This window comes from Pecten maximus, chromosome 14, assembly GCF_902652985.1.
Source record: "Pecten maximus chromosome 14, xPecMax1.1, whole genome shotgun sequence".
NCBI classification, from domain to species: Eukaryota; Metazoa; Mollusca; class Bivalvia; order Pectinida; family Pectinidae; genus Pecten; species Pecten maximus.
The window spans coordinates 35,989,694-36,132,152 of NC_047028.1; the positions used below are offsets into that span (position 1 = coordinate 35,989,694).

The 142,459-nt window shown below is 35.7% G+C and overlaps 5 protein-coding genes across 6 annotated transcripts; 3 read left to right on the forward strand and 2 right to left on the reverse strand.

Annotated features, from left to right (window-relative positions):
• Positions 1-10,386: 10,386 nt before the first annotated feature.
• On the reverse strand, positions 10,387-16,468 carry LOC117341887 (beta-1,4-galactosyltransferase 7-like). Its single transcript, XM_033903748.1, has 5 exons — positions 16,338-16,468; positions 15,105-15,312; positions 11,232-11,315; positions 10,981-11,082; positions 10,387-10,580 (listed from the first exon to the last, which is right to left on the reverse strand). The coding sequence occupies exons 1-5, from the start codon at positions 16,466-16,468 to the stop codon at positions 10,419-10,421; spliced, it is 687 nt and encodes a 228-aa protein (XP_033759639.1). The 3' UTR covers positions 10,387-10,418.
• An 8,864-nt stretch (positions 16,469-25,332) lies between these two features.
• On the forward strand, positions 25,333-27,561 carry LOC117341888. Its single transcript, XM_033903749.1, has one exon. The coding sequence runs from the start codon at positions 25,333-25,335 to the stop codon at positions 27,559-27,561; it is 2,229 nt and encodes a 742-aa protein (XP_033759640.1).
• Positions 27,562-41,741: 14,180 nt separating this feature from the next.
• LOC117342385 (cell death-inducing p53-target protein 1 homolog) lies at positions 41,742-46,682 on the forward strand. Of its 2 annotated transcripts, XM_033904539.1 has the most exons (4): positions 41,742-41,927; positions 41,958-42,036; positions 43,954-44,125; positions 46,070-46,682. In XM_033904539.1, exons 1-4 carry the CDS (start codon positions 41,856-41,858, stop codon positions 46,173-46,175), a joined length of 429 nt encoding a protein of 142 aa, XP_033760430.1. In that variant the 5' UTR covers positions 41,742-41,855; the 3' UTR covers positions 46,176-46,682. The 2 variants fall into 2 exon arrangements, with proteins under 2 accessions (XP_033760430.1, XP_033760427.1); XM_033904536.1 differs by having other exon boundaries at positions 41,744-42,036.
• Positions 46,683-49,863: 3,181 nt separating this feature from the next.
• On the forward strand, positions 49,864-69,426 carry LOC117342386 (Na(+)/H(+) exchanger beta-like). Its single transcript, XM_033904540.1, has 23 exons — positions 49,864-49,974; positions 54,082-54,421; positions 54,555-54,600; positions 55,487-55,528; positions 56,428-56,499; positions 56,858-56,939; positions 57,615-57,642; positions 58,053-58,159; positions 58,438-58,513; positions 58,717-58,796; positions 59,645-59,756; positions 60,174-60,255; positions 60,900-60,995; positions 61,580-61,698; positions 62,690-62,772; positions 63,530-63,658; positions 64,046-64,138; positions 64,335-64,400; positions 64,532-64,644; positions 64,900-64,962; positions 65,338-65,438; positions 66,376-66,479; positions 67,042-69,426. The coding sequence occupies exons 2-23, from the start codon at positions 54,142-54,144 to the stop codon at positions 67,693-67,695; spliced, it is 2,628 nt and encodes an 875-aa protein (XP_033760431.1). The 5' UTR covers positions 49,864-49,974; positions 54,082-54,141; the 3' UTR covers positions 67,696-69,426.
• A 14,942-nt stretch (positions 69,427-84,368) lies between these two features.
• LOC117341889 lies at positions 84,369-131,453 on the reverse strand. Its single transcript, XM_033903750.1, has 12 exons — positions 129,946-131,453; positions 123,106-124,520; positions 119,518-120,682; positions 112,498-114,003; positions 108,490-110,103; positions 100,520-102,133; positions 97,608-99,221; positions 95,279-96,895; positions 91,226-92,839; positions 88,877-90,493; positions 86,761-88,377; positions 84,369-86,345 (listed from the first exon to the last, which is right to left on the reverse strand). The coding sequence occupies exons 1-12, from the start codon at positions 131,451-131,453 to the stop codon at positions 86,072-86,074; spliced, it is 17,175 nt and encodes a 5,724-aa protein (XP_033759641.1). The 3' UTR covers positions 84,369-86,071.
• Positions 131,454-142,459: the final 11,006 nt, after the last annotated feature.

Consider the following 142,459-nt stretch of genomic DNA (forward strand, 5'->3'; position numbering starts at 1 on the left):
TGAAATCCACCATTGGGAAATTACCTCCTGTCAAAACAATAGCGTTGTTTGGGTTAATCATATTTGTCGTTTCCGGATGCTATTAGCAGCAACTAAAGCGTTTACCCGTGGGTATATATATATGATTCAAGAGGTCCCGTGATCCATACTTTCACCTATGCATTCCGCCTGTGGTGAACGACAGCGGTTGTTTTTATGACAATAAAACAATGCTTTCTTTTACCTATACATTCCGCCTGTGCTGAACGACGGCGGTTGTTTTTATGACAATAAAACAATGCTTTCTTTTACCTATGCATTCCGCCTGTGGTGAACGACAGCGGTTGTTGTTATGACAATAAAAACAATGCTTTGTGCTACCTGCCATAAGTGAGGTCATGGCTTCAAATCTGCAGCGAGATATTACACATTGAAAGGAGACATTAATTATGAAAAGGATTTTTAGTTGAGAGAATTTTTATGAGGATATCATTTTAATCAGACAGGAAATCCAGTCTATCCCATTGTGTCATTCTTGTTCGAGACCTCTCTTACATATTATTCTGTCCCGCATGTTCCGAGTGCAATGACGTACATTAGTAGAATAAACGGGAGTGGTCATTTACACTTCCGCTGTAAACATTGTATACAATAAAGATCTTAATAAATACTCATTTCATAACAGATGTTGAAGCAAACTTATTCCAGGTAAAAACAGAAAAAGCTCAAATCACGTCGAGTAGCCAATTTAAGATGACCCCGTCTTGCTGTCAAGATATAAATTCTTATTCCCGCTTTTTTGTATTTTGTTTTAGATTTCGTTATTTTTGTTGTTGTTTTTTTTTTAGATCGAAAATATTTTCCCTCTTTCTTGATCTTTTTGAATGCTTCTCGGTGGCTTTACAAAAGAAAATGAAGAAGCAACAGAAGACATATTTCATGAAAAGATTATTTCAACCACCAAAATGAAGGGAAAATGTCAGTTCTGAAATGTTTTGAAGAGCTCCCTAAGGAAAGAGGTCGAGCAAATATCAATATTAAATACCATATAAACCATATGAATTCGACAGCGCCCTGTGGGAATCTTAATTACTTTTTTGTCATTTCGTTTTCGTTATACTGTGTATTAACCAATTTACAATCTTTACCCTGGAGAGACATTACTATTTGCTCATTTCTCCCCCAATTATAGAAATAAATGCTTGGTGTGGTATAGACTATGATTATGTACCAACGGTTATCACTTATCCCTTGATAAGACAAAAGCGACCCTTTCGTGTCTGTACACCTGTACAAGCCACAAAGCTTCTTTCAATTAACGCCTCAGCGTGAGTATTGTTATCTTTTTGTCAGAATTAAACAATTGTTGAATCTGATTTACGCATGATTGCTTTGATTCCTTCAGTTTTCACGCTTCGTAGAAAACAAATAATAAAAAAAACAATAACAGAAACGTTATCAACAAAACATTGTTATAATTGTTTTCTCTATTTTTTATTACCGACATGGGATTCATACTTATTTGAATGCTTCGCTAGCGTACTACTGTATATATAATACCAGTATGGTACTGATACGGTCATACCAACTTAAGCGCAATAGAAACAAAAATCGCAATTTAACCTAATGGCACAGTATAAACTGCTGGAGAAATCATAATTTTACATCACAATGTTTGACAAGGTATTGAAATATCAATGAAAGTGTTGAGTCACTAAACATACTCAGTTAATTTACGCAAAGTAACAGGTGTGTTGTGTATGTCATTATTGCGTTGAAACATCATGTGATTTATGTATGTCATCATTGTGTTAAACAACATGTGATTGATGTATGTCATCATTGTGTTAAACAACATGTGATTTATGTATGTCATCATTGTGTTAAACAACATGTGATTTATGTATGTCATCATTGTGTTAAAACAACATGTGATTTATGTATGTCATCATTGTGTTAAAACAACATGTGATTAATGTATGTCATGATTGCATTAAAAGAACAGATGATTTATGTATGTCATCATTGTGTTAAAACAACAAATGATTTATGTATGTCATCATTGTGTTAAACAACATGTGATTTATGTATGTCATCATTGTGTTAAACAACATGTGATTTATGTATGTCATCATTGTGTTAAAACAACAGATGATTTATGTATGTCATCATTGCATTAAAAGAACAGATGATTTATGTATGTCATCATTGTGTTAAAACAACAAATGATTTATGTATGTCATCATTGTGTTAAACAACATGTGATTTATGTATGTCATCATTGTGTTAAACAACATGTGATTTATGTATGTCATCATTGTGTTAAAACAACAGATGATTTATGTATGTCATCATTGCATTAAAACAACATGTGATTTATGTATGTCATCATTGTATTAAACAACAGATGATTGATGTATGTCATCATTGTGTTTAACAACAGATGATTGATGTATGTCATCATTGTGTTAAACAACATGTGATTTATGTATGTCATCATTGTGTAAAAACAACAGATGATTGATGTATGTCATCATTGTGTTAAACAACAGATGATTGATGTATGTCATCATTGTGTTAAACAACATGTGATTTATGTATGTCATCATTGTGTTAAACAACAGATGATTGATGTATGTCATTATTGTGTTAAACAACATGTGATTTATGTATGTCATCATTGTGTTAAACAACATGTGATTTATGTATGTCATCATTGCATTAAAACAACATGTGATTTATGTATGTCATCATTGTGTTAAACAACATGTGAGTTATGTATGTCATCATTGTGTTAAACAACATGTGATTTATGTATGTCATCATTGTATTAAACAACAGATGATTGATGTATGTCATCATTGTGTTAAACAACATGTGATTTATGTATGTCATCATTGTGCTAAACAACATGTGATTTATGTATGTCATCATTGTGTTAAAACAACATGTGATTTATGTATGTCATCATTGTGTTAAAACAACATGTGATTTATGTATGTCATCATTGTGTTAAAACAACATGTGATTAATGTATGTCATGATTGTGTTAAACAACATGTGATTGATGTATGTCATCATTGCATTAAAAGAACAGATGATTTATGTATGTCATCATTGTGTTAAAACAACAAATGATTTATGTATGTCATCATTGTGTTAAACAACATGTGATTTATGTATGTCATCATTGTGTTAAACAACATGTGATTTATGTATGTCATCATTGTGTTAAAACAACAGATGATTTATGTATGTCATCATTGCATTAAAAGAACAGATGATTTATGTATGTCATCATTGTGTTAAAACAACAAATGATTTATGTATGTCATCATTGTGTTAAACAACATGTGATTTATGTATGTCATCATTGTGTTAAACAACATGTGATTTATGTATGTCATCATTGTGTTAAAACAACAGATGATTTATGTATGTCATCATTGCATTAAAACAACATGTGATTTATGTATGTCATCATTGTATTAAACAACAGATGATTGATGTATGTCATCATTGTGTTAAACAACAGATGATTGATGTATGTCATCATTGTGTTAAACAACATGTGATTTATGTATGTCATCATTGTGTAAAAACAACAGATGATTGATGTATGTCATCATTGTGTTAAACAACAGATGATTGATGTATGTCATCATTGTGTTAAACAACATGTGATTTATGTATGTCATCATTGTGTTAAACAACAGATGATTGATGTATGTCATTATTGTGTTAAACAACATGTGATTTATGTATATCATCATTGTGTTAAACAACATGTGATTTATGTATGTCATCATTGCATTAAAACAACATGTGATTTATGTATGTCATCATTGTGTTAAACAACATGTGAGTTATGTATGTCATCATTGTGTTAAACAACATGTGATTTATGTATGTCATCATTGTATTAACCAACAGATGATTGATGTATGTCATCATTGTGTTAAACAACATGTGATTTATGTATGTCATCATTGTGCTAAACAACATGTGATTTATGTATGTCATCATTGTGTTAAAACAACATGTGATTTTTGTATGTCATCATTGTGTAAAAACAACAGATGATTTATGTATGTCATCATTGTGTTAAAACAACATGTGATTTATGTATGTCATCATTGCATTAAAACAACATGTGATTTATGTATGTCATCATTGTGTTAAACAACATGTGAGTTATGTATGTCATCATTGTGTTAAACAACATGTGATTGATGTATGTCATCATTGCATTAAAAGAACAGATGATTTATGTATGTCATCATTGTGTAAAAACAACAGATGATTTATGTATGTCATCATTGCATTAAAATATGATTTATGTATGTCATCATTGTGGTAAAAAAGGTGATTGATGTATGTCATCATTTCATTAAAACAACAGATGATTTATGTATTTCATCATTGTGTTAAAACAACATGTGATTGATGTATGTCATCATTGCATTAAAACAACAGTTGATTTATGTATGTCATCATTGTGTAAAAACAACAGATAATTTTTGTATGTCATCATTGTGTTAAAACAACAGATGATTTATGTATGTCATTATTGTGTTAAAACAACATGTGATTTATGTATGTCATCATTGCATTAAAACAACAGTTGATTTATGTATGTCATCATTGTGTAAAAACAACAGATAATTTTTGTATGTCATCATTGTGTAAAAACAACAGATGATTTATGTATGTCATCATTGTGTTAAAACAACATGTGATTTATGTATGTCATCATTGTGTTAAACAACATGTGATTTATGTATGTCATCATTGTGCTAATACAGATGATTTATGTATGTCATCATTGTGTAAAAACAACAGATGATTGATGTATGTCATCATTGTGTTAAAACAACATGTGATTTATGTATGTCATCATTGTGTTAAAACAACAGATGATTTTTGTATGTCATCATTGTGTAAAAACAACAGATGATTTATGTATGTCATCATTGTGTAAAAACAACAGATGATTTATGTATGTCATCATTGTGTTAAACAACATGTGATTTATGTATGTCATCATTGTGTAAAAACAACAGATGATTTATGTATGTCATCATTGTGTTAAACAACATGTGATTTATGTATGTCATCATTGTGTAAAAACAACAGATGATTTATGTATGTCATCATTTTGTTAAACAACATGTGATTGTGTATGTCATCATTGTGTTAAACAACATGTGATTTATGTATGTCATCATTGTGTTAAACAACATGTGATTTATGTATGTCATCATTGTATTAAACAACAGATGATTGATGTATGTCATCATTGTGTTAAACAACATGTGATTTATGTATGTCATCATTGTGCTAAACAACATGTGATTTATGTATGTCATCATTGTGTTAAAACAACATGTGATTTTTGTATGTCATCATTGTGTAAAAACAACAGATGATTTATGTATGTCATCATTGTGTTAAAACAACATGTGATTTATGTATGTCATCATTGCATTAAAACAACATGTGATTTATGTATGTCATCATTGTGTTAAACAACATGTGAGTTATGTATGTCATCATTGTGTTAAACAACATGTGATTGATGTATGTCATCATTGCATTAAAAGAACAGATGATTTATGTATGTCATCATTGTGTAAAAACAACAGATGATTTATGTATGTCATCATTGCATTAAAACATGATTTATGTATGTCATCATTGTGGTAAAAAAGGTGATTGATGTATGTCATCATTTCATTAAAACAACAGATGATTTATGTATTTCATCATTGTGTTAAAACAACATGTGATTGATGTATGTCATCATTGCATTAAAACAACAGTTGATTTATGTATGTCATCATTGTGTAAAAACAACAGATAATTTTTGTATGTCATCATTGTGTTAAAACAACAGATGATTTATGTATGTCATTATTGTGTTAAAACAACATGTGATTTATGTATGTCATCATTGCATTAAAATAACAGTTGATTTATGTATGTCATCATTGTGTAAAAACAACAGATAATTTTTGTATGTCATCATTGTGTAAAAACAACAGATGATTTATGTATGTCATCATTGTGTTAAAACAACATGTGATTTATGTATGTCATCATTGTGTTAAACAACATGTGATTTATGTATGTCATCATTGTGCTAATACAGATGATTTATGTATGTCATCATTGTGTAAAAACAACAGATGATTGATGTATGTCATCATTGTGTTAAAACAACATGTGATTTATGTATGTCATCATTGTGTTAAAACAACAGATGATTTTTGTATGTCATCATTGTGTAAAAACAACAGATGATTTATGTATGTCATCATTGTGTAAAAACAACAGATGATTTATGTATGTCATCATTGTGTTAAACAACATGTGATTTATGTATGTCATCATTGTGTAAAAACAACAGATGATTTATGTATGTCATCATTGTGTTAAACAACATGTGATTTATGTATGTCATCATTGTGTAAAAACAACAGATGATTTATGTATGTCATCATTTTGTTAAACAACATGTGATTGTGTATGTCATCATTGTGTTAAACAACATGTGATTCATGCATGTCATCATTGCATTAAAACAACAGATGATTTATGTATGTCATCATTGTGTAAAAACAACAGGTGATTTATGTATGTCATCATTGTGTTAAACAACATGTGATTATGTATGTCATCATTGTGTTAAACAACATGTGATTTATGCATGTCATCATTGCATTAAAACAACAGATGATTTATGTATGTCATCATTGTGTAAAAACAACAGATGATTTATGTATGTCATCATTGTGTTAAACAACATGTGATTTATGTATGTCATCACTGCATTAAAACAGATGATTTATGTATGTCAGCATTGTGTTAAAAAGGTGATTGATGTATGTCATCATTTCATTAAAACAACAGATGATTTATGTATGTCATCATTGTGTTAAAACAACATGTGATTTATGTATGTCATCATTGTGTTAAACAACATGTGATTTATGTATGTCATCATTGTGTTAAAACAACAGATGATTTTTGTATGTCATCATTGTGTAAAAACAACAGATGATTTTTGTATGTCATCATTGTGTAAAAAAGAACAGATGATCTATATATCTCATCATTGTGTAAAAACAACAGATGATTTATGTATGTCATCATTGTGTAAAAACAACAGATGATTTATGTGTATATGTCATCATTGTGTTAAAACAACATGTGATTTATGTATGTCATCATTGTGTTAAAACAGATGATTTATGTATGTCATCATTGTGTTAAAACAACATGTGGTTTATGTATGTCATCATTGTGTTAAACAACAGGTGATTTATGCTTTGTCAACATTGAGTTAAAATAACACGTGATTTGTATAGCCATCATTGTGTACTTTGCATGTTCTCACCGTGTTAAACAGGTACTTTATGTAGATGAAATTCTGATAAAAAAAATTGTCTATCCAGATGGGTTGATAAACACCTCAAGAATAATGAAGTGCTTCACGCACGTTTTCCCGGAGTTGAGTTAGAGTATTGGTATTTTACATGTATAATTTGATATACTACCTCCCAAATTTCAATGCTATAAAACAATTATTAAGTACACTGCGTAATAAGTGATGCATTGTAACCCAAATTATTACATATTGTCGTGCCTAACGACTTTTTCGCGTCGATAAAATTTCGCAACTTACAGTTATAAAATGCCTTCTATACCTGTGATTGAAACTATTTCGCGACGATTTATGTTCGCGAATGGCCGCGAAATATACGAAATTTAATTCAACGTGAAAAAAATATGATTAACAGTATTCCCTAGACACCTCTAAAACATAAGGGATTAATTAAGCTATCTATATGTGATGCATACAATATTATAGATAAGATTGTATCGTGATCACGTGACCTTCCGTTATGTACAATGTATATTGATAAAGCGAAAACGGCGGTAAAATGTGGCGATGCTCCGAAATAAATGATGAATTATCAACAATGAAAAGATTGATACGTATTTACAACTTTTTTAATGATTCAACCATCCATAGAGACAATACATCATAAAGTATTGTCATGGAGGAAATGATTTGAAGATACGCAGAGCTTCATCTTCAAATAAACAGGGAAGGCAGGATGAGCAAATCGATAAACGAGGGCTTACTATTGAAAACTAAATGGAGAAACCAACTGTCAAAACCTGGTATTGTAAGTTTTTTTCGTAATAATGCCACTTTTGAAGAACGAAACAGCTACATGTACATAGTACAGTCAATTTAGTTTGGCTCTACTGCATTTTAATCTCCATTTGCTTTAAAATGTGTTTTTATGTTTTGTTTAGAGATGTGACATCTTTAAGGTTTTCTATCTTTATTTTGTAACTAGCCGACTCATATGAAGCCCATTGACTCATCCCGTTAATTACACTGCATTCCATATTGACAGATTATACAGATGAAATTGATGAATTTTAGAGGCAAAATATGTCAGGTTAAAATAATATTTTCCAAGTGAAATAGAACAAGTAAATGATAAGGTAGTTAGTATATTGGCAAGTTAGCCAGGCGGATCACAGCTTAAAACCGATATTGAAATCCCGATGAAATAATTTCTGGCAAAATTAAAATAACCAAAATGTACGAAACTATCGTACTCCTCAATTTCTTTATATAAGTACCTGTCTGTTTAAAGGAATGTACACACGCAGGTTTTGAAATAAAGGAAAATTGATATTTTCCACTAAATCATGTGATTAAGTTTTTAACAACAGGGAGAATGACGTGACATGTTCGTCGAGCGGCCGTTGGATACAATTCTTAATTTCACTTTAAGTTGTATACAGCAGACATTCAGCCTTAAGGTTATAACAAAATATTTGTTTTCCAGAGATACCATCTCTATCACGAGGCGATGATATAACACGTTTGTTTCAACGTCATAGTTTTTTTTAAATTCTTTTTAAATACGGATCAATACGAATACACAAAATAAGACAACGAAGTGACTTAATGTGTTTTAAGCCTTAAAGGGATATTTTGCACAGTCAGAATTTCAATTGATGCATTTAATAAAATCTACACAAAAATAACTGCTATGTTTTCATGGAAATCGTACGCCTCAATTTACCATAGAAATAAACATATGATATTTATATAGTGGGATATATTTAAAATTCTTACTATATCGAATCACCACCATCCACCTTGTTCTGGTTACGTGATAAATTATTCATATTCAATCGACACCCATCGTCATTTTCTTGGATTGGATAGTAGAGGCAATCGGGAGTTCCGGTTGCTTTATGCTGTATTAGTTAACAGTATGATACATTTTTTTGCATAATTTTGAAAACGGCAGGAAATAGCTCTTACGAAACAATGGAAATGTGATCATAGCAGAAATTAAGAGTGAAAAGCTTACACGTGCGCTTGGGTATTTTACTTTATAAAAGGTTTTCATTCATTCAGTTCCGGGTCCCCCAATACGCAATATTTAGTCAGGCAGATTGTATAGTGACCGGGGGTAAACCAAATTTCGCTTGTCCAATCTTACCACGGGAAGGATATTGTTAACCTTAAAATAATTCAATAGTCAGAAGTAGATGTTCTTAAATATACAGAACAACCAGCATTGTTTCGATTTTAAGGTTATCACAAATAACGACGACAAAGTATAAACAAGTTAAAACACAGAAACTTGGCTGTGTGTGTAGGTCAGCGGTGGTCGAGTGGTTAAGGTGTCCCGACACTTTAACACTAGCCCTCCGCCTTTTGGTTGCGAGTTCGAAAACCTACGTTGGGCAGTTGCCAGGTACTGACTGTAGGTCGGTGGTTTTTCTCCGGGTACTCCGGCTTTCCTCCACCTCCAAAACCTGGCACATCCTTAAATGACCCTGGCTGTTAATAGGACGTTAAACAAAACAAACCAAATCAGTGTCTAAATATGTTTCGTCTTGATCTGACAATCAAATGGACATAGAATATCCAAAAACAGTATCTATGTCCCTATGGCGAGCTATTGTGTTTGTTCTAAGTACACATTTACTTTCTGTGCTTAACTTGTCTGTATTAAAACAAGTTAAAACACAGAGACTTGTGTGTGTAGGGCAGTGGTGGCCGAGTTGTTAAGGTGTCCCGATACTTTATCACTAGCCCTCCTCCTCTGGGTTGCTCGTTCAAAACCTACGTGGGGCAGTTGCCTGGTACTGACCGGAGGCCGCTGGGTTTTTGTCCGGGGACTCCGGATTTACTCCACCTCAAAAAACTGGCACGTCCGTACATGACCCTGGCTGTTAACAGGACGTTAAAGAAAATAAACTAAACTTGTCTGTGATTGTCTCCGTCAAACCTTTACCCATGTGACCATTGGTGTTTCAGTTATATTAAGCCTTAGACTAGTAAAGAGAATGTTAACAAGCACGAATTTTATGATAAGAAAATAAGCTCTTATCGTTTACGATGTAAGTTTACTACAAGAAGGAGTCTCTGTAAGGTTACAATACAAGTGAACGTTAATGAAACGCACAGCTGCCCCGTTCACAATAGTTATATTTCGGCTCTCTATTGTATACCGCGAGCTATTTAATCCAGATTTAATATCAAAGCGGTGCGTCATCTGAAAAACAAAACAAAAATACATTTAGTTAATACTGTATATTTTGAAATATTCGTTGGGGACTTATTTTCGCTATATCAGCGGTCATTAAAAGTACTGTAAAAGTGATTATTTCGCGGTTGGTTAATTTCGCGGGTGGTTAATTTCGCGATTTCAATATGTATGCTATACACAAGGGGGTAATTTTCGCGGTCGATCCACTTTCGCTTGTAGTTCAAGATTACGCAAATTGATATCAAAATAATACGCGTGGGGGAAATTTTCGCGAACAAAAGGAGTCCGCGTAATTAGCGTAAATTTCCCCCTCGCGTAAAGCTCAACGTTTACAGTATAATAAAAATAAATTCCCAATGAATATTTGTATGTACACTTTATTTTTATTTAGAAACAGTACGCGTACCTTTTCCTGATTATAGTGAGTCTCTTTATCGCGGGGTCTTTTGTCTTCGTTGTGAATCAAGCGGTATGCTGAAGACGAAAATGTGTAGGCTGGTTGTTGCACCTGTTAAGGACAAACGGTGTACAGTTCTTTTTAGAATCTGTATTTTATTTGTGTATATGAATAAGGACACAGGTATGGAGTTCAATTCCAAGTGTTCATATGTAAGTTCATATGTAAGTTCATATATAAGTTCATATGTGTTTCGTCACCTTTAATCTAGCGTGTTGAATTCGTCTAAACAGGTTGTCATCTTCTCTACCCCAGCCCCAGAAGTAGTTGGACAAACCATTGACCTAAAATTGAAATAAACAATCTATTTCGTTTCATTACATTTCATAATAAATTTATTGTTACAAAAAAGGAATGGACAACAGGCAAGCCTATGAATGCACTCTACTCATAGTCACAAACATGCACATTACAAAAATGATGAAATGGATTAAACAAGAAATATATTTAATAATCAGTATTGTTATAATGACTTTTAAACACACAATTATAAAAAAAAAGTAAATTGTACATATATTGTTGTTAATGTTATTTTGTTTAAGATATTTTCTTTAACAATTGTCGCTTATTGTAGATATACAGGTAAATACCTATTCAATGCTGTATGCAGTCGTCCTGTTAGATAATATGGATGAATATAAGCTGACCCATATGTGTTGGTAGTATACATATTCGATGTAATGAATCAGTTTTATGCAGCTTACTTAAAACGTCTAGCGCCTGTGATAAGTCTTTGGTCATTTCCAGGATCGTAATTTTCTTTTCGGCATCAAGTCCAGTACATCCGCTAAGACATGTCTATATTTAGTGGAATAGAGTCATTCAGAATAGAAATGGAGGGATATGTAAGAAGAAGTAAGCATACTCATCGATACTAGAACCACGCAAATAGGAATATCCCTAAGACAGGAAAAAACAAGTCTGATTTTTCTCAAATTGAAATAGAATAATGATTGCATTTCTGTCTTCTTTATATTCAAATATATTGGTACATGTTGTTTGAGTGGGAAGAGAGTGTGGCGGAACAGGACCGGGTCGATCATCGACGACCAGGTAGCTCAATTGGTAAAGCATCTGCCTAGTGTTCGAAGGTCTTGGGTTAGAACCCTGGTCTAGCCGAGCATTTTTCCACTCCTCTTACACTAGCAACAACAGAATAGAATGTCAGCATACGGGTTACACATATCTACATCAGAAAAAACTGAGTTGCGGCATAAAATCAGCTATGAGTATAACGCGCATCTATACAGTTTCGGTTCGCATGTATCGATGGTAAATTTAAAAAACAAACAAACAAACAAACAAACAAACAAACAAAAAACCCATAGTAATTAAACATATATTTCTGTAAACTGTTATTGTAACTAATAATCTCAAAATCTCTTTTAGCATCATTTCCATCATTTCGAAATCACTTGATGACTCCATGTAACAATTTGTTTATATATAGCAAGATAAAAATAGAAAACATCAGCGCCTGAAGTAAAATTTCATTCATGAAATATTATCATTATGGCAACTACTACATCGTCTACAATATCGCCAGAACAACATCAATACCACAGCCTGGATGCTTTCAACAAAACAACATTCACAACAAACCTCAAGAAAATAGCAACCTCGGCAAAACAACAGTCACAACGACATCAATAACAAACCAAAACACCGGAACAAAACAAAAGCGACAGCAACAAAATTGTCAGTTACTTAAGCATTGATAACAATATTTTTTTTCTATTTCATCGAACTATGAAAGAAAACAACAAATTGTAAACTGCATGAATGGTGCGCCCTTTTCAGTGTCACATTGAATTCAGTCGAGAACATGGACACGTTTGTCTAGGTTTGGGTTTCGAAGGAAAATGTACAGTTATTGAACGTGATATGTGACCAAAGTCCAACAGGAAAATGTACAGTCATTGGACGTGATTTGCGACAAAAGTCCAACGGACAGGATATTCTGACTGAGATGCTGAATGGTGAGTGTTAAGGGCTGAAACAACCGACACAACACTTGTGTCACTAGATGGAGGGGCGCCGGCATCGACCTGGGACGTGTTGGCCATGGGGAACCACGGCAAGAAGGTTTCTAGAAGATCCCGATAAGGAAGATAAAGTGTTGCTTATATGTGCTTTTTGATCAGAAGAACAGTTCTGACAGAAGATATGAATCAAACTTTCATTCCGGTGCCCTGTGTAAAACATTATCCAGAAAAGTTTGCCATTTTAGAAATGTCGGACATGAGTTTTGAAAACTGGTAGGCCTTAAGAGGTTTATCTGAACACTAAACATTCTTGCAGAATGGAAATTATGTTGCCTCTTTTCGACAGTGATTGAATGGAGATGTTGAGTTTGGATTTGTTTTGCGAAGGAATCTTCTTAAGAGATTTACAGGGCAATTTATTTCACCGGTCGAGTACATCCTTTTATCAGCTGTTGCTTTTGCATTCTTCAGGCCACCTTGCATTGAATTTTTTTTTTTAATTTTTTTTTAAATTTTTTTTTTTTTTTTTTTTTTTGCCAATCAACACGTTTTCACATTGATTTTCGTCGACATTAAATCCAAAGGAATTCACTGTTAATTGTTGGTTGAATTTGAGTCCCCGCCAAGCAAACTTGATATCGCAGGACAGGACTACTTGGATCAAGGCAGGTGTTGATTTTTTTTCCAAATCTACCTTAGAAATGATCGGTTTTGTTTTGTTCCCCTTGACGCTCAGCGCTTGACGTTGTGTTTTAACTTTGCATCTGACATTTAGATTGCTGTTTTAAATTCTTGATCACGTACGATATCCATATCGCGTTTCAGATTGCATAAATGCCGATTAATTGAAGCTCGAGCATTCAATAGGGTGTTTTGTGATATTCATTAGCCATATTTCCCCCATATACTTAGTTCTGTTTTGCTCATTTTTTGGTGTGGCTTCTGCATAAAACCGACGAAGGTTTTCATTTGGTTCCTCTTTAGAAATTGATTCCATTTCAAGCTGATTCCAATTTGATTCCAGATTCTATTCTGAAATAAAAGTCGAATTTTGTTGATATTTTATTAATCATTCAGGTAGCTTAATGCAGAACGCGTTCTTTTAAAGATAGGAGGTCTTGGTTCAAATCCTAATGTCTAAATATCGCAAAACCGACATTAACTTGAGAAGCCTTGCACTTCCTTAAAATTATTTTAATTACCCACTTGATGTTTCATTTAGTTGATCTTGATCGTCCTCAATCTTCCATTTTTTTCAAATCTTCCGTAGACCTTTTAAGGAATCGACGGTTCTCATTTTCAGGCAGTTTCGAAATCTCAACTGGCTTCGAATGATCAGATATGGCTAGGTGTATTTCGTATGTGACATCTTTAATTGAAAAATGTGATCAAATTTGGTCTATTCCAAAAAGTCTATTGTTGTCAAAGACTCATCCAAATCGATAAGACATCATTTTCCCCACAGCTTTAAATCCAAATATATCGCCAAGTTCAAAATCCATGCTGAAATAGCTAACCTCGGTTCAGATTAAGAAGGTCAAGGTGCAGACGACGTTGACGTCCACTTGGAGTAACATGACGTCACTGACGTCGACCCGAATGACAAAAAAGAAAAAGAAAAAAAAAATGCACATGTATAAAAGACCACAAATATCTGTTTCAATGTTTTATTTGTTTAATGTAAATTTGGTAGATATTTCAATAATGTTTTTGAACGATAATGCTCGTTATAGTAATCGTAGTAGTAAACACTGGATTTTCATTCATAAAAAGTTATCCCGGCAGTTTGTTACCCCGTGAGTCACCAACCAATCGGTATCAAGTGGGCGGAGCTTAATATTCTTTTTATTGATGTTCGAAAAGAACAAAAATGACGAATCAGAAGGCAGCATTCAGCGTACAAACAGGAAAAATTATTTACAAAAGCATCAACAACTGCAACAAATCAACATCCAAAACTATAAAATTGTTTTTTCACAATAAGCGACAATTGCTAAAGAAAATATCTTACACACAAAACACATTTACAAGAACAGGCTCAGCACCTACATCAAGTCTACTTAATTACTACATGTAGATTATGTTTACCTTTCTGTAGTGCTCGTTAGTCATCAAAAGCACTCCACCAACAGCCCTGGCGTATTTGGATTTTGCTAAATGACGCGGTCGTTCACTGGGATATCCGTAATCAAGCTGGGGGTCGATAGCAAGATGATCAACGTCATGCATGGCGACATAATCACAATCTGAATCCATTTCTTGAAATCCAACATTGATCAGGGCTCCTCGATTGAACCTTAGAACATTGCAAGATAAAACAAGAGTAAAAACGTTTTGTGTGAAAATTTCACAGTATCACAACATATGTCGACTGATGGAAAATTAATAAAAAAAAACATGGGAAATTGATGTCTTTGATCCCTTTGGGAAATATGCTAATAATTTTCCTTATCTCATCAAAGTACAGAATACCGTGAAACAAAGGTGTTTGTTGCTTTTTTCGTATCAAAATCGCATGTTCTCTCGGTAAAACCAAACCACTCCCTAATGTAAGTGTTAAAAACGACATTTTTAGGATAAAAAGTGTATGCCGACCTATACCTTTGTTCTGTACACAGACAATGAGCTGAATTTTGTTCTATCATTATAAACCGTATTATTGAGAAAAGATCAAATTTTCTGTAAAAGGATAATTGAATTTTTACAGAATTTGCTTACTGCACTCATATATACTTAATGCAGACTGACTGTTGGCGCAGTCTACGAATAAGCGTGCAATTAGTTGCATAATGAGTATTTTGCTGGCATCCCTCGTTGCCATTTAAAAATTGGTTTCTATCATGAAACAATCTCCCACATGGCATAGTCGTTCACTTATGGTCATTTTCTGTTCAATAGAAGATGATTAGATACGATGATAAATTGTTTTCGTAAGCTACGACAGGGTGAATTGTTAATGTTACGAACGTCCGTTAGTTATGAAGTTTTTGTGGTTAGTAATTCACAAATCTGTTACGAAAACTCGAAAATTACGAAGTAATGAGACACGGTACCCAGAACATTATACACTGTGTGGTGAAGATCTGCCGGTTGTCAGTGAGGGTCATGTTCAGATGACCTATCAACCAACCAATGAAAATAGACTGGCAAAGTTTTACCATCCGGTATCTTCTCGGAAGCCATCATGGTTGATCATTATTGAATCCATCATATCAGAGTTTCCCTAATGTCAACTAATCTATAAGGGTTGTCGCGTTCATCGGAAACCCTCAACTTTCAAAATAAACACTATACAAATAGATTATTGCTTTATCTTCTTACCTGAAATCGTCAACTTGATGAATCACGTACATCCGATGAGGAATGACTTTCTGAGAAAGGTAATTCAGCATGTGTGGAGCGAATTGTTGTAACTCTTCCGAACAATTACGGTACGGAATAATCAGCGCCATTTTGTGCTTTGATTTCCTTGTTGCAGTTTGTTTACCAGAATGAATCCATTCAGTCCGGATTTCAGAGTCCGTTGTGACTGTTGAGTTATACAGACACGTTTCACAACTTACTGTTGGCTTGCAGGTGAGTTTGAAAGATCCTCCCTTTGTTTTTATCAGAAGTAAGCATAAATGAAACAATACACATATGTACATGTATATGAATACTCCAAACGATGAAAAAATAATCACACAGTGCCTGTACTTCATGCTTGCATAATCCTGAAAACATATCAAAAAAGATGCTTATATGCAATTTCATTTCATTAGAAAAGTAAATCAATTTTAAGAAATCACTCAGCTAATATATGATTCGAATTATGCATTTTTTTTTTTAAATATTGTTAAAACCTTAGCACTTTCTTACTCATAAGGTTAGTTTAAGGAAGTGTATTCACATGATGACCACCTCAATGGTAAAGCCCGGCTTTAAGAACAAACACTCATTAACATCTCTGTATATTGTGAGCTGCTGTCCTTTCTAGTTGGGTCCAAATACAATGAAACGTTGATATTATTTATGACTGATGCTAAAGATTTATCATTTACATTTTCGCTTGCTCGATGCTCTGTAAGACCACAGCAAAATTCATAACGAACTTGTTAACAAAACAAAATTCTAGCTAGAAGATAAAGATGAAAATAAAGCAAATTCATTCTATTAGGCTATCAAAAGCATTTTGCGATAATAGTACTAGATGTTCTAGATGGATAAACTTTCGCTGTTTCATTAACGACACACGTTAGGCATATCAGATCTGATTTGATATAATGTCATCTGGGCTTGCTAAAAGAAAGTGAAATATCTAACGGCTTGTAAAATCGAAACATAAGATGGCTATAAACCATATACAAGATTACCGCCATCGTTACAAAGCTCGTACCAATAATAGGAGGTGCGTTTACCAACCAAAATCTTAATCTCAATATACCGATATTGTAACAAAAAACAAACAAAAACAAATAAAAACAAAAGCAAAAACAAAAATAAAAAATAAAAAAACAAACAAATAAAAAACAAAAAACAAACAAAAAAACAATTTCAATATTGAAAGGTGAAATAGACATAGTATAAAAGTTTAGAATAGTAAACATTGAAATTACCATTACTATGAAATATGTTTCACTCCGAGACATGAAAGTTAAATCTCCACAACAACCCTAAAACCAAATATTAAAATTCTGTGACATTTATAAAAGTTTACTGATCTCTTTCAGCACGTGTTTTGACGAATCTTATCTTTGTTTATCGATAGACGCGTACAATACAATCGAACTTGGTGTCAAGGCCCCCACTATATAATAAAACTCGTCGTTAAGGCAAACTCTGTATAATAAAAAAAACTGTCGTGAAGGTAACCTCTACATAAAGCCCTGTCGTAAAGTTTACCTTTATATTATACAAACTTGTCATAAAGGGCAAGTCTATCTGATAAAATTTGTCTTAAAAGCCACCTCTATATAATAAAAATCTGTAGCACAGGCAAACTTTATATAATAAAAAATATCATGTACAGGCCACCTCTATATAATGAAAAATTGAAGTACAGGCCAACTGTATATACTTAAAATCTGTAGTAAAGGCAAACGTTATATAATTTTAAAAAAAAATGTAGTACAGGCCAACTTTATATAATAAAAAAAAAAATGTAGTACAGGCCAACTTTATATACTAAAAAATTGTAGTACAGGCCAACTTTATATACTTAAAATCTGTAGTAAAGGTCATGTCTATATAACACAAATGTGTCGCAAAAGCCACTTTTATATAATAAAAACCTGTCGTAAATGCCATTTTTTTATAATAACAAACAATGTTGTAAAGGCAAACTCTACATAACAAAGCCCTGTCATAAAGCTTAAATTTATATTACAAAAACTTGTCATAGAGGCCAAGTCGATCTAATATAATTTGTCTTAAAAGCCACCTCTATATAATAAAAACCTTTATAGAAACAAATATGTAAGTACCGATGTACCTGTTCTGGTAGTCATTATTAGTTATATAGATTTGCATTATACTATGTTATGTTTGCCTGCCATGTTATGTGACTTGATATATTGTTAATCACTATCTAACTTCAGATTAAGATTTAGTTTAAATGCGTCTTACCTCGAACGATCTCTCCAACCATTAACAGTAAGTACTTTCTTGCTTACCAGGATACAACTGTAGGTAATTTATGCAAATGGTAATTACCTCAAGCGAATCAAAAATATCTGTCTGTTAGATAAAACACTCATTAGAATTCCTTTTGTTGTGTAACCTTTCCTTTCTGTAGGTTCCATTACAATAAAACGCTGATATGTTTGCGGATATTTTTAATATTTTTTATCCATTTTCGTTCGCTAAAGGCTCCGTAAAACTGCAATAACAGGTTGTATGGACTTGTTAAATAAATAGAGGATATCTAACAGTGTCTTCAGTAATACCAAATATATTTCACGAGTGGGGCTAATATTTTGATATTTTTCACGAGTGCGCAGCACGAGTGAAAAATATCAAAATATTAGCCACACGAGTGAAATATATTTGGTATTTAATTGAAGACACTGTTAGATATTCTGTTTATTACATATTTTATTAACGAAAAACCTACCCCGTATGCTAACTAGGCCTACAGCGATAATTTGTAAACAAAAACAGTAGTTCCCCCTGTCAAGTTGCTGACATATATGTCGGGCTTTCTGATTGGTCAATTATTTGGTATTTTCTAATCATGAATTTGATTGGTCAAATCAGCAAAAGTGATATTTTTCACTAGTGAAGATATGAAAAATATCACTATTACAGAATGAATCATTTTTGATATTTCACTGGTAAAAATGTAATAAACAAATATTCTAGCTAGAACAAAATAAAGCAAGGCTGTCCTGGTAGCAGGCTATTTAAAATTTTCCACGATAATAGATCTATGTGTTCTTGAAGGATTAATACCTTGTGTGAACAGGTGATTAATGCAGACGAAAATTATTTTCGTTTATCCATAGGCGCTTAGAATAAAATCGAACTTGTCGTAAATGCTACTTCTATATAATAAAACCCTGCCATAAAGACAACCTCTATAAAATAACCTGTCGTAAAGGCAACCTCTATTTTAAGAAGAACATGCCGTAAATGCTACTTCTATATAATAAAACCCTGCCATAAAGACAACCTCTATAAAATAACCTGTCGTAAAGACAACCTCTATTTTAAGAAGAACATGCCGTAAATGCTACTTCTATATAATAAAACCCTGCCATAAAGACAACCTCTATAAAATAACCTGTCGTAAAGACAACCTCTATTTTAAGAAGAACATGCCGTAAATGCTACTTCTATATAATAAAACCCTGCCATAAAGACAACCTCTATAAAATAACCTGTCGTAAAGACAACCTCTATTTTAAGAAGAACATGCCGTAAATGCTACTTCTATATAATAAAACCCTGCCATAAAGACAACCTCTATAAAATAACCTGTCGTAAAGACAACCTCTATTTTAAGAAGAACATGCCGTAAATGCTACTTCTATATAATAAAACCCTGCCATAAAGACAACCTCTATAAAATAACCTGTCGTAAAGACAACCTCTATTTTAAGAAGAACATGCCGTAAATGATACTTCTATATAATCAAAACATGTTGTAAAGGTCCAACCTATATGATAAAACCCTGTTGTAAAGGCCACGTCTTTATGAAAAAAATACCTGCCATAAAGGCCATCTCTGTATAATAACATCATGTGGTTAAGACCACCTCCATATAATACATCCTGCTGTAGACCAATGCTGACTCCCAAAATAATACTTCCATTGACGAATAACCTCTATATAAAGTCTACCTTATCAATATACCATTTTTTCTCCGCTACAATGAGTGAACTTGATACATCTTCATAGACAAAAATGAAAATATGCGAGGGCTGATTGATATGTTATGATCCTCAAATTAAGGATTTGAATTTTGCCGGACATATTGTACACCGTATTATTTTTAACATAATCCCTTTCAGTATCAATACATTATTGCCTGCGGTGTTTAAGGGCCTCAATGCCACTTTTTTAGAACTCCTTATCTTTGCTGATCAGAGAGTCATCCACTGAGTATATGACGTGATCATCGGACAGAAAGTGGGTGCCTGAAACAGCTGTTTATAGTTTTGGAAATAGATGAAAGTTTGATTGAGCGAGGTGAATAAGGCGAATGCTCAATCAATTTAACGCCACAATCGTGAATGGCAGCCATGGCAATGACAGACATATATACAGGAGCATTTTCCTGATGGAATGAAGCTTTTCGCGACGCTTAAGTTTGATATTTTCCCGTAACTGTCTCAGAAGTGAAGCATAGTAATGTGCCATTAATTTTCTGTCCATTTTTGAGATAACCTATCAGCAGAATACCATCTGAGTCTCAGAAAACTGAGGCCATAACCTACCCAGCTGATAGAACAGTCTTTGCCTTCTTTGGCGGGGGAGAGCCAATGTCATTCCATTGTTTCGATTGCTGTCTGGCCTCTTGGGTAAAATGATGGACCTATATATGTTTCATACATAGTGACAAATCTCTGAAGAAAGTATGCAGAATCTTCCTCAAAAAGGTTAAGATAAGCGCGCGATACTATGCGCCTGGTGTACTTCTGATCAACTGTCAGAAGTCTTGGTGCCCATCGGGCCGAAAGCTTTCTCGATGCAAGATCCTCGGTCAGAACGGAATTTACTCTTTCCCTGTGAAATGCCAAGTCTATATATCTTTCTGTGACTCGTCTGCCAGTCATACATTTTTTACCACTCCTGGGGTTGCAACATTGACAGGCGTTCCAGGACGGGAGTCATCCTCAATCCTTTTCACTGTAGCTTACGAAGGGACATCTTTCCCTTGTGTTGCTATCATATGGGTATGGATATCCTTAGGTGTTTAACCTTTTTTATGCAAATATTGGATCACTGCTCTTTCATCTATTTTGTCCATTTTGCAAAAGCCGCTGGTCTTGTTTACTTTAGAGTGTTACCTTGTCGATATAAACAAACCAAAAGAGACCAGTCCTTGGGTACACGGCCCTATATAGTCAGAGAATAGTAGGACTTAAAAAGAACATCCTTGAGTACCTCCTTCAATAAGAGTCTCTCAACTTATCAATCATCCCTCTTATATAGATGGAATGTAATTCTTCCACTCTTGTTGAGTTTACAAGTTGTACCAGATAAAGTGTACCATGTTTTCAATTTTTTTTAATTAATGCTCGTTTTATACAACATTGTTTGACACAAATACAATGCTTTTGCTTTAACGAAATAAATAGTTAAGAAACTCATGATTTTGAAATATTTAAGTGTAACCTATCTGAAAGAAAATCATCTGAGCAAAAATATTTAAACGGTTTATACATGTGTATTTATCAAAGGTGTCGGTAAGCTACTCTGTTCATCCACAGAGGAGGGGGCCGCGGTGGCCGAGTAGTTAAGGTGTCCCGACACTTTAACACTAGCCCTCCACCTCCGGCTTGCGAGTTCGAAACCCATGTTGGAGCAGTTACCTGGTACTGACCGTAGGTCGGTGGTTTTTCTCCGGGTACTCCGGCTTTCCTCCACCTCCAAAACCTGGCACGTCCTTAAATGACCCTGACTGTTAATAGGACGTTAAACAAAACAAACCAAACTAAATATGTACAGAGGTGTCTATGTTGCTTTCTAAAACCAATTTTGTTTGAATATCGAGAAGATACATAGAATTCATTGTTTTTTTTGTATATTATCAATAAAGATTAATATTTTTTAAAACTTTTGACACGTTTCATTTCTTTTTTTTAAATACAGTTAAGTTGAATTTCCTAATTTCCACTTTAACCCAACATTACTGAAGTTTCCGGACAGTAACATAGGATATTTGCATCTACTGACCATTATAAGGTTGGATTGTGATAATTAGGTCACGCATGCAGGTAGGAGCCTGCGCAAACACGAAAGCGTGGATCGGAAGAAGTCACGATCGAAATCAGTCTTCTTATTGTGAAAATAACCAAGACAAAATAACATCCAGATAAAAAACTAACAACACGACCATTCTCTAAATACTTGTATATGCGTTAAGTGTTTCAGCAATTTTGAATTAAAAATACTTAAATACAAATTCTAAGCTAGCCCGAAGAAATACAGCTTACAGCAAGTGTTGTTTTGTCAGTCTCTCTAAATTGATTTTGTTCTTTTTTTTTTTTCTTTTTTTTTTTGCAACGAATGATTTATTCAAAAAAGATAACGCCTGGTTTGAAGTTAATATGTCTTTTTTAACAACTCTTTATGGATCACATGATTGCTAAATATGATGTGAAAATTAATCAAAATTGTTTTATAAAGACTTTGTTTATTGTGAATATGAATTTGAGACTTAATTGACTAAAATATAAACACTGGGAAGCATTGCATATATAGCTGATTTTTTGGTGCGTTGTTTTCTTGATGAAAGGGGGAAGCCGAAGGGGAATATCAGTACAGTGTATTTCAAAAGGAAATGAAGGTACATGTACATTGTATTTCGGAGGAGAGTTAAGGGACAGTGTATTTCGGAGGAGAGTTAAGGTACAGTGTATTTCGGAGGAGAGGTAAGGTACATGTACACTGTATTTCGGAGGAGAGGTAAGGTACATGTACACTGTATTTCGGAGGAGAGGTAAGGTACATGTACACTGTATTTCGGAGGAGAATTAAGGTACATGTACACTGTATTTCGGAGGAGAGTTAAGGGACAGTGTATTTCGGAGGAGAGTTAAGGTACAGTGTATTTCGGAGGAGAGTTAAGGTACATGTACACTGTATTTCGGAGGAGATTAAAAGGTACAGTGTATTTCGGAGGAGAGTTAAGGTACAGTGTATTTCGGAGGAGAGTTAAGGTACAGTGTATTTCGGAGGAGAGGTAAGGTACAGTGTATTTCGGAGGAGAGGTAAGGTACAGTGTATTTCGGAGGAGAGTTAAGGTACAGTGTATTTCGGAGGAGATTAAAAGGTACAGTGTATTTCAGAGGAGAGTTAAGGTACAGTGTATTTCGGAGGAGAGGTAAGGTACAGTGTATTTCGGAGGAAAATTAAGGTACATGTACACTGTATTTCGGAGGAGAGTTAAGGGACAGTGTATTTCGGAGGAGAGTTAAGGTACAGTATATTTCAGAGGAGAGTTAAGGTACAGTGTATTTCGGAGGAGAGGTAAGGTACAGTGTATTTCGGAGGAAAATTAAGGTACATGTACACTGTATTTCGGAGGAGAGTTAAGGGACAGTGTATTTCGGAGGAGAGTTAAGGTACATGTACACTGTATTTCGGAGGAGAGTTAAGGTACAGTATATTTCAGAGGAGAGTTAAGGTACAGTGTATTTCGGAGGAGAGGTAAGGTACAGTGTATTTCGGAGGAGAGTTAAGGTACAGTGTATTTCGGAGGAGAGTTAAGGTACAGTGTATTTCGGAGGAGAGGTAAGGTACAGTGTATTTCAGAGGAGAGTTAAGGTACAGTGTATTGTAGAGGGAAATGAAAGCAGAGTGTGCTTAGGAGGTTAAATGGGTTATGAAAAACTCCTGAGGAGAGTTAAGGTACAGTGTATTTCGGAGGAGAGGTAAGGTACAGTGTATTTCGGAGGACAGGTAAGGTACAGTGTATTTCGGAGGAGATTAAAAGGTACAGTGTATTTCAGAGGAGAGGTAAGGTACAGTGTATTTCGGAGGAGAATTAAGGTACAGTGTATTTCAGAGGAGAGGTAAGGTACAGTGTATTTCGGAGGAGAGTTAAGGTATGGTGTATTTCGGAGGAGAGTTAAGGTACAGTGTATTTCAGAGGAGAGTTAAGGTACAGTGTATTTCGGAGGAGAATTAAGGTATAGTGTATTTCGGAGGAGAGTTAGAGTACAGTGTATTTCGGAGGAGAGTTAGAGTACAGTGTATTTCGGAGGAGAGGTAAGGTACAGTGTATTTCGGAGGAGAATTAAGGTACAGTGTATTGTAGAGGGAAATGAAAGCAGAGTGTGATTAGGAGATTAAATGGGTTATGAAAAACTCCTGAAAAATGTTTTAATGTACATTTGAATAGAGTTTGCAAGAGTTATTTCCCTTTGAGCATTGACACATATTTAGCGAAGCATAAATAGGAGAGATTACTCCGTTTTAGGTGACAAAAAAGTCATAACGTTATAAAGCACATGATAACCTTTCCTTAAGGACACCTCTATATAACACAGTATAACCTGTCCTTAAGGACACCTCTATGTTATTCTACTTGGGGATTTTAACGCTCAAATCAGCAAAGCATTTGGAACAAAAAATCATCTCGCCGCAAACGAAAGAGGTCTCCACTTAGAGAGCTTCATGCGTGATCATAACCTTGTCTCAATTAATTCTCAAGATTGGTCTAGCGGCGGGTCTGCAACGTATATGTCCAAAGACGGACACGAGTCGTTCATTGATCATATTCTAATCGAAAACCGTAAAGTTGATTGTGTTCTTGGCTGTACTATACTGGACGATCACTATTTGAACGTTTCTGACCATCTTCCGATATAATTGCATTATAACGTGCCTGCTATCGCTACTAAACATGAATGCAGCGTATTCTCCGTTAATTGGAAGAAATGTTCCCCTGAACAGAAGTCTGATTATGCAAAATGCTTGAGTGTGAAGCTTCGTGACTCCAAAAGTCAACATTCTTCAACTGTTGATGTGGTATCTCTTGACGAAAAGTTCAAACTCATTGCAAGCTGTATACATGAAGCCGCAAAAGAAACGCTTCCGAGGAAAAAATACCGATCATTTTTAAAGCCGTATTGGAAATATGGACAAGTTAAAAACTTGCACTCCACAATGCGCGAAAAACGTTTGAGCTGGATTCTTGAGGGACGCCCTCGTGGAATGGATTTCCATTCGTACAGACAATACAAGCTTTCCAAACGAGACTTTGTAAAGGCCCTTACGGCTGCACGACGGGAATACGAGCAGGAACAACTGAATGAACTACAGAAAGCAGCAGAAATTGATAGCGGGACTTTCTACAAGGCGGTTCGTGCGCGGAAAATCCGGGGCCATGAGTCATCCGAGATACGCATTAACGGTACGATATCTCGAGACGTTGATGTCAACCGTACACTGTGGACGGAACATTACTGTAGGCTTGCTAGCGTGTCGGAAAGCGAAGACTTTGATGCTGTACATAAACAGCATATAGACTCCAATATTAATACGCTTTATGACAAGAGCCATCTTAATCTTAATAAGGTATGTCTTAAGAGTATCACTCAGCCAGAGGTGTCGAATGCCCTTAAGGAAATGAGTAACGGGAAAGCCAGTGGCCACGACTACCTTGTAGCGGAACACATTCGATATGGAGGTTTACAACTCTTAACACTAATTACCCGTCTTTACAACACCATATTTGACGTTGAAGACTACCCTGCGTGCTTCAAACATGGAATTGTTATATCGTTATTTAAAGGCGGAAAAAAAGATCGCTTGGACATGAACAACTACCGAGACATAACTCTTACTCCTGTCCTACAGAAATTATTTGAAAAAGTCCTATATCAAAGAATAGCAAAAGTGTGTTCAAAAATCGACTTTCCTCATCGCCTTCAACAAGGGTTTAGGCCAGATTGTGGAAGTATTGTTGCTGCCTTCACTGTGAAAGAAGCTGTATGTCATCACCTTGAACGCAACACGAAAGTATACGCGGCATTCTTGGATAACGCGAAAGCTTTCAACAGTGTCTGGATAAATGGGCTCCTCTCTAAGCTTTACAACCTAGGCTTCAATGGTAAAATCTGGCGAATTATAGCAAATTCTTTTAAAGGAGTCACGTCATGCGTACTACATGACGGTAAAACCGGAAGTCCATACCCAGTTGAACAGGGGGTAGGTCAAGGCCGAACTTTATCTGCGTGGTTCTTTCTGGTCATGATCAATGATCTAATTCACGAACTTGACTCATCTAGCCTTGGACTTACTGTTCATAACGTACATATACCAGCTATATTTCTTGCGGATGACACTTTACTCATGGACTGCTCCATTGGAAACCTGCAAAACCTCCTTGACACTGTCCATAATTTCTCCCGAAAATGGCGCCTAAATTATAACCCGGGAAAAAGTTCCCTAATGCAGTTTCAGTGTGGTTACTCAAAACGCGGTCCACGAATTGATTGTACGCTCGGAGGAAAACCTATTCCGTGGGTTACAACAAAAGAATATGCCGGGATAACCTTGATCCCAAATCTTCACTGTGACGAGAACATAAAAATAGCTTGCTCAAAGGGGAGACAATCATTGAACTCACTCATCAGTGTTGGTGTTCACGGGGACGGCATGAACCCGCTAATAAGCTGTAAGCTTATCAAAAGTATAGTACAATCGCGTGTGTTGTACGGATCTGAATTGTGGGCTAACCCTATGCAATATTCTCGACAAGAACTCGACATAGTTCAACGATATGCTGCTAGGAGATGCCAAGGGTTTGAGAAAACCTCACCAACAATTGTTACAACTCGTGCCATCGGTCTACTTGATATTCATGGCGAAGTCGATAAAAGAAAACTGTTATTTTGGAACAAGCTCTGCGCTGCAAGTAACAAATATGTCTGGAAAACTCTCTTCCTGATTAGGCTTTGCGCCTTCATATTCGGGGAAAAGATGCTTCAAGTGGAAAGTTTCATACCAGACATCTTCCTTACAGCGCTTAGACTTAATATAAACTCAGTTTTGTTCGATTTCATGTTTGACGGTTTCTGTCCCACACGCGGTTCATGGAGAAACTTCGTTAATAGGATTGTGGAAGACTATTATTTCAATAAATGGCGGAATGCTATGGACAACTCAATTGTGTCAAAAACTTATAGCAGCATTCACTCCGTACATGGTCCCAACCCTCTCTGGCTATTGAGTCTCCATTATCCTAATTATACATGGAAACTAGGTGAGCTTATCAAGCTATCATATCGTTATGAACAGAACACTGTAGTGTGCAGACTCTGTAAAAAAACAAGCGGACGATATCACAACGCACTTTCTTATCCAGTGTCCGGCATTGTTCCTAAGTCGTGATACAATTTTAGACTTCCTGGTCAACTTTTTACACGTAACAGAGTATGTAAAATTCGACTATCTTCCAGACGAAAGACAGTGCCATTTTTTGCTGGGTAGCGTACAGGATATTCCCCTGGAACAAGATAGGTGGGCTGCGATGATGATCAACATTGCTGACTTGATTCCATCGCTGATTATGCAAATGAACACTCTTCTTTAACTGAATGAAAAGAGCCTTTTGATTTCATATACGAATCTAATCACTTAAACACTGTAAATTTGTAATAGAAATGTAAAAGACAAGATATTGTAAATCTCTGAAAAGAGGAAATAAAGAAAGTCTGTCTGTCTGTCTGTCTGTCTGTCTGTCTGTCTATAACACAGTATAACCTGTCCTTTAGGACACCTCTATAATACACAGTCGAACCTGTCCTTTAGGACACCTCTATAACACAGTATAACCTGTCCTTTAGGACACCTCTATATAACAAAGTATAACCTGTCCTTAAGGACACCTCTATAATACAGTAAAACCTGTCCTTTAGGACACCTCTATAATACACAGTATAACCTGTCCTTAAGGACACCTCTATAATACACAGTATAACCTGTCCTTAAGGACACTTCTATATAACACAGTATATCCTGTCCTTAAGGACACCTCTATAATACACAGTATAACCTGTCCTTAAGGACAACTCTATATAACACAGTATAACCTGTCCTTAAGGACACCTCTATATAACACAGTCGACCCCGTCCATTAGGACACCTCTATATAACACAGTATAACCTGCCCTTAAGGACACCTCTATAACACAGTCGAACCCGTCCTTTAGGACGTCTCTATAACACAGTATAACCCGTCCTTAAGGACACCTCTATAATACAGTATAACCCGTCCTTTAGGACACCTCTATAACACAGTATAACCTGTCCTTAAGGACACCTCTATATAACACAGTATAACCTGTCCTTAGGACACCTCTATAACACAGTATAACCTGTCCTTAAGGACACCTCTATATAACACAGTCGAACCTGTCCTTAAGGACACCTCTATAATACACAGTATAACCTGTCCTTAAGGACACCTCTATATAACACAGTATAACCTGTCCTTTAGGACACCTCTATAACACAGTATAACCTGTCATTAAGGACACCTCTATATAACACAGTCAAACCTGTCCTTAAGGACACCTCTATGTAACACAGTATATCCTGTCCTTAAGGACACCTCTATATAACACAGTATAACCTGTCCTTTAGGACACCTCTATAACACAGTCGAACCCGTCCTTTAGGACACCTCTATAACACAGTATAACCCGTCCTTAAGGACACCTCTATAACACAGTATAACCTGTCCTTAAGCACACCTCTATATAACACAGTATAACCTGTCCTTAAGGACACCTCTATATAACACAGTATAACCTGTCCTTAGGACACCTCTATAACACAGTATAACCTGTCCTTAAGGACACCTCTATAACACAGTATAACCTGTCCTTAAGGACACCTCTATAACACAGTATAACCTGTCCTTAGGACACCTCTATATAACACAGTATAACCTGTCCTTAAGGACACCTCTATATAACACAGTATAACCTGTCCTTAAGGACACCTCTATATAACACAGTATAACCTGTCCTTAAGGACACCTCTATATAACACAGTATAACCTGTCCTTAAGGACACCTCTATATAACACAGTATAACCTGTCCTTAAGGACACCTCTATATAACACAGTCTAACCTGTCCTTAAGGACACCTCTATAACACAGTATAACCTGTCCTTAAGGACACCTCTATAACACAGTAGAACCTGTCCTTAAGGACACCTCTATAAACACAGTATAACCTGTCCTTAAGGACACCTCTATATAACACAGTATAACCTGTCCTTAAGGACACCTCTATAACACAGTCGAACCTGTCCTTAAGGACACCTCTATATAACACAGTATAACCTGTCCTTAAGGACACCTCTATAACACAGCATAACCTGTCCTTTAGGACACCTCTATATAACACAGTATAACCTGTCCTTAAGGACACCTCTATATAACACAGTATAACCTGTCCTTAAGGACACCTCTATATAACACAGTCGAACCTGTCCTTAAGGACACCTCTATATAACACAGTCGAACCTGTCCTTAAGGACACCTCTATAAAACAGTATAACCTGTCCTTAAGGACACCTCTATATAACACAGTATAACCTGTCCTTAAGGACACCTCTATAACACAGTCGAACCTGTCCTTAAGGACACCTCTATATAACACAGTATAACCTGTCCTTAAGGACACCTCTATATAACACAGTATAACCTGTCCTTAAGGACACCTCTATATAACACAGTATAACATGTCCTTATGGACACCTCTATAACACAGTCGAACCTGTCCTTTAGGACACCTCTATATAACACAGTATAACCTGTCCTTAAGGACACCTCTACATAACACAGTCGAACCTGTCCTTAAGGACACCTCTATAACACAGTATAACCTGTCCTTTAGGACACCTCCGTAACACAGTATAACCAGTCCTTAAGGACACCTGTATATAACACAGTATAACCCGTCTTTTAGGACACCTCTATATAACACAGTCGACCCCGTCCTTAAGGTCACTTCTATATAACACAGTCGACCCCGTCCTTAAGGACACCTCTATAACACAGCATAACCTGTCCTTTAGGACACCTCTATATAACACAGTATAAACTGTCCTTAAGGACACCCCTATATAACACAGTATAACCTGTCCTTAAGGACACCTCTATATAACACAGTCGAACCTGTCCTTAAGGACACCTCTATATAACACAGTCGAACCTGTCCTTTAGGACACCTCTATAACACAGTATAACCTGTCCTTAAGGACACCTCTATATAACACAGTCGAACCTGTCCTTAAGGACACCTCTATATAACACAGTATAACCTGTCTTTTAGGACACCTCTATAACACAGTATAACCCGTTCTTTATGACACCTCTATAACACAGTATAACCTGTCCTTAAGGACACCTCTATATAACACAGTATAACCTGTCCTCAAGGACACCTCTATAACACAGTATAACTCGTTGTTTATGACACCTCTATAACACAGTATAACCTGTCCTTAAGGACACCTCTATATAACACAGTATAACCTGTCCTTAAGGACACCTATATATAACACAGTATAACCTGTCCTTAAAGACACCTCTATAACACAGCATAACCTGTCCTTTAGGACACCTCTATATAACACAGTATAACCTGCCCTTAAGGACACCTCTATATAACACAGTATAACCTGTCCTTAAGGACAACTCTATATAACACAGTCGAACCTGTCCTTAAGGACACCTCTATATAACACAGTATAATCTGTCCTTAAGGACACCTCTATATAACACAGTATAACCTGTCCTCAAGGACACCTCTATAACAGAGTATAACTCGTTCTTTATGACACCTCTATAACACAGTATAACCTGTCCTTAAGGACACCTCTATATAACACAGTATAACCTGTCCTTAAGGACACCTCTATAACACAGTATAACCTGTCCTTAAGACACCTCTATAACACAGCATAACCTGTCCTTTAGGACACCTCTATATAACACAGTATAACCTGCCCTTAAGGACACCTCTATATAACACAGTATAACCTGTCCTTAAGGACACCTCTATATAACACAGTATAACCTGTCCTTAAGGACAACTCTATATAACACAGTCGAACCTGTCCTTAAGGACACCTCTATAACACAGTCGAACCTGTCCTTAAGGACACCTCTATAACACAGTATAACTCGTTCTTTATGACACCTCTATAACACAGTATAACCTGTCCTTAAGGACACCTCTATATAACACAGTATAACCTGTCCTTAAGGACACCTATATATAACACAGTATAACCTGTCCTTAAGGACACCTCTATAACACAGCATAACCTGTCCTTTAGGACACCTCTATATAACACAGTATAACCTGTCCTTAAGGACACCTCTATATAACACAGTATAACCTGTCCTTAAGGACAACTCTATATAACACAGTCGAACCTGTCCTTAAGGACACCTCTATATAACACAGTATAACCTGTCCTTAAGGACACCTCTATATAATACAGTACAACCTGTCCTTAAGGACACCTCTATAGCACAGTATAACCTGTCCTTAAGGACACCTCTATATAACACAGTCGAACCTGTCCTTAAGGACACCTCTATATAACACAGTATAACCTGTCCTTTAGGACACCTCTATAACACAGTATAACCCGTTCTTTATGACACCTCTATAACACAGTATAACCTGTCCTTAAGGACACCTCTATATAACACAGTATAACTTGTCCTTAAGGACACCTCTATAACACAGTATAACCTGTCCTTGATGACACCTCTATATAACACAGTATAACCTGTCCTTAAGGACACCTCTATATAACACAGTATAACCCGTCCTTAAGGACACCTCTTTATAACACAGTACAACCTGTCCTTAAGGACACCTCTATATAACACAGTTGACCCCGTCATTAAGGACACCTCTATATAACACAGTATAACCTGTCATTAAGGACACCTCTATAACACAGTCGAACCTGTCCTTAAGGACACCTCTATATAACACAGTCGAACCTGTCCTTTAGGACACCTCTATAACACAGCATAACCTGTCCTTTAGGACACCTCTATATAACACAGTATAACCTGTCCTTAAGGACACTCCTATATAACACAGTATAACCTGTCCTTAAGGACACCTCTATATAACACAGTATAACCCGTCCTTTAGGATACCTCTATATAACACAGTCGACCCCGTCCTTAAGGACACCTCTATATAACACAGTCGACCCCGTCCTTAAGGACACCTCTATATAACACAGTATAACCCGTCCTTAAGGACACCTCTATATAACACAGTACAACCTGTCCTTAAGGACACCTCTATATAACACAGTTGACCCCGTCATTAAGGACACCTCTATATAACACAGTATAACCTGTCATTAATGACACCTCTATAACACAGTCGAACCTGTCCTTAAGGACACCTCTATATAACACAGTCGAACCTGTCCTTTAGGACACCTCTATAACACAGCATAACCTGTCCTTTAGGACACCTCTATATAACACAGTATAACCTGTCCTTAAGGACACTCCTATATAACACAGTATAACCTGTCCTTAAGGACACCTCTATATAACACAGTATAACCCGTCCTTTAGGATACCTCTATATAACACAGTCGACCCCGTCCTTAAGGACACCTCTATATAACACAGTCGACCCCGTCCTTAAGGACACCTCTATATAACACAGTTTAACCTGTCCTTAAGGACACCTCTATAACACAGTCGAACCTGTCCTTAAGGACACCTCTATATAACACAGTCGAACCTGTCCTTTAGGACACCTCTATATAACACAGTATAACCTGTCCTTTAGGACACCTCTATAACACAGTATAACCTGTCCTTTAGGACACCTCTATATAACACAGTATAACCTGTCCTTAAGGACACCTCTATATAACACAGTATAACCTGTCCTTAAGGACACCTCTATAACACAGTATAACTCGTTCTTTATGACACCTCTATAACACAGTATAACCTGTCCTTAAGGACACCTCTATATAACACAGTATAACCTGTCCTTAAGGACACATCTATATAACACAGTATAACCTGTCCTTAAGGACACCTCTATATAACACAGTATAACCTGTCCTTTAGGACACCTCTATATAACACAGTATAACCTGTCCTTAAGGACACCTCTATATAACACAGTATAACCTGTCCTTAAGGACACCTCTATATAACACAGTCGAACCTGTCCTTAAGGACACCTCTATATAACACAGTATAACCTGTCCTTAAGGACACCTCTATATAACACAGTATAACCTGTCCTTAAGGACACCTCTATAACACAGTATAACTCGTTCCTTATGACACCTCTATAACACAGTATAACCTGTCCTTAAGGACACCTCTATATAACACAGTATAACCTGTCCTTAAGGACACCTCTATAACACAGTATAACCTGTCCTTAAGGACACCTCTATAACACAGCATAACCTGTCCTTTAGGACACGTTATATAACACAGTATAACCTGTCCCTTAAGGACACCTCTATATAACACAGTATAACCTGTCCTTAAGGACACCTCTATATAACACAGTATAACCTGTCCTTAAGGACAACTCTATATAACACAGTCGAACCTGTCCTTAAGGACACCTCTATAACACAGTCGAACCTGTCCTTAAGGACACCTCTATAACACAGTATAACCCGTCCTTTATGACACCTCTATAACACAGTATAACCTGTCCTTAAGGACACCTCTATATAACACAGTATAACCTGTCCTTAAGGACACCTCTATATAACACAGTATAACCTGTCCTTAAGGACAACTCTATATAACACAGTCGAACCTGTCCTTAAGGACACCTCTATATAACACAGTATAATCTGTCCTTAAGGACACCTCTATATAACACAGTATAACCTGTCCTCAAGGACACCTCTATAACAGAGTATAACTCGTTCTTTATGACACCTCTATAACACAGTATAACCTGTCCTTAAGGACACCTCTATATAACACAGTATAACCTGTCCTTAAGGACACCTCTATAACACAGTATAACCTGTCCTTAAAGACACCTCTATAACACAGCATAACCTGTCCTTTAGGACACCTTTATATAACACAGTATAACCTGCCCTTAAGGACACCTCTATATAACACAGTATAACCTGTCCTTAAGGACACCTCTATATAACACAGTATAACCTGTCCTTAAGGACAACTCTATATAACACAGTCGAACCTGTCCTTAAGGACACCTCTATAACACAGTCGAACCTGTCCTTAAGGACACCTCTATAACACAGTATAACTCGTTCTTTATGACACCTCTATAACACAGTATAACCTGTCCTTAAGGACACCTCTATATAACACAGTATAACCTGTCCTTAAGGACACCTATATATAACACAGTATAACCTGTCCTTAAAGACACCTCTATAACACAGCATAACCTGTCCTTTAGGACACCTCTATATAACACAGTATAACCTGTCCTTAAGACACCTCTATATAACACAGTATAACCTGTCCTTAAGGACAACTCTATATAACACAGTCGAACCTGTCCTTAAGGACACCTCTATATAACACAGTATAACCTGTCCTTAAGGACACCTCTATATAATACAGTACAACCTGTCCTTAAGGACACCTCTATAGCACAGTATAACCTGTCCTTAAGGACACCTCTATATAACACAGTCGAACCTGTCCTTAAGGACACCTCTATATAACACAGTATAACCTGTCCTTTAGGACACCTCTATAACACAGTATAACCCGTTCTTTATGACACCTCTATAACACAGTATAACCTGTCCTTAAGGACACCTCTATATAACACAGTATAACCTGTCCTTAAGGACACCTCTATAACACAGTATAACCTGTCCTTAAAGACACCTCTATAACACAGCATAACCTGTCCTTTAGGACACCTTTATATAACACAGTATAACCTGCCCTTAAGGACACCTCTATATAACACAGTATAACCTGTCCTTAAGGACACCTCTATATAACACAGTATAACCTGTCCTTAAGGACAACTCTATATAACACAGTCGAACCTGTCCTTAAGGACACCTCTATAACACAGTCGAACCTGTCCTTAAGGACACCTCTATAACACAGTATAACTCGTTCTTTATGACACCTCTATAACACAGTATAACCTGTCCTTAAGGACACCTCTATATAACACAGTATAACCTGTCCTTAAGGACACCTATATATAACACAGTATAACCTGTCCTTAAAGACACCTCTATAACACAGCATAACCTGTCCTTTAGGACACCTCTATATAACACAGTATAACCTGTCCTTAAAGACACCTCTATATAACACAGTATAACCTGTCCTTAAGGACAACTCTATATAACACAGTCGAACCTGTCCTTAAGGACACCTCTATATAACACAGTATAACCTGTCCTTAAGGACACCTCTATATAATACAGTACAACCTGTCCTTAAGGACACCTCTATAGCACAGTATAACCTGTCCTTAAGGACACCTCTATATAACACAGTCGAACCTGTCCTTAAGGACACCTCTATATAACACAGTATAACCTGTCCTTTAGGACACCTCTATAACACAGTATAACCCGTTCTTTATGACACCTCTATAACACAGTATAACCTGTCCTTAAGGACACCTCTATATAACACAGTATAACTTGTCCTTAAGGACACCTCTATAACACAGTATAACCTGTCCTTGATGACACCTCTATATAACACAGTATAACCTGTCCTTAAGGACACCTCTATATAACACAGTATAACCCGTCCTTAAGGACACCTCTATATAACACAGTACAACCTGTCCTTAAGGACACCTCTATATAACACAGTCGACCCCGTCCATTAGGACACCTCTATATAACACAGTATAACCTGTCCTTAAGGACACCTCTATAACACAGTCGAACCTGTCCTTAAGGACACCTCTATAACACAGTCGAACCTGTCCTTTAGGACACCTCTATAACACAGTATAACCTGTCCTTAGGACACCTCTATATAACACAGTATAACCTGTCCTTAAGGACACCTCTATATAACACAGTATAACCTGTCCTTAAGGACACCTCTATATAACACAGTATAACCCTGTCCTTTAGGATACCTCTATATAACACAGTCGACCCTGTCCTTAAGGACACCTCTATATAACACAGTCTAACCTGTCCTTAAGGACACCTCTATATAACACAGTATAACCTGTCCTTAAGGACACCTCTATAACACAGTCGAACCTGTCCTTAAGGACACCTCTATATAACACAGTCGAACCTGTCCTTAGGACACCTCTATATAACACAGTATAACCTGTCCTTAAGGACACCTCTATAACACAGTATAACCTGTCCTTAGGACACCTCTATATAACACAGTATAACCTGTCCTTAAGGACACCTCTATATAACACAGTATAACCTGTCCTTAAGGACACCTCTATAACACAGTATAACCTGTCCTTAAGGACACCTCTATATAACACAGTATAACCTGTCCTTAAGGACACCTCTATAACACAGTATAACCTGTCCTTAAGGACACCTCTATATAACACAGTCGAACCTGTCCTTAAGGACACCTCTATATAACACAGTCGAACCTGTCCTTAGGACACCTCTATATAACACAGTATAACCTGTCCTTAGGACACCTCTATAACACAGTATAACCTGTCCTTAAGGACACCTCTATATAACACAGTATAACCTGTCCTTAAGGACACCTCTATAACACAGTATAACCTGTCCTTAGGACACCTCTATATAACACAGTATAACCTGTCCTTAAGGACACCTCTATATAACACAGTATAACCTGTCCTTAAGGACACCTCTATATAACACAGTATAACCTGTCCTTAAGGACACCTCTATATAACACAGTATAACCTGTCCTTAAGGACACCTCTATATAACACAGTCGAACCTGTCCTTAAGGACACCTCTATATAACACAGTATAACCTGTCCTTTAGGACACCTCTATAACACAGTATAACCCTGTCCTTTAGGACACCTCTATAACACAGTATAACCTGTCCTTAAGGACACCTCTATATAACACAGTATAACCTGTCCTTAAGGACACCTCTATAACACAGTATAACCTGTCCTTGAGGACACCTCTATATAACACAGTATAACCTGTCCTTAAGGACACCTCTATATAACACAGTATAACCTGTCCTTAAGGACACCTCTATATAACACAGTATAACCTGTCCTTAAGGACACCTCTATATAACACAGTATAACCTGTCATTAAGGACACCTCTATATAACACAGTATAACCTGTCATTAAGGACACCTCTATAACACAGTCGAACCTGTCCTTAAGGACACCTCTATAACACAGTCGAACCTGTCCTTTAGGACACCTCTATAACAAAGTCTAACCTGTCCTTTAGGACACCTCTATATAACACAGTATAACCTGTCCTTAAGGACACTCCTATATAACACAGTATAACCTGTCCTTAAGGACACCTCTATATAACACAGTATAACCCGTCCTTTAGGATACCTCTATATAACACAGTCGACCCCGTCCTTAAGGACACCTCTATATAACATAGTCGACCCCGTCCTTAAGGACACCTCTATATAACACAGTTTAACCTGTCCTTAAGGACACCTCTATAACACAGTCGAACCTGTCCTTAAGGACACCTCTATATAACACAGTCGAACCTGTCCTTTAGGACACCTCTATATAACACAGTCGAACCTGTCCTTTAGGACACCTCTATAACACAGCATATACTGTCCTTTAGGACACCTCTATATAACACAGTATAACCTGTCCTTAAGAACACCCCTATATAACACAGTATAACCTGTCCTTAAGGACACCTCTATAACACAGTATAACCTGTCCTTAAGGACACCTCTATATAACACAGTATAACCTGTCCTTAAGGACACCTCTATAACACAGTATAACCTGTCCTTAAGGACACCTCTATATAACACAGTCGAACCTGTCCTTAAGGACAACTCTATATAACACAGTCGAACCTGTCCTTTAGGACACCTCTATAACACAGTATAACCCGTTCTTTATGACACCTCTATAACACAGTATAACCTGTCCTTAAGGACACCTCTATATAACACAGTATAACTTGTCCTTAAGGACACCTCTATAACACAGTATAACCTGTCCTTGATGACACCTCTATATAACACAGTATAACCTGTCCTGAAGGACACCTCTATATAACACAGTATAACCCGTCCTTAAGGACACCTCTATATAACACAGTACAACCTGTCCTTAAGGACACCTCTATATAACACAGTGTAACCTGTCCTTAAGGACACCTCTATATAACACAGTACAACCTGTCCTTAAGGACACCTCTATATAACACAGTCGACCCTGTCCTTAAGGACACCTCTATATAACACAGTATAACCTGTCCTTAAGGACACCTCTATATAACACAGTCGAACCTGTCCTTTAGGACACCTCTATAACACAGCATAACCTGTCCTTTAGGAAACATCTATATAACACAGTATAACCTGTCCTTAAGGACACCTCTATAAAACACAGTATAACCTGTCCTTAAGGACACCTCTATAACACAGCATAACCTGTCCTTTAGGACACCTCTATATAACACAGTATAACCTGTCCTTAAGGACACCTCTATATACACAGTATAACCTGTCCTTAAGGACACCTCTATATAACACAGTATAACCTGTCCTTAGGACACCTCTATATAACACAGTATCACCTGTCCTTAAGGACACCTCTATAACACAGTATAACATGTCCTTTAGGACACCTCTATATAACACAGTATAACCTGTCCTTAAGGACACCTCTATAACACAGTATAACCTGTCCTTAAGGACACCTCTATATAACACAGTATAACCTGTCCTTTAGGACACCTCTATATAACACAGTCGACCCCGTCCTTAAGGACACCTCTATATAACACAGTATAACCTGTCCTTAAGGACACCTCTATATAACACAGTATAACCTGTCCTTAAGGACACCTCTATATAATACAGTATAACCTGTCCTTTAGGACACCTCTATATAACACAGTCGAACCTGTCATTCAGGGAACCTCTGTAAAATAAACCCCATTTAAAGTAGGTCACCTATTACTAGTTTATTTACGTAGAGTTTCGACAATTTCTCTTCGGTCTACAGCCATAGCGAGAAAGTGTTCCATCAGTTTAAATATGTCATTACTAAAATGAACTCTGTAATTTTCGGCGTATTAATAAAGGCAGTCGAGGCCTGGGTATCATACTGTATGGCCTATAGAGAATCCATTATTTGTCCGGTTTTAACAAGTGTCTGGATTATACAGGTGTTCACTTTAAACAGGTGTTCAGTTAGTAAAGATGTCCTGTTTATACAGGTATCCGGTTTAAAAGTATCGAGCCCACAACGAATGATCACAATGGAGATTTTACGTTAAATGGTACTTCAGCAGACGTTTATAAATTATTTGTATATCATGATAATAGGTAAAATGCGTTGTTTTTGGTAATGTCACTGACCCTCGTCCGCTAGAATCTAGAGGTTTTATTGACATTTAAATCAACTTTTGTAGCTCGATACCTGGATCACAATACTGTACGGACGTGAAAATCTATGCACATGGCTATCAAATTTATAACTAATATCTATTAGGCTGGATTTCGTTTCTTATACTAAGCATTAAAACATAAGATACGAGATCGCGAAACTTAGACCAAATTAAGCTAACAAAGACTGTGTGAATTTAGATCAACATACGACATTCAACATTCAAAAAAAATATCTTATGCGTTTTCACTGCCCACAAGGAAACTTTTGAATGTTCAGTGGCTCGACATACGACATACCACATTAAAATTTTGAATGTTCAGTGGCTCGACATACGACACACCACATTAAAATTTTGAATGTTAAGCTATATAATCGTGAATTGTAGTCCTCATTGAAGCACCGTATAACATCACTAGATAATTAAAGTTAATCATCAATTTTATAGTTTTGTTTCTGACACATCTTTATCATAAGGTTTCTTTTCAGTAAGACAGGCTTTCTTCCTTGATAATAATATTAATTGACTGTAACAGATACTCTATACGCCTTCTCTTCACTTTGTCACAGACATAACTAAAACACTAATCCACATTGGTCCCTACTAGCCCGTGTGGGTGACGAGACACATACAAATGTATTATAGAACAAGCTGATATGATATCGTGTTAATATCAGTGCTGTTTACATGTGGACGGCATCGTACCCGGACCTCCAGAAAGATAAAAATAGATAGCAGCGGGACGCCTGACTCATATTCAGCTGACAAGGTATTGTCTACTATCTATTTACCTGCTGTCTACGTGAAATGTTCATTTATAAACCTGATACCCGATACACTTCCGCATCATAAGACCAGATATATTGGCGTATCAAATCACGGGTTTGGAAATAAAATCAGAGTTAAGCCGTAAAATATTATCGTCTCCCTAAATAAGGAAGTATAATATGTTGAAAATTCGTAAACAGTTTATTGATAGTAAACAATAAATCGTAATTGATAATTAACATTTAAAAGGCTGATTATTATTACAGAAGAATACATGTAGTAAATAAGTAAGAAAACTGTTATGCAAATAACCTAATACAATCATGCTGTAGGTTTTTTATTTCATTTTTATTGAGTCATAAAATCAAGCTTCATAAAATGACTGTAAATCGATCGATGACATGACACTGTTATGTGTAATGTAAACCGTGTTATCATTTCGTTCCTTGGACGCCTCCCTACATTTGTGATAGCTGACCGATTAAATCGGCACAGCTTAAGTGTTAGATAGATTCTGCTAGATTTTACGGATCATTGGAGCAAATGTATTCTAAACATACATCGCAGTTTTACAACAACACCGATTAAGTAATTGTTACGACGAACAACACAAAGAAATGTGCTAGTGATATTTTTCTTATTATTTGTCAACTTTTTCAAAAAGTAGGCGACCCACCCCAGATACAAAAGGAAATTCATGTCATATCTATAGTGTTCCGTTAGGGCCAAATTTCCAATATCGCTCCTTCGCTCCTTCGACCTAAACGCGAAGGAGCGAAAACACGATGGCGACGGAGTGAAAACATGATGGCGAAGGAGCGAAGGAGCGAAAACACGATGGCGAAGAAGCGAAGTTCAATCGCTCCTTCGCCATCGTGTTTTCGCTCCTTCGCTCCTTCACTTCTTTCCATCGCTTCTTCGCTCATTCGCTTTTTGGCTTCTTCGTCATCGTGTTTTCGCTCCTTCGCCATCGTGTTTTTGCTCCTTCGCCATCGTGGTTTCGCTCCTTCGCTCCTTCACTTTTTTTCCATCGCTCCTTCGCCATCGTGTTTTCGCTCCTTCGCTTCTTCGCTTCTTCGCTCCTTCGCCATCGTGTTTTCGCTCCTTCGCTCCTTCGCTCCTTCGCGTTTAGGTCGAAGTAGCGAAGGAGTGAAATTGGAAATTTGGCCCTAACGGAACACCGTACATATCTGTTATCTAGGAGAGTCACCTTAGACATCTCGGTAAAATATTTTCCTGGTCCCCACACTACGGACGTTTTAAATTTCTCAGACAGGAACTCGAAAGGATTTGAACAAACGTGGAAATGGACAAGTCACCTCCATACCCCCCTACCCAGCCGGGGTACCCGTCACCCCCTCAGCAGGGCTACCCACAGGCCCCTCCTCCCCAACAGGGCTACCCACAGGCCCCTCCTCCCCAACAGGGCTACCCCCAACAGGGGGCACCCCCTCCCTACAGCCAACCACCACAACAGCAACACTCAGGTGAGTTTTGATATATATATATTGTTTACTTGTCTGTACTGTCGTTTTTACTACTTGACACTTATCTATTTCTAGTAATACGCATCCAACGAACATTTGTTTGTTAGGATCCAGTACCTGTATTGTACCTACCGTCGTTATTACTTACTAGACCCTATATACTTATATACATGTACACGTGCGGTCTTGTTTGATGTTTAATGATAGAGAAAAAAAACCAGGGTCGTAAATCTAGATTCTATCTATATCAGTTGAAATGAAAACAGAAGTAGACATGTAGACTTTGAATAAAATGAAACCACTAAAATCTAGATATTGTAAACTAAAGATATACTCAACATGGCCGTGATACTTGATACCATTTTTAAAATGGTATATTGCTGTATCTGTGATAATGATGATGATATAGAATAGTAATGTTCTCTATATGTAATTTTATTCGATAATTTCCAATCTAAACCTTTACAAAACCGACTTCATTGTCTCATTTTAATACACACTATATTAGTGTATATCCTGTCATTTTTAACCTATGTGCTATATTAGCATTGTATGTAGATTCCACTATCATAGTGCTTTAACCATGTTAATTAGTAACACTTGTGTGATGTACAAGTATTCACTATTTAATTACACTTTACGATTACATTTTAAGTTTCATTAACTGTGATAATAACTTATAATTACTTTATTATTTTGTTATACTGTTATCTTGAATTGTAACATGTTTGTATCAATATGATGCAGGGCCATAATGTAAACTAGACATTGTCTAAATATGTAACACTGGATAAATAATAGTATTATTATTATACACTGCTAAATTATATCAGTTGGTCGTTTAAGTGATATCAGTTAGTCGTTTAAGTGGTATACGTTAGTCGTTTAAGTGGTATACGTTAGTCGTTTAAGTGGTATACGTTAGTCGTTTAAGTGGTATACGTTAGTCATTTAAGTGATTTCAGTAAGTCTTTTTAGTGGTACATTGTATAAGTCAGTCGTTTAAGTGATATCAGTTAGTCGTTTAAGTGATATCAGTTAGTTGTTTAAGTGGTATACGTTAGTCGTTTAAGTGGTATACGTTAGTCGTTTAAGCGGTATACGTTAGTCGTTTAAGTGGTATACGTTAGTCGTTTAAGTGATATACGTTAGTCGTTTAAGTGGTATACGTTAGTCGTTTAAGTGGTATACGTTAGTCGTTTAAGTGGTATACGTTAGTCGTTTAAGTGATATCAGTTAGTCGTTTAAGTGGTATACGTTAGTCGTTTAAGTGGTATACATTAGTCGTTTAAGTGGTATACGTTAGTCGTTTAAGTGGTATACGTTAGTCGTTTAAGTGGTATACGTTAGTCGTTTAAGTGGTATACGTTAGTCGTTTAAGTGGTATACGTTAGTCGTTTAAGTGATTTCAGTAAGTCTTTTTAGTGGTACATTGTATTAGTCAGTCGTTTAAGTGATATCAGTTAGTCGTTTAAGTGGTATACGTTAGTCGTTTAAGTGATTTCAGTAAGTCTTTTTAGTGGTACATTGTATTAGTCAGTCGTTTAAGTGGTATACGTTAGTCGTTTAAGTGGTATACGTTAGTCGTTTAAGTGGTATCAGGTAAAAGCGATAAAATGTAAATGGCGTCCAATGCCTGACTTCTATCATTACTGCTTTTTCCTTAAGACACTCTCAAAAGATACTCTCATCAACTGAATATGTCACTAGACTGGCTTGTCATCGTCAGCTATTTTTGTCGTCTGTGTACATGTCTGTCGCAGCAGTAACATTAACAGTGACGTCACAATAGCTTCATGTTCAACATCTCGCCAAATTTGATAATTCTCGCCTCATAGTAACCATGTTTGTACTGAGAAGCCTGTATTATGTCTACTTTTACCTTTTTATTGACTACTTTTACCTTTAACTATGTAGGTGCGACAACGGTGGTAGTAAATGCACCACAGACAACTTTTGGGGCCCCGATCCTCAGGGAAATGTCAGTTAGATGTACCTGTCCACACTGTCGGGCTGACATCATGACGTCAACAACCTACACCTCTGGTAGCATGGTGTGGCTCGCGTTCCTCCTCATGTTTTTTTTCGGGTAATTATTTTTTAATGTATTTAGCCTTGCGCCCACTTGTCCATTCTCAAACTGGCATCAACTGGAAGTTGAACAAAATACAGAAATTCCTAAGATACATGTACATATTTGTGAAGATTTCGTGGAACCTTCTAAGCAACTTATATAAATCCAAGGCCACTATAGCCATTTTCCGTCATCATCTAGCTGTATTTACAAAACATCAAACATACTTCCCGCATTTATTTTCTCAATTGATAATTCACTTAAGTCCGGAATACCACGAGTTTATTACTTACATTTAATATAAATGGAATTAATGAATTTGTGGAAAATTTTATGAAAGTTGATATTTAAAAAAAAAAAAAAACAAATCTTAAATTTTGTTTGATGAATAACTGCAATGTATTCATGTAAACGACGTGTTTAAGTGTTCAGATATATAATACACAACTAACTGATTAATTTGTATTCAGGATTTATCCATTTATTTTTTTATTTCATTTTTTTTTTTTTTTTCTGTACTCAGAGTCAAAAGTTTCTGTTCAGTTGTACAGACATAACATGAAATATCCCTGTTTCAGGATTTATTTATTTATTCATTTAATTATGTATTTATTTTTATTCGTTTATTTTTTTCTGTGCTCAGTGTCAAACGTTCCTGTTCAGTTGTACAGACATAACAAGAAATACCCCTGTATTCAGGATTTATTGTCGACTTGACATGGTGGGACTACACCTCTGTATCAAATTTAAATCAAAATAAATTACACTTTTGTCTCAAGCATTCACTACACACTCGAAACACCGTCCGTTAAAGGGACATAACTCTTACAACACAGATATGATCTTATCCTGTTTAATACAAATAATCATAAATATATATATTTGCATAGGCCTACTTGCGTGTGGCGCAGAGCCGAACGTAAGTCGCTAACTATATACGTACATATATGTAGGTAGAAGATACACACAGCTCATTATATAACACGAAGCTCAGATCTTAAAATAACAATACAATTCACAATTACTATTTAACAATTTCACTGAATACGTGATGGCACAGTCGTTTAATTACTTTTACATAATTTGAATAGTACGTTAATTAATATATTCCATAAGTACGTGTATGTATATAAATATTTCAAATGAAATGACAATTGATGCCCTGTTCACTTATAGCAAATCGCTGAATGTATAATCTACGTAATAAAATACCTTTAACAAATATCACATCATTTAACTAATAATGTACAAGTATTAAGGATACTTTTTAATATTCATTAATTGATATATTTAAATTATAACTTACATGTCTTTGTCATTTCTTTGTCCTCTCTGTAAAAATGTCTGTCTACCCAAATGAATGTATTCCCGCCAAATGACCACATAAAGACAGCAACCACAACCAATTAACCAATCAGAACACGTTATCACACGTAACTTGGTACATTAAGACGTAACACAGCACAGGATATGAACAACACAAACTCCAAAATATCTATGACTACAGAATACAGAATCACACCATAGAATACTACACGGACGGGATTATTGCGTACGTACGGAATCGACGGAAAAAAAGACACGATTGAGTTATATGGTACAGTCTTTTGTCTGTGAACTTATGGGGTGCAACGCACAAGTTTTAATGAGCTATGGACATCACATTTAATTTCCGTTCATTCTGTCGCTAAAAGCACATGCGCAGTGAGATTTAATGATGGATTATGGGAAAAACACAAAATTACATTAAACTTTATCTCCTATAGGCGACGAAGATATTTGAACGGAATGAATCGTTAATTGTATATGGTAGTGAGTACGATTACACGACGGCACGACACAAGTTAAAATACATACAAACTACTTAGCACGCGAATTCCAATATTCCTACTACACCAGAAAAATTCGTGAAACTGAGTTTAGTGCTTAGTCATCGTAATTTTAATTTATTTTTTGTAGATTCTGGCTTTGTTGTTTTATTCCGTTCTGTATGGATGGCTGTAAGGATGTTGTCCACAACTGTCCTAACTGTGGCGGTGTAGTTGGCCGTTACAACCGGATGTAAGGAACCGGATGTAAGGAACCGGATGTAATGAACCGGATGTAATGAACCGGATGTTACGACCGGATGTAAGGAACCGGAAGTTATGACTAGATGTACAGAAGGGACATTGCAAGCTGAGACTAAACTCTCTAAAAACACAACGAAAAATTTGCATTGAGAACAAAATATTTACAATTATAACCTGACTATTTATAAGTATATTTTTACAAAGAACTTTGATCGTCGCTGGCTTGTATCTTGACGTTTGACATTGCTGATACTTATTAACCAAAATCTTTGCTTTATAAGTTCAAGTCTAAAGAAACGAATCCGGATAATTGTTGAGAACAATTGCTGTGTTTTAATTTAGAAAGATGTGTTGTAGCCGTTTGGGTGACGTTTTCAATATGACGGCGTTTTTGTTATGAATATTTCCCTGTAAAATATGTTGATTTATTACGATTGTATGCTTAAAGTAATCTATGTGTTTAAATGATTTTCTAATAAATCAAATTGAAAGAAGTGCAATCTAATTGTTATTTTCTCATGAATCATTTAAGAATACATACGATTATTTTTGACATGTGCCGAAGGATTACAGTGGGGGAAACACGTGACCTGTAACAGATATGGTACACTAAAAGTCGGATAATGGCGGAGGAATGTGCCGACTCGCGGTAAGTTTGATGCTTTTAAACTCATTTACTGTATCTGTATTAACAGTTTAATAAGTGCACGGGACCCGTAACGCTAAACATTAATGGATATACAAAAACGACATCACTATATGCTGTAGTGGTTATTCAAATACCTCTACACAATTTATTGAGAAATGATGTAGAAGAATGGTGTAGGAGTGTTTGCAGTTATTAAATTGTTGATATCGATACAGCAAATGAGTTTAAAAGCATCAAACTTACCGCGAGCTGGCATCTTCGTCCGCCATTATCTGACGTTTAGTGTTCCCATACCTGTTACAGGTCACGTGTTTTTCCCCACTGGATTAATTTATCTTTAACTGCACAGAGAATAGGATTATTTATTTACGTCCCGGAGTCTAAAATATTTGATTATAATAACGGGGCAAAGGGCTGCAGTGTCTCATTCTAAACGGTTCTAGACACCACCGTAAGATTATCAATGGTCGAATGACAACGCTAAGCTCTAGCAATTCAGTGTGAAAAGAGTAAACACTAGCGATTTAACACGACATGACTAAATACTAGCAGCACATATGATTAATCTTAACTCTGTACTCTCGCAATGTCTCGCGATAAAACTAAACCCCTACCAATACCCTAGGAGCAAGTCTGTGACTGTTCTGTTACAAATTAAAACGAGGCAGATTCCGTGAGGCTGCAGTAGCCTCGTTTCCAGACTTTCTTCCCATAATCCTTCCCGATGTTCGTGAGTATTTATTGAGCGATCATAAGTCCAAAGGGGGTCGCGTGCACGCTACATGCGCGCGCCATATCAATTTACTCTGAAACAGCACATTGCCATTACATTATATAATTAAGATTCTTTTGCTACAACTTCTTTTTTTTTTCTTAATTTCGCCGACATTTCTGTGGCTAGATTTTAAACAGTCATAGTCATATATCAATTGATAATCATCTATTTATAGCCGAGACCGATCTGGTCTTAGTTTCCCCCTTTCCTTTACATTTGCATATACGTCACAGCAAATGCATATGGATGTTTGTTAGTGCCCGCTATCAGAGGCGTCTGGTCTAGAGGATGTGCATGACTACATATAATGTTCTTAACATATACACATGTACATTCGTCTGCATCCTGCAGGTTTTCAACTTCGATACCGCCTGTAATAAATAAAACTGCCATATCAAATGAAAATCTAGATAAATATCAATTATAATATACTGTAAACTAGAATATTTTAGCGGATGTGTTTATCTTAGAGCTCATCTTTTTGGGATTTGCAATTAAAAATGAAAATGAAAAAAAAACAAACAAAGAAACAAACAGAAATATGTTTTTCTATAAACACGAATTAATAATTTCGCCAATCTGTGAAAATAAGCCAAAATTTTACCGCGTATTTTAATAATTTTAAATTGAACAAAAATCGTCACAAAGACATAAATCTATATTTTTTGTTAACGTTAAACTCAATAAAAAGTTGAAATTCAAGGTCGTCTTTTAACAGTTTTAAATAGAGCAAAACGAAGTCACAAATAAATGTGTGAAAGAAAATATTTAATCACTGTTTTGGTAGACAATTCATATATAGTGTATGATTATCTAAGTATGCCTTCTAAATAGGTTTTTATGTAGTTTTCAATACATTGTTTAAAAATCAAGTAACTAATCAAAGCTATGCTATTGTTGTTGGGTTTTTTTGTTTTTGTTTTGTTGTTGTTGTTGTTGTTGTTTTATTGTTTTGTTTTGTTGTCTTTTTTGGGGGGGGGGGGGGAGGTTTTTTTTTTTTTTTTTTTTTGTGTGATTTTTTTTACATACAATTGGACATTCTTTGTGATCGGGTATTGTAAAAGGAGACGATGACATCTGTTCTACCCTACACATCAAAACCACCTGTAAATACATATAGACACACTGGTAAAGCAGCATTGTTATTCGCGAAATAAAGAATCCATTGTTTCTCCATTTCTGTGATTATTTTCAAATTTTTCTCATCATGACGCAAGTCTGTATATATAAATTCACATTGTGTCTGCATGAAGCGTGCAGCAGAAAAATTAAATTATAGTTCTGAAATGATAAAAAAAGTCCATTCTTGATATATTTTAATTCCACAGATACTTCTTTTTGAATATAGTATAAAAGTGTCAATGTGGCGCAGTGGTTAATGCTCTCGTCTCTAATTAGGGCGACTAGGGTCTGATCCTTTACCGAATTTGAAAAGTACAAATGTCACCTGACCAACCACGTGCTTTCCCTGGATACATGCATTCCACAGAAAGACTTTCCAAATGCTTTCATCCGTGCCAATAAAACAGATATCCCTGTTAATATCATATGTGAAAAAATACAGGACATGCTCCTTTAATGATATAAATGAAGGCCATAAAGAAATGTCCTTTAAATGATTAATATAAAATGGTGATCTTTAATAGTTGTGAGACATGTTTTAGGCTGGTGTCTTTAAGTGTATATAAGAAAGGATTTAATTATGATGTACATCAGAGTTCATTCATCCTTATCTTTTATAATACACGAAAAATACATACAGATAATAATCGATATAAGTTTTGATACAAAAGCTCCATTTAGAACATGCCCCTTTAACACTATAAGTAAAACACATATTTTATAGAACATGCCCCTTTAACACTATAAGTAAAACACATATTTTATAGAACATGCGCCTTTAACACTATAAGTAAAACACATATTTTTATAGAACATACGCCTTTAAGAGTATACGTTACGCACACTAAGACTATATCCATTTAATAATAAACTTCAGCTCATTGGACTTGGGCACTTTTCCAAATGATTTGTATTTAATTCTTGTAAGCTGTTTCAAAGACTATCATTTAACGTGGAAATCACTGCTGTCAGTTTCTTATCGTCAAAAAATAACTGATTGCGAAATTATTAATCGTAAGCCGTACGCGTTTTACTTTCAATTTGTCAATCTTTGATTTACAATAATATTGACCAATCAGGGGCAGGTTCGATCGTTATTTACTTCACTGCGGACCTGTATCATTATGGCATGGCACCACGCGTGTGCTCGCACGTCAAGGATATGCATGGATTATGCACGTGATTTTCTGTAAATCATGAAGAACACCGAAGAACAAAAGAAATGACTTGGTCTAACTCAACTGAGGTATGTACATTTTTGTGTAGCTTTGAAAACAGCCATTAGCTTTAAATTGACATTTGTGGTTTATTTTCATTAAGTAAAGGCCCCCATGCAATGTAGTTTTGTTTCGTTTTAGGTAATAACTAGTTGAAAAATATTACTGCAATGTCTGATTTTTATTATAAAGAATCAGTTATTAATACAGATATAAAGGAAATATCAACAAAGCTAAATCATTTTAAACTAAATTGGTGAAGCTAAAAACAAATATATCAGGTGCTACTCTTATATAGAAAAATTTATTTATTTATGGTGGAGAGATATCCATGACCTGCTGTTGTAACGAACTAGTACTTGATAACAATTAATTAAGATATGATAACATTAATGACGTGAGGATAGCGTAGGGTTATTCTGCTTACAAAGAATCAGTTTGTAGCGCACTGAAGCGGTGACCGCCCTGCTCATTGTTTGTGATATTGTAATTTATTTTTGTATTGTAAGTCAAGCCAGTAAACCGCGGCCTTTAAACCTTCCTACAAGTGATTTTATAAAACCTTACAAACGATCAGGGTATTTAACAGCATACAGAGCTGAAGATCCAAAACATACATCGCCCATGTTAAATTTAAAGGAGACGGGAACAGATACTTGAAAATTCGCAGACTTGGAAATATTTAGATTATGTTTTTTTTCAATTCTCGGCCAGATGAAGCTGCAGCGATTCCCGGGATCATGTAATGAATCATGAACTGTGAGTCTAATCTGAAGTATACTCGCGTATTTATAAACAATCAGGGGTAGGATTTTAAATAACGTTTTGTTATCGTTTGGTGTACGTGATCATTCTCGTATATATAGCATGTCCAGTATCAAGAATATTTTCTGTATATTCACATAACAAAGACTGCTGTTGATATCCGAAGCGTGATATGACAATACCATTTAATCAAATCATCTGATCTGCTCATTACTTTAAACGTAGGGTCAAGGTCGTTTAAATACGTAAAAGCTTCCTCCATACATGTTCATAATTGAGATATTTAAAAACATTAACAAAGTGCAATATGCATAATTTAACACCATAATTAAGGTATTTCATTTTTTTCTAGGTTTTTCAAATAACAGTTTTAATATTTCGTTGGTAAATCAGAAGGTAAACACTTAAGACAGAATGTCTTAGCGTAATAACCTGAACCATCCAGTTTGCACTTGGTGTTAAAGGCGAACGGGCCGTTATTAATACCAGTGACGTAACAGAAAATTAAGTAGTATTAAGGGCACATTAACTACAAACAGTTAACCTGATGAATTAAAGACCATAAATGTAATCTGGTGGCGCGTTAACATCATTTCAAACATAACTAACGTGATTCAATTGATTTGACATAAATCTATATGCTGAAATAGAAGACGTTCACCCTTCGGTAATGCCTGGTCTTATTCTCCTCCATGGAAATCTATATTTTGTTCGTATTTAACCTCGCTATGTCGACTTCGGATTTGAGAAAAGAACAGTGAATGACAACATGGCAAAAAATATTTCAAAGAATTCTGGTTTCATTTTCATGTCATTATTTTCTATTATTTTATTGAATTCCGGATTCGGTTTAATGTCAGTATTTTCTATTATTTTATAGAAATCCGGTTCCGGTTTAATGTCAGTATTTTCTATTATTTCTTTCTGGACTGATTAGACACCACATTCATACCGACAAGACTCAGTGTTAAAAGAAATGAAACAAATAAAAATAAAATAAAAAACGATGGTTCAGATTGTTTCAGGTTTCACTAAATATTTGAAGCAACATGCATCAAATGTTTCCAGAATTTTATGAAGCAGATCGTTATCATCTGTCATGATTGTATTTTCTAATGTATCTTGTTTCACAATTTTGAAATGAATATCCCGAAAATACCTTTACATGGAGCTCTTAAAATTAGTCTTGACAGTACCAAATAAATATAGCTGTCTTTTTGTCTTCAATATACAACTTTTAGATTTTAAACATACCTTGAAGTTGTTTGATATTTTACCTTTCTTATGCATATTTACGTACTCGAATGAGTATGTTGTTTTAAAGTTCGTAACAACCGTCCTAAGTTTGAATAATGTTCAAGTCGTCAAAATTAAACTTACCGGAAAAGATGTATTTTTACCGAGTAGTAAAAATTACAATCTTTACATTAATACGGTACTTTAACTGTCAAGATAAACCAAAGTTCTTTGAGTAACAATCCCTGAAAATTCTTAATGCGACCCGAAGTATCACTAATTACCGCAAAGAATACGGTATTTGATACGATGACCTTTTCCCCTGTACATTTCGGTGTTTATTTCATTCCTTGTAGGCACAAACACTCGTATAATCATCGTTCGGCATTATATTTCATTAATAGAAATTGTGCATGTTTCTTATGTCCGAACGAAGGAATATAGCCTCTTTAATGATACCCTTCGTACAGCTTAAATTAATCTTAAGTCTTTAAGCAACATACTACACTTTTTTTTACTTAGGAACTCCTATAGGGATGATTACTGTTTGTAATCCTTAGCTATTGCGAATTACTCGTTGGAAGCAACGTACATCGACGTGTGTTATGTTATATTCCAAGGGGGACCCCTGTTGTGTCATGTTGTACAGCAAAGACATAATTATAACTTACTAAGTTATGCAGAGCCGAATGTCGGCTTCATACCTTTAGCATTGTGGTTGCATATCACAAGAATGAAGAATACGCTTAAATACATTATCTTTGATTAATGAGTGATTGATCTCTTCATTTAAATTACATGAACGTCTGTCAAATGGCATTGGCAAGGACCAACAGCTATATTATATATTCCTGGAGTCACTGACGAGTCCTAGAAGGACCAAACAGCTATATTATATATCCCTTGAGTCACTGACGAGTCCTAGATGGACCAAACAGCTATATTATATATTCCTTGAGTCACTGACGGGTCATAGAAGGACCAAACAGCTATATTATATATCACTTGAGTCACTGACGAGTCCTAGAAGGACCAAATGGCTGTTAGATGTCCATGGAGTCATTGGCGAGTCACAGAAGAACCAAATAACCGTGTGATGTGCCTAGCATCACTGATGGGTCCTAAAAGGACCAAACAGCTATATTATATATCTGGAGTCATTGTCGAATCCTAGAAGGACCAAACAGCTAAATGATGTCCCTGGAATCACTGATGAATCTTAGAAGAAACAAACGGCTGTATGATGTCCCTGGAGTTACTGACGAGACCTAGAAGGACGAAACAACCGTGTGATATCCTTACATCACTGACAAACAGCGCTGTGATGTCCCTAGCATCAAGGACGAGTTCGAAAATGATGAAACAGCTATATAATGCATTTTTATATCAATTATGTGGAATGAGGTGTGCGACATGCATTACTTAAATCGCAATGAAACGCTCTTTTCACTTTTCAACTTAAAACAAATAATGAATGATTTGCTCTCGAGACATTGAGTAAATCATGTGAACTCAAAATCCATCCAGCCCGAGCAGAACGTTCACTACATTACCACGTATCTCAATATTGAATACATTCCTTATTTATTTGCATCTTCAGATATGCAATATGGTCATCCTTTTCTTCATTCTAACTAACTATTTATATATGTGCATTACGTTAGCGTAGGACACGGTTAAAGCAAATTTCCTGAACAAAGACTTTTTTTCACAAACAAGAGAGAATACTGAAATATATTGACGAAAATCGTAGAAATCGTATCTAGAAATCGATACAATTATGGCATAATGTAGATGTGTATGTACAAGGTGTATAGGACCATATGTTCCGGAAGAGTAAGTGTATTCTGTTTCCGAATCTGGGTTTAGTCACGTCATCAAAATGACAACGAAACCCCTAGGCATTTCAATCTGACAAGTATCGAACACGCCTATCCTCATACCGCATAATCTCAGATATATATATAAAAAAATGTTGTTCGAAAAACCCATCCATGTGAAAAGCAGTCTTAGATTTGAATATAGTTTTATAATTTTTCTATGACATGTTGATTTATATATATTTTGTTTGTTATTTTCCCATATTTATTGTCGTCCGGACAATATCTAATTAACGTTGTCTTCTTTTCCCCCAGATCTAATATCCTGTGTATGTGTGCTTTGACCTCCTAACCCTTGACCTATTTCGGAACAAGATGACCGTGGCATCTTTGGTGTACCCGACATTCTGTGTCGTCTTGGTGGTCGCCGCAATATCCTCAACATTCTCAGCATCTACTGCACATCCACATATAGATCACGTGACATCGTCAATAAATCATAGTTCTGAGAGTTCTAATTCTACTGAATCAAACGAAAACATCAACCATACCGAGACCCATCCCCACGTGGAAGTCTTCGAAATTCGTTATCATGATATCAGGGAGCCCTTCCTTTTCACTCTAGTTGTGTTGGTAGCAGCTATTAGCAAAATAGGTAAGTGACGTTTTATGTGTACATAATTATTGATATGGTTACATAAATATTAATATTTTTGCTATTAAAAATAGATATAAATGTTTTTTTATGTTCTGAGTATGAATCAGTTTATACACTTTACATTTTTTAGGTTTCCATTACGCCAATAAACTCTCGTCGATTGTTCCTGAATCATGGTTAGTACATTTTGTCGTTTAAGTCAATACATGTACTTCATTTGTTTCATCATGTTATAAAAAAAAACACGTAACATTTTCGGTTGCTACTTAATGGGTGACCTTTAACTGGTTTGTCATAAATATACCATGTAGTTAATACCTAAGTACTACTGGAAAGTTAGTTTAACTGCTATTCCAAGATACACTACAGCCCTTAACGTATTTTGATGATCGGCGTTTACATTTCATTCTCCAACAGTTGACTGGTATATGTTTGTTATTTCATAAACCATACGTGATGTGATTTATAACCTCTGGGCCATATTTTCGTTAGTCATTAGCATATATCCGTTTCTTTTTCCATTTTGCTACTTGCGTAGACATGTAATATCGATATATTACTATTTTTTCTGGCATTTTTCATCACCATCGATACAGGTTTGAAAAGCAATCGGATTGGGGTAGAACAACATGTATAACTTGAGCACCACATAAAAAATAATCTGTAAGTTATGCTCATCAGTACAACTGACATATACACCTGTACATTGTAATGGTAGAGGACACACCATGATAACAGAGGCATTATATTTGACAAACAGAATTGCGGATACATTTTAACTGCAAACAAGTTATGTATCAACTGAAATCCAACATATAATGGACATTAACGTGACGTCACAGAAAACACTTAGTAAATCACTCTACTTGGTAAATCACTAGCCTAACGATATACCTTAGCATGAATTATTACATTACCTATACCGATATTCAGACTGGTTTATTTAGTTTTTATCTGATTTGTACGTGTTGCTCCGATACCTGTTGGATGACATGATGTAACAGTCATAATCTGTTTGACTGTATAACTTGCTTACTGACAAGTGATGTGTATCCATTCCAGCCTCCTCTGTATCGTCGGGACAGTTTTCGGCGCCGTTATATTGTAAGTAAACAATATTAACACCACACCCACGGGTTAATAGAGTCTCTTCCTACCGTGATAGCGATAACCATCTCTCTGTGTCTAGACGTGTGGATATCTCTGTCATGTGGGATGATTTCTTCGTGAATCAATGGCTAAAGAAACCAGTGATACAATGAACAGTTGATTGAAATGATATGTACATTAATGGCGCCATCAAATTATTGAGTTGAAAAAAATGGTTAAAGAGGGGCTCAAATTTGATGGTTTTCGTTGAAGAACTATCAATTTCGTGGGTTATTAGTACCCATTTCCCGACATAGATTAGCTATATATTTTCTGTTGGGCTTAAATTTGGTGGTTTTCGTTGAAGAACTATTGATTTCGTGGGTTATAAGACCCATTTACCCACAAATACTAGCGATATATTTTCTGCGGGGCTAAAATATGGTGTTTTTCGCGGAAGAACTATTGATTTCGTGGGTAATAAGTACCCTTTAGCCCACAAAGTCTAGTTAAGTATTTAAGTATGGAATAACCGGTATGTTTGAAATCTTGATTTCTGTTGTTATAACACTGTGGATTTTTAGATGTTTGATCTGCTCAACTATGACTTTACAGGTTTTTGAATATTCCAGGAAATATAGTAACATCGATACTGAGAGAATTATAGCGTTAATAAAAATCAATCTTTATTTTTATCATTTACCAGTATTTATGCTATAATATTCAGTATCAAACTGATTTTTATCATCAAATTTTGATATATGTCGGAATTATTCTGTCATATACGTGTACATATATTATTTTAGTTTGGATATTCATTAAAGAAATTTCTAACGCTAGGATCAATACAATATTTGTACATTTTGTATATAAATATTTGACTTTCTTTAATTGTATACATGTTGTTTTTTTAGTTTAACAGGATCTGGTGGGGACTTACGAGCTTTCTTTACCCCGGATACGTTTTTTAATTACCTGCTACCTCCGTAAGTACATTGGAACATTACATAAGTACATTGGAACAATACGTAAGTACAATGTACATCATTTCGGTATGTTCCTAATGTATGTTTTTTATTTTCTTCATTTCCTGAAACCTGATGTCCATTTTTTATATCAAATTTATGCATGTTTAATAATGGTAAGAATAAAGATACAATACTTCTTGGTCAGCACTTTTGTCTGTCGATGGCATTATTAAGGATGACATTGTCGAATGTGAAGTGTTATATATGCATAAAATCTATAAAACCTCGTGTGTGTTTGTCAAATAACAAAACAATGGAGTCTACAGACTATTAACTCAATTATCTCATTCTGTAAATGTGTCTTTCTTTAATTCAGAATCATCCTCGAGTCAGCATTTTGTTTGTATGATAGAGCATTTACTGATAATATCGGAACCATCTTGATATTTGCAGTGTTTGTAAGTATTTGTGTGTTAGTTAGAAAGTTCTCACAACTGATTGTGTATTTCAATTATACAAAATAACACATTTGCAGCGAAGGGTTTATTTAGAGCTAGGCGCGCTGGGAATATTTTGCCTAGTACTGATTTTGCTGACAAAGAGTAATACTTCTATATCGTTGTCACAGCATTTTCAAATTACAATTAAAATGTTCACCGTGTCTTAAAATCATGCAATAAGTCTAACATTTCAAAAATAATAATAATAAGATGGGGTATATTTTTATAGATCATTCAATATCATACTCTGAACAATATCAAAGGATTCACTGAATCTATTTTTCAGGTTAAGGATAAAGAACTCAAAAGTGGAGTGCTCTCTTAATATACCATTAAGTGGCTGATGATGAGGTTGCTCTTCGTCGTTTTATTTTACTAGCTCCTTAACATAAGACATGTATTTAAGTTAACCCTCATTATTATTGATAATGTGTCCAATCCCTGTGCAAATCTACTTATCTTATACTGACGAACTTTTCTCTTAGATACTATTATGAGGCTGAATCAGTCAATCAAAAGCGAAATGGCGACGTCATGTTTTATGTAATGGCCATAATTTCGAAGCCAATGAAAATTTTCCTTTGTGGTCTTAGTAGTTGTGTAGTATGATTCCTGTTTTCATATACATTTCAGGGAACAATAGCATCCTGTAGTCTTGTTGGTAAGTATCCTTATTCTTATTCAAAAATGTACAATATATATATATATACTTCATTTCCCTATTACTCTTTCTCGAATTATTTATAAAATGGATACACGTGTCCCAATGAAAAGCCGCAGCAAATCAGCAAAATGGTAATTGATAATAGCAAAGATAGATACACCTTGGTATGTTCTTGAACAAAACTGAATTTATTGTAGTGTAATTGTGTTTTGCCCTACTTCCATATAACCTAATCATATTAGTAAATTCATAATAAAAGATGTTATCCACATATGTGTAACTGTTTCATAACATTTTTTTTGCTCACGTTATACTGAATAAACTAAACTGCTTCCTTGAGTACAAATATCATGTGTTTCGTCACACTGTTTAACCACCAAGTCACACAGCTGATGTTTAAATTTCAGGACTATCGTTGATCGGTCTACAATCAATTAATGCAATGGAATATATAGCGGCCCCTGTTCAGTTACTGGTTTTCAGTGCCCTAATCGTAGCTGTTGATCCCGTCGCTGTAAGTGATGTCCAGTGTTATTAGTATAAGTTAAGGTATCAATCTCAGTACCTTGTCTATTGTTTCGCTTGATAATTTGCATGTTTTTTCTTCACAAGTATGTCCTAGAAATACATAATTGAGACATTTGAGCTATTATGTCACAATTATTCGCTGGATTGTTAATGCTAAATTGTTAAATAATGAAAAAATTAGTCGTATGATTGTTCATGTCCAACTTTGTGTTACTAGAAAATAAGATAACTACACCTTTTTACATCTTTAAGCGTCTATTGCAGGTCCTTGCTGTGTTCAATGAAGTTGGAGTCAACAGAGTATTGTACTTTCTTGTGTTTGGAGAATCACTCCTTAACGGTGAGTAAATAGTGAGTGAAAAGTGGTATCTAATTCAATTCTCGTCTGCGAGTCAAATATAGAAAGTATGCTTAATATGATTTACTGCTTCCTTCCGGTTTAACTTGCATCTTGTGCCATTTAAGGATTTTGAACTCTAGATTTGCATATGGCATATTTACTCATTGTCCTCTGCATAATATTTTACTGTTACTTTCCGCCAGATGGAGTAACTGTCGTCTTGTACAATGTCCTACAAGCATATAACTTGATCCTGAAGGAAAGGGCGATAACTCTAGAGGACGTAAGTGATCAATTGAGTTATCTGTATAAACAATGATATTGTTTCCTACAAGCAAAGTTTAAAAGTATATATATTTATATGATAGCATAGGAGATTAACTTCACAAAGCTTGATTTAAGTAAACCTGCTAATATTTATAAAAAAAAGACCTCTTGAAGGGAGAAAAAGCGTAATGATGACTTGCAATATTCTGAAAGAATATAACATAGAGGGAAATGTTAAGAAATAATAAAACTTTACCGGTTATTAATAGATTATTTCGGTCCCTAGGGGTGAAACAGGGATTTCAACCCATGGTGAGGTTCTTAAGATGCCACACAAAAGGCTTGCTGAGTACTCGGCGACTCGAGAATCTTACACGGATGACTAAGATTCTCCTGTCTCGCTCCCATTCTCAGACGCTGTCTACTCTTGTATTGATGTTACATCGATATAAGACACTGCTAGCGTGACGTGATTAAACTGTAGACTTGCAGCCAATGTATTGTTTCTGTGACGTCATTGTTGAGTTGTCTCGACGTCATAACGTTGTTGAAAGCATTCTAAGAGTACATGTAGCTTGTCGCAATTCTTTGGAGAAGTAACAAAACTGACACATCAGTACAATTATAAATATCCCTTTCCGTGTGTTAGAGAATAATGTAATCTTAAATAGGTATAATTCATGGACATGGATATCTCAATGTGAGCATAAAAACACCAGGCTTACCAAGTACTGGCAAGCCAAACTCTGACATGAGTGCTAAAATATCCCTCTCCCCACAACAGACCAATTTTTCGTTATTTTTCTCACATAATTTGATAAATATGTTTTAATTAATTACTGTGTATTATTTTCGTATCCATAGATTCTGCTCGGCGTTGTGAAATTCTTTGTGGTGTGTTTTGGAGGTCTGGCTGTCGGTCTGGTTGTTGGAGTTCTATGTTCCCTTTTAACGAAATACACGAACACTACAAAAGGTACCAGCCAGGGATATCGACTGTTTCCTTTAACAGGAACAGATAGTCTATGTCGTTAAATGCGGTCATGAAAACTATAGCAGCGGCCGTTTTTATTTTCTACTGTGAATGAAACAGATCAAAATCAGATATCGTATTCTTAAATGACAAGATACGGACAGGCGAACAGCGCTCCAAATTATAATCATTTACGCATTTGATCTGTCAGATTTCTGCAAGCTACTTGTCAGTTTCTCTAGTTTATTCCTATTGCAATTTTTTTTTTGTGCATATATCCATTGCTCATTGCTTGACTTATTGACATCTGTATAACCCAGATACCACATCTAAGACATATCTCTTTGTTTCAAGCTATAATTGTCATTTGCTTTTTCTTCCTAGATTTATTTTGTCATAATTTTCTTCTTTTCTACTTAGTGATAGAGCCTGTTGTAATTTTCGGAATGGCCTACACCGCCTTTTTGGTAGCGGAGATGTTTCATTTTTCTGGGATCATTAGGTAAGAGCTGATGAATTTCTTCATGAAGGCGTATTTCCCCACTGTCGTTTACTTTCTTTTTATTCTTTGTCTTCATTATGTCTGTTTTTTATCACTTAACCTTTTGATGATTCAATATCTTTTAAAAGTTGAGAATTCCATACCTATTAAAAGTTGATAATTCCATTCCTATTAAAAGTTGATAATTCTTTATTTGTTAAAAGTTGATAATTCCTTACCTATCAAAATTTGATAATTCCATACATATTAAAAGTAAACGAATCCCATCTTTACCAAAGGAGTAATTATAATGAATTACAAACGGAAACAGGATGACACATTACCAAACAGTTACATCTACTTTGTTTTTTTTAAACTATAAGAGAGTAAAATTGATAAGCAATTGTAACCCGGATATATCATATCATCCTCTACCTATATAGTTGGTACAGTTATATTACTTTCTGCCCAATAAGCGATCGTGTTGAAAACTTATTACGTTTGTCGGTTTAATAAGATATATTTCGTTGATGTGTATGTGTGTGACAAACCGTGTATAAGCTATCAGCACTGTACCATAAAAGTCTATAGCTCCATACATATACGTACGCTATCGGCATTGTACCATAAAAGTCTATAGTTCTATACCCTATACCTTGTTGCAGTTTAATTGGATGCGGTCTGATACAGATGGCTTATTCACTTCCAAACCTCACCAATAAATCACAGATTACCGTCAAGTTCTTTTCTCGTGTCCTCAGGTAAGTTTTACTCAGGTTCGCTGGATTCTTTGTATAGTAAAGACACATCGCTTGCTTCAATACAAGCAAAACTGTCTTGTTTCGCAATTGTTATAAAATAAATAAAGCTCAAGTTTATTTAGGTACGTTCTATAAAAAAGAAAGAAAGAAATAATCCATATCAACAGAAAAAGGCCTGAATAAGAAATATTTTGCTAACTGCACATTTTGATGATTTAACAAATTATATATGTTTATTTTAATTACGAAACAGGACAAACAACATAGATTTAAAGTATGTTTCATTTTAGTTGTAATTATCAATTCGAAATATACCAGGCAAGTAAAGTAACATATTAAATACAGATGTAAAATAAAGGCACGTTACATTAATTGGTCACAGACATTATGTACCTTCTAAACTTTCATGCTCAATTGGTGTCAGAAGGGTGGCGTTGAGTCTGATCGGAAAACTAGAAGATATTATTTTTTAAAGATTCTAAAATACTTAAGAGCGATGATGAAACTGACAATGAAGATGATGATGTTCAGGGAAATGCTAGCATCCGATACGTTAAGCTTGCAGATCTCGGTTTTATCTACAGCACAACAAGCGAGATCATTATATTTCTGTTCCTTGGATTACTGGTTGTCCGTCCTGTCAGCTGGAGTACTGCTTTAACACTGTGGACAGTACTGCTTATCACCGCCTACAGATTCCTAGGTAAACTACCCATTATATAAACCTTTAACCCAACTACGGAGTTTTAGGTAAAGATTGTTTTTAAATCAGTATACCCATCTCCGGATTCCAAGGGGAACTTCCTACATCACATTATAAAAATATTTAGACCTCCTGAGACTTAGGTAAATTCCTCATATTATAAATCCATACACCCACCTCCGAAGTTTTAAGTTAACTTCTCATTATACAAATATAATATATACATTTGTATACTCAACTTCTGGAGTCTAAGGTAAATTCCTCATTATATAAAGCTAAATACTCATCTCCGGAATCTTAGGTAAGCTGCTCTTTATATCAATATATATACTCATTTCCAGATTCTAAGGTAAGCTCCTCATTATATAAATCGATATACTCATCCTGAAGTATAATGTTAACTCCTCGTTATCTAAATCTATATACTCATTATCAGATGTTAGGTTAAACTCATAATGATATGAATCTATATACTCATCCCGGAGTCTTAAGTAAACTTTTCATTATATAAATCTATTTACTAACTTCCGGAGTCTTAGGTAATTTCCTCATTATATGAATTTATATACCAACCTCCTAAAGTTAACTAAGCTCAGTCATACATTAATTTGCAATATTTCCTCCTATAACACTGTCCGTCAGCTTATAGATTCGTAACTTCATTCATATGTTGTCCTCGTTTTATTGACTCTGTGTAAGAAATATTATTTTTTACTGTATCGGTGTTCTCATCTGCATATTTAAGCCTACAAGTTGCTATATCTATTCATGTGATAAGCCTACATAGAATAAAATCTACTAGTTAGTTTGTTGTCGAACTTACCCTTTTCCTATAATGTAAATTACCCCCTCAACCCTTTCTGTGTAATTGTCCTGACTTTATAATGATAAATGCTTTGCATCCACAACACAGGTTGAATTATTCTGATATTGTTAACATAATAGTGTTTTATTGAAAATACAACGATTCCGTTTTCATTTTTTCCTGCAGTTGTGTTCTCTTTTTCCTCTCTCATCAATCGGTTCGACAGGCACAGCGTTAGGAAAATCCGTCATGATGAAATGTTCATTATGGTAAGTTACCTAGAAGACAGTATAAATATATCGATAGTGATTACCTTATTTAACTATGATTACCTGATTCAATTCTGATTACCTGATTTATTTTTATTACCTGATTTAATTCTGATAACCTGATTTAATTGGTTGGTTCTTTAAAGGCACGAAGTGTATACCTTTAGGTTTTGAGATGACAATATTATCAAATCTTATTCTATAACGAGTTATATATTCAACATCATCTCAATATGTAAATATATAAAACTGATATTATTTTGTGCTATCACTATAAAAACGAAAATACATTATTGTATGTAGCAAATGCCCTTAAGGCTATATATCATAAAGTATCTCTTCCGCATCCAAGAACGGTTCCTTAGATATCTATATTAACAGTCTTGGAATGAAGTTCAATTTCGACGTCATGACTTTATGACGTCATGATGTCATAAAAATGTAAACCCCAGAATACATCAGCGTAATGGTGATTGAATGTTACCCACTAAAGCAACATTTTCAAACAGATTGTTCATTATATAATAGAATCTGAAGTTAATGTCACACCTGTATTTGTATACAGAGTTATGGTGGTATCTGAGGTTAATGTCACACCTGTATTTGTATACAGAGCTATGGTGGTATCTGAGGTTAATGTCACACCTGTATTTGTATACAGAGTTATGGTGGTATCTGAGGTTAATGTCATACCTGTATTTGTATACAGAGTTATGGTGGTATCTGAGGTTAATGTCACACCTGTATTTGTATACAGAGCTATGGTGGTATCCGCGGGGCAGTCTGTTTCTCCCTTGTCGCTCTCCTCGACAAGGACGCCTTCCCTATGAAGGATATGTTCGTCACATCAACACTTTTCGTCATCTTTTTCACCGTCTTTATTCAGGTATGTCGTAAAACTATTATTATTTTGCAATAAGAGCATTATTATTTGCATCTTCTGTATTTTCTGTATTCAGGTATGTATTAAGATTATTATTATTTTCATCTTCTAAATTTTCTTCGTTCGGGTATGTATTACAATGTAAGACTAATATTATTTTCACAATAAGACCACTATTATCTTCACCTTTTTATTTTCATCATTCAGGTATATAGTAAGATTATTCTTATTTTCGTAATTGTTTTCATTGTCTTCATTCAGTTGTGAGGTAGGATTGGGATTTGCCGTATGCCGCGCCTCCCGGAACAGTTAGCAACATACCATTTGAATTAATTGCATGATATCCATGTATTTATATATTCACGTACAGTTATTTTTGTTTGTTTCTAGGGTGCGACTATACGACCTTTTGTTACATTGTTAAGAGTTAAACTGGCGTCAAAATCTGTAGAAACATCACTAGTTGAGGAATTAATGAGTCATGTAAGTGTATTAACCCTTTTTCCTAATTGGAGGCAAGCCCGTTGTAATTCCGTGAACATTTAGTGAATGTATACTTGTATGTTTTAATATATATTACCATAATTGTGATAATTAATGGTTGAAGTCGTATATTTTTTACTGTTGTTTCAGTGTTTATATACGAGTGTAACAGATTGTTATTTATACATCATTTTAGGTAAACGATCACGTGATGGCCGGTATTGAATTAATAATAGGGAATGAAGGCAGAAACTCTATGAGGGTAAGGCACAACGAACAATATCTACTTGTTCAGTCTGAACTGAAATCTGTGTATGGTAAATGTTGCCTTGGTATTGAATTTTCGAGCCACACAAGAAGTAGAGTTTTCCATAACATGTTTGATATTTACAGGAATGGTTCTACCATTGGGATGAGAAATATATCCGTTCTATCTTACTGAGAGACCACGACCTGAACGAGGTCCAGTACGAGATTCTTCAGTGTTACGAGAAACTTGTCATGAAGTAAGTTTCAAATCTGTGTGATCGGGTCCTCCTCCACCTCCTCCTCCTCCTCATGCTTGCAATTGTCATCATAAGCATCATACGAGCAAGCAACCTCATAAACACAATCATTGCAGTCTAACCTATCGGTGTCTGATTGAGGGTCTTGAACAGAAAGGTTACGTTCTTAGTTAATTTCAAACTATAGCAACAATATTATCATTTGTATGTTTTCGATTTGATAACAAATTGGATACAAGTCTTACTTAATTCCAGGGAACATTACAAAAATCTACATATGAGTGGCGCGAAGAATCTCCCCAAGGCTGCAGACACACTGTACGTATTTTTGTTACTTATATATGACACTTAATGTTTGACGGTCAAGCGTTAATCAAAAATAGTTAATTATCTCTGATCCCTAGTGACCAATATTCAATATTGTTATTCTGTTGAATCGGTTTACATTTGGTAGATTAATACGTTCACCCCATAAGGTTTCATTTCAGTATTTCCGGATTTTTATCAATTTTGCCAAACAGGCTTTCTATAGTACAATACACCTTAGAAATGTGGCAGCTCAAAACCTTTAAAAGTGGGAAAAGGGAGATAACTCCAAAACATGTAACTTAAATGATTTCCGATCTTTTTTTTAATTGGAAAAGGCAGGTAACTTCCAAAAATATAACTTTAATCATTGCCGATTTTTTTAAGGAGGAACGTAGACAGCTCAGCTATCATTCGACAAATACGACGAAATAGCATCTTGCCAGTTGACACATTACACGAAGTGGAAGAGGATGAAACAGAATCTGGTAAGTAACCTAGGCAGAAAATAATATCGGAATAATAGGGGTTTGACATCGTGAATCTGGTATATGTCGCAATAATTAGGGCGTGCATCTTGAATATGATAAAGCAAACACCCTAGGCAGAATATGTATTGTGATATCATAATAATGAATTTTGGAATCTGGTTAATAACATAGGCGCTTAGTTATAGTTAATAGGGCGTTGAAATTCGTCATGGGGTATACCTTTGTGCTATGATTGGCATTGTTTTTTTAATTCAAATTGTTTTATCTTCAGATGCTCATACATTGGTATGTAGCATTACAAGCAATACAAATGCTGTTTCTCCATAACTAGCAAGATATATATATATATATATATTTAGAGAGAGAGACAGACGAATCTCAAAAACACTGAAGTCATAAACAAATAATTCCGAGAAATCTGAGTATATTTGATATTAATTTTTTTTTTACTGTCTGAATTTTGTCTTCGAGTTATACGAGTTCGAGATACAATTTTTCTCTTTATCTCACAAATCCTGAACGGTGTCAGTTATTGTTAGGATGGTGTTGTTTTGATATTTAACCAATGTTTTTATGTTCTACATGTAACGCTAGATTTTGCCGATCTTTTCTTTGGGACGCCTAAATATTTCCTCAGAATTTTATAGCTGTGAAAAGACCATATGTGTGAAACATCGTACCTAGTCTTAAAATATCACGTTGAAAATTCATTTAAGCGAGTTTGTTGGTTATCTCCACTTTGATCCCATTGCAACAAAATGTTTATCTCCTTCGCTTAAAACCTATTCACATTTAAATCTATTAAAATATAAAGTTAATTGTTTATGCCAGATATTTACAAGCAAGAAAAATATGTTATTCTTAGAATGAACATATTTTATTTACTTTTGCTGTATAACAAAGGAGAAATCAGAAACTTCATTCTACTTTTCAGATAACTCCAGTGTGAAATTCACGTTAGACCCTGCTCCTTCCTCGCCGATGGAGTTACGAAAGTTCCTAGATAAAAATGCCCACCAGAGGAGACCAAGTTTAACAGTGAGTATTTTACATAGTACAGTGTACAAAGATTATAATTTCAATGGTAGACCTCTTTTTATTGTTTTGGATTTGATGATATTTTAATGTATGATATTGATTACTGCTAGTTATGTAATAAATATATGATATCTTGATTCCGAGAATCCAGCCCTTCATTGACATAGTCTGTAAATTTTCAAAATTTATTATGCGAATTCATGCTTTTACGTACATTTTAATAGTCATATAAACGTTAAATTAAGTCAGTGTGAACTATTATTATTTTTTGTTTTGTATTTTTACATTTTTCAACTTTTGTTTCCAAACATGACACCTTTCTAACAAAAACTTCAAAACATATGATTTTTACTTCAATATTGAATTTGTATCAGCCCGAAAAATGAAACTTGCATTTTACACCCTGTGACCCTTGACCCCTGAAATCTGTATGAGCCCAGAAAAGGTTTTGAACATGCAGTGGCCTTGAAGTACATGTATCTTCCTGCAAAATACTAGCCTGATCACTGATTGGCCGCAAATGACCTCTACTTTAAGTAAACATACTTTTTTTTCTCCTCAGCAAAATATTTTTGGATTTAACAAGGCATCAGGGTTAAAGATGGAGGACCGTCGGAAAATCCGGCGTCCAAGTATAACAATGCTTGAACAACAGTGGGCAAACAAACGACAAACTAATATAAGGCTACAAAGTACAACATTTATGAGAATTAAATGGGAACGCCCAAAGTCATGGTCAGAGGAGGATGCTGTGATAGCCCAACAGAGAGGGAGTAAGGAGATCGTACCTGAACAGCGCAGACGCGCCATGACTGTTGACCCTACTTCCGGTCGGAATACTCGCCCACGATTGCACGACCTTAAAACAAAACCAATTATGGAGTCGGTGGATGAACATGTTACTATAGAAACGGATAACTCATCGGAAGCGGACCCACTATTAGCTACTGAAAGAGTACTAGAGATGGTCGACAAGGGAGACAATTCGTTGGTTAGTAATGAACTGAATAAGAAATCAAATGAGCGTTTAGAAGAAAATGAATTAAATGCAGGGCAGTTAAATGAGAGAAAAGATGAAGAGAATGTTATTTTGTTTGAAACCAGATCAGGATCCAATGAATCGCATGTGTATTTAAAACGACAGAATGCTGTATTTGGAGAAGAAAACTCACCAATGAATGACACGAGTTACTACGAAGATGAAACAAAGCAGTGATTTTTAATTGCAGTAATTAAAACTAAGATTTTGGAATTACCATCATTCCTTAAATAACTAATTGTATAATTATAACTAAAATAGATGTTCATTGGTATTATTTATACATGTTGCCTGCAGAGCTTGTTTTTATTTGTTTGTTGATATTTATAGTTTATTTATAGTTTATGAAATGGACTTAAATACTGCAGGGCAGTGTTTGTATAAATGTTGTGTCAAATAAGCCTTACTTGCTGTCAATGTCATCCACCCTATTACATCAACGGGCTACCACAACAAAAATGGAGGACATGTGACGTTTTGGTGCACTACGATGAGTAACTCTGGCTTATATTAAGCCTATTGTTTTAATTGTATGAAGTAGATAATATGTCGATCTAGAATAAATACTTTATTTAGCTGAGTATTTCTTTAAGATATTGTCATATGAATAAGTTTAGGATGCCAATCAGATATTTCAAGGAAAATTTGCTTTGTAGACTGTTTTTCAACCTCTGAACACGCGGGTATTTCTCAGTAGTTTAAATTTCTCGGTACCGTATTATATATGTAGTTCCCAGATAAAATATGTGATTATTCTAGATATGAATAATTATATTGTTAAGCCATAAAAAAACAATATAGTTTATTTATAGTTTATCGAATGGACTTAAATGCTGCAGGGCAGTGTTTGTATAAATGTTGTGCTGTATATATCAAATAAATCTTCCTTATTGTCAATGTCATCCAACCTATTTATCACTTTTGTCATAGCCATATGTTTCATGGCAGCTGGATCAAACTTTTATCGTATCATACAGGCTTATAACAAAACACAAATGGAGGACATGTGACGTTTTGGTGCACAACGATGAGTAACTCTGGCTTATATTAAGCCTTCATTTTTTTTTTGTGTGACTTAAGATGATATGTCGATCTAGGATAAATACATTATTTAGCTGGGTATGTTTAAGATATCAAAATATACATTTTAAGGAAAATTTGGTTTGTAGATAAGAAAGGTTTTTAAGCTGTGAACACGCGGGTATTTCTCAGTAGTTTAAATTTCTCGGTACCGTATTTTATATGAAGTTTCCAAATAAAAAGTGCAATTATTCTAGATCTGAAAAGTTGCATCACCAAGTCATAAAAAATCAATATGCTGAATATTATCGAACGAGAGTTTGCTCGTTTTTCTCTCTTTTCCTTTTTTTAAAATTTGGTATACGTGTCAGACGATTTAAGTATGATTCCACTATTATATGTAAGAATGTGTGAATGGTACAATTGTTTCAGCTGTAATTTTATAACATTTGAGCGTCACACATAATGGGAATATTGCCATTTATATTTCATTACAGTTTTCAAAATGTTGCTTTCACATATCAATTTATTGTGTAAAATAAGTTGCAATACGGCCAAGCGCACCTTGTTTCTATATAAAATCGCGGTCACATCGCTCCAAAACAACCAGTTTCTGATTTGTTTTTCATGAACATATCATGTTTGAGCCGAGTTACACAGTGGTAGCACAAAAGCACCTAGACGACCGGGGTTCGATTCCCAGATCGGACGTGAAAAGAAATGGGGTCACTTGCATGACCACATAGGCTTTTCCTGTGCTCCCACGGCAAGACCCCTCTCATGCGTTCATCAGAGCCAGCAAAATTGATATATATATAAATTGGTATAGATTGTTTCGCAATTCTGGTAAAATAAAGCCTATATTTATGTAAAAGAAACGGGTCGATATGGCTTGTATATAGTGTTAAATACGGTCTCTGTCACTCAGCTGTGTACATATACATTGTATAGTGTTAAATACGGTCTCTGTCACTCAGCTGTGTACATATATAGTGTTAAATACGGTCTCTGTCGCTCAGCTGTGTACATACATAGTGTTAAATACGGTCTCTGTCGCTCAGCTGTGTACATATATAGTGTTAAATACGGTCTCTGTCACTCAGCTGTGTACATATATAGTGTTAAATACGGTCTCTGTCGCTCAGCTGTGTACATATATAGTGTTAAATACGGTCTCTGTCACTCAGCTGTGTACATATATAGTGTTAAATACGGTCTCTGTCGCTCAGCTGTGTACATATATAGTGTTAAATACGGTCTCTGTCACTCAGCTGTGTACATATATAGTGTTAAATACAGTCTCTGTCGCTCAGCTGTGTACATATATAGTGTTAAATACGGTCTCTGTCACTCAGCTGTGTACATATATAGTGTTAAATACGGTCTCTGTCGCTCAGCTGTGTACAAATATAGTGTTAAATACGGTCTCTGTCGCTCAGCTGTGTACATATATAGTGTTAAATACGGTCTCTGTCACTCAGCTGTGTACATATATAGTGTTAAATACGGTCTCTGTCACTCAGCTGTGTACAAATATAGTGTTAAATACGGTCTCTGTCGCTCAGCTGTGTACATATATAGTGTTAAATACGGTCTCTGTCGCTCAGCTGTGTACATATATAGTGTTAAATACGGTCTCTGTCACTCAGCTGTGTACATATATAGTGTTAAATACGGTCTCTGTCACTCAGCTGTGTACATATATAGTGTTAAATACGGTCTCTGTCACTCAGCTGTGTACATATATAGTGTTAAATACGGTCTCTGTCACTCAGCTGTGTACATATATAGTGTTAAATACAGTCTCTGTCGCTCAGCTGTGTACATATATAGTGTTAAATACGGTCTCTGTCACTCAGCTGTGTACATATATAGTGTTAAATACGGTCACTGTCGCACAGCTGTGTACATATATAGTGTTAAATACGGTCTCTGTCACTCAGCTGTGTACATATATAGTGTTAAATACGGTCTCTGTCGCTCAGCTGTGTACATATATAGTGTTAAATACGGTCTCTGTCGCTCAGCTGTGTACATATATAGTGTTAAATACGGTCTCTGTCACTCAGCTGTGTACATATATAGTGTTAAATACGGTCTCTGTCACTCAGCTGTGTACATATATAGTGTTAAATACGGTCTCTGTCACTCAGCTGTGTACATATATAGTGTTAAATACGGTCTCTGTCACTCAGCTGTGTACATATATAGTGTTAAATACAGTCTCTGTCGCTCAGCTGTGTACATATATAGTGTTAAATACGGTCTCTGTCACTCAGCTGTGTACATATATAGTGTTAAATACGGTCACTGTCGCACAGCTGTGTACATATATAGTGTTAAATACGGTCTCTGTCACTCAGCTGTGTACATATATAGTGTTAAATACGGTCTCTGTCACTCAGCTGTGTACATATATAGTGTTAAATACGGTCTCTGTCACTCAGCTGTGTACATATATAGTGTTAAATACGGTCTCTGTCACTCAGCTGTGTACATATATAGTGTTAAATACGGTCTCTGTCGCTCAGCTGTGTACATATATAGTGTTAAATACGGTCTCTGTCACTCAGCTGTGTACATATATAGTGTTAAATACGGTCTCTGTCACTCAGCCGACGGAACATTCTTCTTTGTCTCAGGAGGTAGGGGCGTGGCTTATCACGCCGGAGACCCAGGTTCGATTCTTGTCGGGGCAATCGGCAGGAATGATTTTTTTTCACATTCATGTTTATGTTGATGTCGTGGTTATCTACACTAAATAATTAGTGTTGTCTTCCATAAAAAGTCTTACTGTGCAAATATATCACCTTCCACATCGTTATAGAACTTTCCTGTTCCATTCCTCTCGAAAATATTTCTTTTATAATATTTGTAATATTTTATAATATCTATAATTTTATTTTATGATTTATTTTTCATAAACATATCATTTTTGGGATGCATGGCACAGTGGCGACATACTAGCTCTCACCTAGACGACCGGAGTTTTATTTTCCGATCGGACCTGAAAAGAAATGGGGGTAACCTGCCCGGTACGTGGTGTTTATCCGGGTACTCTGGTTTCCTCCCACGAGAAGAACCCTCGCGCGCGTTATTGCAAGCCAACAAAAATATTAATATAAGTTCGTATAGTTTATTTGGCAATTGTTCTAAAATAAATAAAGATTCTATTTTTATATCTTTGAGTCGAGTTCATCACTGCTAGATTGTATCTTTGTCTTACCGTGCAAATATATACATGTATCACTATTCACATTGTAATTGAACTCAACTGTTTTGTTCTCAGAAATAACATAGATATGAGATAAATGATGCATACTTATGCATTTACAAATTATACCATATTGTATGCACAACGATATAATCCTTTAAATAAGATATTCCCCTCGAAACAAATAGTTCCTCATATTTAAATAATCTAATTTTCAGTCATAAAATGTGTATATCATGAATGCATGCTGCAAATCCGCATGATATTTATCAAGTATATCTTGCTATTAGTGGTATGATAATGAAGGTTTAAACCCTAATACACAATTAATAAAAATAATTGTATGGATAATAAAACGCATATTGCTATCAGTGTAATCTTCGCCGTCATCACTGCGATTTATAGATACATTTTTAAAATTATCATTTCTTTAATCGTGTACAATAACAGTTCATTGTTGAAATACATGTAGTATATAGTAGACACGAAGCCTCAATGCTAATGTTTTGACAATGACTATACAATTATAGCAATTTGATAATAACGCCGATGCATGGTTTTATCAACCTGAGAAGATATATCGACCGAGGTTGAAGTCCGATAATGATACTTTAAAGGTAAACTTTGTTTTGCTTTTGTTTTTTTTTTTTTTTTTTTTTGCTTAACGTCATATTAACAGCCAGGGTCATTTAAGGACGTGCCCCACGTAGGTAACCCAGAGGTGGAGGGCTAGTGTTAAAATGTCGGGACACCTTAACCACTTGGCCACCGCGGCCCCTTAAAGATAAACAAAACATCGATGGCAATCAAACGTTTATAGTGAGCTTCACTTTCATTCTAAGGGAGACAACCCGTGCTGTCTTGATTTCAAAGCCTGTTCCGTGCTCAGTAAATATCTTAGACGGCTTTGTCTTAATCATTATGGTATTAGTTTCGTTCACAAACAACATATTGTAATAACAAAGGGTTTCAACAGATGCAGGTTGATTGATATGATGAGGATGTTTTATAGACGATGTATTCTATTCGATGCCATCGTCCTTCCCGATTTTAGAATCTCGTTTAACCTTGATATAGGAGTAGAAAAAAACACGGGCACACCTACTCTTCTTCTCCCTGTATTTTAAAGGTTTACGTACAAATATGCTCTTTTTCTTTTGCCAAAGTTTTAGTGATTTTAGATACAAATTACGTTTTAGTTATGATGTCGATAGTCCCTGTTGTACTTAAAGATTTCACTTTCGAAAATCCTGGATCCGCGCCTGATCCCGAATGATTGCATTTGCTATATTTATTTTTGCCCCCCCGACCCCCCCCCCCCCCCCCCCCCCCCCTCCCCTTCCTGAAACCCCCTACCAGGGCGCTGTCCTGGACCCACTTGGGCTCGCATTAACACTAAATGACTGTATTCGAGAAATATAAGATTTCATTCACTGTATGCCTGAATGCGTAACAGATTCGTCCTAGACAGCGCCCTATCAAGTTTGGCTATCACGAGTGTACAACTTTTGCTATGTAACTGACGAAGCAAGTGTCTGGCATATGAGCTCGATAACAATGTGTTATATCGTGCAATATCGCCGTATTTTAATATTTGACACTGATCTCTATTTAAAAAAAAGTGTTTCACTTTTAACTCTATTTTTTTAATGAATACGCTGGACAGTATAGTTCGAAGGGGAAGCATACATCACGACGCGTACGGCGGCCCATACTCTCGGTTCAAACCCAAGGGAAAACCCTTAACTTAAAAGATTATAGATATCGCCAATTTACCCTAAAAGTACAGAAAAAAAACAAGATATGGTGTCCATGAGCTACCGCTGCTAAAATATAAAAACTTCCTATCAATTGTTTAATTTAATATAGACGTTTTTAAAATACTAAACTATGTGAAGCATTGTATGCTGAAAAACAAAGTACATTGTACATTAATCAAACTCTCACGAAGCGCTGAATCTAACAGCAAAGTTAATTTGATTTTATATGATCAAATAGACATTGTTTAATTGAATTAAGAGAAAAAAATTAACGCTTGCTTTTACCCGTGTTTTCATCTAGTCGTGATAATTGATGATCACTTAGCTGAGCTGAAAAGCGGGTAACTTCGCACAGTTGTAATTTATCAGAATTAACGTCATTGACAATGCTATGTCTCTGCATCTATGTGGTAATTTTTACAGATTTTAAGGCATATTTTGGAAGCCCCTGGCACTACCAGCATTGAGCTGTCAATTACAACATATGGGTTGTTCCTGTTGTAATATTATTGCACAAGGAAAGTGTTTGGTATCTTGACGTACCTGAGAGTTTGGGAGATATTTTTTGATTGTTACAATTTAATTTTCTCTCAACGGTTTGTATTGAACAGTTTACTAGGTTTTGATATGTATAAAGTTTGAATTTTAAGATGAATTTTAATTTATTTTTTACCAATAGAAATACATTCATTATATCGTAACTGCATGCATAAACCTTTTACAGTTTTTTTTTTCAGAATTAGTTGGAAAATGAAAAATGCCCATACAACTTGTTCTATTCATTCCATTTTTATCAAGTCTGCTTATAGTTTTATCCCATTTTGTCAACAAAATCCCTAAACCCCTCTTTTGCGTAAATAGACCTTCCCGTGTGTGGTAAAGGCAAGGCGAACACTACTAACAAGACTTCTGCAACTTACATTTACTTAATGAAATCAGTTGTCATCAGGTTTCTTCCAGGGAGTTGATTCTTGATGCCAGATTAATTTAATAACAGATGGCTTTGTGAAACGCTGGACTAGAACTTGCCATAATGAATTGGAGCCCTGACAGCACCCTGTAATGAAATCACGCCGCTACATTTTACCGGGGTTATTCTTAAAACACAATCCGTATTGTTAGCATAACGCGTTTCTCGGTGTCAGAGTATTCAACATAATATTTTAATTGACATATATATATTTATATCAATCGAGAGCAAATTTCATAATCTTAAGATTTATATATCTTATATGAACCCTGCTATTAACTGTTTTATAAGATATCTTGTTATTTAAATTATCTAACAAAATACGAAACTAACAATACGAAACTAACCATGCTTTTGTAAATATTGTTCATTATACAAGCGACCCCCAATACTTATTCTAACAAATTTTCCACCAGAAGCATTTCACGGTAACAATTTGTTCGAGAGTGATTGAGTTAGGCTTAAATTAGAATAATGTTTGCTTCCCGGGCAGTTTGAATATGGTGTATGCAAATTGATGAAAGTAAATTATAACATTCCCATGAGATATCGTGACAAAAGAAAAGGTTCATTATGAGTAAGGACCTGTTTTGGAAAAACAAACTTATCGAACGTATAACTATGGGCCATATTTATACAGATAATTGTCATTACAGAGAGAGTCTGGTTGAAAAATATTTAATTATTTCTACAATCAGCATAAAAGGAAAGGTTCATTATGAGTAAGGACCTGTATTGGAAAAACAAACTTACCGAACGTATAACTATGGGCCATATTTATACAGATAATTGTCATTACAGAGAGAGTCTGGTTGAAAAATATTTAATTATTTCTACAATCAGCATAAAAAGGAAAGGTTCATTATATGTAAGGACTTGTATTGGAAAACAAACTTACGGAACGTACAACTATGGGACAATTTTATACAGACAGTTGTCATTACAAGAGAGAATCTGGTTGAAAAAAAATCATTTCTACAATCAGCATAGAAAGATTAAGCACAATTCATTATAACAAATGAACATTCACATGCCCATCTTTGCGGCCAATATACATCCGTTGTGAATCAAAGACGATTTGTAAAACTGCCAATAAAAGATACTGAAGGACATTCATTGTACAACCGGCCAAGAAATTATCGGCAATACACGAACAATAGTGTTTGGCATTGTTCCTGGATAAACTTTATATTGTGTAACTTTGTCCTATGAATGTAGTACAATTTACATGATATTTGCAGTCTTAAAACAGGGGTTGTTTGAATCCATACTATTTAAATGTTACCCGCAAGAACAGCTTACGTTTCATCTTTATGATACGCTTGATGATTTCAATTTCCGAATCGTTAACTTTCCATTCCTAGATAGCAACATGACTGCTTCCCAAACCTACGGTGTTTACATGATTAATTCCACATGATATCTAAGGACTTATTACGATATCGGAGATAGATGCCGATTATTGAAACAAACCTCTACAACACATCGTTTAGAGAGTACAGATTGATAGAGGTCACGAAAACGTTCATGGTGGACATCATAATCTCATTAAGAGATATTCTGTGTCATTATGCAATATGAAATCAGATATGCTCGATGAGTTTTGTCTTATAGACGACGTTCACAATGATCATGTCAGGGTATCGGGCCGACTATCACTGCGCCATTGAAACGTTCTTTTTAGAACACCGATGTCGCGCAGCGGTGTAAGCTGCGGGTATTTCTGGCTAGGCGATTGGGTGCCGTAGATCGTGAGTTCGAGGCCCGGTCAGGGCACGAGTCAAAAAGTTGTCTTCCTTCGTCATTTGTGTTGCTAACTTATATATCTATTTATTAGCACAATGTATCATATACACTGTGTGTTGGTGATCCGAAGATATATAGATTTGAATTTCCTGTCGTAGTTGTACCGAGAGAAATATATATATATAATTTTTATATAAAATTTCCTGATGAGCAGCAAGAGCTGCGAAAGCGCTTGAAAGTCAGTCGTCGAGTTTTTTTATTATTATATCTTCATTCTTACTTTCACATGGAAACAAACTATTTTTTCACTATATATATATATAAATACATAAATACATTTATATTATTTAGATATTTATTCAATTTCGTTAAAACAGACTAATTTTAATTAGTAATATGGGATATGTCACCCGAAATTGTCACTGCTACCCGCTATTTGGGCCGAGATTTGCGGGACGAAATGAACCTACCGAAATAGCACGCGCTGCCAGCACATCGATTCAATTTGCGATGCTGTTTTGTTAAACCTTTTAGTTATATTATTGCGGTTTTCGTTATTATATCGGTATTCTCTGTTCATAACACAATGAAGTGCCGATAAACCATCTTGTTAAATGTTGTTTGTGCAATTCCTTTTAATAAGCTAATTTCCCCAAGAATACCGCAATGGGAAAATAATTAACAAGGAAAAAAAATAATTTCAATATTCCTCATTGAGTAAAAGATACTCACATGGATATTATATCAACGTGTTACAATAACAATAGCAATTTACAATATAACATTGTTCGTCACAGCTTGATTTAAAGGAATGGGAATTAAAATTAGAGATGAAAAGAAAACAAATAAAAATATATTGGATATAAGCTGGCTAGGATGTTTTGATAAAAAAGATGTGTAAGGCGAAAGATCCCCTGCGAGTTGACTGCGGCTATTTCAATGTAGGAACAGGAAGATTATACGTCTGTTTAATTAACTATAATTAAATGATATTCCTGTAATTTTTCCAGATAATTATCTCATCTGTTATACCAACATATGATTTACGTCATACATGTACAAAGTAATAGTTGTTCATTTCCCTAGCTACCAAATTTAATTTACATTAACGGCGACGGGTAGCTGCTTAAATATATCATATGCAGGTTATAGAAAACACAATTACATATTGTATAATCATCTGCAACTGTTATAGGACAGACTACTCACCTTTCGGTAACATTTTTAACTTCTATATTGGAATAGCAGTTTTCTCCATTAATGAATGTACTTTGTTTTTTCGGTGTTTGACCACCGTGAATTTACATTACGTTATTTAACATACCGTATTTCGAGTTTTTTTTTAGCGTATGCCAAATTTCGCGTTTTCTATACAAGTTATCATGTTTTAATTTTAGCGCACATTTATTTTTAGTGTTAACACAGCTAGTAAGTTTCATACAAAACAAGAAATAACTATAAAATAGATAAACGTCATAGTTTTAAATGCTGGTGGTTATAATGTAAAACTGCTGGTGAAATAAATCAACGAACTAATGCGTTTCAGCACGGATAACAAAATTATATCAGTTTGAATCATTTTTGGTGATAATAAGACTGCATTTGAATCAGGAATACAATTCTATTAATGTGTCATTTCAAAAGATACATCCACTTATTTATTCAGCTTGCATTGAATCTTAACTTTGTTTCGTTTTTAACTGCATATCTGCATTTTGCATATACTTCATCTTGACAAGTAACGCCACCTGTCGTGTCATATCCGGGGTCAAAAGAATATTATACGGCTATGCCGAAAAAAACTTAGCAATGATATTAATCGACAATCCAAATGTAAACAAGACGCAGTATACAATATAATGTGAGGACCACATAGCCCGAGTTTCCCCCGGCCCTGACACCATGTCTGGTGTAGCCCGAGTTTCCACTGTCCCTGACACCATGTCTGGTGTAACCCGACTTTCCTCTGACCCTGACACCATGTCTGGTGTAGTCCGAGTTTCCTCTGGCCCTGACACCATGTCTGGTGTAGCCTGAGTTTCCTCTGACCCTGACACCATGTCTGGTGTAGTCCGAGTTTCCACTGGCCCTGACACCATGTCTGGTGTAGCCCGAGTTTCCTCCGGCCCTGACACCATGTTTGGTGTAACCCGACTTTCCTCTGGCCCGTACACCATGTCTGGTGTAGCCCGAGTTTCCTCTGACCCTGCCACCATGTCTGGTGTAGTCCGAGCTTCCCCCGGCCCTGACATCATGTCTGGTGAAGCCCGAGTTTCCACTGGCCCTGACACCATGTCTGGTGTAGCCCGAGTTTCCTCTGGCCCTGACACCATGTCTGGTGTAGCCCGAGTTTCCTCTGGCCCTGACACCATGTCTGGTGTAGCCCGAGTTTCCTCTGACCTGACACCATGTTTGGTGTAGCCCGAGTTTCCTCCGGCCCTGACACCATGTCTGGTGTAGCCCGAGTTCCCTCTGGCCCTGACACCATGTCTGGTGTAGCCCGAGTTTCCTCTGGCCCTGACACCATGTCTGGTGTAGCCCGAGTTTCCTCTGGCCCTGACACCATGTCTGGTGTAGCCCGAGTTTCCTCTGGCCCTGACACCATGTCTGGTGTAGCCCGAGTTTCCTCCGGCCCTGACACCATGTCCACTTAGAATTGAGCAATTTGCTAATATATATGTAATTAATATATAAATGTCTAGAATATATAACTACAACATGTTTGTAATCCCCTATGTACTTCTGTAATTTCCATGGCAGAATTTGTAATTTGTGAAAACAATGTACTTAATTATTGAAGTGTGAGAGATATTCCTCTACACTATTCTAGATGTAACCGACCGGTGTTCATGTGTGTGGATCAGTGTGAGTGTGTGGGTATAGGTGTGTATGTGCTGTAGTGTACATGTGTGGATTGGTGTGTGTGTGTGTGAGTTTGTATGTGGATCAGTGTGAGTGGGTGGGTGTGTGTGGATCAGTGTGGGTGTGTGAGTATTTGTGAGGACTGTGAGGACTTGTTGTACATGTAATTTATATACTGATAAACCATGTGGTTTAAAGTAATAAAGAACTTGAACTTGGTGTAGCCCGAGTTTCCTCAGGCCCTGACACCATGTCTGGTGTAGCCCGAGTTTCCTCTGGCCCTGACACCATGACTGGTGTGGGGCCAGAGCGCACTAGTATATGAAAACGTGGAATTCTCCGACACCGTTTGGTGTTGCTAAGATTTTGGTGCAAATACAATAAAATTGGTGTGACATAACACCTACCTTTGATATATGGATAAATGAGATATTTATTTACCCCAGAACACCTATTAAGTCTCATCTAGATGTTTTATTCCGTCACTATAGACCCTCGCTTTGCGCTAGTCAAAATTTCACGCTGTTGAACAGCCATTTTGTGTACAACTAACCACCTGAATCGGAACGCATGGACCGAAAATACCACATATCAATTACTGTGGGTGTTTTTTCTTACATAGTTTAAATTAAGAACACTAAGCTTATTATTTCCCAAAACCTGTTATATTTATTTCAAAAGTTCATTATTTATAAATGATGAGCGGTAAATTACATAAAAAATAAATGTTTTATTTTTTTCTTTTCGCTCCATCGCGCACTGATAGATAAGGGTAATTAGACCGCCCGCGACCTTTATAGTTCGCAATATGGCGTCGAGTCAAGCATGAGATTCTGACTAGTGTAAAGCGAGGGCCAATACTGGCGGAACAAAACACCTATTTGGGACTAAATGTGTGTTCTGGGTTAAAGAAATATATCAGTTATCCACATATGTAAGGTAGGTGTTATGTCACACCCAGTTTTATTGTATTTGCACCAAAATCTTAGCGACACCAAACGGTGTCGGATAATTCCACGTTGTGAGCTCTGGCCCTACACCAGTCACCACTATCAGCTTTTGTTACAGATCAAACCTTTGCAGATGCCTGCATCTCTGAATCCGTTCATTATCACACCAGGTCGTGCTTTGAGATGATGGTACAGTTTTACTAGCCACTTTGCACCTAATGGTTTCATCTTTGTGAGCTAAAAGTCAACACTGATGTTGCCAACCGCAGCGCCACCTGCTTGCTGTTTGCCAATCTCGGCTACATAAATATGTACCACAGCTTGAACTATTGTTTTTTAAATCCTTTGCACATTTATTTAGGCTAAGGTCCATTGACTGGAGTTGGTCTGTGCAATTTGGGGGAATGTTTACAAACACGAAGTGTTCATTTTGTAATAAGTACCGAAATTACGATGTGATTTGCCCTCTGCGGCGTTGTTTGTCTTTCGTACGTAACATTTCTTAACATAGCCATGTTCACAATGCCAAAGCCAAGCTCGTTATGATTTCAAATATACAATGGACAAGGTATGGTCAGCTGTGAACACATTTTTTTGGATGATAACAATTCAATCGAGTCATGGTCAATTGAGCACACCTGTAGGACGTATACACTTCAGGTGATCGGTAGTAGTGCAAGGGAGATAACACCTGCTGTAAACAATATTTTCGTGATTTACTATAATTCCCGATGGATCATGATTACTAAATAAGCGAAAATCAGACACTCGCTAAAAATACTATCAACGGTATAACTTTTTTTACGGTTGTAATATATACGATTGCACACTTAACAATATTGCTTTTGACTTCGTGGCCGAGTTGTAATTTCAATTTTTGAATACGAAAAAAATGCATTGAAATATTAAGTAGTATAGTGTATTAAAGCATTTTTTGTACAATTAAAACAACAGGGAATACCGGAATAATAGCGAAACCATGATTCTAACTACAAATCCATAAAACGCCGGCTAAACAATATATCGCTTGGCTAGAGAGATCGTCTCTTTAGCTCGATCGATTGAGCGTAAGACTAGTAAGCCAGAGGTCCCGGGTTCGATCCCTAGCGGATCGAGGCAGTGCTTTAATTAATCATGTGCTCTGCTACATTGGCGCCCATGTCGGGACCCGGGAAATATACCCAGCCTGGCTCCACAAGCATCGCTGTTACCCCTGGAAACTCGAGGACGAGTTCTTTCCTTGAGGGGGAGAATGTAACCCTGGTAAAATACTAGCGGCAATATTCCGCTCGACTAGAGAGAGATCTTCTCTTTAGCTCGATCGGTTGAGCGTAAGACTAGTAAGCCAGAGGTCCCGGGTTCGGCTAGGTGCTCTAGATCTGTTACATTGAACAACGCACAAAAAGAATAAAATTATGTTCCTGGGGGGTAAACATCTTCTGCTTTACCAAGCTGGGCAAATCTTAAAATGAGACTAAATGAAACGAATCTAGCCATTGGTAACGACGGGCCAACTAGGCATATCGACAAGGATAGACTAAGTCTGACGTCATATCGCACAAGGAAATACCTTTATTATATTAAACCTTTGTAAACTTCTGTGCAATAATGTTACTGTGTTATTTTTATGATATAAGTATAAATAAGTTCTTAAGAATATTTCTCTCGGTACAACTACGACAGGAAATTCAATTTTTTATCTTCGGATCACCAGTACATAGTGTATATGATACATTCTGCTAACATATCGACATATAGATATATTACATAGAAACACGCATGACGAAGGAAGACAACTATTTGATATTTTTGACCATCGAGTGTTACGGATACGGAATAACTGCCACTAGAAATAATTTATTTTCCGTATAATTATATCTCATTTTTAGCTCACCGGTTACAGTAACCGAGAGCTAATGCTGTCACCCCGGCGTTCGCGTCGGCGTCGGCGTCCCACCACAAAACTTTAAAGTTTTTGGAGTAAGTTTTTGGAAAGCTTGTAAGTCTAAAAGTATACACCTCAGGCCCTTCTTAGTTGGTTTATACATTAATTAGAGGTCTAGGAGTGATGTTATGGCAAAATTATGCAGAAAAAAATTGTGATTTTTTCGCATTACACCATTTTGTGGACTTAACTTTTTTGGCACCAAAACTCACTTTAAAGTTTTGGGGGCAAGTCCAAAAGTATACACCTATCAACCTTCTAATTTGGTTCATTCATTAGAGATCCAAGGGGTGATGCTGTGACAAATCATGCAGAAAAAAAATAGCATTTTGGTATTTTACTATTTTTATTGGACTTACTTTTTGACACAAAAACTCACTCTAAAGATTTTGGAGGTTAGTTTTGAAAAGCTTGTAAGTCCACACCCTTCTTATTTGGTTTATACATCCATTAGAGGTCTAGTAGTGATATTATGTGACATACAATTTCCAACTGACATGCTTATACATACATAAAAAAATGAATGCATAGTGTGATTGCTGCCGCCGGTGAGATTTCGCAATCATTGATTGCACTTGTTGATAAATGAAGTGACATCAGATCATGTAATTTTTAAGTTTATCGTAAATTCGTTTCAAATGAATAATCTCCTGTTTTGATGAAATTCTTTTACTAGCGATGAATCTAAAAACGTATTTTACATAGTAAATATGATGAGATGCAATGTACTAAAGAAAAACAAGTGGTGTCAAAAATAATGCTGTTTATTATGTTTACGACTACAATATTAACATATAAACCAAACTTTGTCAAAACACATGCATGACTTTAAACGTTAGAAAACACATAAGCAATATGACAGTAAAATAAATGTTAATTGATACTCCGTATTTTAAGTTGTAACCATTATATCTCCGAGTACATCGTTCTACATATACATGAAACGGTATCACAAATAATAAACAAATATTGTTTATCGAAGAATTATTATTCATTCGCCTTGTTGTTTCGTTAAACAATGCATTTAACGTTAAAATTGTGCCGTTGTTCTCTGGGACAAAAATGTAATATCTTTTTGAATAACGACAAATCCACAATTTCGTCTTTTATATATAATGTCCCCATATAATAGAGGGACATGTATGCAAATAGCGCTGTGATGTTGACAAATCCGTACAATATAACTGCCAGTGGCTGAATTACTAGACATGGATTAAAATTTATTGTACATGTTGTATATTGTGGCATACATACTATGTCATAGTTTGTCTAATTGTTTACAAGTGATTAGACAATTAAATATATTATCCATTGATAGACTTTTAAAAATAAAAAAAACATTATGTGATATTCTTTGACATTCTGTGATATTCAAACTATGATTCAAGTAAATGGAAATGAAATACTATGAAATGAAATGATTCCGGTCAATGAAAAACTAAAATAGGAAACATTTTTTTTGAGATTAGTTTGCCTCCTGTTGACCAATATGATATGCAAATAATATGAGATCATTAATTTCATAAAAGTATAACAACACTCATTGAAGCTGAAATTCCGGAAGCCTCGAACTAACGACATTATAACTTATTCTACCATGTTTGCTATGCAACGCCAGTTTTGATTGGTTTAAAACCATGTATTATTTTCCAATAACCCACGCTCGTGCCAATAATACACGGTCGGGAGTCACGGCTGTAACAATTTTATATATCTAATATTCACCCATTTTATAAAAGGTTAACATAGCCGAGTGGGCTAATGGGTTAGTCTTTCAATAAATTTTTATCACGACTCGAGTTCGAATCCTACGGAGGCCCCCTTTTTTTTCTTCTGTTTTCTTTCTTTTTTTATCCTTTTTTTTCAAAATCGATGCTATATAATAGGTGCTCTTGATCGTAGTACTGAATTGCCTGTATATTTCATCAACAAATAATGCAATACTCAAGAAACAAATTACAAGGTTTTCTTGGGGTTTCTTTGCTGTTTTTCTATTAAAAAGAGGTCGATCTCAGAACTAAACAGTACATGGTAGAATAGAAATAATCAACTTTGACTCGTGTATTGTTGCAGGATATACAACTCGGACTCGGATATTTTGCAATTTTGATTAATAACTCAGGCCTGCGGCCTTCGTTATTAATTTAATTGCAAAATATCCTCGTCGTCGTTGTATATCCTGCAACAATACACGAATCATCGTTAATTATTTCTTAATTAAATATCATATTATCCACTGATAGACTTTTTAAAAAAAAAACATTATGTGATATTCTTTGACATTCTGTGATATTCAAACTATGATTCAAGTAAATGGAAATGAAACACTATGAAATGAAATGATTCCAGTCAATGGAAAAAATAAAAAAGGAAACATTTTTTTAGATTAGTTTTCCTCCTGTTGACCAATATGATATGTAAATAATATGACATCATTAATTTCATAAAAGTATAACAACACCCATTAAAGCTGAAATTCCGGAAGCCTCGAACTAACGACATTATAACTTAGTATACATCCGTCTTGATCAGGATAGAGATGTCTAAAAATAGAAACATATCCTGTTAGCCGTAGGCTATGTTTGAACGTTCGCCTCCTCCATCATATCCGGCTATAGGAAGAGGCTAGCATTAACAGCTAGTTATTTAGAAGAATGACTTTATTATCTTTTAGACATTTATAGTTATATACGAGAACCTCCTTCTAAATGAAGATGAATTGCTTATTAACTTTACTTATCCTTAAAGCAAACATTTTCGATAAATTTAAGATAACCTGTGCATTGTTAAAATATGATTAATAACACATTGTTATCAGCGAATGAAAATAAAATAATGTCACTCTATTATTGAGAGAATAATTGATATTCTTTGGACTTTTTTTTCTAAATTTTGTATTTTTTTTATCTGCAGAAAATGGAATCAATAGAAACAAATCTTTAAAAGTATTTGACCCAATTATCGCGGTTTTTTTGTGTGAATTTTAGTACTGTTATTTATTTTATCATCATGTCATGGGAAAAAACCGAAATCGAGTAGGACGGGGACATGAAATTGCAATTTCTGTCCCGAGGAGGGGGTTGAAAATATGAAAATTATAAATATACACAATCTTTAAAATATAATCATAATAAACTTTGAATATGCAAAATAAATTTAATATCTGGAAGAAGTTTAAACAACAATATAGAAATTTTAAAAAATATATGTTTTTAAAGTAAAAAAAATGTGATATATATAATGTAATAGAGAAAGCCTGATTACATCGTGGATAATCTGCTAAATATCACATTAGATCTACAAAAAATTCTCTTCACGTTCTGTTATTTGTTGTTAAATTAAACCAAAAAAAAAACAATATACATATACATGTAGTTTGTAAATACAACTTACGGAGAAATGCGTGTCAGAGAAATGCGTGTCCTGTCCATAACAATGTTACAACAAATTTCAATAAAGATACATATTTTGTAAATGATATTGATAGAGAAATGTGTGGTCTGTCCACAGTAATGCTACAATAAAAGTCAATAAAGATACACATTTTTTTTTAAATAATATTAATAGAGAAATGTGGCCTGTCTACAACAATGTTAAAATTGATATACTAAATATAAATAGTTTGTAAATATAATTGATAGAGAAATGTGGCTGGTCTACAAAAATGTTATAATTGAAATAACTAAAGATACATATTTTTTTTGTTTTAGATAATATTGATAGAGAAATGTGTCTGGTCCACACAAAATTTTTTTGTTAAATTAATGTCACTGAAGAGGCTTAGTTTGTAAATGAATTTATAGAAAAAATTGTGGCCTGTCCGCAACAATGTTAAAATTGATAGAACTAAATATACACAGTTTGTAAATAGAATTGATAGAGGAATTTGGTCTGTCCGCAAAATTGTTAGAATTAAAATAACTAAAGATGCCTAGTTGTAAAAAATATTGATAGAGAAATTAGTGGCCCGTCCACAATAATGTAAAAATTGAAGTATCTAAAAATACAAAGTTAATAAGTAGAATCGCAGAAAAATGTGTGACCTGTCCACAACAATATCAAACAATACAATATGACAACGCTTGATTACAATAGTATCATGGTTGCCGATACCAGAATACAGGTCCATATCACGACAAAGCTGGCGCACTGTTCTTGTGCATATGATATATCGTTCAGTGGTATTGGCGTAGTGGTAGGGTTTGGGGCTATGATTCTCGGTATCCGCTCAGACCAGAACCGCATCCGGTCCCCTAATAACTCGGATCCTGTGGTGATGTTCGTATCTAGATTAATGAACTGCCTCGTTGTCGCGTTAAATTCTGGCCAATAGGTAACTGGAAGTCCTATGTTAGGATTTCTGTTGAATAAAATCAAAACATATACATGTACCAATTCTGATGCAAAGGTTACGAATAATTCATATTGATTCAAACGCCATTTACTACAGAACAACGCGAGATATATTTTATGTAGATCTCTAAAATACAGGAATTAATGAATTTGAAAATAAAAAAGATTGGTTAGAGTTCCTTTAAATTAAATCAGGACACTTTGAGTATTGAACTACAATGTATGAGAAAAAAAATCGAGAACTTCACGATGCGTAAGTCTTCGGTAACATCAACGTATATCCGAGAAAATCCAAACGGAAAAAAATACTTCCATTGCATTCAAAGAAATCAATAGCCATTGTTGGAATGATTGAGTACGAACTTACCCTGACATGAAAACTTAAGTCTCGTAAAAATAAATGTAAAAAAGTACAAACTTACCCATAATTTGCAAAGTTGGTCCAGTAAGACATCATTTGGTTTGATAGGAATCTGTCGTCGATATTAAGATAACCCCAGTTATCAAATAGGTAATTGATCTCGGCAAAATGACCGGCTCCTTCGAACCATTCTGGCAGAACACCAATAACTGGGTCGATATCAGGTTGGTTGGTAAAGAAATATTGAAAGGAATTCCCATTTGTGTTTCCTCCCCTATCATGTATTAATAGGGATTCCAACATGGGCATGTAAAATATAATGTCACCCAAAAGATGGACGAGTAGTCGGCCTTGTTCTGTTACGTCCGTCGAAGTGTATTGGTCATAAATAGGTTTTAAAATCCTCGTGTCATTGTTGTAGTATACCTCAGTCAAACCTTCAGCGAACAATTCTAGAACCCAAATTGGAATTCCTTCAGAAACATTGACGGCCGGTAAGGAGAAATAAGGAAAATATTGGACCAACATCACAAATACAGATCCTTCGGCCGAATTACACCCGGAAATTATATCAAGTGATTGGAAGAACTCGAACTGCTCAGACGATTGATCTTGAAGTAAAGCAAGGGGATGACTTGGGATAAGATCTCCATCTATGACCGGTGATAAGGCGTATTCAAAGTTGGACGCTACCGACGAAAATCCTGAATAAACAACTTCCGCTCCAGCCTGAAGACTTGCAGATTCCAACCCGCGCAAGCAGAAAACTAGCGATGTGGTATTGTTAATATCATCACACTGTAATTGGCTTCCTAACTGCTGGGCGTACATGAGAGGGTCTTTTGTAATGGCTCCAAATGAACTCAACGAACCGCTTTGCATGATGACTCGATGAAAGAGTCCTTTGTTTTCGGGAATAATGGCGAGATGTGAAATGCTGAAAGCACCGGCCGATTCACCAAATATTGTAATTGAGTCTGGATTCCCACCGAAATATTTGATATTTGTTTTTATCCATTTTAGTGCCTCAATTTGATCCCATAATCCATAATTGCCTCTCGCACTGGAGTCTGCTGTACTGAAGAATCCGAGTACACCGAGTCTGTAGTTAAGCGTCACAACTATGACGTCACCATGAAGAGCTAAGGAAGTCCCATCGTACGCCATACCTGCTCCAGATTCGTACCCTCCACCGTGAATCCAAACCATTACTGACTTGTTAGCTGTCATTTTGACTTCGTTCGGAACATAGATGTTTAAAAACAGACAATCTTCTGATATATTTTTGTTTGGAAGATTGATATCCCATCCAGGAGCCGTTGACTGAATGCAAGCGGATCCAAACCGTGAAGCATCAAGCGTGCCAGACCATTTGGAAATAGACACAGGCTTGGCGAACCTCATCGAACCAATCGGGGGCTCTGCGAATGGAATCCCCCGGAACTGACTGATGTATTTACCTTCAACAAGTTGCTGAATTCCTTTGATTTGTCCTATCCCTGTATTGATAATAATCTCGTTTTCTGACAATAAGCGTGGTATCTTTTCAGTCCAGAATTGCATTCGGTCTCCAAATAAATCAAACCTGGTAGTGATGTTCGCGTTTAGGTCTAAGTATTTTCTTTTGGTCTCGTCGAATTTAGGCCAGTATGACACCGGAAGTCCTGTGTTTGGGTTTCTAAAACAGCAAGAGTTAGACTTAGGAAAAGCAGAGTTTATGTATCTAAATCATTCTATTGAACACAACACAGAGATTAATGAGTTGTGAGAGCTTCTGGCAATTTCTTATTTCTTAATGAAGGAAACACATTATCAGTTCTTTCTACCAAATTGTTTGCGAAACAATAATTTCTGAATGTGCACTTCTAATAGAAATTTCTGTTTTTTAAACAACTCTCGAAGACAACAGATTACATTCTATCTAGTTTGGATTTCATGGCCTATTTTCGCATCTGGCTTATTTTAAAAGGGATTTCAAGTGTAATTATTCGACGTTTGAAGTGCAGGACAACTACGTATCATATTTCATTACGATATTTGAAAAATGTTTCAATTGCGTTTTGAAACGAGGCACAACAACACATAAATTGTATAACTCGATATACATTTACAACCATATGATGGATCTGACGAGATACATATTTATTTTCAAATAATATTATTCCGTTTCCACTTACCCATGTTTCGCAAAGTTTGACCAGTAAGACATCATCTGCGTTGAAATGAATTTGTCATCCCCCTTGAGTAAGTCTATATCATCGAATAAGAACATCGCCTCCGCTCCATGAGCAGCTCCTTTAAACCACGACGGGAGTTCACCATTCGCAATATCAACTAATGGTTCCTTGGAAAATAGATACTGGAATGCGTTAGCTTTCATGTTTCCTCCCCTATCATGAACTAGAAGAGTCTCTAACATTGGAATATAAAACTCAAGATCACCAAAGAAATCAACAAAAAGTCGTGCTTGTTCTCCAATGTCCGTTGACGTGTATTTCTCATATATATGTTGTAGTATTCTTGTGTCGTTGTCGTATTTTAACTCAGTCAAACCTTGAGCGAACAATTTAAGAACCCAGCTTGGAATTCCCGCAGATATATTGACGGCTGGTAAGTTAAGATATGGAAAGAAATAAAAAGCCGACATCGCCAAATTTCCTTCCGCTGAGTTGCAACCGGAAATGACGTCAAGTGATTGGAAAAATGCAAACTGTTCCGACGATGCATTTTGAAATAAAGCAACTGGATGACTTGGAATAAGTTCCCCGTCAATCACGGGTGATATTGAAAATTGATATGCAGATGATATTGAAGGGAACGCAGAATATATAATATCTCCTGTACTTTGTAAGTCAGAGTATTCCATTTCACGTAAACAAGAAACTAATGACGTAGTATTGTCAATATCATCACACTGTAATTGGCTTCCTAACGCCTTGGTGTACATGAGAGGATCCTTCGTAATACCCCCAAATGAATTCAAAGAACCACTTTGCATGATAACTCGATGAAAGAGTCCTTTGTTTTCTGGAATCATAGCGAGATGAGAAATGCTGAAAGCACCGGCTGATTCACCAAATATTGTAATTGAGTCTGGATTCCCACCAAAATATTTGATATTTGTTTTTATCCATTTCAGTGCTTCAATTTGATCCCATAATCCATAATTGCCTCTCGCGCTCGAATCACTGGTACTCAGGAATCCAATTACACCGAGTCGGTAGTTTAGTGTCACCACAATGACGTCACCGTGAAGTGCCAATGGTGTTCCGCTGTACATCATTCCTGTGCCAGATTGATACCCTCCGCCGTGAATCCAAACCATCACAGATTTGTTCGCTGTTACTGTTACTTCATTTGGGACGTAAATGTTTAGAAAGAGGCAGTCTTCGGATATATCTGTGTTCGGAAGGAACATTTCCATACCTGGGTATACTGTTTGAATGCAAGATGGTCCAAATCGAGTGGCATCGAGTGTGTCAGTCCACTTCGAAATAGGAACGGGCTTTTTAAATCTTAACGGACCAATCGGTGGCTCAGCAAACGGAATCCTGCGGAATTGAGAAATGTTTGTGTTTTTAACATTTTCTACAAGACCCTTGATTGGCCCTATGGGTGTTGAAACAACAATATACTTTTCGGCCAAAATCCGTGGTATTTCGTCAGTCCAGAATTGCAGCCTATCACCAAGTAAATATGATCCGGAAGTGATGTTCGTGTCTAGGTTTATATACTGTCTTGTCGTATCATCGAATTCTGGCCAATAAGGAACTGGAAGTCCGATGTTTGGATTCCTTAAAATAGAAATTTAAATCATATTATTACATTTTTCAAGGTGAGATATTTCTGCGAGATTTTCTTTTCTTTTCTTTTTAATAGAAATGTCTTTGAAATGCATGAAAATGAAAGGTATTGTATAATTTTAGTTGACTTGAAGAATAGTGTAACAATAACCCTTGAGATCGATTCAAAGTAATTCAACATTTTAACGTGATCCATTGAAAATGCTTAAAACCATTTACTTTAAAACCGGAGTGCTTTATTTTTAGGGATTTTCTTGAAACATATTCCAAAAAGAAGACATGAATCTGATTATAAATACAGGAAGCTGAGAAAGATTTCTCTTTGCTTCCCTTGACGCAGTGAAAATTATTTTATTATTATATTGTCTTTTTTGTTTCTGTGAGCAAAACTAAATTTTGGTACAAACACAGTTTTGGAAATATGATACCGGTATATACTTATTCGTAATGATTATACCAATTAAAGTATACATGAATTTTTTGCTATGCTTATCGAAATACAGCAGTTAAGTGCTTAATAAAAAAAATCACCTAGGGTCAGCCAATCTTATTGTTCCCTGCTTTCTTAATTTGAGTTATCTGAAACGGGTATACCACGAGTTGAATGGCGACTTTACTGCATGTATGCACATTTATTATTAATGAGTTCTAATAATCAAATAAATCTTTTTCAAGCTTCTTAATTATTGCCTGCTTAATCAAAATGATTTATTTTGAACCTACCCATGATTTGCAAAATTACTCCAATATGACGTCATTTTCGCTGATAGGAGTCTATCTTCGCCTTTAAGATATCCCCAGTTATCAAAAAGGTACTTTATTTCCGCAAAATGGCCAGCTCCTTCGAACCATTTTGGCAAAGGACCAAGGAATGGATCAATTTCTGGTTGATTAGAAAAGTAGTATTGAAATGTATTTGAATTTGTATTTCCTCCTTTATCATGAAGTTGAAGGGTCTCCAACATTGGTATATAATAAAAAGCATCACTCAGGAGATTCACGACAAGCCGGCTTTGTTCTTCAATATCTAACGATGAGTATTGTTTAATTACAGCTTCTAACACTCTGATATCATTGCCGTAGAATATCTCAGTCAGACTATTGGCGAATAGTTTCATAACCCAGTTTGGAATTCCTTGGTACAAATTCACAGGAGGTAGAGACAGAATTGGAAATAATTGAACGTTTCGGAGAAATACGGTTGCTTCAGCAGACGTGCAACCGGAAATGACGTCAAGGGATTGGAAGAATGCAAACTGTTCAGATGACTGATTGCTCAGTAACTGCCCGGGGTCGCCGGATATTAGGTCCCCGTCAACCACAGGCGATAGAGAAATTCGAAAAATATCATCCGCTGAAGAAAGCGAATATATAATATTAGATTTCATTTCTAAAGCAGTTGCGTCGATTCCACGTAAACACGAAATCAATAATGAGGTATTTTGACTTTGGCTGCAATTAAACTGGTCCCCCAAAGTATGAGCTTTCGTTAATTGATCATTTCCCAATGATCCAAGTCTGCCCAATGATCCACTTTGGATAATCACTCGATGAAAAAGTCCCCTGTTTTGTGGAATTATGGCGTGAATCGAAACACTTAAAGCCCCAGCCGATTCACCAAATAACGTTATTGAATCTGGATTCCCTCCAAAGTATTTGATATTAGATTTTATCCATTTCAGGGCTTCAATTTGATCCCATAATCCATAGTTGCCCCTCGAATTTGAATCTCCTGTGCTTAAAAATCCCAGAATGCCGAGTCTGTAGTTCAACGTCACGACAATGACGTCACCTTGAAGAGCCAATGGCGTCCCGTCATAGGTCATCGCAGCTCCATACTTGAACCCTCCTCCGTGGATCCAAACCATCACCGATTTATTTGCTTCCAATGTTACATCATTTGGAACATAGATGTTCAAAAATAGGCAATCTTCTGAAATATCTTTGTTTGGATAATTGTTGGCAGATCCCGGAAACCTTGTTTGCATGCAAGAGGGTCCAAACCGTGTAGCTTCAAGGATGCCGTTCCATTCCGTTATACGCTTAGGTTTTGCGAACCTCAGGGGACCAATCGGCGGTTCTGCGAACGGAATTCTTCGGAATTGACTGATATTTTGTCCTTTTACCTGGTGCTGTATTCCTTTGACTTGTCCCAATAATGTGCTTATAGTTATCTCCCTTTCTGAAATAATACGCGGTATTTCTTCAGTCCAGAATCGCATCCGCTCTCCCAGTAATTCAGATCCCGTGGTGATGTTGGTATCTAGGTTGATATATTGTCTGAAAGTCTCGTCGAATTCTGGCCAGTATGGAACCGGAAGTCCTGTGTTAGGGTTACTGAAAATTCACAATACAATCGATGGTCAATGCCATCAATCTGGCGTGAGTTTTTTTCTATTGTTGTAGGGAAAACGTTTCTTTTAACGTTATCTGCATAATACTGTACATGTATATTTTACTGTTTGACATATTCATTTTGTATAAAATATTGTTGATTTCATGCTTGCTCTAGGACTACGAAACTAAATACCATGGAAATTGTTGATTTCATGCTTGCTACATATGTATAGTACTACGAAATTAGATACCATAGATATTGTTGAATGTATTATTGTTTAACATCTTTGAAATCGAAGGAATAAGTTGAAAACTCCAAACCACGCAAGGAAGTATACACGAATATTTCATACCGAATCTAAATCTTATTCCATATAGCTTATCAAATTACATTCTTTAGAAAATAGAGTAATATCATAACACATTTTTGCAAATCATTGTTTATCCTGCCTTATTGTGCTGTATATCTTGTATTACAGTGTTATTGCGAGAACTGATTACAATAGATAAATACACTGTGCATACACTCTCTCATTACAAAAAAAAATGACAAACTTTTTTAAATATGTTTATAGATAAAACGCCTAAGTAACTGAAACTTGCATTTTCTTTGAATAACTCAATCATTATTAATCAGCTGTAAATACTTTTCAAAATAATCCCGATTCCTGAAAATCAGGGTGAGCATTTCTCTTGTTTAATATATGATTGGAGGAAACAAATTACATTTTGTCTAATAGTGACACTGTGAGTCTGTTATGCCGATTCTGTCCATCAGTTAAGTTCACCGTCGCTCATTAATGTGTATTAAATAGATATATTTTGCCAGCTGTTATCAGGATAAGAAATCTTTGTCCTTTAAAAACAGGATGCTACAATATAGCTTAAATATAAAAAAAAACACCTGAATTTGTGTTTTCGTTAGCATTATGTTGGCTTTCATATTAGATATAACTACATTCTGTGTTTTTGTCGATATTAGATTTAATCATTCTGTATTACAGTATGTTATAATATCGTCATAAATTCTTGACGTTATTGAGAGCTGTAAATCACTTATATTTCGCGTGGGATTTTTTTCGCGTTAATTTGCAAAGGGAGTCAAACACGAATTAAATTCCTCACGAATATTTATATCAGAATGACAAGAATAAGTGGCGTCCATTTTGAATATACTGTAATGTTTAGTTACTTCGCCGTTAGAGTAATAATAGAATGATAAATTATATCTAATGTAATTTCATATCACAAAACACTACATATGAACGGGCGTGGAAGCTTTATTTACATTGGAAACAACTCACTTCACTCTCCACATGGAAACATCGCCGACGTCATTCGCGAATTTAAAGTCATTTTGAGATCAGAATTCGCGAAATTAAGTACTCGCGCAATATAAGTGATTTACAGTAATATAACATTTATTATCATCTCGGTCAATATTTGTTTTCACATCTTACTCTATATGATGTTATGAACAATACTGAGTGGCTAGACGATAATACCAGTTTGTAAAGCTATTTACTTTCGGGGTATTTACATATGCAAGTAGAAGTTTAGGTTGTTCGGGAGTATGTGCCTTTAAAGAAGTCAGAGAATAAGTAGGGCACTAAAATTTTGAATTGTGAATGGTAACTATCCCATGAGTGCTTTATTTTTAGGAATTTTCTTGAAACATATTCTAAAAATAAGACAGGAATCTGATTATAAATACAGGAAGCTGAGAAAGATTTCTCTTTGCTTCCCTTGACGCAGTGAAAATTATTTTATTATCATATTGTCTTTTTTGTTTCTTAGAGGAAAACTAAATTTTGGTGCAATTATCGCGTCTGGCTTATTTTAAAAGGGATTTCAAGTGTAATTATTCGACGTTTGAAGTGGAGGACAAATTAGTATCATATTTCATTTTAGCAATCATGTCATTGTTTTTAGTTTCATCGGGGTATGAAACACATTTTGTTTGCAAACTTCTGTAAGAATCCGATACGCGGATTCATACAGTTTGCAAACAAAATTTGCTTCATAACCCGATGAAACTAAAAACTAATTGATATCAACGCTTATAATTAAATTTTGAAAATGATTTGCTAATTTAAAACATGTTTTTATGTACAATTTTACTGGTTTTAGTGGGATTCTTTTTCTCAAACCAATACGAAACGTCAAATGTCGTATTGTAACGTCACAATTTTCGCGCCATTCTCGGAATTTGTTTCATAGAAGAATGAAAAGAATTTTTCGACCAATCACATTTGAGTATTTACTATGAAAACAAAGAAAAAATAATTGTATCTGTAATGGAATGTATTCGCCAATTGCGTTTTGAAACGAGGCACAACAACACATAAATGTATAACTCGATATACATTTACAACCATATGATGGATCTGACGAGATACATATATTTTTTTCAAATAATATTATTCCGTTTCCACTTACCCATGTTTCGCAAAGTTTGACCAGTAAGACATCATCTGCGTTGAAATGAATTTGTCATCCCCCTTGAGTAAGTCTATATCATCGAATAAGAACATCGCCTCCGCTCCATGAGCAGCTCCTTTAAACCACGACGGGAGTTCACCATTCGCAATATCAACTAATGGTTCCTTGGAAAATAGATACTGGAATGCGTTAGTTTTCATGTTTTCTCCCCTATCATGAACTAGAAGAGTCTCTAACATTGGAATATAAAACTCAAGATCACCAAAGAAATCAACAAAAAGTCGCCCTTGTTCTCCAATGTCCGTTGACGTGTATTTGTCATATATATGTTGTAGTATTCTTGTGTCGTTGTCGTATTTTAATTCAGTCAGACCTTGAGCGAACAATTTAAGAACCCAGCTTGGAATTCCCGCAGATATATTGACGGCTGGTAAGTTAAGATATGGAAAGAAATAAAAAGCCGACATCGCCAAATTTCCTTCCGCTGAGTTGCAACCGGAAATGACGTCAAGTGATTGGAAAAATGCAAACTGTTCCGACGATGCATTTTGAAATAAAGCAACTGGATGACTTGGAATAAGTTCCCCGTCAATCACGGGTGATATTGAAAATTGATATGCAGATGATATTGAAGGGAACGCAGAATATATAATATCTCCTGTACTTTGTAAGTCAGAGTATTCCATTTCACGTAAACAAGAAACTAATGACGTAGTATTGTCAATATCATCACACTGTAATTGGCTTCCTAACGCCTTGGTGTACATGAGAGGATCCTTCGTAATACCCCCAAATGAATTCAAAGAACCACTTTGCATGATAACTCGATGAAAGAGTCCTTTGTTTTCTGGAATCATAGCGAGATGAGAAATGCTGAAAGCACCGGCTGATTCACCAAATATTGTAATTGAGTCTGGATTCCCACCAAAATATTTGATATTTGTTTTTATCCATTTCAGTGCTTCAATTTGATCCCATAATCCATAATTGCCTCTCGCGCTCGAATCACTGGTACTCAGGAATCCAATTACACCGAGTCGGTAGTTTAGTGTCACCACAATGACGTCACCGTGAAGTGCCAATGGTGTTCCGCTGTACATCATTCCTGTGCCAGATTGATACCCTCCGCCGTGAATCCAAACCATCACAGATTTGTTCGCTGTTACTGTTACTTCATTTGGGACGTAAATGTTTAGAAAGAGGCAGTCTTCGGATATATCTGTGTTCGGAAGGAACATTTCCATACCTGGGTATACTGTTTGAATGCAAGATGGTCCAAATCGAGTTGCATCGAGTGTGTCAGTCCACTTCGAAATAGGAACGGGCTTTTTAAATCTTAACGGACCAATCGGTGGCTCAGCAAACGGAATCCTGCGGAATTGAGAAATGTTTGTGTTTTTAACATTTTCTACAAGACCCTTGATTGGCCCCATGGGTGTTGAAACAACAATATACTTTTCGGCCAAAATCCGTGGTATTTCGTCAGTCCAGAATTGCAGCCTATCACCAAGTAAATATGATCCGGAAGTGATGTTCGTGTCTAGGTTTATATACTGTCTTCTCGTATCATCGAATTCTGGCCAATAAGGAACTGGAAGTCCGATGTTTGGATTCCTTCAAATAGAAATTTTAATCATATTGTTACATTTTTCAAAGCGAGATATTTCTGCGAGATTTTTTTTTCTTTTCTTTTTAATAGAAATGTCTTTGAAATGCATGAAAATGAAAGGCATTGTATTATTTTAGTTGACTTGAAGAATAGTGTAACAATAACCCTTAAGATCGATTCAAAGTAATTCAAGATTTTAACGTGATCGATTGAAAATGTTTAAAACCATTTACTTTTAAACCGGAGTGCTTTATTTTTAGGGATTTTCTTGAAACATATTCTCAAAAGAAGACAAGAATCTGATTACTTCCCTTTGCTTCCCTTGACGCAGTGAAAATTATTTTATATTATCACATTGTCTTTTTTGTTTCTGTGAGCAAAACCAAATTTTGGTGCAAACACAGTTTTGGAAATATGATGCCGGTATATACTTCTTCGTAATAATTATACTAATTTAAGTATACATGATTTTTTTGCTATGCTTATCGAAATACAGCAGTTAAGTGCTTAATAAAAAAAAATCACCTATGGTCAGCCAATCTTATTGTTGCCTGCTTTCTTAATTTGAGTTATCTGAAACGGGTATACCACGAGTTGAATGGCGACTTTACTGCATGTATGCACATTTATTATTAATGAGTTCTAATAATCAAATAAATCTTTTTCAAGCTTCTTAATTATTGCCTGCTTAATCAAAATGATTTATTTTGAACCTACCCATGATTTGCAAAATTACTCCAATATGACGTCATTTTCGCTGATAGGAGTCTATCTTCGCCTTTAAGATATCCCCAGTTATCAAAAAGGTACTTTATTTCCGCAAAATGGCCAGCTCCTTCGAACCATTTTGGCAAAGGACCAAGGAATGGATCAATTTCTGGTTGATTAGAAAAGTAGTATTGAAATGTATTTGAATTTGTATTTCCTCCTTTATCATGAAGTTGAAGGGTCTCCAACATTGGTATATAATAAAAAGCATCACTCAGGAGATTCACGACAAGCCGGCTTTGTTCTTCAATATCTAACGATGAGTATTGTTTAATTACAGCTTCTAACACTCTGATATCATTGCCGTAGAATATCTCAGTCAGACTATTGGCGAATAGTTTCATAACCCAGTTTGGAATTCCTTGGTACAAATTCACAGGAGGTAGAGACAGAATTGGAAATAATTGAACGTTTCGGAGAAATACGGTTCCTTCAGCAGACGTGCAACCGGAAATGACGTCAAGAGATTGGAAGAATGCAAACTGTTCAGATGACTGATTGCTCAGTAACTGCCCGGGGTCGCCGGATATTAGGTCCCCGTCAACCACAGGCGATAGAGAAATTCGAAAAATATCATCCGCTGAAGAAAGCGAATATATAATATTAGATTTCATTTCTAAAGCAGTTGCGTCGATTCCACGTAAACACGAAATCAATAATGAGGTATTTTGACTTTGGCTGCAATTAAACTGGTCCCCCAAAGTATGAGCTTTCGTTAATTGATCATTTCCCAATGATCCAAGTCTGCCCAATGACCCACTTTGGATAATCACTCGATGAAAAAGTCCCCTGTTTTGTGGAATTATGGCGTGAATCGAAACACTTAAAGCCCCAGCCGATTCACCAAATAACGTTATTGAATCTGGATTCCCTCCAAAGTATTTGATATTAGATTTTATCCATTTCAGGGCTTCAATTTGATCCCATAATCCATAGTTGCCCCTCGAATTTGAATCTCCTGTGCTTAAAAATCCCAGAATGCCGAGTCTGTAGTTCAACGTCACGACAATGACGTCACCTTGAAGAGCCAATGGCGTTCCGTCATAGGTCATCGCAGCTCCATACTTGAACCCTCCTCCGTGGATCCAAACCATCACTGATTTATTTGCTTCCAATGTTACATCATTTGGAACATAGATGTTCAAAAATAGGCAATCTTCTGAAATATCTTTGTTTGGATAATTGTTGGCAGATCCAGGAAACCTTGTTTGCATGCAAGAGGGTCCAAACCGTGTAGCATCAAGGATGCCGTTCCATTCCGTTATAGGCTTAGGTTTTGCGAACCTCAGGGGACCAATCGGCGGTTCTGCGAACGGAATTCTTCGGAATTGACTGATATTTTGTCCTTTTAGCTGGTGCTGTATTCCTTTGACTTGTCCCAATAATGTGCTTATAGTTATCTCCCTTTCTGAAATAATACGCGGTATTTCTTCAGTCCAGAATCGCATCCGCTCTCCCAGTAATTCAGATCCCGTGGTGATGTTGGTATCTAGGTTGATATATTGTCTGAAAGTCTCGTCGAATTCTGGCCAGTATGGAACCGGAAGTCCTGTGTTAGGGTTACTGAAAATATACAATACAATCGATGGTTAATGCCATCAATCTGGCGCTTTTTTTTTGCTTTTTTTTTCATTGTTGTAGGGAAAACATTTCTTTTAAAGTTATCTGCATAATACTGTACATGTATATTATATTGTTTGACGTATTCATTGTGTATAAAATATTGTTGATTTCATGCTTGCTGTAGGACTACGAAACTAAATACCATGGAAATTGTTGATTTCATGCTTGCTACATATGTATAGTACTACGAAATTAGATACCATAGATATTGTTGAATGTTTCATTGTTTAACATCTTTGAAATCGAAGGAATAAGTTGAAAACTCAAAACCATGCAAGGAAGTATACACGAACATTTCATACAGAATCTAAATCCTATTCCATATAGCTTATCAAATTACATTATTTAGAAAATAGAGTAACATCATAATACATTTTTGCAAATCTTCGTTTATCCTGCCTTATTGTGCTGTATATCTTGTATTACAGTGTTATTACGAGAACTATTACAATAGATAAATACATTGTGCATACACTCTCTCATTACAAAACAAAAATGACAAACTATTATAAATATGTTTATAGATAAAAAGCCTAAGTAACTGAAACCTACATTTTCTTTGAATAACCCAATCATTCTTAATCGGCTGTAAATACTTTTCAAAATAACCCCGATTCCTGAAAATCAGGGTTAGCATTTCTCTTGTAAAATATATGATTGGAAGAAACAAATTACATTTCGTCTAATAGTGACACTGTGCGTCTGTTATGCCGATTCTGTCCATCAGTTAAGTTCACCGTCGCTCATTAATGTGTATTATATATATATACTTTGCCAGCTGTTATCAGGATCAGAAATCTTTGTCCTTTAAAAACAGGATGCTACAATATAGCTTAAATATAAAAAAAAACCTGAATTTGTGTTTTCGTTAGCATTATGTTGCCTTTGATATTTTATTGATCTACATTCTGTGTTTTTGTCGATAACAGATTTAATCCTTCTGTATTACTGTATGTTATAATTTCGTAATACATCCCTGACGTTATTGAGGGTTATTGCTATGCTTATCGAAATACAGCAGTTAAGTGCTTAATAAAAAAAATCACCTATGGTTAGCCAAACTTATTGTTGCCTACTTTCTTAATATGAGTCATCTGAAACGGGTATACCACGAGTTGAATGGCGACTTAACTGCATGTATGCACATTTATTATTAATGAGTTCTAATAATCAAATAAATATGTTTCAAGCTTCTTAATTATTGCCTTCTTAATCAAAATGATTTATTTTGAACCTACCCATGATTTGCAAAATTACTCCAATATGACGTCATTTTCGCTGATAGGAGTCTATCTTCGCCTTTAAGATATCCCCAGTTATCAAAAAGGTACTTTATTTCCGCAAAATGGCCAGCTCCTTCGAACCATTTTGGCAAAGGACCAAGGAATGGATCAATTTCTGGTTGATTAGAAAAGTAGTATTGAAATGTATTTGAATTTGTATTTCCTCCTTTATCATGAAGTTGAAGGGTCTCCAACATTGGTATATAATAAAAAGCATCACTCAGGAGATTCACGACAAGCCGGCTTTGTTCTTCAATATCTAACGATGAGTATTGTTTAATTATAGCTTCTAACACTCTGTTATCATTGTCGTAGAATACCTCAGTCAGACCATTGGCGAATAGTTGCATAACCCAGTTTGGAATTCCTTGGTACAAATTCACAGGAGGTAGAGACAGAATTGGAAATAATTGAACCGTTAGGAGAAATACGGTTCCTTCAGCAGACGTGCAACCGGAAATGACGTCAAGAGATTGGAAGAATGCAAACTGTTCAGATGACTGATTTCTCAGTAACTGCCCGGGGTCGCCGGGTATTAGGTCCCCGTCAACCACAGGCGATAGAGAAATTCGAAAAATATCATCCGCTGAAGAAAGCGAATATATAATATTAGATTTCATTTCTAAAGCAGTTGCGTCGATTCCACGTAAACACGAAATCAATGATGAGGTATTTTGACTTTGGCTGCAATTAAACTGGTCCCCCAAAGTATGAGCTTTCGTTAATTGATCATTTCCCAATGATCCAAGTCTGCCCAATGACCCACTTTGGATAATCACTCGATGAAAAAGTCCCCTGTTTTGTGGAATTATGGCGTGAATCGAAACACTTAAAGCCCCAGCCGATTCACCAAATAACGTTATTGAATCTGGATTCCCGCCAAAGTATCTGATATTAGATTTTATCCATTTCAGGGCCTCAATTTGATCCCATAATCCATAGTTGCCCCTCGCATTTGAATCTCCTGTGCTTAAAAAACCCAGAATGCCGAGTCTGTAGTTCAACGTCACGACAATGACGTCACCTTGAAGAGCCAATGGCGTTCCGTCATAGGTCATCCCAGCTCCAGACGTAAACCCTCCTCCGTGGATCCAAACCATCACTGATTTATTTGCTTCCAAGGTCGCATCATTTGGAACATAGATGTTCAAAAATAGGCAATCTTCTGAAATATTTTTGTTTGGATAATTGTTGTCAGATCCAGGAAACCTTGTTTGCATGCAAGAGGGTCCAAACCGTGTAGCATCAAGGATGCCGTTCCATTTCGTTATAGGCTTAGGTTTTGCGAACCTCAGGGGACCAATCGGCGGTTCTGCGAACGGAATTCTTCGGAATTGACTGATATTTTGTCCTTTTACCTGGTGCTGTATTCCTTTGACTTGTCCCAATAATGTGCTTATAGTTATCTCCCTTTCTGAAATAATGCGCGGTATTTCTTCAGTCCAGAATCGCATCCGCTCTCCCAGTAATTCAGATCCCGTGGTGATGTTGGTATCTAGATTGATATATTGTCTGAAAGTCTCGTCGAATTCTGGCCAGTATGGAACCGAACGTCCTGTGTTAGGGTTTCTGAAAATGTAAGATACATTCGATGGTTAATGCCATCAATCTGGCGCTTTGTTTTGCTTTTTTTTTCATTGTTGCAGAGAAAACATTTCTTTTAACGTTATCTGCATAATACTGTACATGTATATTATATTGTTTGACATATTCATTGTGTATAAAATATTGTTGATTTCATGCTTGCTGTAGGACTACGAAACTAAATACCATGGAAATTGTTGATTTCATGCTTGCTACATATGTATAGTACTACGAAATTAGATACCATAGATATTGTTGAATGTTTCATTGTTTAACATCTTTGAAATCGAAGGAATAAGTTGAAAACTCCAAACCATGCAAGGAAGTATACACGAACATTTCATACAGAATCTAAATCCTATTCCATATAGCTTATCAAATTACATTATTTAAAAAATAGAGTAATATCATAACACATTTTTGCAAATCTTCGTTTATCCTGCCTTATTGTGCTGTATATCTTGTATTACAGTGTTATTGCGAGAACTGATTACAATAGATAAATACATTGTGCATACACTCTCTCATTACAAAACAAAAATGACAACTATTATAAATATGTTTATAGATAAAAAGCCTAAGTAACTGAAACCTACATTTTCTTTGAATAACCCAATCATTCTTAATCGGCTGTAAATACTTTTCAAAATAACCCCGATTCCTGAAAATCAGGGTAAGCATTTCTCTTGTAAAATATATGATTGGAAGAAACAAATTTCATTTCGTCTAATAGTGACACTGTGCGTCTGTTATGCCGACTCTGTCCCTCAGTTAAGTTCACCGCGCTCATTAATGTGTATTAAATAGATATACTTTGCCAGCTGTTATCAGGATAAGAAATATTTGCCCTTTAAAAATTGGATGCTACATGTACCATATAGCATTAATGAAAAAAAAATACAAACCTCCATTTGTGTTTTCGTTAGCATTATGTTGGCCTTCGTATTAGATATACCTACATTCTGTGTTTTTGTCGATATTAGATTTAATCATTCTGTATTACAGTATTTTATAATATCGTCATACATTCCTGATGTTATTGAGGGTTACTGTAAATCACTTATATTTCGCGTGGGATTCATTTTCGCGTTAATTCGCGAAGAGAGTCAAACACGAATTAAATTCCTCGCGAATATTTATGTATAAAAATGACAAGAATAAGTGGCGTCCATTTTGAATCTACCGTAATCTTTAGTTGGTGAGCAGATATTGTCGTTAAAGTAATATTAGAATGATAAATTATATACTTATATCAGAATGTACTCTAATATCACAAAACACTACACATGAACGAGCGTGGAAGCTTTATTTACATTGAAAACAACTCACTTCACTCTCCACATGGAAATATCGCCGACGTCATTCGCGAAGTTAAAGTCATTTTGAGATCAGAATTCGCGAAATTATGTATTCGCGAATGAATCTACCGTAATCTTTAGTTGGTGAACAGACATCGCCGTTAAAGTAATAATAGAATGATCAAATAGATACTTATATCAGAATGTAATTTCATATCACAAAACACTACATATGAACGGGCGTGGAAGCTTTATTAACATTGAAAACAACTCACTTCACTCTCCACATGGAAATATCGCCGACGTCATTCGCGAATTTAAAGTCATTTTGAGATCAGAATTCGCGAAATTATATATTCGCGAATAAGTCGAATGAGGCGAGTTCGCGAAATTAAGTACTCGCGCAATATAAGTGATTTACAGTAATATAACATTTATTATCTTCTCGGTCAATATTTGTTTTCACATCTTACTCTATATGATGTTATGAACAATACTGAGTGGTAAGGCGATAATACCAGTTTGAAAAGCTATTTACATTCGGAGTATTTACATACGGGGTATTTACATATGCCAGTAGAAGTTTAGGTTGTTCGGGAGTATGTGCCTTTAAAGAAGTCAGAGTATACGTAGGACACTAAAATTTTGAATTGTGAATGGTAACTATCTCATGAGATTAGTCATTCGTGACACATAAAACAACTACATGATTTACATGTTGTTGCAGTTTTTTTAATGAGTCTCTCCAGCAGCTTTGCTGAATTTTCTTGTTGGTTTTATCTTCAGCGTGACATCAAGGACAACACAAACCGTTTATAATCTGAGACGGCTGTCGTTCTCAACTGTTATTTAAGTTCAATAAACATAGGAGTAACATCCACTTTATTGCGATGTCCTGTATCAACACCGACCATCGAGTGTCAGGAAGTTAGTGAATTGACGTGTAAATTATACAGATAACGCAATGATTTACAACACGGTTGCCTCGTTTATAAAGTATTAAAAAAAATCACACATTTTATAAGAACAAATGTAAACATACCACTTAGTAAATATACATTATTGACTAGAGACAAACACAAATCATGAGGTGAGCCATGTTAAACTTGCGAAACTGCTCCCTACATCTGTCCAGGAGTAAATAACTAGCTTATGGATTATTTGTATTTCATAGCACGCCTGATTAAATCCAGATAACTTTTTTTTTTTATAATTAATTTTTATTTTGAAATTATGGTGTATAATACATATACATGTATAATCACATACACATAACACACAGCAACAGTATTACATTAAGGTTCATATTTTAACAATTGCATTCTCATTGTATCAATATTAATATTCATTTATTGTTTCATTTACACCAATACACCCATGCATACATACTAGTATATCCACTCTCACACTAAAACATAACATATTTTCGAGTCCAAAAAGAAAAGACTTTATTTAATGAAAAAGGGATATAGAGTGCATATACCGGTGATTCAAAATTTTGTAATAGATTTTGCACTTCCTGGCATTCCCACATCAAGTGAATTATTGTTTTTCTTTCAGAGTTACAGAAAGTGCACATAGGGCTATTTACTATACCATATTTAAACAAATTAGAATTGGTGGTAGGAATATAATGAGATATGCGATATTGAAGCCATTGAAGTTTAGTATTTTTGTTACTTAACCTGGAATATTGCATATTTTACTCAATTCTCCTTCATCGAATAAGAGCTGTTCATTCCATTTTGATTTGCCAGTAGCAACAGTGTCTGTTTTATTGAAAATATTATAAAAGAGTTTTGAATCACTGATACTTCAGGGAAAACACTGTAAATAAGGAGGTAGCAAAGGGCGAGTAACTGGTGGGATATTTTGGGATAGAGGATCTGTCATGCATTTCCCCACTGCAGATATTAATCCTTGGACCTGAAGAAAATTAGTATGTAATTGATATCTTTTTGAAAGTTCTTCAAATGAATAGAAAGTTATGTCCTTTGAAATCTTTAGAAGGTCTGCAATTGTATGTATTAATTCCTGATGTATACCATGATTTATAGAACACGGGTTTACCAGCAACAGTTATGTCCTTATTATGCTAAATGCACTTAGTCAAAAATGAATTTTGTTGGGGTTCTTTTATTTCCTTAATCAATTCATACCAGGCTTGAAAACGTCCTTCCAAACAGTATTAGTACATAATTTACTACAGTGAGATATATATTCCCCACCAATATTTAATAGAAGATCCACATCAAAACATCAACATTATCTTTTAAGATATATTTCCATTTCCCTTCAGTTTTATACAGTCTTCTGACTCACCTCAATTTAAAAGAGTTTATAAATGCATAAACATTTATCATTTTCAAACCTCCTTTACAATGGTCTTGAACAACAATGCTTCTTTCAACTTTGTCAGTTTTACTATCCCATAAAAATTCGAATAATAATGAGTTTATTTCCTTTATTACCTTTTCACTTGGAATGGGAAGAGATATAAATAAGTGGTTAAATTGGGATATCATTATCGACTTGATGATGTGGATTTTGCCAATAGGAGTTAGTTTTCTTTTTTCCATGTTTTGATTAAACTTTTTCATTTTACTATTTTATTATCAAAGTTCAGTTTAGGGCTGTTTTCTAGGTTCACATCGAATTCAATACCAAGCAATGTACATTTACTTTTCCCCAAATTAAGATTGAATTCTCGGATCATGGTGTCATTACTATATTTCATACTTCCAATCCAAATTATTTCAGTTTAAACTACATTCATTTTTAAGCCAGAGGTGTTTTCAAAAAAATCTTTTGGAGTCTAGCGAAGTGATTTTTCTGAACCGTCTAATGCAAGAAATGTATTGTCAGCATAATGGGATGTAAGAATTTCAAAATTGTCTGTTTTAATTCCTATTTATATTACTATTTTTCATTAATCGAATTGCTAAGACTTCAGCACAAGAATGTATACTGTAAAAGTGGATATCTTCGCGCGTTGAAATTTTCGCTTAGTCAGCCTCTAAACTGTTCGCGGAGCGAATATTTTCGCGCCGTCATTCATGATGAAAATATATTTTTGCGCTGCGATGTCATTTGCCATGTACATAAAGTAAGATTATTTTCGGCAAACTCCATTGACAGCTCGCGATGATCGGTCTAGTAAATATAACGAACTTTGATCAACAGACACGTTTAGATTAATTAGTTGTAAGTGTGTGATCATTACATTACGTCTGTGTAACAGAACAAAAAACCCATTGATATATGTCAGATATTTTAGCGTTGAATAAGTCTTTTACATTGAAAATAAACCACGTACGAGGCAGTTGATTGCAACTTTAGGCCCTGAAAATGTATAAAAACAGCATGCGTTATCAGTACTCTACTGTATGGTAAATAAAAAATCACCCGTGTATTGTTGAATGCAGTGTTAACTAAGTATGTTCATTATTTGATTGCATCTGAACACCTCTTAATTATTTCCAATCTAACTATTACCTGTCAACCTGCTCCATCAAGCTAGGTAGACAAGCCATATATAGGGAGCTATTGTTGGGTCACCTTGACAACAAGATCTTTTTATTTCAAAAAATGGAGAAATCCCCCCCCCCCCCCCCCCCTCAAAAAAAATCTCAAAATTTTTCTGATATAATTCCAAGAAGCAGAGTCGATATCTACCATCAAAATGTCATATAGTAGACATGTATTCTCCCCAATATACCTCCCCGATAAAAACTTATCATTCTCAAAAACAAAACAAAAACAAGCAAAACAAATAAAAACAAAACAAATAAAAACAAAAACAAAACAAAAACAGAAACTAGGAGATGTGCGAATGACAATCCAACACGTTCTTTTTCCTTTATCTTCTATTCCGAAAATTCCAAGGAATATGTAGTTAGCTACGTTTTCAGCAAAAAAAAACAACAAAAATACAGATTTACACCGGACCAGGAATTCCGGAATACCAATGAATACTCCACTTTAACTTGGCTAGTACTATATCAACAACTGCAGTTTATATAAATTTAACTTACTATCTACCAAGACGTAAGTTCTTGTATCATGTCCCTGTGCCATACGAATTAGCAATATCTCTCTGTAAAAAACACCATACAACTTTCTATAATAGGGTGAGATTTATTTAAACAATTTAGTTTTGATTATTTTGTTAAACGTCCTATTAACAGCCATGGTCGTGTAAGGAAATGCCTGGTTTTGGAGCTGGAGGAAAGTCGAAGTACCCGGAGAAAAACCACCGACCTTCGGTCAGTACCAAGCAAATGCCTCATGTGGAATTCGAACTCGCGACACCTTAACCACTTTTAGTTCAGAATTCCAGCTTGATATCATGTTGGTTTTAAACTCACGTTGCCTTTGAGATGAAACCTACATCTATTTTACATTCTCCTCAACAAGATTGACTTGAAAAGAATTCCATAGCAACATAATACATATGTATTGTTTCAAATATGGTATTTAAGGTATTTTTTATCATATTTATGCTTTGTATATCATTTGGGAAGATATGTCACAAAGAAATAGTCTTTGATAACAAAATCGCGAGAGTTCGAAAAGTTCATTTTATAGTCAAAAACTTATTAAATTGTGTTATGATCGGTAAACGATATGTACAAGTCTTCCAGGAAACGACCATTTTTTTTTATTTAAAAAAAAAAAATCTATTATTATTTTTATTCGAGCTAACACTTATTAGATGTCAATTCCCATCGGGATAAGGTCTTTAGACGTCCGGGTATATCTGTGTTTTATTTGACATAATATATAATAGATTAATGACTTCATGATTGTTTTTTATTACGACAGCCACATTCTAATTGCTGACCTTTGTGCATCCGTTCATAATAAACCAAATCCTGCTATGTATTAACTTACTCCAATAACTTGTTTATTCTGTTTAATTCTAGACATTCTATTCAAAATTATTTTAAACGTCATTTCAAAAGTAACCACGTCATCAGTAGTATCGACTGAACTAATTCAAATTTGAAACATAAATCTAATGTCGATTAAGTATTTACTTACCCGTTTTTAGCAAAATTTGTCCAATACGACATCATTTTCGCTGACAGGAGTCTATCTTTGGCTTTAAGATATTCCGTATTAACAAAAAGTAACTCGAGCTCAGCAGCATGACCCGCTCCGACGAACCAATCCGGCACAACACCAATAACGGGATCAAATTCTGGTTGATTGGAAAAGTAGTACTGAAAAGTGTTACTATTTGTATATCCTTCATCATGAAGTAAAAGGGATTCCAAAATAGGTGTATGAAAAATAGCATCACTCATCAGATCAATGAAGAGCCGGCTTTGTTCTTCAATATCTGGTGATGTGTACATGTCAGATATAGCCTGGATCACTCTTGTATCATTGCCGTAGTATAACTCCGTCAGCTGACGAGCAAATAGTTGCAAAACCCAGTTTGGAATTCCTTCGTAGAAATCCACACTGGGTAAAGACAGACTTGGAAACATTTGAAGAACTGATAGAAATAAGGATCCTTCGGCGGAAGTGGAACCGGAAATGACATCAAGAGATTGAAAGAATGCGAACTGTTCGGATGACTGATTTTTCAGTAACTTCATGGGATCACTTGGAATAAGGTCATCATCAATGGCAGGATATAAACCAGAAACAAACATGGCATCCAATGAGGAATACGAATATATAAGATCGGATCCCGTTTGTAAAACAGTTGCGTTGACTGTACGTAAACAAGACACTAGTAATGGTGTGTTTTGGTTTTCGCTACAATTAAGATGATCCCCAAAAGCACGAGCTTTCGCGATTTGACCTTTATTATCCATTGATTCAAATCTGCCTAATGAACCACTTTGCATAATTACTCGATGAAAAAGTCCTCTATTTTGTGGAATGATGGCAAGATGTGAAATACTTTCAGCGCCAGCCGATTCACCAAATAACGTTATTGAGTCTGGATTCCCACCGAAGTATCTGATATTAGATTTTATCCATTTCAGGGCCTCAATTTGATCCCATAATCCATAGTTGCCCCTCGCGTTTGAATCTCCTGTGCTTAAAAATCCCAGAATGCCGAGTCTGTAATTTAACGTCACGACAATGACGTCACCTTGAAGTGCCAATGGCGTCCCGTCATAGGTCATCCCAGCTCCAGACGTGAACCCTCCTCCGTGAATCCAAACCATCACTGATTTATTTGCTTCCAATGTCACATCATTTGGAGCATAGATGTTCAAAAATAGACAATCTTCTGAAATATTTTTGTTTGGATAACTGTACTCAGATCTCGGATACCTTGTTTGAATGCAAGAGGGTCCAAACCGTGTAGCATCAAGGATGCCGTTCCATTCCGTTATAGGCTTAGGTTTTGCGAACCTCAGGGGACCAATCGGCGGTTCTGCGAACGGAATTCTTCGGAATTGACTGATATTTTGTCCTTTTACCTGGTGCTGTATTCCTTTGACTTGTCCCAATAATGTGCTTATAGTTATCTCCCTTTCTGAATTAATGCGCGGTATTTCTTCAGTCCAGAATCGCATCCGCTCTCCCAGTAATTCAGATCCCGTGGTGATGTTGGTATCTAGGTTGATATATTGTCTAAAAGTCTCGTCGAATTCTGGCCAGTATGGAACCGGAAGTCCTGTGTTAGGGTTACTGAAAATGTACAATACATTCAATGGTTAATGCCAACAATCTGGCGTGAGTTTTTTCTAGGGAAAATGTTTCTTTTACAGTTATTTGCATAATACTTAACATGTATATATTCTATTGTTTGACATGAAATGATCATTGTGTATAAGCTATTGTTAATTTCACGCTTGATATAGGACTATATATATATCATTGTTTAACATATTTGAATAGACTATATGCAAAAGTTTCTATCGACAGAATAGATTTAAAACTCCAAATCATGCAAGAAATTTTACACTTACCTTTCAAACAGAATCTTAATCATATGCCATTTAGCTTATCAAATTATATTCTTTAAAAATCTACGTAACATCATAATATATATTTACATATCATTGTTCATTATCCTGCCCGATATTGCTATAATATCGTGTGATACAGTGTTGTTGCGAGAACTAATTACAATAGATAAATACATTATGCATACACTCTCTCATTACAAAAAATTGACAAACTATTTTGATATGTTTATATATAAAAGGTAACTGAAACTTCTTTGAATATTCCAATTGTTCTCAATAAGCTGTAAATGCTTTTCAAAATACCCCCGATTCCTGAAAATCAGAGTTAACATTCCTATGGTACACTCTATGATTGGAAGAAACAAATAAAAGTTTTGTCTAATGGTGACACTATGAATCTGTTATGCCAATTTTGTCCATCAGTTAAAATCACCATCACTAATTAATGTTAAAGATATACTTTGCCAGCTGTTATCAGAATAAGAAATTTGTGTCCATTAGAAATAGAAATATAGCATGAAAAAAAATCATTGAATTGGTGTTTTCGTTAGCATTATGTTGGCTTTGATATTAGATATACCTACATTCTGTGTTTTTGTCGATAACAGATTTAATAATTCTGTATTACAGTATGTAATGATATCGGCTTAAATTTCTGACGTTATTGGGGGTTGATATAACATTTATTATCTTCTCGGTCAATATTTGTTTTCACATCTTAGTCTATATAATGGTATCAACAATATTAATTGGCAGGGGAATAATAAAGTTTTAAAGAGGTATTAACATACGGAGTATTTACATACGGGTATTTACATTCGATGTATTTACATACGGGGTATTTACATACGGGGTATTTACATACGGGGTTTGCACTAAATGATATTTATTAAGGTGGATATATTAAGCCATAAGACGGAGTTGTTGGCATGTCCACTGATATTTTACAAGTCTATGACTTGCTACTTTGATACATTTTAACAAAATTGTGGCTTTTGATAGGCTTTCTTTCTATTTTGGATGAGCAGGAGAACTAATATATATTTCCGGAAGACAAAATCACTTCTTGTACATCGTATTTGTTGGTGACGCGATGTAATTTACACATTAATTCCATTTTGACGACTTCATGCAATTCGTGCATTTTAGCATGTTTTGGGTTATCTAACCAGAACTAACTAAGGAATGAAGAAAGTGAAAGTCGCAAGCCGGGTCAATGGTAATCTATGATACATGCTTCCACTTGATCAAGTTACTTCTATAAGATTGCACCAAAGTGGAGTTAAATATGACCCTTTAGTATGGTGGCTGATATGTGTCATTTCGTCATTTCGTTATTTCGCCCCGCTATTCATCCTCTTTTCGCAGCGACAGAAAGAAATAACGTAAAAATGTAACGCGAAATAACGAAATTTTAAGGTCGCTGTTTAGCGACCCATACATCGCGCCGCTATTTATCGTATTTCGCCCCGCTAATCATCGCTATTCGGAAAATTCGGAGTCACTGGGAAATGGTATCGGATATGCATATTTATAAATGAGTAAACACATATGATGTCCATGTAAAAATGATGATGATGAAAAAGCAAGTCGATGTATATTTAGAATTCTCATGGACATTAGGAAAAGCTGATGTTTCCTTATCTCTCACATTCGGATTACTGAACAACAAAATAATGACACTTATGTAACTAGAAAAGTATAATGACTTCGCCATATTTTCGGTTAATATGTCTTTCCTAGATTTATTAATAATTGCATGCTCGCCGTCAGAAAAGTTTATAACTGTCAAATTGAAAATATATCCTTTATAACATTGATGTATATATTTGCCGCCGCTATTATATTTCTATATTGTTGTGTTTCAGGATTCCAAGGTCAAAACAATTGTCGCTTAATCTAGAAAATCATCAGCTGTTTCAGTTTTAACAACTACAACAAGTACACTCTTTCCAAGATTTTTATCAAACTTTATACAATGGTCGATTTCCAGTACACTTATGATGTTATGTTTCGGGGTGTCAATTGGCTGCGGGGGCATTTATGTCACACAGACATTTTCTAGTTAAATCTTAAATAGAGTAGCTCAAGTCTCGCATTGTTTTATACGTACCCATTGTTTGCGAAATTAATCCAATATGACATCATTTTAGTCGACAGGTCTGCGTCGTCACCTTGTAAATATTTGTTACTGAAGACGTATACGATTTCAGCGGCATGACCCGCACCTTCAAACCATTTAGGTGGCTGTCCCATCAGAATGTCTACTTGGGACGACTTCGAGAAGTAATATTGAAAAGTATTTGCTTTTGAATTTCCACCTTTGTCGTGAGCTAGCAAAGATTCAAACATAGGTGTATAAAAGTGAGTATCACCAAAAAGGTTCACGAATAGTCGGCCCTGTTTAGCGATATCCGACGTTGTGTATTTGTCATTGATGTTTTGTAGAATCCTTGTGTCGTTGTTGTAGTAATACTCGATCAGGGGTTTAACGAATAATTTGAGAACCGATGTTGGTATTCCTTCGGTCATATCAACGGCGGGTAACGACACAGTCGGAAAAGCGGAAATAAATACCACAAATAAAGATCCCTCAGCTGAATTACAACCGGAAATGACGTCAAGTGATTGATAGAATTTAAATTGTTCTGAGGACTCATTTTGTAAAAGGGATATAGGGTCACTTGGTATCAATTCTCCGTCAATGACTGGTGCGAACGGCAAAGTCAACCCAAAATTTTTCCCTATCGAGGAGTAAACATATACCGTTTCTGCTGATTGGTGCAATAAGGATGCGTACAATCCACGCAGGCAGGCGACAAGAGATTCCGAGTTCTCAACATTGTTGCAATTTAGGTATTTTCCCAAACCTATTGCTGATTTCGAGGGATCTTTCGTTACAGATCCAAAGGAACTAAGAGAACCACTTTGCATAATGACTCGATGAAATAGTCCTTTGTTCGCTGGAATCATGGCGAGATGTGAAACGCTGAAAGCACCAGCCGATTCACCAAACAATGTAACTGAATCTGGATTTCCACCGAAGTAGATGATATTAGATTTTATCCATTTCAGGGCCTCGATTTGATCCCAGAGTCCGTAGTTGCCTCTCGCGTTTGAATCACCTGTACTGAAGAATCCAAATATACCAAGTCTGTAGTTCACAGTCACGACAATGACGTCACCGTGAAGTGCCAATGTTGATCCGTCATATGATCGGGCTGTTCCGGTTGAGTAACCACCGCCATGAATCCAAACCATGACTGATTTGTTTGCTGTTGCTGATACTTCATTTGGAACATAAACATTCAAAAACAGACAATCTTCTGATATAGGAAAGGTTAGCTCACCTGACTGAATACAGCCAGGTCCGTAGTTTCTAGCATCGAGTGTGTCATTCCATGGCGGTCGTTTTACCGGTTTACTGAAGCGAAGTGGGCCGACAGGTGGTTTAGCGTAAGGAATCTTTCTAAACTGGTGTACGTTTCCATTTTGGGACGGAACAACCACGCCTTCCATAGTACCACTCTCTGATGAAACAATAGTTCCGAGAACATTGCTGATACAGAATGAAGTAAATATAAATAAAATCGTCAGGCCGATACCTGTCCGCTCATTCCTGTGTCCCATGTTACCGGTATAACTTAAGCGAGTCTGTGAAATCCTTTTAAACTATTTAACAATGAACAACCTCGCCGGGTCAAAATGTAGCGCGTTTGTGTGGTTGTATAAGTCTTAGTGACTAATAACATTTACCTGTGTGAATGACAGTACATCTGTCCTGTACACGTATGTTGGTACCCCAACTTTCAGTTTAACCTTAAGTTTACTGAAGTTATTAAATGAAGTTTACTTTAAGTGCTAACATGGAAATTTTAAATTGACATATGTAAATATAGTAAACATTACAAAGCGATAGTGGTACCGGATTACAAAACTGGTCTAAATATAGATTTACTGGTACACCTAACATACAGAATGTAGGACGAGTGCTTACGAAACGAAACGCTTTCACGGTACAATAATTCTCTATAGTCAATGCGTTTTGGCAGGGTTAAGTATCGGCTGAATGATAATGATACAAAATAAAGCCGAATAGGGTTTTCACATGAAATATCTATGTATTGCCATCTCCGCGTTCTTCAATTTTGTATAAATTTATAAACTGTATCCGGGAATATGTGAAAGTAGACGCATGCACTATTTTGATCATATGTTCTGATATTTAATATAATATTTGGGACGAAAATACGGAGTGATGCAGACTAAATAGTTCTACCTCATTGAAGCATACTGACGAAACACCAAGCAGGGCATCCCACCCGGACACATTGTTCTGATAAAATACTGTCGTATTAACTATAAGGTGGGAGACTAAGCTGATCTGAATACAGATTAATTCATTACGGATATCAGCTAACTGCCATCATTACTCACAGATCAGAACACTATCATACCAAGTTTGTATACTCTCTACACCTAAACACCGTAAGTGAAGAAAGATGATGAGCACATCTTTACCAAAACTGGAATTGGATTAGCTGAACGCCGATGCACAGGTGTAGCTCTGATGGTTACAGAGTCTGTATAGAGTTTGGAGGCCCTGAGCTCGAGTCGCGGCCTGGTAGTTATATTTTCCACGATTGCTACATTTGGAACTGAAGACCTACAGATATGGTATATGTTCCCGTTTGTGTCTTGAGGGTCAAAAATTGTGTTGAAGGATAATGGAGCGTAGCAGAACTGGACACGGCTAACCGCCGATAATCGGGTAGCTGAAATGTTAAGAGCGTCTGTCTAGAGTTCAGAGGTCCAGGGTTCGACTGATCGCAACATTTTTCCTCTCAAGTTACAAATCAGTGTAAAACGTATACGGTTTATTTACTGTATCCGGTAAAACAACCCCCACCCCCAGCGCCAACCCCTACCACCACCTTTGGTTATCCCAAATGCAATGAACATAAGCAAACTTGTCAGACACATATCCCTTTCCTGATTAACATTCCCCATGTTTGGAGTTAAAAATATATTAGGCTTCAAGGTCCCAATTGAACTATATGTATTGCGTAATACACGACCCTATCGGGTAAAATATGGATATGTGTATCAGCCAAAGAGCGAGGCCCTGACATGTATATTTTAATCTCGGTTATTCCTATCACAAGTTACATAACAGTGTACCAAGCTACATATCAGTGTAAATGGTACGCGTATACTTTATCTTGTAAAACAACAGACCACATCACCACCACCACCACCACCATTGGTTATTCAAAACGCTATGAACATAAGCAAACTTGTCAGACAGATGCCCATTTCCTGAATTAACGTTCTCCATGTTTGGAGTTTAAGATATATTAGGCTCCAGGGCCCCATTGAAGGACCAATTGAAAGACCAATTGAAGGACCAATTTAAGGCCCCATTGAACTACATGTATGGCGTATTAATGACCCTGTCGGGTAAAATATGGATATGTGTATCAGCCATAGAGCGTGGCCCTGACCTGTACATTTGTATCTCGGTTATTCCTATCACATTTCCACGTAACTATATTAAAAACACGTGCACGTAAAGGTGGATGTTTAAACATTCTTCAATCTAGCTAGTAGATGGGTGTGATTTCAAACATTTTAAAACCAAATAACTCATTAATTTAATCTTACAATCGATAGTGATGTTATCTATAATATTTTGTATGGTACTTTTAAATGAATATGTGTCTTCCAGATAAATATTTTAGATTTTTTATTGCATCCAAATTTCGAAACTATTGATATAATTTACATTTGTTTAGTAAGTTTCATATCTGTGAATATGACATGTAGCGCCTATATCTTTTAAATAACCTTTGGTTAAGTAACATAAGTCCTTTTAAAAGTTGTTTTTCAGGTTTTTATGGTGATATAGTTGACTATCAATAACGATTTAACATCAGTACCTGTGTGGCTTTTGTCCGGTGTTCCGGTTATCAAGGTACACAAGCATAAAAATTAACTCTATATTGTAAAACCATCGGAGTGTATCATGGATAATAGTGAAATTCCAACTTCTAACTGTCAAATTGTCATAGTTTACATATAACATCTACACGAATGTAAAAAGTATTACCACAAAACTAAAAGCAATTAAACGTGTACATTGTACATATTGTTGTAATTATGATACCATAAGCTATAAAAAGTAAGAATACATAAAGAATTTGTGTTTAATTACTCCAAATCAATAATTAAATCCCCCCTCCCACTCCTTAAAGGAATATATGAAAATTAATATGGAAGATTAGCCTCGAGGAAAGGAATATCAAACAAAAACAAGCTGATGTTCACCAGATTAAGTGCTGGTTGAAATTGATCTATAGCATTATACCGTACAGAATGCAATTTCCACTAAGTCTAGCATAATTTTCAACACCTCTGTGTGTGAACATTTTGGGACAAACTTTATAAGGACCTTCATTATTTTATAAATTCAGGGTACTTGAGTATCCGGCATTGTGACGCTTTCCAGAAATTATCGAGCGCATTAGAGCGTAGCAGATGCTATTTTTAGACCAGAAACTATTTGAAAATGATGTGAATATCTGTCCCTTTGAGTAGGGACACGGACGGACTTACATTTTGTACAGGTACCCCTTACATGTACGTCTTACTGGCATTTGCTAACACCTGTACTTGGTATTACATGTCCTATGATTTAAAGATATTTAAAGTATCATGTCAATGTATTGGAATAATATTTCACGGCCTCAACAGCCTTTACATTTTCTGTCACAAAAATACTTAGAATTGTACCAAAGGTATGATAATATCTAATTAACTCAAACAAATGAAACAAATATCAACAGTGTCAATACTATGGTTATTTTAAGACATAAGTTTATACTCCCACCATTACAATCTATAATGTTGATGTATCATGTGGAGAAAAAGAATAATAAAAGTAGTACTAATATCTAATACATATAAACATGAGGGCTATACATAATACACGGAGCGACAGCTCCGAAAAGACGAAATAAATGCTTGCAAATTAGCGACTTTAATTCTCGTCTTTTCGGGTTCATTACTTTCGTTTTCTCTGAGTATTGGAAAAATCTCATAACATTTGTATATGAAGGTTAAGTACTCGGTGTACCACAAAATACACAAAAATTGGATCTCCTACACTTAGATCCCAACGAGATAGTCAACGCGACATGTTGGTAGAGGCAAAGCGCAATAGATTGTCCGCGGGATGCAATTAATATTTTTTCCATTTAAATTTGAAAGATATTATTACAAGTTTAAGTAAAGAGTGGTAATAGCATAAAGTGTTAAACTCAGGTTGTTGTATAACGATATACAACGGTCAATCGATCATAATAACTCTTTGTCAGTGCTCTAGCATCCTTAGTAATATCGCCTCATCTAATATCATTTAACAGTATCGAATAATAAGGATGTACAATGCGAACATATCTTCATATTATTTTTATTAGCTTTCTTTTTATCAGATTCTCTAAATACATGGAGGTCATTTCTGCTGTATAAAATTGACACTTTTTCCTTTTTGGTTTTATCTTCAGCGTGACATCAAGGACAACACAAACCGTTTATAATCTGAGACGGCTGTCGTTCTCAACTGTTATTTAAGTTCAAATCAGTACGAATATATCTCAGTTAAATAAACATAGGAGTAACATCCACTTTATTGCGATGTCCTGTATCAACACCGACCATCGAGTGTCACGAAGTTAGTGAATTGACGTGCACTTGTAAATTACATAAATAACGATATGATTTTCAACACGGTTGCCTCCTTTATAAAGTATTAAAAATCACACATTTTGTAAGTACAAGTGCAAACACACAGAAAGTAAATATACACTATTGACTAAAGGCATACACAAATAGTGAGGTGAGCCAAGTGAAGATGTTCAGCCCTGACCAGGATCTCTGGAAATCAGCCTAATAACTAGATTATGTATGATATAAAAAATTAAAATTAAAAAATCAAAGAAAAAAAGAAAAATGAAGAAAAAAAAAACCAGAAACGAAAAAAACATCAACAAAAAAACAAAAAAGAAAAACAGGTAAGTTTTTATGAAACTACGAGATGCGATTATGACAATCAAACACGTCATGTTCCAGGAATTCCGGAATCCTAATAAGTAACTGTAACTTGACTAGTACACATAACACAATGAAATAAACACCCGTAGTTTATTTTAAGCAACCTGCCTATCTACCAAGAAGTAACTACTTGTAGCATGTCCATGTGCCCTGTGCCAGTTTTCTTGCTTGATATAATATTGGTTTTAAACTCGTGTTGCCTAGTACACATAACACGTCTTAATGAAGACCTGTAGTTTATATAAATTCACCACGACGTAACATATTGTATCATGTCCCTGTGCCTTACGAGTATCCGGAGTAGCCTACGGTCAGTACCAGACCAATGGCCCACGTGGAATTCGAACTCGCGACCAAGAGGAGGAAGGCTAGTGGTTCAGTGTCGGGAGACTGCTTGATATTACGTTGGTTTTAAACTCATGTTGCCTTTCATACAAATAACTACATCTATTTTAAATTCTACTCGCCAACTAGGAAATGAAAAGGATCCGATAGCTGATAGCTTCATAGCACATATGCATTGTTTCAAATTAGGTGTTTAAAGTATTTTTATTATATTTATGCTTTATATATAAGATCTTAATTGGGAAGATTTGCCACAAAGAGAACTTGAAAAGTTTATTTCATTGTCAAAAACCTATCAAGTTGTGTTATGTTGGTGGTATTTTCCGGAATATTTGATTCCCCCAAACAATGATAAGATGTCAATCCCCATCGTGATAAGGTCTTCAGACGTGCGGTTATATCTGTGTTTTATTTGATATAATTTGAAATTGATTTAAGACTTTTGATTACGACATCCACATTCTGGTTGCTGACCTTTGTACATATGTTAATTACAAACCAAATCCTACCATGTATTAACTTACTCCAATAACTCGTTTATTCATTTTAAATGCTACAGACATCCTTTCAAAATTATTTTAAAAGTCATTTAAAAAGCAACTGCGTCCTCAGTCGTATCGACTGAATTAAATCAAATTTGAAATATAAATCTAATGTCGATTAGATATTGACTTACCCGTTTTTAGCAAAATTTGTCCAATACGACATCATTTTCGCTGACAGGAGTCTTTCTTCGGCTTTAAGATATTCCATATTACCAAAAAGTAACTCGAGCTCAGCCGCATGACCCGCTCCGACGAACCAATCCGGCAAAACACCAATAACGGGATCAAATTCTGGTTGATTGGAAAAGTAGTACTGGAAAGTGTTTGAATATCCACCATCATGAAGTAAAAGGGATTCCAACATAGGTGTATGATAAAAAGCATCACTTATCAGATCAATGAAAAGCCGGCTTTGTTCGTCAATATCTGGTGATGTGTACATGTCAGATATAGCCTGAATTACTCTTGTATCATTGCCGTAGTATAACTCAGTTAGCTGACGAGCAAATAGTTGCAAAACCCAGTTTGGAATTCCTTCGTAGAAATCCACACTGGGTAACGACAGACTTGGAAACATTTGAAGAACCAATAGAAACACGGATCCTTCGGCGGAAGTGGAACCGGAAATGACATCAAGAGATTGAAAGAATGCGAACTGTTCGGATGACTGATTTTTCAGTAACTTTACGGGATCACTTGGAATAAGGTCATCGTCAATGGTTGGATATAAACCAGATAAAAACAGAGCATCCAATGAGGAAAACGGATATATAACATTAGATCCCATTTGTAAAATAGTTGTGTTGACCCCACGTAAACAAGAAACTAGAAATGATGTGTTTCGAATGTCGCTACAATTCAGATAGTCCCCAAAAGCACGAGCGTTCGCAATTTGACCCTTATTATTCATTGATAGAAATCTTCCTAATGAACCACTTTGCATAATCACTCGATGAAAAAGTCCCCGGTTTTGTGGAATCACGGCAAGATGCGAAATAATTTCAGCGCCAGCCGATTCACCAAATAACGTAATTGAATCTGGATTTCCACCGAAATATAAGATATTAGATTTTATCCATTTCAGAGCCTCAATTTGATCCCATAATCCGTAGTTGCCTCTCGCGTTTGAATCACCTGTACTGAAGAATCCAAATATACCGAGTCGGTAGTTCAACGTCACGACAATGACGTCACCGTGAAGTGCCAATGTTGATCCGTCATATGATATGGCTGTTCCACTAATGTAACCTCCGCCATGGATCCAAACCATGACTGATTTGTTTGCTGTTGCTGATACTTCATTTGGAACATAAACATTCAAAAACAGACAATCTTCCGATATCTTTCGATCTTTCGATCAGCGAATAGAATCACTGAAGCGTAACTTCACCTGTGCTTGAATGGGGAGTACCAGTATCTAAAAATAGGACACTAAAGCGTTCCACGGCGATAAAAACATGGCGGTGAAATCGAGGGAAATATACAGTGATTCGGCACATTTGTTCTTGAAAGCATATGGCGGATGGCGGTATGCGAGGGTGGCGGACTTAACGGGGGAATTAAAGAGTGCAAAAATCCGTTCTAGGGGACAAGGTGGCGGTATGCGAGGGTGGCGCTATTATCGAGTGGCGATAGGTCGAGGGATTACTGTAAATATAAATAAAATCGTCAGGCCGATACCTGTCCGCTCATTCCTGTGTCCCATGTTACCGGTATAACTTGAGCGAGTCTGTGAAATCATTTTAAACTATTTAACAATGAACAACCTCGCCGGGTCAAAATTTAGCGCGTTTGTGTGGTTGCATAAGTCTTAGTGCCTAATAACTTTTACCTGTGTGAATGGCAGTACATCTGTCCTGTACACGTTCAGTTGAGTGTAGACTAAAGGTTACACAAAGTGCACTTGGAGTGCACTCCGTTTGGACTCCAGGTAAACTTGGAGTGCACTCCGAGTGCACTCCAAGTTTACCTGGAGTCCTATCAGGCCCCAATCCGTAACCAAGTACATATATACATAATGGTTTTAGATAGATTTATACTCTTATACATTTAGCCTCCTTAAACATGTAACAATAAGATATGTTTTACTGTTTTATCTTTGTATATATCATCTTATTATTTTGTTGGTTCATTTTCAGTTGGTTAACTAACAGCATCTAATATAATTGATTTTTCTATTAGTTAACCCTATATAAAATGAATAGATCTTGCACTTCGTTGAAAAACATATGATAGCATTCCTTTGATTTTAAGAGTTTTAACAAGCCACGTCAATTAATAGAAAATTGGTAATAAACAAAAATGTATTTGGCAAGTTGGTTGTGGTCTCTCAAAATGTAGAGTTTGATTGTGTACTGGAAATACTTGTAATACTTGTGTACTCGAAGTACTACTGTTTTTAATATTTCAAATAATTTTCTTCCAACAGTTTATATTCATCTTAACATACAATACAAAAGAAAGTTGTTGTTTTTTTTATCACCTTGATAGCATATTCCGGATCCAATGTCTAATTTTGATTTACAGTTTAACATCAGATTGACTTACATTTCTATTCGGTAAACCAACTTTTTTTTGTTATACCTGCCTCATTAAATCCAGGTCATACATGGAGTTCTTTTAACAGTTATATAAGATACAATCTCCTCCCAAGTTGTTTGTGGTCTCTCAAAATGTAGAATCTGAATGTGTACTCGAACTATCTTGTTCTCAAAGTACGACTGTTTTTGATATTTCAAATACTTTATTTCCAACAGTTTATATAGATAGATATTGACTGAATGGGGATCGAAAACGATGTGGTTTCAACAGGTCAGTTTAACAGGTAAATGGTACATAGGTTGCCGTGTCCAACTGCCCTGAGGCAAATTGTACCTCAGGCTCTATAATCTTATTTCCTGGACGAGAACAATGTGTACTAATTACGGGTATAAGGCTATAGGTTGGTTTTGGGAAACGGTGAATTTACATTCATTATACCATTTGGAATTACTCTGATTTTTTTTTTTTACTTTAATCTCTTTCTTTACAATTAATTTGTTAAAGCAATGTCTTTATATTTTTGAATATAACAAGATAAGAACTGCATCATTTCTTAATTTGATTTGCATTAATTTTTTCTGAGCTTATATCATTCAACATTGTACCTCTACATACCGGACACCTTCATAAACCGGCCAATATGTTTGGTCCCAATGACTTGCGGTTTAGACAGGTTACAAGGTAATAAGAAACAGCTTATTTTTACTTTCTAATTTCAGTATAGAATGACTTCAATTCAATAGAAGTATGGATAGCATTTCTGATAGCTTATATTAGCAGCTACCATTTTTAATACGTACAAATGCAGGAAATATGTACCAACAGCAGCATTGTTATAGTATGTTTAATTCTCCTGAAAGTAATATCTTGTATTTTGTATATATGAGGGTTGGAGACTAACCATGTTCTACACTATAGGATGGTACAGTTGTAACTTTCATATATCTAGTGTGAAATTTAATTAATTATTAAGATGAGCATTTTGCTCATTAATATGCAGTAAAATTATTTACTAATTAATTCAAGGCTCATGTGTATCGCCTGAATGAAATCAAATTTGAAATATAAATCTAATGTCGATTAGATATTGACTTACCCGTTTTTAGCAAAATTTGTCCAATACGACATCATTTTCGCTGACAGGAGTCTTTCTTCGGCTTTAAGATATTCCATATTACCAAAAAGCAACTCGAGCTCAGCCGCATGACCCGCTCCGACGAACCAATCCGGCAAAACACCAATAACGGGATCAAATTCTGGTTGATTGGAAAAGTAGTACTGGAAAGTGTTTGAATATCCACCATCATGAAGTAAAAGGGATTCCAACATAGGTGTATGATAAAAAGCATCACTTATCAGATCAATGAAAAGCCGGCTTTGTTCGTCAATATCTGGTGATGTGTACATGTCAGATATAGCCTGAATTACTCTTGTATCATTGCCGTAGTATAACTCCGTCAGCTGACGAGCAAATAGTTGCAAAACCCAGTTTGGAATTCCTTCGTAGAAATCCACACTGGGTAACGACAGACTTGGAAACATTTGAAGAACCAATAGAAACACGGATCCTTCGGCGGAAGTGGAACCGGAAATGACATCAAGAGATTGAAAGAATGCGAACTGTTCGGATGACTGATTTTTCAGTAACTTTACGGGATCACTTGGAATAAGGTCATCGTCAATGGTTGGATATAAACCAGATAAAAACAGAGCATCCAATGAGGAAAACGGATATATAACATTAGATCCCATTTGTAAAATAGTTGTGTTGACCCCACGTAAACAAGAAACTAGAAATGATGTGTTTCGAATGTCGCTACAATTCAGATAGTCCCCAAAAGCACGAGCGTTCGCAATTTGACCCTTATTATCCATTGATAGAAATCTTCCTAATGAACCACTTTGCATAATCACTCGATGAAAAAGTTCCCTGTTTTGTGGAATCACGGCAAGATGCGAAATAATTTCAGCGCCAGCCGATTCACCAAATAACGTAATTGAATCTGGATTTCCACCGAAATATAAGATATTAGATTTTATCCATTTCAGAGCCTCAATTTGATCCCATAATCCGTAGTTGCCTCTCGCGTTTGAATCACCTGTACTGAAGAATCCAAATATACCGAGTCGGTAGTTCAACGTCACGACAATGACGTCACCGTGAAGTGCCAATGTTGATCCGTCATATGATATGGCTGTTCCACCAATGTAACCTCCGCCATGAATCCAAACCATGACTGATTTGTTTGCTGTTGCTGATACTTCATTTGGAACATAAACATTCAAAAACAGACAATCTTCTGATATAGGAAAGGTTAGCTCACCTGACTGAATACAGCCAGGTCCGTAGTTTCTAGCATCGAGTGTGTCATTCCATGGCGGTCGTTTTACCGGTTTACTGAAGCGAAGTGGGCCGACAGGTGGTTTAGCGTAAGGAATCTTTCTAAACTGGTGTACGTTTCCGTTTTGGGACGGAACAACCACGCCTTCCATAGTACCACTCTCTGATGAAACAATAGTTCCGAGTACATTGCTGATACAGAATGAAGTAAATATAAATAAAATCGTCAGGCCGATACCTGTCCGCTCATTCCTGTGTCCCATGTTACCGGTATAACTTAAGCGAGTCTGTGAAATCCTTTTAAACTATTTAACAATGAACAACCTCGCCGGGTCAAAATGTAGCGCGTTTGTGTGGTTGTATAAGTCTTAGTGACTAATAACATTTACCTGTGTGAATGACAGTACATCTGAATGATAATGATACAAAATAAAGCCGAATAGGGTTTTCACATGAAATATCTATGTATTGCCATCTCCGCGTTCTTCAATTTTGTATAAATTTATAAACTGTATCCGGGAATATGTGAAAGTAGACGCATGCACTATTTTGATCATATGTTTTGATATTTAATATAATATTTGGGACGAAAATACGGAGTGATGCAGATTAAATAGTTCTACCTCATTGAAGCATACTGACGAAACACCAAGCAGGGCATCCCACCCGGACACATTGTTCTGATAAAATACTGTCGTATTAACTATAAGGTGGGAGACTAAGCTGATCTGAATACAAATTAATTCATTACAGATATCAGCTAAATGCCATCATTACTCACAGATCAGAACACTATCATACCAAGTTTGTATACTCTCTACACCTAAACACCGTAAGTGAAGAAAGATGATGAGCACATCTTTACCAAAACTGGAATTGGATTGGCTGAACGCCGATGCACAGGTAGCTCTGATGGTTACAGAGTCTGTATAGAGTTTGGAGGCCCTGAGCTCGAGTCGCGGCCTGGTAGTTATATTTTCCACGATTGCTACATTTGGAACTGAAGACCAACGGATATGGTATATGTTCCCGTTTGTGTCTTGAGGGTCAAAAATTGTGTTGAAGGATAATGGAGCGTAGCAGAACTGGACACGGCTAACCGCCGATAATTGGGTAGCTGAAATGTTAAGAGCGTCTGCCTAGAGTTCAGAGGTCAAGGGTTCGACTGATCGCAACATTTTCCCTCTCAAGTTACAAATCAGTGTAAAACGTATACGGTTTATTTACTGTATCCGGTAAAACAACCCCCACCCCCAGCGCCAACCCCTACCACCACCTTTGGTTATCCCAAATGCAATGAACATAAGCAAACTTGTCAGACACATATCCCTTTCCTGATTAACATTCCCCATGTTTGGAGTTAAAAATATATTAGGCTTCAAGGTCCCAATTGAACTATATGTATTGCGTAATACACGACTCTATCGGGTAAAATATGGATATGTGTATCAGCCAAAGAGCGAGGCCCTGACATGTATATTTGAATCTCGGTTATTCCTATCACAAGTTACATAACAGTGTACCAAGCTACATATCAGTGTAAATGGTACGCGTATACTTTATCTTGTAAAACAACAGACCACATCACCACCAACACCACCACCACCCACCACCACCACCACCATTGGTTATTCAAAACGCTATGAACATAAGCAAACTTGTCAGACAGATGCCCCTTTCCTGAATTAACGTTCTCCATGTTTGGAGTTTAAGATATATTAGGCTCCAGGGCCCCATTGAAGGACCAATTGAAAGACCAATTGAAGGACCAATTTAAGGCCCCATTGAAGGCCCCATTGAACTACATGTATGGCTTATTAACGACCCTGTCGGGTAAAATATGGATATGTGTATCAGCCATAGAGCGTGGCCCTGACCTGTACATTTGTATCTCGGTTATTCCTATCACATTTCCACGTAACTATATTAAAAACACGTGCACGTAAAGGTGGATGTTTAAACATTCTTCAATCTAGCTAGTAGATGGGTGTGATTTCAAACATTTTAAAACCAAATAACTCATTAATTTAATTTTGCAATCGATAGTTATGTTATCTATAATATTTTGTATGGTACTTTTAAATGAATATGTGTCTTCCAGATAAATATTTTAGATTTTTTATTGCATCCAAATTTCGAAACTATTGATATAATTTACATTTGTTTAGTAAGTTTCATATCTGTGAATATGACAGGTAGCGCCTATATCTTTTAAATAACCTTTGGTTAAGTAACATAAGTCCTTTAAAAGTTGTTTTTCAGGTTTTTATGGTGGTATAGTTGACTATCAATAACGATTTAACATCAGTACCTGTGTGGCTTTTGTCCGGTGTTCCGGTTATCAAGGTACACAAGCATAAAAATTAACTCTATATTGTAAAACCATCGGAGTGTATCATGGATAATAGTGAAATTCCAACTTCTAACTGTCAAATTGTCATAGTTTACATATAACATCTACACGTATGTAAAAAGTATTCCCACAAAACTAAAAGCAATTAAACGTATACATTGTACATATTGTTGTAATTATGATACCATAAGCCATAAAAAGTAAGAATACATAAAGAATTTGTGTTTAATTACTCCAAATCAATAATTAAATCCCCCCTCCCACTCCTTAAAGGAATATATGAAAATTAACATGGAAGATTAGCCTCGAGGAAAGGAATATCAAACAAAAACAAGCTGATGTTCACCAGATTAAGTGCTGGTTGAAATTGATCTATAGCATTATACCGTACAGAATGCAATTTCCACTAAGTCTAGCATAATTTTCAACACCTCTGTGTGTGAACATTTTGGGACAAACTTTATAAGGACCTTCATTATTTTATAAATTCAGGGTACTTGAGTATCCGGCATTGTGACGCTTTGTAGAAATTATCGAGTGCATTAGAGCGTAGCAGATGCTATTTTTAGACCAGAAACTATTTGAAAATGATGTGAATATCTGTCCCTTTGAGTAGGGACACGGACGGACTTACATTTTGTACAGGTACCCCTTACATGTACGTCTTACTGGCATTTGTTAACACCTGTACTTGGTATTACATGTCATATGATTTAAAGATATTTAAAGTATTATGTCAATGTATTGGAATGATATTTCACGGCCTCAACAGCCTTTACATTTTCTGTCACAAAAATACTTAGAATTGTACCAAAGGTATGATAATATCTAATTAACTCAAACAAATGAAACAAATATCAACAGTGTCAATACTATGGTTATTTTAAGACATAAGTTTATACTCCCACCATTACAATCTATAATGTTGATGTATCATGTGGAGAAAAAGAATAATAAAAGTAGTACTAATATCTAATACATATAAACATGAGGGCTATACATAATACACGGAGCGACAGCTCCGAAAAGACGAAATAAATGCTTGCAAATTAGCGACTTTAATTCTCGTCTTTTCGGGTTCATTACTTTCGTTTTCTCTGAGTATTGGAAAAATCTCATAACATTTGTATATGAAGGTTAAGTACTCGGTGTACCACAAAATACACAAAAATTGGATCTCCTACACTTAGATCCCAACGAGATAGTCAACGCGACATGTTGGTAGAGGCAAAGCGCAATAGATTGTCCGCGGGATGCAATTAATATTTTTTCCATTTAAATTTGAAAGATATTATTACAAGTTTAAGTAAAGAGTGGTAATAGCATAAAGTGTTAAACTCAGGTTGTTGTATAACGATATACAACGGTCAGTTCTTCTTTTAAATCGATCATAATAACTCTTTGTCAGCACTCTAACATCCTTAGTAATATCGCCTCATCTAATATCATTTAACAGTATCGAATCATTAGGATGTACAATGCGAACATATCTTCATATTATTTTTATTAGCTTTCTTTTTATCAGATTCTCTAAATACATGGAGGTCATTTCTGCTTGATTAAATTGACACTGTTTTCCTTTTTGGTTTTATCTTCAGCGTGACATCAAGGACAACACAAACCGTTTATAATCTGAGACGGCTTCCGTTCTCAACTTTTATTTAAGTTCAAATCAGTACGAATATATCTCAGTTAAATAAACATAGGAGTAACATCCACTTTATCGCGATGTCCTGTATCAACACCGACCATCGAGTGTCACGAAGTTAGTGAATTGACGTGCACTTGTAAGTTACATAAATAACGATATGATTTTCAACACGGTTGCCTCCTTTATAAAGTATTAAAAATCACACATTTTGTAAGTACAAGTGCAAACACACAGAAAGTAAATATACACTATTGACTAAAGCCATACACAAATAGTGAGGTGAGCCAAGTGAAGATGTTCAGCCCTGACCAGGATCTCTGGAAATCAGCCTAATAACTAGATTATGTATGATATAAAAAATTAAAATTAAAAAATCAAAGAAAAAAAGAAAAATGAAGAAAAAAAAACCAGAAACGAAAAAAACATCAACAAAAAAACAAAAAAGAAAAACAGGTAAGTTTTTATGAAACTACGAGATGCGATTATGACAATCAAACACGTCAAGTTCCAGGAATTCCGGAATCCTAATAAGTAACTGTAACTTGACTAGTACACATAACACAATGAAATAAACACCCGTAGTTTATTTTAAGCAACCTGCCTATCTACCAAGAAGTAACTACTTGTAGCATGTCCATGTGCCCTGTGCCAGTTTTCTTGCTTGATATAATATTGGTTTTAAACTCGTGTTGCCTAGTACACATAACACGTCTTAATGAAGACCTGTAGTTTATATCAATTCACCACGACGTAACATCTTGTATCATGTCCCTGTGCCTTACGAAATTAGCAATAAATCTTTGTGAAAAAAAGCATATAGCTTTCTATAATAGGGTAAGATTTATTTAAACAATTAGTTTTGATTATTTTGTTTAACGTCCTATTAACAGCCATGATTATGTAAGGAAGTGCCTTGTTTTGGAGGTGGAGGAAAGTCGGAGTATCCGAAGAAAAACCACCGGCCTACGGTCAGTACCAGACCAATGGCCCACGTGGAATTCGAACTCGCGACCACGAGGAGGAGGGCTAGTGGTTCAGTGTCGGGAGACTGCTTGATATCACGTTGGTTTTAAACTCATGTTGCCTTTCATACAAATAACTACATCTATTTTAAATTCTACTCGCCAACTAGGAAATGAAAAGGATCCGATAGCTTCATAGCACATATGCATTGTTTCAAATTAGGTGTTTAAAGTATTTTTATTATATTTATGCTTTATATATAAGATCTTAATTGGGAAGATTTGCCACAAAGAGAACTTGAAAAGTTTATTTCATTGTCAAAAACCTATCAAGTTGTGTTATGTTGGTGGTATTTTCCGGAATATTTGTTTCCCCCAAACAATGATAAGATGTCAATCCCCATCGTGATAAGGTCTTCAGACGTGCGGTTATATCTGTGTTTTATTTGATATAATTTGAAATTGATTTAAGACTTTTGATTACGACATCCACATTCTGGTTGCTGACCTTTGTACATATGTTAATTACAAACCAAATCCTACCATGTATTAACTTACTCCAATAACTCGTTTATTCATTTTAAATGCTACAGACATCCTTTTCAAAATTATTTTAAAAGTCATTTAAAAAGCAATTGCGTCCTCAGTCGTATCGACTGAATTAAATCAAATTTGAAATATGAATCTAATGTCGATTAGATATTGACTTACCCGTTTTTAGCAAAATTTGTCCAATACGACATCATTTTCGCTGACAGGAGTCTTTCTTCGGCTTTAAGATATTCCATATTACCAAAAAGTAACTCGAGCTCAGCCGCATGACCCGCTCCGACGAACCAATCCGGCAAAACACCAATAACAGGATCAAATTCTGGTTGATTGGAAAAGTAGTACTGGAAAGTGTTTGAATATCCACCATCATGAAGTAAAAGGGATTCCAACATAGGTGTATGATAAAAAGCATCACTTATCAGATCAATGAAAAGCCGGCTTTGTTCGTCAATATCTGGTGATGTGTACATGTCAGATATAGCCTGGATCACTCTTGTATCATTGCCGTAGTATAACTCAGTTAGCTGACGAGCAAATAGTTGCAAAACCCAGTTTGGAATTCCTTCGTAGAAATCCACACTGGGTAACGACAGACTTGGAAACATTTGAAGAACCAATAGAAACACGGATCCTTCGGCGGAAGTGGAACCGGAAATGACATCAAGAGATTGAAAGAATGCGAACTGTTCGGATGACTGATTTTTCAGTAACTTTACGGGATCACTTGGAATAAGGTCCTCGTCAATGGTTGGATATAAACCAGATAAAAACAGAGCATCCAATGAGGAAAACGGATATATAACATTAGATCCCATTTGTAAAATAGTTGTGTTGACCCCACGTAAACAAGAAACTAGAAATGATGTGTTTCGGTTGTCGCTACAATTAAGATGGTCCCCAAAAGCACGAGCGTTCGCAATTTGACCCTTATTATCCATTGATAGAAATCTTCCTAATGAACCACTTTGCATAATCACTCGATGAAAAAGTCCCCTGTTTTGTGGAATCACGGCAAGATGCGATATAATTTCAGCGCCAGCCGATTCACCAAATAACGTAATTGAATCTGGATTTCCACCGAAATATATGATATTAGATTTTATCCATTTCAGAGCCTCAATTTGATCCCATAATCCGTAGTTGCCTCTCGCGTTTGAATCACCTGTACTGAAGAATCCAAATATACCGAGTCGGTAGTTCAACGTCACGACAATGACGTCACCGTGAAGTGCCAATGTTGATCCGTCATATGATATGGCTGTTCCACCAATGTAACCTCCGCCATGAATCCAAACCATGACTGATTTGTTTGCTGTTGCCGATACTTCATTTGGAACATAAACATTCAAAAACAGACAATCTTCTGATATAGGAAAGGTTAGCTCACCTGACTGAATACAGCTAGGTCCGTAGTTTCTAGCATCGAGTGTGTCATTCCATGGAGGAGTTTTTACCGGTTTTCTGAAGCGAAGCGGACCGACAGGTGGTTTAGCGTAAGGAATCTTTCTAAACTGGTGTACGTTACCATTTTGGAACGGAACAACCACGCCTTCCATAGTTCCACTCTCTGATGACACAATTGTTCCAAATACATTACTTACACCAAATGCTATAAAAGTAACAAAAATCGTCAGACCAATGCCTGCCCGATCTTTGCTGCCCTCCATGCTAGAGGTATAACTAATATGAGTCCCCTTTTATTCCGTTTCGCAATAATCGACCTCGTAAGGCAGAAATTCAGTGTGTGTGAAGTGTCAACAGTGTAAAACTTAACCTTTGCCCTATCGGGTGGATCTTAAACAAAACCTGTTCTCGACTGGATGTATTATAGCAAATAAGTTTGAAAGGTCCCATGGCCTCATGGTACTAGTTCTTGAATCAGTCGGAAGTTGTATTTATGTAAATCGTAATGCTTGTATTGCATGAAGAACATCGAATTGATGCCTTATCAAAAAGCAAAAATGCCTGGCGAATATCGAGTTTGTTGTCATCAGGAACATCAGGGATACTAATCTTAGATGTAGACAAATTTATTGAAGCATCACTAAATCAATATAGTTCATGTGATGTTTGTGAATTCCATGTTCATATAATAAACACTCAATGCAAAAATATAATGTTTTATTATGAACTATTCTACCATGTTTGCTATGCAAGGCCAGTTTTGATTGGTTTAAAACCATGTATTATTTTCCAATAACCCACGCTCGTGCCAATAATACACGCTCATGCCAATAATACACGGTCGGGAGTCACGGCTGTAACAATTTTATATATCTACTATTCACCCGTTTTATTAAAGGTTACTATAGCCGAGTGGGCTAATGGGTTAGTCTTTCATTATTTTTTATCACGACGCGAGTTCAAATCCTACGGAGGCCCACCTTTTTTTTTTCTTTTCTTTTTATCCATTTTTTAATTTCAAAATCAATGCCATATGAAAGATGCTCTTGATCGTAGTACTGTATTGCCTTTATATTTCATCAACAAATAATGCAATACTCAAGAAATAAATTACAAGGTTTTCTCAGGGTTTCTTTGCTGTTTTTCTATTAGAAAGAGGTCGATCTAAGAACCAAACAGTACATGGTAGAATAGATATAATCAACTTTGACTCGTGTATTGTTGCAGGATATACAACTCGGACTCGGATTTTTTGCAATTTTAATTAATAACTCAGGCCTGCGGCCTTCGTTATTAATTCAATTGCAAAATATACTCGCCCTCGTTGTATATCCTGCAATAACACACGAATCATCGTTAATTATTTCTTAATTAACTTATAAGAAACGGATTTGATTTTGACTTTAAGCGCTTGATTTATTCACAATGGCCAACATAATCTGTGAAATATGCTAATATTTATCTCCCCTCCTGTTCCAGTTGGTAAATACTTAGACATGGTTAACGAAAACACGTCGGTCAATATCTACATACAATGAAATGTAAATCCATGCATGGCGAACTTGGTCAAGTCATTGTTGAGAAATGTACCAGTGGCAAATGTAAATATGTATTCAAGACCTTTCTGTACTTTAACTACTCAGAAGTATTCATGACGTTATTCCCAAAGGCCAAATTTGCGATATGAGATGTAAAATCTTCTCAGGCTGTATATTTTTTATTTAAACATATTTTCACCCACAAATCAAAGCAAATAGGATTGAACACAAGATATGACAACCTTATTAAAGCCCTTTCCCAAATATTTACAAAAGTTCAACTGTTGGCAAAAATTGAAAGGTCATCAATTAAGTATATTTATAACATTTCTCTCCTAAGATTCGAAAGCAAATGAAGCATGGAACAAATGAATTTTATGCATTAAATTTATTAATGTTTTTTTTTTTTTTATAAAAATTTGTATATTTTTTAATATAAGTATGTCCACGCTCTAAAAAAAATACACAGGTGTAGTTTCAGCCTGTTAAGTTTATAATCAAAACATTTGATTTTTTTTATCTGCAGTAGGTTCTAGCTAAAGGAGTCCCGAAATCTCCGACTCGCCAACATATATGAAGTATAATTTGCTTTTATTCAGATGTTGACTGAAAACAGTTTTAGTTCTAGAAACAAGGCTGGACTATACTGTCTCGGTGAAAATATTTTGATTTCAATCTTCTATGATAATGAATCTTTTTCTTACTTATTGTTGTTTTATCAGCGAGTCTTCGACGAGAATACAAAGCTGTTAAAATGTTATAGGTAAGAGATTTCGGCTACTGTTTAAACTCATTCAATTGATATGTAAATGGGGACATCGTGATGAACCGCGTCGACCAGCGAGTGAATTGACATGTTTTTTTAATTGTATGTTACCAAGATTATTCTGGTCCTTAAAGTCTTGATAGTTTATTTTGTTTAATTGTGACACAAAGGTTTTATAGATCACATATTGTACATACAATATTGTAAATGGCGCATCCATGAAGCATGGATTGAGCAAAATAAAACATATAACGGACTACAAATTAGGGAAAATCAGTAAATAACTAGGTTATACGTAACGAGTAACACATCTAAATAAACATTTTAACATGGATGGTCGGGATGGCACAGTGTTAACACACTTCCTTTTCACCTAGGCGAAAAGGTATGCCCGACCACGTTGGTTTTCTCCCACTGAAGACCTATCGCAGGCTGTCGTCCAGGCCAAAAAGCGTGGTTAATATAAGTTAGGTTAACTTGTTTCATGATTATTGTAAGATAATAAGGTTTAGCTAACAAATACCTCAAGTCATAATAGTACTTGCTTTATTAGTCCCGAATACAATGTATATATCTAGCCAGTTAACGAATATCGTTGATATTATCATCACATTATAATTGTATAAGTTTGTACCTGTAAGGAATGTATTTTTTTAATCATTTTGATATGAAGCAAATACTTAAATGCAACGTCACACATTCACTCATCATTTTTTTTCGCCTTCACAGATGTACATACTCAATCTTAATCATTACCACTGTCACATCATCATCATCATCATCATCATCATCATCATCATCATCATAAATAAGGACATTTAAACTTAATATTCTAATCATCGTTTACAGTATGGGATATATGGAAGAGGCGGTCGATTAATATAAAAATCATATTTGGTAAATAAGATTCAACAGTAGATACTACACCATGGAATTGAAGAAAATTTGTATTTAACCCAAAGATCTGTCTGAATTCTCGAAATGTATCAAAGAGTCAATATTTCATTCACTATAGTCTATTATAGCAATCTTTATAAAATAAACTCTTTTTGGTAGACAGAAAAAATCCTATCAAACCATATAGAAGTTTTTAATATTTTTTCTAATAATTTGTCTCCTTACCTTTTCGTCATAAATTATTCAATTTAAACAAAAACCCTTCCAGAAAATGTTTTTACATCTATTTCGACTTTCCTGCATATAAACACTATCAAAGGTAGATAACTTATGTAGATATGTGTACGTTTTCAGCCTTACTTGCCATTTTGAAGTTTTTTGATACAATCATCTGATCTATCCTAGTTTCAAAGAGGAAATAAATATCTTTACATCTACCATTTTTAGTCCCAAATCATTTGGGCAATCAAAATGATTAAGAGTAACAGTTTATCCCTTAGCTTTGTCAGTTTTACTATCCCATATAAAACTGAAAAGGGTCTGAATTTAGTTTATTCCAGACTTGATCGTCTGGATATGGCGAAGCCATAAATTAATGCTTAAATTGAGATATTATTAATGTATTTTATGAAATCAATTTTCCCAACTGTTGTGCTTCATGTCTTGATAATAGATTTCAATATATTTTTTTCTTATCATAGTTTAATTTTGGAATTGATAATAATATTAATAAATAAGGTGTCCTCGTTATAGTTTTGCTCCCTATCTAGATGGCTTGTGTTTTGTTAATATTTAATTTTAGGCCAGAGAATTTTGAGAAAGCATTCATTTCTTAATAGACTCTCTCAAAGATACATATGTACTTCAGAACCATCTAATATAAGAGAGGTTTTACTGAGAAATAAGAACTGTGACATCATTTATATTTATCCTTTTAATTCTATTATCATTTTTAGTGTAATGGCCAAAATTCCCAAGCAAAGAATAAAGATATATGTATATTGGGCAATCGGATTGCCTTGACGGCAACCTCTATTTATATTGAGGTATGATGACAAAGGAGGGGTGCCAATTTGGACCCTCTGGTTGCTGTCATTTTTTGCAAATTAATACCTTGAGGTTAGATTGTCATGATATGAATTCGAGTTACGAGGAGGTAAAGTAAGGGAGTCAATTATCTAATTGGATCGTTTTTGACAAAACGTAATAATTTTAGAATCTTTTATTAATAATTATGATGCAATATGCTGAGAATAAAGCCAACGAAAGAGAAGAAAAACGTACAACCATTTTCTTTTTTTTAAATATATAAACAGCTTTAAATAGTATTAATAACAACCCACTACCGTGATAAGAAACAAGAAAGTCCTAACATACTATCTCAAAGGCTTTTGAAATCCAAGACTCGGATAAGAAAATATTACCATAATTACAGTACGAGGAGGGTGATTTGGTACTCAAACGCTCACAGCGCGTTTGCGCCCGTCGAGCGATGGGGGTTAAAACCCCGCTGCAATCCCGCCGTAATCCCGCGCAAGCGATGTCGCTGCGATCCCGCTCACGCAGCGATTCCGCTCTGACAAGCAGCAACCCCGCTCAGCCAGCGATCCCGCTCCGGCGGGCCAGCAAACCCGCTCAGCCAGCGATCCCGCTCCGGCGGGCCAGCAAACCCGCTCAGCCAGCGATCCCGCTCCCGTAACATGGACACAAGAAATCCTGCAATCTTTTTTTTTTAAATATAACGATGAATAAGAAGGAACTCATATTTATTTCATCAGAAACGTTCGCAGAATGTAATGTAACGTTTACAAAATATGTTTCGTATTCACTTGCTTGAATTGTTCTCTGCTTGTGTAAGTATGAAATCAAAAGTAATTTGGTAGCGTAAGTTATGAAGTTTAGTTTAACAAAAATACATTTTATGGATCTTAAAGTATAATCATAGAAAAAGGTTAAACACGAAGTTATTTTTTAAACAACATCTTGTATCTAAAAATGTTCATACGGAGAGTAGCGTAGTGCAAAATGCAAATGTACATCTGATTTTAATTAGATTGAGTATTCTGATATATTTCTAAGTTGTTTTGTCTTTTTGGTGTACATACAGTACATGTACATGTTAGCTGGATCGTATGAATGAGGAACATGACGCACTTTGGCCTGTTTCGACCTAAAGGTGACCTTTTTCTAATAAAAAGTAGTTCTCAGATTTGATATTCGCTGGTGTCAATAACATGGGGGAAGACGTAGTTGATGAAATATTTAAGTTTGGATGTCAATTATACTAACTACATGAATAATAGAAAACAAAACCATCAGTTTATGCAGCATACGGAAGATTAAGAGATCAAACCACCAACATTTATCTATTTTGCATACATATGTACATATCTACAAGTTGCGAAGCTCACAGCGATGACAACTGAGCAAAATATGAGTGCAATATATATGTTTATATCTATTTTGGTATAAGGTGATGTAGATTCGCAATAAGTCACGTGATATTTCACATGTACTCTAGTTAAGCTCTCGCTAGCGCTGTGCGCGAACAATCATTTATCTTATATACACTTAAAGTATCGTAGTTATGTATGATATATTAAAATAAAGAAGGCAATTAGTTCTGTCAGTGGAACATTTTCTTTGATATAGGCAGGATTTGAAATGTGGTCGAATTGTACGATCGCCAGCCGTTATGTAGCCATGCCCGTCTGAGTTACCTACAAATGTATTCAATGCTCGGTAAACGTCGTAGTATGCACAATGCACGCGCAATGTACGGGGTACCGAGACAGTTTTTCGACGGCTGGCGATGGGCAGTATACACTGATACATGTAGGCTTAGTTTGTTGTTCGATCCATTCATATATATATATATATATATATATAATATTTATGTAATTCTCTGAATGAAATATTTGAAATGAATTGTGGTCATCCTTATCATTTACATAAGCTGAGACGGTAAAATGTACTGTATTGTAAACTTATTAATCTGTATATCAACCGTTTGATAGGTAACCAGTCTTGACATTTTTCCTAAAATGAAAACACATATGTTTTGAACAACCGGACCCATAACGTATGTCTCATATACAGTGGCGTAGGAAGTCGTCAAAAGTGGGGGGGGCACAATTTTTTTTAACCTTAAATTTTACGCACTAAACAAATCGTATGCCATCTCCGCAAAATTAGCCAATAATTATCATTTCAACATCCCACGATAATTTTGATAATTTATGTGTACAAAATAAGTTATTTACACAAATCAGAATATATATATTAAATATAGCAAAACATGAATCACCAGGCCCGGCCAGGATTTTCGAAAGGGCGGGGGGGGGGGGGGGGGGTCCAGTAATTTGGTAATAATGCGAGCGCCGTAGGCGCGATCCGATTTTTTTTGTGGGGTCCGAGGGGCCGCCCAGCGGGTCCAGGGCAGCGCCCTGATATGGGGTTCAAGAGGGTGTAAGCCTCCGCGGAAAATGAATATAGCACATTTCCAATAATTCGGGATCAGGCGCGGATCCAGGAGTTTTCGAAAGGGGGGTCCAGTAATTAAGTGATCAAGCGAGCGCCGTAGGCGCGAGTCGATTTTTTTCCTTTTTGCGAGAGGTCTGGGGGCCGCCCAGCGGGTCCCAGGGTGACGAAGCCCCCCTGTAGATCTGCAATCGAAAGGGGGGGCAGTAATTTAGTGATAAAGCGAGCGCCGTAGGCGCGAGCCGATTTTTTTTTTTGTATTTTCTCGTACCTGTCGGTAATTAGTATCACTCTATTCACGTTAAAACCGCGCATTCTTCTTCATGTTGTGTTTCTGTATTTTTCTCATTATGAACTCAATTAACTTCACAAATTATCATCAACTTATTGAATCTATGTGATGAAGTTAAGCAAAATTGCGTATTAAGATATAAATATTGACTTACCAGGCTATTGCAGACGACCGACACACAGGTCTGAGGATTGATATACTAGTATAAAAGTCGGAATGTTCCGGATGTACAAGATATAATTTTTATCGTTGCCTTCAAGAAAACATTATCGGTTCGGAAATATACAGATATTTATCGAAATGAATATATAAATTCGCGTTTTATCCCCTTTTTTAGATTTTGGATGTCAAAAAGTGGGGGGGCAAAAAGATATGTTTGCACCCCCACTGAAAAAAGTGGGGGGGCAATTGCCCCCCCCCCCCCCCCCCCCCCTGCCCCCCCGCTTCCTACGCCACTGATATATAAATTATACATGTACATGTACATTTGTATGTGCTTGTTGAAACAAATACATGTACATGATTTATTACGGATAATGTTGTTATTATGATTAGTATTATGTGTATATATATGTATATAGGCTATGTCTGATGTCCAATCCTATCTCATCAATAAGATGTGTTGAAATTAAAAATATGGATACTGAGTGTTCTATTTTCTTACGAAACCTGACATAAATAGTTACCCTGATTTTTATTTAAACATATTTTTATTGTAACTTATATGTATATAAGAGATTGGGCAAAAACCACCTTTCCCGACACAAGTCTACATGAAAAAAATACAGCAAGATGGCATAATATAATATTTTAATATAATATTATTTTTTAACATGTTTACACATTGGTTTAGCGGGAGAGAGAGAGGAGGAGGGGGGGGGGGGGGGTTATATATAAAGATATAGTGAAAGTAATTGCTCTTATTTCAATGCACGTGTATATCTTGATATGTTGCAACCATTAAACCAATACGTACAATGTACATATTATAAATGTATAACTTTCAACAATACAAATTACGTACCTAATTTAAATCCGAAATATATATATGATTTAAGAATGATTAATACAATTATCATCGCATACGGATTTAACGGGTTTTACTTCCGCTATTACAGCCTCAAAAGGAAAACGGCAGGTGCCTTATTCTAAAAGACCTAAATGTAAGAGGTGAGATACAGGTAGACTAGTAAACATGGAGCATAGGCTAAATCCTTATGTAACAACATTCCGCCCGCAGGTAAAAAAAAGCTGTAGGGGTCCGATGGGGTCACTGCGATACAGGTATACTCGCTATTGTAATCAAAATCTGTGATTGGCAGATGTTAACAGCAGGTGAAAACATTTCTATAACGGTAACTACACTGTACACGACCGGTATTTGTCCTGTGTATAGAGGATTTATCTATATCACATTGATTAACTCCAATCATGATTTGTAAATGACGCGATTTTAACCAAATGGTCTCCATACACACAGTTTTATTTGGATACTATAACACATGGAAATGTGTTACATGAGGAACATTAACATTGTATCACACGTACATATATATGAATAAACAATCCAGTTACAAAAACATAATATTCATAGGATTATATTACATACACGTAATCAAAGAAGAGATTTTTTTAGAAAAAAAAGACAAACCATTTAGAACTTCCGTTTATAATTATGACCTTAAACAGACTTTTAGTTTAGTTTTATTTGGATTTGAGCGGTAATAATTTAGAATATGTAATTTCTTTGCAAATTTTCAATGATTGCGTTTTTACAGGAAAACAGATAATGATACTCATCTCCTACATTCTCTGAAGACAAGGTTCATATCTTCTCCTGAAACTCTTTGTTACCTACCAGTTTCAATGGAAAATTTCAATTACATGTACGTACACTGGGTATCTAATGCAATTAGAGTTAATCTAATATCAGGCTTCATCGGACATAAAATGGACTGGTCAATAGCTCGGTGAAGGAGGAAATACTTCACATTGTTTGGGTGTTAGGTCTTGATAATAATGGTGACTTTCGCATAGTCAGTACGTATCTTTTTTTTTTTTTTTTTTACTTCCGAAATAAAAAGGACAGTAAATATTCCCATGTTGTCGTTATAATTGATTAAAATTTGTTTAAAATGTGTTTTTGTTGACGTTTTTATCACATACACATGACAGATGACACAAATGTATTGTTTTTCTCACAATAAAGAAAGAATATTGGACTACACACACAATCATTCTGTGGTCTATATAGTTTAAACTGTATTTTATTTGACAATTTCCATTTAATAGCATATATACAACATAGGATATACATACATACGTATATACTATTATGCTCGGTCTTGTAATCAAAGACCGTACTACATGTATTTCTTTGCTAGCAAAAAGAGATCGGGAAGGCAATCGATTATCCTTTACAAAAGTGTTCGATATCTTACAAAATAATTTTGTACCAGGCTGCTAAAATGGTAACAATTTTTTCAATTCTTTATTAGTCTTGCGAGTATACATCTCATCAACATCATACGATTACAAAAAATATAATTCAAGTCAGCTCGAGTAGAGCAATGCACTTGTGACGATTTTTTTTCTGATAAGAAAGTAATTAAATGATTAGCTACTATAGTTGGGAAACTATTAGCACTGATTTCGATATCTACCGGTAATATACATGTAAGTGTATGTCCGTGATATTAGCCATGCAAGAGATGTCCCCGATGGACACATAAATAATGATAGTAATAAAAACACAATATCTTTAGGCCGTGGATTTAAAACTACGAATTGAAAAGTTTATGAAACTTACTACAGAAATTCAAAGATAATTTTCTCAAACGGACATGTTGCTAGCTAAATACTTCAAATGTCTACGTAAAAATAAGTCGAGATCAAAATAACGAGCCCCTTATGTGGCCTCTCCGAGGTCATGCACAAAACGTCATCTATACAAAGGTCAGCTAAATCAGAATTGTAATAATGCTGCCGTGGACACGTGGCTCATTGTCCACTATTAAAATGGTTACCGGATTGAGCACATTTCCGTGTTCCCCATATCCCACTCGAGGTGCACAAAAATTCTGAACAAGATCCGACCGTCCTACAATGTAAGTACTCTAGAAATGATGACAAAACCGCCTTTTGACCCGTCCCCATTCCGTAAGAATGAATTAAAGCTACTGTGGACACTTGGTTCATTGTCCACCATTAACCAGAATGATTACCTTTTGTTTTCCCAAAGAAGGCGGTCACCAGTTAGCAGTCACAGGATACATTTAAAATGTATTGACTCAGCTCCTAACACTAAATGACGACTATATCCAATATTACTGGATTTATGACTCGTGAGTGATCTTGCACATGCATGAAAATAGTCTATTTGAACTTTAATAACTACAATATTTCCCTACAAATAGTTTTTATCAAAATGGTCTGACATCAAGTACACTGTCATATTGTACAACATTGCAGATATTATTCAACTTATAACATAGATTTCATGAGCAATACATTACACGTATGAATTTGTATCTCATAGTTGAGGTACATCATCCAATAAATATTTACGATGGACGATACAACTGAAAACATATACATGGTCATTAAAGTATAATTAATCGACACCAGGCTGTTGAAAGTCTACCGTCATTACTGATTGAGCGGGTCCTATTCAATTCCGCTCGAGCGGGTCCGCTACAATTCCGCTCGAGCGGGTCCGCTACAAGCCCGCCCGGCGAGCGGGTCCGCTGCTACAAGTCCGCTCAAGCCCGCTACAAAACCGCTCAAGCCCGCTGCGAACCCGCTCAAGCCCGCTCGAAGCCCGCTCAAATCCCGCGGCAATCCCGCTGCAAACCCGCGCAAATTCTGAGCGGGGGGCTGCGCGGGTCAACGCTCTGTGAGCGTTTGAGTACCAAATCACCCTCCTCGTACTGTATGTACAAAATTACGAAATTCTTAGCATAATTGCAAATCCATCATTTTAGATGATACGTGAAAAGGAAATGATCACAAGAAGTTTTGCCCGGTCATACACTGTCTTTGTGAATTGGCGTTGTCGCTTGGAATGCCGTTCACCAAAGGTCAGCGTCCAGAGTAAAGGGACCAACCAACCAATTGTTTCCCCATACACTTAAGTTTTAACGTTTTGGAGTATTTCATTCAAATTCTTGAATTCAATATGACAAGTATGGTTTATAACAAAAGTTTAGGGTCTCATATAACACATAATCAAAAAAAGTTGGGTCATTCAGCTCAAATTTTCTCCAGGGAAGCCAATTTGAAAATGGGTGAATTTCG

Excerpts from the sequence above, each read along its gene's own strand:
- LOC117341887 (XM_033903748.1), bottom strand. The coding sequence starts at position 16,468 with ATGGCGCTGATTATTCCGTACCGTAATTGTTCGGAAGAGTTACAACAA. Across the intron at positions 15,313-16,337 it reads CATCAAGTTGACGATTTCAG|GTTCAATCGAGGAGCCCTGA; the intron begins GTAAGAAGATAA and ends CAATGTTCTAAG. Across the intron at positions 11,316-15,104 it reads CTAACGAGCACTACAGAAAG|GTCAATGGTTTGTCCAACTA; the intron begins GTAAACATAATC and ends TTTCAATTTTAG.
- LOC117341888 (XM_033903749.1), top strand. The coding sequence starts at position 25,333 with ATGCGCGAAAAACGTTTGAGCTGGATTCTTGAGGGACGCCCTCGTGGA.
- LOC117342385 (XM_033904536.1), top strand. The coding sequence starts at position 41,856 with ATGGACAAGTCACCTCCATACCCCCCTACCCAGCCGGGGTACCCGTCA. Across the intron at positions 42,037-43,953 it reads ACCACAACAGCAACACTCAG|GTGCGACAACGGTGGTAGTA; the intron begins GTGAGTTTTGAT and ends TTAACTATGTAG. Across the intron at positions 44,126-46,069 it reads CTCCTCATGTTTTTTTTCGG|ATTCTGGCTTTGTTGTTTTA; the intron begins GTAATTATTTTT and ends TATTTTTTGTAG.
- LOC117342386 (XM_033904540.1), top strand. The coding sequence starts at position 54,142 with ATGACCGTGGCATCTTTGGTGTACCCGACATTCTGTGTCGTCTTGGTG. Across the intron at positions 58,797-59,644 it reads GGGCGATAACTCTAGAGGAC|ATTCTGCTCGGCGTTGTGAA; the intron begins GTAAGTGATCAA and ends TCGTATCCATAG. Across the intron at positions 60,256-60,899 it reads CATTTTTCTGGGATCATTAG|TTTAATTGGATGCGGTCTGA; the intron begins GTAAGAGCTGAT and ends ACCTTGTTGCAG.
- LOC117341889 (XM_033903750.1), bottom strand. The coding sequence starts at position 131,453 with ATGGAGGGCAGCAAAGATCGGGCAGGCATTGGTCTGACGATTTTTGTT. Across the intron at positions 99,222-100,519 it reads AGTAATTTTGCAAATCATGG|TAACCCTAACACAGGACTTC; the intron begins GTAGGTTCAAAA and ends GTATATTTTCAG. Across the intron at positions 90,494-91,225 it reads AGTAATTTTGCAAATCATGG|GAATCCAAACATCGGACTTC; the intron begins GTAGGTTCAAAA and ends TTCTATTTTAAG.